Raw genomic sequence first — 144,179 nt, forward strand, 5'->3', positions numbered from 1 at the left:
ATGGAGAAATTCAGCAGATACTATCTTAACCAAAGTGTCAGTATTAACACCACCAGTAATAAGACTAATCAACATCATGTACCTCTTGATATGATGCACTAAGAAGAGAGGGGTATCACTTATGTGATATTCTTGCTAAAAATGCAAATCCTCAAACTGATCATTAGAAAATATCAGAAAAGCCCAAATCAAAAGATGTTCTACAAAATAATTGCCTAATACTCTTCAAAAGTTTTAAGGTCATAAATAAGGAAAGATCATGGAATAATCATAGACTGGAACAAACTAAGAAGACATCATAAGGAATTGTACTATATCATCCTGGATTGGCTCCAGGAACAGAAAAAAAGACATTAGTGGGGAAACAAGTGAGAATGAAATAAATTGATAGTTCAGTTAGTAGTGTTGAACCAATGTTAACTTATTTTTTATAATAATATCATCCTATGTAAAATATTAAAATTAGAGGAAGCTAGGTGAAGCGTTTATAAAAACTATTTTTACTATTTTTGTAAATTTTCTGTAAGTCCAATTATTTCAAAGTAAAAACTTAAAAATATCATTTTGCCTGAATAAACTATATTTTTTTGTTCATGACATTATTCCAGTATAGAAATATATGAGTGTCACTAATTACCCTGTTAATTTTCAGAGGCACAAGCATATTTACCATAAAGCTAATGCAACTTAAGCTTTAGGTCAATCTTCTCACTTGTTTGGGCTCCTAAGCCAAATTTTATAGTTTAAAAAAATGTGTATTCTTATTCTAAAAGAAGCCCCCCCTCCCACATTTTATAAGCTTCAAATTCCTCAAAACAGTGATCTGTCTCTGCCCAACAGTAAATAAAATTCTATGATTGGTTCCAGTCTATTAAGGAAGAAGAAGCTGGAATCTGGGCTAAAATAACCAACCCAGGTAAAGGATCAGTTGTCATGTGCAATGAAAACCATTCCATTTTCAATGTCTAAATAGGCATGGTAAACTACACCTTATTTCATTGGAGCCAATACTCATGAGGTCCTATTTTACAAAGGAATCAAGGCAATTATCAGCTTCATGGTAATACTGAACTTGAGAGAAGTGGCAATGTTTGAGTATTTCTCCAGTATTTGGAGAAAAAAGCCCAGTCAGAGCAGGAAAAAGGGGGTGGGAAAGGATGTTGGCAAGAGCTTGGCGAGATTCCAGTTAGGGGTCTATGGTACAGCTCCAGTCCTGCTGAGGATAGGAAGTGCTAAGCAGCAAAGGGACATGCCAGTATAGAGACAGCAAATGGTGACTGTGTGAATGTTCTGTGCCTTATCTTAGGTTCTCAGAATGCAGATTAGAGTAATGGAGCAAATTCTAGACTATCCTTTGAGAAAGGAGCTTCTAATGTTTCTCTTGTTCTGTCCAGCACAGGCACAGGAAATAGGAGACTAAGTCTTCAGGTAGACACACCATAATTACGATTATGTAAGTCCCGAATGACAGGGGCACTTCTGGCCAATTCTTTTGATTTCATTATTGATTAACAAAACACTCCCTCTCAGGTGCCTTGGGTGGCTCAGCTGATTAAGCATCTGCCTTTGGCTCAGGTTGAGATCCCAGGGTCCTGGGATGGAGTCCTACATCAGGCTCCTCACAGGGAGCCTGCTTCTCCCTCTGCCTTTATCTCTGCTTCTCTTTCTCTCTCATGAATAAATAAATAAAAATCTTTAAAAAAAAAGAATAATAACACAAACATAAATATATGCCATTTATGGAGAATGTTGTTTTGGCCATTCTTTCACGGACTTGTTCTTATTAATAACCTTATTTATTTAAAATGGCCCTATTTTTCTTTTCTAAGACTTGCCAACACTTGAGGCCCTGGAATCAGGAAAGTGAGGAGGGTAGTTTGTGAAGAAATTGCGGGAGCAAATAGGTAGAATTTTGAAATCTCAAGAGCAAACAATATAGCCATTACTAGGAGAAGAAATAACTTATATTACCAACTTTGGGGGTATTTTTCTCTGTATTTTGTGATTTATGTTACCACTCTAGATGTAAACTTCTTAAAGAGGAATTCCTAGATACTTAGGCATGCATTAAACTATTTAACACATAAATATTGCTGACTGATCTATAAACTTGGCAACTGTTTACCCTGAGGTAGAAGAATTTTTGATAAAATAATAAAACTGATAAAAGAGTTGAAATTCCACTTCTTAAACTACTTATTCACAAGAGTTATTTCTTGCATATCAAATATATCTGCCAGAAAATTGAGTTCCTCTCTTATGAATTCCCTAATTTATAATAAAGGTTAGGACCATAAAGTTATCTCAGGTGGCTTTGGAGAAGTGTGTGGCTGGAATCATCTAGCACATAAAGAGTTCACTTTAAGCTCCTGAATGTATTTTTTTCCCCCTCTCTCCTCTTTCTCTTTCCCTTCAGACTGAGATTTTTACATGTCAAATTCCAGCCTAGAGAGACCTTTTTCTGTGGTGAAGTTATAGGTCCTGACAGGAGTTGGTTACTATAAAACTGCTGACAGATTCTTACCTCTAACAGAGTTAATGGATACCATTAAGGGGACCAATTCAGTTAAAACAAAACAAAAACTAATACTATGTGCAATCTTCTTCACCAAGCTCTAGCAGCAGTCACATGTGTAAGACGGTTTTCTTTACTACCCAGAGGCCATAATCAAGAAAGCCAACAGAGAGGTCAAGGGCTTACCACTGAAGTCTGAGGTTCTACTGAATAATTCAGTATTTGGGGCTCATCACCTAGGGGTAATGCATCTTCTCCAGTAGAAACACCCAGCAGAAAGTCCTGGGAACTCATCCCATGGGTTTTCTTCAATGCTTTAGCCATGTAAAATACACAGTGGGCATAACAGTGTTTAGACAGACTGCCCAGCCCACCAGGACTTTGCCTGTAGGTGATAAATATTCTCTTGGTCTTGTTACCTTTTTTCTCTCCAAATGAATGTATACTTAAGGACAGGAACCATACATTCCTTGTAACCACTTCCCCCCATGTGGAGTTAAAATAGCACCAACATGTGATGCTAAAATTTTACAAACGATCATATGAAAAACAATTGTTCTGTTACTGATGTAAACATAATACGGGAAATGATTTTGCTGTATTATGCTATGCTATTTACTGTAACTTGATTCAACCTAATACACAGGTCAAATATTGTTACAGCGAAGTGGAATTACCTCATATGACACTAAATCAACTTTATAATCCTTGGTTAATAGCCTATTTACCTTGAATAGTATTTAATTCTGTGAAATTCCTGAACAACCAAAAAATTTGAATAATCTCTGAAGTGTGTGCAGGAATCAATGGCATTGGAGAAACAAAGCACAATAAGGCTCTATTTCTTTCTCATTTTTAGAAGCTATATACTTGAAGCAAATAGGTAATTATAGTATACATTTTCTTTAAAACATGTTTTTAACCTGGATATCTAAAGTTGATTTCACAAGACCTTCTTGAGCATGAGCATCTTGTCTGGGTATCATATGGATATTCAGTAAATTCTCTTCAAGTGGTTTTGAGTTTCCTTTCATATCCAACAAAAGAGTACCATGTTGGCAGTAGAGATAAAAGGATTAGTTAATTTGGATTAGTCCAGTTGTCCTTCTGATCTGGGGCCTGCATTTTATGATAAATGAAAATTCACTACAACCGTTAATTGTGCGAGACCACTCTTAAGGACAGACAAGGTGATAAGCTTCCTATGTATTGTTAGGAATGCTTTGCTGACTAAAAATATCAATCTCTTCTTTCTCACAGTTTTTGCAAGTCAGTGCTGTTATTTTTTTTCAATCAGTTAACTAGTAAAGATCAAAATTCTTCTGTATCCACATGGAAGTATTATTATTTCTAAGAGGGATAATTAAGCAAACCCTTATCAGATAGCGTTTCAGTGGGAAAGCCAACTGAAATCCTTTCTGGAGCAAGCCAAGGGATAAATAATACATATCAACAATATGTGTCTATGTGTGATTAGTTAAAGGGAGAGGCACCTGAATATTACATACAGAAGCGAGATATCTTGACTGTTGACCCTATGAGTCCCTCACACGTCTGGGGACAGCCTATGCTCTAAGCAGGAATTCCCACTGGTTTCTCTGTACATGGGCAGACTGGAATACCTCTAACCTTTCAGGTGTGGCCCACAACACTGCCTCGTGTGAGCAGTCTAAGAAAATGGACTCCCAAATTGTAGAACATGATGGAGACATAGAAAGAACATGCAGTTTAAAGGCAGAAAGAAAACCACCACCTGCATGTACTTCATGACTCTGTCTCAGCCTGGCTGTTTGTCCTTGAGTCAATCATTTGACATCTCCAAACCTCAGTTCCCTCTGCCATCAATGAGAATAGCAAATTTATCCTGGATCATCACTGCCAGGATGAAATGAGATCACATTACCAAAATACCTGAGCATCTACTAGGAATTCAGATAGACCCAGTCACAGATATGATTAAGTATCTCCAATCACATAGGTTCCGTTTATCCTCTTTCAGGCTACGCATAACTTTTTCATTTTTCTTTGACTCGATTTTACTTCATAAATCTTTCCACCACGACCCCAACAGATGTGCTATTTAATCAAACTAAACCTGTCTAATTCCACCTTATGTTATAAATCATACCTAACCTGTCTAAAATCCTTTAATACATAATGGCTTCCCATAAGCTTTTCAAATGAGTAAATCCAAGACACTAATTGAAAATGAACTTGTACAGCAGAGCAGATCTCTGCTGCTTCTCAGAAGGGAGGTTGCTGGTCTCCTTGAAAGTGAAAGCTCTTCATTTACAATGCAAAAAAGAAAAAAAAAGCTATTGAGAACAGAGTGAGGTGTGCAGGGCCATGTTTCTCAAAGTTTGGTCTATAGATGATGCATTGATGTCTTGGGGCAGAGTTCAGATGCCTGTGAAGTGAACCAGGTCACTATATTAATTAGGCCTGCTCCTGCACATATTGATGGATCACGACAAAGTAACAAGGACTGCAAGAGCCCATCTTCTCTTCCAGTGTTCTCAGGGCAAAAGTTACTTTTAAATAATGGCAGAGTAGCTACACAAATTGACACAGAAGAGGTCCTCCCTGTTGGGATAAAAATGGCTTATATATTCCTTCCTTTTCCTGAAAGGTAAAAGCATAGTCTGAAAGAAGTTGAATAACAATGATATGATTTGTCTCATGAATAGCCTATGAGAATTAGAAATGCCATTAAGTATTCTTCAGGCAGGCAACGTAGCATGAGTCAGCATACACATGTAGCCGAAAAGACAATGATATGAACAATTCTCTCAGGGTGTTTTCTACTACATTATCTCTATCATTAAAACCATTTAATATAAAACCCGAAGAATGCATTCCTTATTCTTAAAAGGCAAAACCAAGCTGAAAATTCCAAAAGAAAGCCTGAGTAAGTATAATCTGATCAATGTTTTTGTTAAGACCATAAAAGAAAATTCTCCATCATCATTCTTAACCATACTTACTAATGTAAATACCAAATGTACCGCCTTAAGTATTGACAGAGAATGAAAAAGAATGTGACTTTAAACTTGGGATTCTAATGAGATTTTGTTAAAAGTTCACACTCTTCTTAGATGGGGTACAAACCTTGTCAGTAAATGAATTAATTTTTGGCTATTTTCTAATCTCATTATACCTTTTGTCAGTAGAATGATTTATCAGAATTACAATGCCTAATGCTGTATATCTCGTGAAATATGGTCATCTAGCCCAAGACAGTATCATCATTTGACTCTCTCAATGTATGATATTTTCATTAGCAGCAGGATATTCATCCTGCCCCTCTAGTCAGCAGAGCTATAAATAGAGAGGCCAGCCAACCAAATCACACAATATTGAAAAGGTCAAAGAAGTACAGTATATTACTATAATTTACAGAATACTGCTCATGAAGTATTAGAACTCTTGACACATTATTTAGGTGCAGAAAAAATAATGAAAACATAAAACAGTGTGCAATGGTCGCGTCACTGTTGCTGTGATTGTAGAGATAGTACTGAAAGAAGCTTTCCTGTGTAGTTAAACAGGAACTGTACAAGCATGAACGTCTATTCAGTCAATAACAAAATTAAAGTGGTGTTTCCTTTCATTCAAACCTTAAAGAAAAGGAAAGGGAGGAAAAATAAGGAAAAGAAGCACACTGGTCAGGACACAGTTACAGTCTATTTGCCTGCTCCCCGAAACCAAAACTTATGATCTAATTGGCAGAGCTGAAAGATCCCTCTAAAAACACTTGTGAATCAGGCATTTATAGATAAATTTTGGCAGGGTCACATCAATGATAGGGGATGAACACATAGAGACAAACTACATAGATCTAAGTCTCACCTTATGTTTTTGCTCTTAATTCTTGCTTGAATTGTCCAATTATCTGTATGATTGACTTAAAGAGCAAAAAAGATAATTGCTCGTGTGCATGTAAGCAAATGGTTATTTATGGGAAAAGCCCATATAACCTGATAAATGAATGATAAAACCCAAATCTTATTCTTTGGTAAGAAGAGCTTAAAGAGGGCCATATTTAAAACCTTTCACTACCAGTTTTCCCCAGAATTTTTACCCAAATTCTAGAAATTCTATTGCACTTCTTGAAGGACATTGATTGCCAGACATTCTGTAAGATGTGGCAGAAAGTGGAAGAAAGCATAGTTCCAAATCTACCATTTTCTCTCTCTCTTCACCACCCTTGTCTTAGGGTAGGTCATTCTTTTCCACTACTCAAAGTGTTTTTTTTTTTTTTTTTCTTAAATAGACAATTATCCCTCTAATGCATTCTTTATATTCTTACCAAAGAGAATTTTTCTAAAATCAAAATGTGAGTTGCCTGGGTGGCTCAGTCGGTTAAGTGCTGGACTCTTGACTGCAGCTCAGGTCATGATCTCAGGGTCCTGGGACTGAGCCCAACACCGAACCCAGAGTGGGCTCTGTGCTCTGTGGGGACTCTGCTTGAAGATATCTCTCCCTTTCCCTCTGTGGCTCCCCCTACTCTCATGCCCTCTTTCTCTCTCCCAAATAAATAAGTAAATCTTAAAACAATAAAATACAATAAAAATCTGATACTGTTTCCTTGGAGATTTAAACTTTTCCTTGTTTTCCCATCTTTTCCAGCATGCAAGCTTTCCACCTGCCATCCATGACCCTTCAGGAGTTGAGTCCTGCTGGGTCTCCCGGCTGTCCCTTCCTCAGAAATTCATTGGCATCGGAAATCCCTGCAACCACTCATAGAGATCCTGCAGAGAACCCCCACACGAAGACTGACCACCTCAGCTACCACCTTTCCTTTTAAAGGAACAGAGAAGGGTAGAACAACTACAGTCCTTTTTCCATTTAATGTCACTGGACCTTTATCTAAAGTAGAATTAAAAGTCCACAAAATAGTTCAAAAATCACTACATTTGTCTCAAGGTAGAATGAATACTTTGTACAAATGCTCTCCTTAGATCTGCTATTATATGCTGATCTCCCCAAAATACTAACTAAACAGGAGACAGCAAAAAGGGTGGGAGGAGCTTAAGAGGAAAGAGAAACAAAGGAAGGGAAGGAGGGAAGGAAAAAATAAATGATCTCGGGTGAAGTAATCTAATAGAGTTTTTTGCCATGGGTTCAGGCTACTGGCTTGATTCTGATATGAGTCTATAAATTGTGCCTCTAAATATTTTTAATCAAAGGCCAAAGCATGCCTTCCATCTTCTAAATGAGTCACCTGGGAATTTTCCTGCAGAAAAATTGTTTTCGGCTACCGATAAACGAACAAACAAAATCTGTCTTCTGCTACCAAACATGAATGAGGAATACCAGTTCTGCTGAGAGGGCCATGTGCACAATTGAAATCACACCTTCTAGGCAGAACACATAAGGCAGACTAGGAAAACCTAAATATTGCTGTGTTTTGCAATTTGTGGGCAAAGCGTGGCACTGGAAATCATTTAATTTGTTCTTATTTCTTCATGTTCTAAAATTACCAGGTCGCTATGATGAAAAGAACAAAACAGCTACAGTGTGGAGAAGGGAGGCCATCTAAAGTTAGACAAATACCATGACCACCCCATTTAAAATGCCAGCCCAAGCTGCTCACACTTTATGTATACTTATTCTTTATTTTCTAGGCATCACATACATGTACCTGGAAGTATATCATCATTTATTATTGAAAATCATTTTGTCTAGTGGAAGAGACTGATTTAGACATATATTAAAAATGTGATAGTATATGTTCCTTTTTTTTCTTAAGATTTATTTATTTATTCATGAGAGAGAGAGAGGCAGAGACATAGGCAGAGGGAGAAGGAGGCTCCACGCAGGGAGCCCGACGAGGGACTCAATCCCAGGACCCTGGGATCACGCCCTGAGCCAAAGGCAGACACTCAACTGCTGAGTCACCCAGGTGTCCCATTATATGTTCCTCTAATATTACTAAGCATTTATGATAATGGAAGATGAATACAGTATATTTTAAAAGATAACAATAAAGGAACCAGTGACATCTTCCTTTGAATATTAATAAAAATGAAACATTTTTTTTCCAAACTGGCTATCTTTTTCTTCCCTCGCTGCCCCCCCCCCCAAAAAAAAACGTCAGCACTAACACCATATTGTTAATAACTTATTCCTAGGTCTTGACCAAAATCTTTCATGGGATAAGTACTTAAGTAATATTTGTTAAATAAAAGCAAGATTCTAAAACTAATGTTTGCTGCCCCCATACTATTTCACATGTTAGTTCCTCTTTCTTGAAAGTCTTTCCTTATCTTTATTCATAGATATAATTGTAATCTATCAATCAAACCCTAACTCAAATGTTGCTTCTTCTGTGGTCCTGTTCACTATTTTGTAGTGGACCTTTATCTAAAGTAGAATTAAAAGTCCACAAAATAGTTCAAAAATCACTATATTTGTCATTCCCTCCTCTCTCCTCTCTTCGTACATATGTAGGATGTATTATGCTCATAAAGTTAAATTATATTTTATGTTTTCTTGTTTCTAAAGCTATTTGGATCTCCAAACCGAGGTCAGGCTCCCAATCATAACATTCCTGTGGTCTAAGGTGACCACTCTTCCTTGGTTACCTAAAACAGTATTTATGCCTGTATTTCCCACTGACCTCTTTATAGCACCCTCTTTTATTCCAAAACATGCCTCTGTTTGGAGAATAAATTATGTCATCATTCAACTTTTGTCACTATTGCCAACTGATTAAATTCTAAGCCAACTTATAGAGACCCTTCAGTTCTATTTGATCAAAACTTGATTTATCTGACCTCTGCCTCATTCACTGGGGTCTCAAAGGGTCCTACCTCTACCTTGGTGATTGCCTTTCTAGGCATTGGACTCCTATTTTCTTAAGTTTTTGACTTACCTCACCCATATTTCCTGGTTGGAACTCTTTTCTATACTTCTGGTTCCACAGAGCTTTTTTACTATTCTGGTACTTTGTCAAAATCCAGACAGCTAGGTCAGTCTTGACCTCATCTTGAAGAGGACAGAAGGGTTCAGATAACACATCCCTATCTCTTACCAGATAACATGGAATGATTTCTTTCTCTCCCAAATACTGTGTATACTTTGTAGCACATAGTAGAGGCTCAAAATATTTATTGAATTAAACTACAGAGGAAAAGAAAATAAACTACAGAGGAACTGGGTCAGGGGTTGAATTGCATCCTTTCAAAATTCACATGTTAAAGTCATAATCCCCAGTATATTACAACATAACATTTTGGAGGTGAGATCTTTATAGGGGTAATCAAAAACCCAGATTATTAGAGTGAGTCCTAACCAAACATGACTGGTGTTCTTATTAAAAAGGGGAAATACAGACCCACAGAGACACATCGAGGGAAGATGGCTGTCTACAAGCTAAGGAGAGTGGCCTAGAACAGAGCCTTCCTTCAGACTCTTCAGGGAGAACCAGCCCTGATGCAACTTGACCTTAGACTTCTAACCTTCAGAACTGTCAAATAATGTATTTCTTTTGTTTAATCCATGCAATATATGGCACTTAGTTACAGGAGCCCTAACAAACTAAAACAAACTTCATTGCATTTTCTCACTATAAAATAAGATGGTAAGACTGACTACCTCATGGGGTCTGTGTGAGGATTAAATGAGAGAGTTTATGTAAAATGCTAAGAACAATGATGAACATATCTGATAAATGCTATTTTTGCTATCATTATCTTCTGAGGTTTGCTTCAATGGGTAATGCATTCTTTGCTAGTTGTTCTTATGAGCTTTAATTTATTAACCTTCTAGCTAAGGTAAAAAGCCAGCTATTATCCTGTTTATTAGAATATTTTCTTTTCCCTCTTACAGCTAAAAATATTTTAGTCATATATTTACTTGCTAAACTCTATTTTATTATATCTAAACTTAATTCTGTAGCCGTATTTAAATGTGGAACACATGCCAGAAGACTTCAGGTAAGAGGCATATTTAATAATTCAAGTACATCAGTTACTAAATGAATGCTCTTAGTTGTTTTATACCCTAGTTATGAAAAATCTGTCAAAATGAGTGCCTTTGAAGACTGGACCCCATTCATTACTCAAAATCCTGTTGTCTGATGAAGAAGAGCTGGCTCAGATGTACATTAGAGATGTGAGACCATGAACTCTCATATTACTAAGAGTTTATGATAGCGTAACTAAAATGTGTTTTAAAGGGTGTGATGAAGTGATAGTATTTTGCCTCAGGTATAATAAGGATGACCCATTTTGCTAAAATTGAAACACAGAAGTTTAGCTTAGAATATAAAATCATGTGAATGTTTTAAAGGGAATTATATCATCTTTCTGGAAATCTAAAATCCAGAAGAAAATACATCTTCATAGCATCAAAGTTATATCTTTAGAAAAAAAACCTTAAAGTGGCATTTAGTACATCTAAAAGGTAGTATAGTGACCTAAAACTTTTGACATTTATATGTAAGAGATATCTTTAGCATGACAATAGTCTTTGGAAAGTTTTGCTTTTAAACTAATTCTATTCATATTTTGTGATCACAGGTTTATTTTTACCAAGACAAGTTTTACTAAGAATTGTGGCCACTGAACTTTGGAAAGAATGTTCTGGACATGAGATGCAATTGTGTGTTGGAGACACACTACCTAGGGTCAAAGGCATGAATTCTTACCTCAACTATTGCTTGTTTCAGTAAAGTAGCAGAAGCACTTTGTCTCAGTTTCTCTGCTTGTATATAGGTAGAATAGTACCTGCTCTGGTTTTATCAGGATCGTTATAAGTAGCACATGAAATAATGTGTGTAAAATGCACAAAATATTTTATTTTGATGCTGGTAAATACAATTTATCAGAGCAAAATCAAGTCCTGCTCTGCATATACTCTGTGCCAACCCAATTTCCCTGATTGCTATTTTGTTACAAGAATGAAAAAAAAAAAAGAAAATCAAGGAAAGGTATTTTATTATATGAGCTTATAATCAGAAACTATTATTTTATAAAGCCTAACTGGCAATTGTTGGGGGTAGCTTAGTGGAGGGACCTTTTCTTTTCTTGGATGATGAACTGTTTTGCCACTACAGGAGCCATTATGTGTATTGAGCAGTTTGTTTATATGGTATTTTATGCTGAACTGGAAAACTAGGGTTTGTATTGATCTCTACAAATAAAAGGTATTAAAATCCCATTAATGGGACCATTCTCACTGATAGACTGATGTTTTAGACATTGTGAACTTCCCTTCTGTGTTTAAACATTAATGGTTTGGAACAAATAACAATACTGCAAGAGTCTATGCTTACTCTTAAGATGGCTGGGATGAGGGATAGAAAAAAAATGTTTAATTTGTACAATAGAGGAGCACCTTAGTGGCTCAGTCAAATTAAGAGTCTGCCTTCAGCTTAGGTCATCATCTCAGGTTCCTCAGGAATAAGCGCCATGTAGGGCTCACTGCTCAGTGGGGAGTCCTCCTTCCCTCTCTCTTCCTTTCCTCTGCTCATTCTCTCTCTCAAATAAATGAATAAAAAAACTTCAAAAAATATGTACAATAGATTAGAAATGAAACTTGGCCTTCATTATGTCTCACAGTCCTCATTTGTCCAAGAAAGGTAGCAGTATTTACTTCTCTCACTGGAGTGTCACACAAATTAACTTAATAATGACTATAACCTGCTGTGAAAATTCAAAGACTTCTCTTTGTGTTTCTAATGGTTACATCTTTGGAACCCAAACAGGGTAAGTCCAATTTTAAAAAAGATTTTATTTATTTGAGAAAGAGAGAGAAAGCATGAGTAGGGGTAGGGGCAAAGGGAGAAGCGGACTCTCTACTCAGCAGGAAGCCTGACCCAGGGCCAATTCCTGGACAAAGGGATCATGACCTGAGTCTTAGGCAGACACTCAAGTGACTGAGCCACGCAGGCACCCCGTAAGTCCATCTTAAAGGCTTAACAACATTAGAGTCCATTTATAATCTCTACTATGATATTCCATTACTATAGTTGGAGTTCTCATAGCTACTTTAAGAAGTCTTGGAAAACTTCTGTGAATGTTTACATTTACATATTTTTAAGGACTTTCAGGGTCAGTGAATTTTTTCAAACAAAATGAATGATCGTTCATTTGTGTGACAGTAAGGGAGACAGGTAAACTTCACTTCAATATTTGGGGTTTAATCCTCCCAATTCTTCAATTTAGTATGAGGATCAGAGTATTAATTAAGATATGATTAAGTTAGGGATGCCTGGGTGACTCAGTGGTTGACCATCTGCCTTCGGCTCAGGGGGTGATCCTGGGATCCAGAATGGAGTCTCAGATCAGGCTTCCTGCATGGAGCCTGCTTCTCCCTCTGCCTATGTCTCTGCCTGTGTGTGTCTCTCTCTCTCATGAATAAATAAAATCTCTCTCTCTCTCTCTCTATATATATATATATATATATATATGATGAGGTTATACATTTACCTCATTAGGTTATGCATTTATCTCATCTTTAGGCAAGAAAAAGCCTGGCCTTCTACTACTGTTATTATTATATCTGTTCTAAAATTACTTAATATTAGATTTACCAGGCAAATACCACCAAGAAAACATGTTGGCCATGTGAAGCGGAGTTCAATAAATTTGCTCTACAAAATAATATTATCTTCACAGGGGCTCAATAGCATCTAAAAGGGAAGATATATTGAGGCTACTTGAAGTATCAGGCTGATTTTAGGTTGAAATCAGTAATAATACTATTGGGAAGGGATTGGTCAAGATATGTTAACTATGCAAGTTTCTCAACAGTTAACTTCTCTTGAAAACCTGCAAACTTTGAAACATAAAACACTAATGTGGAGAGTTAGTATTGCTCTGATCTTCCTGTAATAGAATGGCTCTGATAATCAGTTTTAAAAGTAACTTAAGCTTACCTCTCTTTTTTATATCCCCTCTGCCATGGCCATCTGTTTTGTTGCTTAAATTCCACATGAGTGAAAATGGTACTTGTCTTTCTCAGGACTGACTTATTTCTCTTAGCCTAATACACTCCAGCTCCATCCATATAGTTGAAAATGCTTACTTTGTGTTGCACATTATGGTTTAGTACAATTTATCTTTTTTGCAAATCATAATACATTTTTGCAAGATGTAGTTTTGATTGCATTTCTTAATTCTAATCCTACTTCTGGTTATGCTTTAGCCTAAGATGGAGGATGGTCCATTATTTTAAGAGGACAAGATCATTCCAGATCTTCACTGAATCTCCATATTTCATGATAGTATGTCAAATATTAATAGTCTTGATTTCTATAATTGCTGGACTTTCTTGTTCTTACTGTTGAATGATCACATTTTTGAAATATATTGTTTAATGGTAGTCACAAAGCAGAATTTAAGATTCTAGACATTGAGGAGCTAATACATTTGGTAAACCAAACATTTGGTGACTGAAACACAGATATATGCTAAGATCTTCCTTAAGGAGCACCTGGGTGGCTCAGTGGTTGAGTGCCTGCCTTTGGACAGGTCATGATCCCAGAGTCTTGGTATCGAGTCCCGTATCAGGCTCCATGTTGGGAGCCTGCTTCTCCCTTTGCCTATGTTTCTGCCTCTCTCTGTGTGTCTGTCATGAATAAATAAATAAAAATCCTTAAAAAAAAAAGATCTTTCTTGAATAACCAGTGGCTTTGTAATTTTAATTTGGATAACTATTATTCAACTTTACCAGTATCTGAGGTATTGGTAGACTATTTGGTGACTGTTAAGAATAAAGATGTGGGGAATACCACGACTGAATGATAGGAGTATCTTTTAAAAGTATAGGTTAAAAAACAAAACCATAGAAAGGATTGTGAGACAATCGTTGATCTTGTTCTTAAGGGGTTAAGGGAGGGGCCTCCTTCTGATGGTCCATCTGGCATGACCATGGCTTGTGGTCTGGCAGCTAATTGGATTGGAGCAACTTCTTTTGGAGATTCCCTATAGATTGTCTCCAACAAATATAGTTTTGGGGGGTTTGGTTTCATTATTGTACAATAGACAATGTTAATTTAGCTGACAAATATCTGCCCAAGGAACAATCTTTTGGAACATTTCTTGTGTGATAACTGTTAAGAATACTTTTAAGTTCCTCTCCAAGAAAATTCAAGTTTAGTCTTTCTTTGATACTGTTTTCAAAAATATCCATTCTCTTGGCCTCAGATAATATAGAGACTGATTACATAGTGCTCAGGAAAGGTGGTCTATACCTATTAATAATAAAATGGTAAAAAAAAATGAGTGGCTCTTGATTCCTTATATTAAGCAGCATTATTAGAATGGGAAAATGTTGAATTTTCTATTAAAGTACAATACACAATAATTTATAAACATGTCATCAGTGATTAACCCGGGAAAAAGAATATATTATGAATAGGATTTGATTTTTCCTATATGCTGAACTAGGATGCCATCAATTGACAAGATTATTTAAATATGAAGACAAAATATGTTACTGTAGCTAAGAGTTAAAATATTTTCTTAACTTCTTATTCATCATTTTTCTTTCCTTTATCCCAAAAATGTCTATTGTATTTTGTTATGGCAGCCCAAGCAGACTAAAACACTTCTTAAGGCGGGAACTTAGATCATGGACTTACTTCTTTCTTCTTTTATCCTATAGGCATTTAAATCTTTAAATTTCCCCCTGTTCACTTTAGAAGCATCCTCCCAAATTTGGATCTATCAGTTACCTTATTAGTGAGTTTTAAATATTTTAAATTTCCCTTGAGGCTTATTTGTGTTTTTTTAGAAGTCTCTTAATTTTTAAATATTTGGCTATTTTATAGTGATTGTAATTGATATCTACTGAATTATATTATGATCAGAGAACATACTGTTAAGATTTCAATTTGAAACACACTGAGACTTATGACCAAGTATATGATCTGTCTTGGAAAATAGTCCATGGACACTTAAAAAAATGTTATACTCCTATTCTTTTTGAAGTTGTCTACAAATGTCAACTTTGTCACATTAGTTGACAATGTTACTTGCCTCTTCCATCATATTCTTGGTCAAATTGTTTAATCATTACTGATAGAATGGTTTTAAAAGCCATGGTCCTTTTCTCTTTAGCTTTGTCTGTTTTCACTTCATGTATTTTAAAGCTCAACTTCTTTAGTTGCATGCATATTTAAGATTACTATGTCATCCTAATTTTCCCTTTTATCAGGAAATGTCCCATTTTACCTTTAGAAATACTCTGTCTTAAGATATACTTCATCTAATTTTACATGGTAATATCGACATATATCAATATGGCCATGGTATGCAAAATCTTTTGGTGGTGGTCTCACATACCTTTTTTCCATTCTTTCCTTGGAATCATTCTCCATCTTTATATGTAACATGTCTTATAGAGGACACGTAATCAAGTCATAACTGGAATATTTATTGCATTTTCATTTAATCCAGTTGTTTATTCGGTTTTATAACTACCTTTTGCTAGTGGTTTCTAATTTCTCCTTTCTAGATTTTGTTGTTGTCTGTTGGCTGTGGTTCCTTAGTCATTGTTTCTTAACAAGTTCTGCAAGAGAGAATACTAGGAGCTGAAGTTGAATATGGAATATTAAAGAGAAATTATGAAGCAAGCTTTATGTATGTCCTCTTAATGAGGCAAAATTTTCTTGTGTAGATACTGAAGAGTAGATATAATTATTTTGACTTTTAAGATTTGCTTTTAATAAGAGCACACCATATGAAGGCTATTTGAATGAAACTTGGCCTAAAAGGAGGAAGGTTTATGAGGAATCCAGAAAAATAGTCTGTTTAAACATGCAAAGAGCTTGAGATTAAGGAATTCAAAGTAAAGATGAGAAAGAGAGGACATACTTGAGAATTCAGAGGGAAAATTGTGGGAGTCTGGTGATTGATAGGCATGCAGATTTTGATTATGAGTGTTTCTAAGACACTCCTGAATTTCTGTGATGAGAAGCATAGTTGTTGATGACAGCATTCATTCAATAAGGCACGCTGGAAGACAGGTAGACATGTAGATGCCTTGAGTTTGTTTTAGGATTTGTGTTTTCAGATATCTGTGGGATGCCTTGCTGTCTATTAAGATGCAAGAGGGACAAGTCTAGATATTCAGCAGAAGTTTTGGCCTAGACAAACACATTTGGCAACCAATTATAGTCAGTACTTGAATAGGGAGAAGAATGAAATTTCCTCAGGCATATATAAGCAGGGATTTATGCGTGTGTACGTAATTGCATATGTGGACATGTATGGGCATACACACAACTACATATGAGGATATTTTGGTATTGTGAACAACAAAATCTAAGGTCTCTTTCAATACCAAACAAAATAAAATGAAGTGCATGTTAAAAATTGATTCTGTATAAATCATAATTGATAAGGAGACTCCTTCCCAATTCAACCATTAGCTTTTATCTATGAAATTATTCCATTTAATGTTCTGTTTTGGATTGCAACTATTGCAACAGGGTTGGGACTTTTTGAATCCCATCCCGATTACATCTCTATGAAGATTTTCAGTCTGTTTGCAACTTTTAATGGAGCAGATCCTAATTACATCCAATTTCAGCAGGTTGTAAAAAATTTTTTTTCATACTGAAACTTGGTCATTTAAAATGATTCATAAGGGGATCCCTGGGTGGCTCAGCCTTTTAGTGCCTGCCTTCGGCTCAGGGTGGGACCCTGGAGTCCCGGGATCGAGTCCCACATCAGGATCCCTGCATGGAGCCTGCTTCTCCCTCTGCCTGTGTCTCTGCCTGCCTCTCTCTCTCTCTCTCATGAATAAATAAATAAAAACTTAAAAAATAAAACATAAAATGATTCATAAATTAGGACTTTTAAAACATTCATCATGGTTTTTTATTATAGCAATATTTGAGTTGTATATTCAGATTTTTAGAATTGCCTAAATGAAACTGTGCCAACTTTTGTTGGTAACATAGGTTAGAAGGGCAATAAGGAATTAGCAATTCTAACACGGAATAATTAAGGAATGAAGATTCAGATAAAAACTGTTACCTAGGATACATGTGCTGCACACAATGACCTTTTCTTGTCTAGCGATTTCATATGTTCTCACAGATATGAGACGAGCCAGTTTATACTACAGGGCACCAATATCTGAACATTGATGTACTGCCTTCTCATTGCATACACAGCGCTCAGGCACTTAAACATCATGGCCACACCGATTTTAAGATAATGCACATATTCTGAAAGTGAGATATTGGTTATGTTTATGACTCTAGAAAAAAATATTATCATTCAAAAATAGCACTGCCTTTGTTAAGCCTACAATGTTATTAAAATATTTCCCATTATCATCTTCCTACAGGGCAGAAATAAATAGACAAGGAAAATAAGTTCTCTTAGGAATTCTCTTTTCTCATTTCCATGGAAAATTCATACTCGTCATATGAAATATATTTGTTTTCTGTTCAGGCTCCAATGTTTCTAACCCCAATTCACTGATATCCATTCTGCTAACTTCATGCTTTACTGCATATCCTTGGGCTATGATAATTTACATACCCTTTGCCTATACTGGATGCTGCAGGTCAAATTGTACTTGTTGACAAAATGACATAATGATGTACCACTACCATACCAATTCTCTGCTTACAGTCTGTGCCTGGACTGCTGCACCCACAAAAATATCTGTCTATGTGGACAAGGTGAGACACTCTATAGAATCAGTCATGAGGACAGGCAATGTAGTCACTATGCAGAATAGAGTATATGCTTTTAAAGGGCAAAGTAGTGCCCCTTCATCCTGCCCCACCCCTTATAATCATTCATGAATACCTGATACACTGCTCTATGGTTAACAGTTGCTTAAAACATGACAGTGAAGAACTGCTTCAGAGAGAGACAAAACACCAATTGATATTTTCAGGAATAAAACATTTGGATTCATATTCTTCCCCCATTTTTCTCTTAAACTGATTTTCTATTTGTTCCATAAATGCCTAAAGTGTTTGTTCCTTATGTGTATGTAACTATCTTATTCTAAGTATTAATATTTTTAAATGTGCATAATTTAAACATCCCATTTAATATTTTATTTTTTTTAATTTTTTATTTATTTATGATAGTCACAGAGAGAGAGAGAGGCAGAGACACAGGCAGAGGGAGAAGCAGGCTCCATGCACGGGAGCCCGACATGGGATTCGATCTCGGGTCTCCAGGATCGCGCCCTGGGCCAAAGGCAGGCGCTAAACCACTGCGCCACCCAGGGATCCCCCCATTTAATATTTTATATGATTCTCACAACCACCCTCTTTCTACTATAACATGACTTGCTTAGAACCAAAATGTAGGTCTTTTTTATTTTTATAACAGTGCCCGGGAGATTATCTGACATTTTAGGTTGATATTCTAACTGTTGAATGAAAAAATAAATGAATGAGTAAATAAATGAATCAATCAATTTCACTAGAGCATCACAAAGTATTTCATCACAATGGGCTTGCTCTTGAATGCCACTCTGATTACTAATGAGAAGTATGGCAAAGGAATGTTGCTGATGAGGGAAAGCAAATAAGTGAAACAGACCTAAGTCTGTTACTTTGGAGATTGAAACATACGCACATTCCTGGAGGTGTAGAAAGACTGCATAAAGTCACAGTGAGGATCACAGTGGAGGAACACTCATAGGCCCAAAGGAAAAGTTGAAGATTATTAGATTCAAGGCATTTTATCTCTAAGAAATTGCAGTTAGGTTAAGCAGGAATTATAGTCATAAAGGAAAGAGAGGCAGCAAAAGGAGAAGAGAAAAAGGACATACTTTTGGGGTTTTATTTCTATTTTTGTATAACAAACTCTAACTTATTTTATTCTGTAGGTCAGAGATCTGGTCATGACATAGCTATGTTTTCTTCTCAGGGTCTATGAGGATTGAAATCAAGGTGGGAACCAGACCAGCTCATGTAGTCATTAGCAGAATTCAATTCCTGGCATTTATAGGACTGAGATCCAAGTTTCTTGTTGACTATTGGTTGGGGTTTACTCTTGTCTTCTAAAGACGGTGCAAAGTTTCCTGCCATATGGTCCTCTCCTACACCCTCTTCAAGGACAGTTGGACATTATCTGGTGGTGCTTCTTGTTCCTCTGACCAGTTTATCTGAGTCATGCACACCCGGCTAATCTTCCTTTTGATTAGAACTTAATTACATCTACAAAATTCCCTTTGCAGTATCACCTAACCATAGCATGGAGTGGTGCTAGCCCATCACAGCCACAGGCCTACCTTCTCCACTGAAGAGAAGATTGTGTATGGCAAATACAGCAGCTGGTAGGGATTCTGAGGGCCGTCGTAGAATTTTAGGTATCACAGAGAGTGAATAATTAATATCCGAGAAAGGGAGAAATGAAAGGCACAGGAAAGGAAAGAGGAGGAGGAATATTCAAAAGACTTCCCAATATGAGGAGCACCTGGGTGGCACAGTTGGTTAAACACATCTGACTCTTGATTTGGCCCAGGTCCTGATCTCAGGGTGTGAGACTGGGCCCCATGCGGGGCTCCATGCTCAGCGTGGAGTCTGCTTGAGATTCTCTCACCCTCCCCCTCTGCCTCTCCTGCCCCCTTCAAATAAATATTTTTTTTAAAAAAAGACTTCTCAATATCAGAGTAAGAGCTGTTGATTCCCAAATGTTGTATGAGAGAAATGTCAGGCTTAGGGTTGGGGAGAGGTGAAGAGAAGCAGTCTCTGAAGGAAAGACAGAAGAAAAAGAAACTCAGTAATTATCCAGAGGATGATGATGCCTTGTCAAGAGAAGAATGAAAGGAAAGGAGTCAGAGAGTGTTTGCCTAGTGATCACATTAGGAGAGCTATGATTATAAAATTACTGGGGATAACTCTGTAAGACATGTTGGCAGTAATTCAACTCCCAAAGAATAAATGGAAGTTAGAGAGGTGGGGTAATGGAGTATGTTTTGAAAGAAATATAGTTTAAAATAAAAAAAAAATTCTCAGAATTGCTGGTTTGATTATGCAGAATTATAGTGATAAAAACTATATGAATGCTATTCAGAAATGGAATGACAGCTAGAAAAGACAAAAGTGAATGACTAAAAAGGCACCAGAAATGTCCTAAGTTTGAACTACATAAGGAAGTGGTAAAAATGAAAAATACAAGTAAAAGCATTTAGACTAAATCCAAGGTGTCATACGATGGCGAGGCATTATTCACGACGTGGGCAGGTGCGCTCTACTGGCCACATCTGAGACATCCATCAGGACTCTTTTCCCTAGGTAGAGAGGTAATGGCTGATACATAGGGCTGCCAGAGATAAGCAACAGGGTATTTTTTATTTAACTGCTTTAAATATGGGAGAGAAAAACAACACACACAGGTGCAAAAACAATATTTCAAGCCAAGTATATGACACGGAAGGACATATTTAGCCCAATTAGTCATATCTGTAGAGACAAAAAGAAAAAAAAAGTATGTAGAAGAAAAGGGGGGAAACACATATTTCAGAGGACATATTTTGACTTTAGGGGTTACTGCCCATATTACTTCAATTATGGCCCATGGTGCTCAAGCTGACCCAGGCAACAATGATGCTCAGGCTGAGGAAGAAGCAGAATCCTTCCAGAGTTGTGTACGTCATGGGAAGATATGCGCTTCATTCCCCAGTAGAGTTCCTGTTCTAGGAAACTAATAGGAAAGAAAAGAAAACATACAGAAGTTTGAGGAATGAGGATCTAGAGAGGAAAAGAGAAGATGGAGGCATTGGAAGGAAAAGGGCTAAAGGAATAAGAGCAATATGCATCCGGATAGGGTCAACAGGTGTAAATGGCAGGGATGCAGAAGAGAAGTGTTTAACAAAATGAAGAAAAGGACTAGGGAAAATAAACACACATATTTCCCAGAGAGAACATTCCAGTTGATCCCAGGCTCTTATGTCTTTTGCCTTGCTGTTCCCTGGCCAGCCTCCGCTTCTGCCTCTTGAATTGCTACCCACAGTATCCTCTTAGTGTCCTTTGCCCTGAAACCTCTCTTCCAAATCTGCCTTTCTTGGGCAATGCTAAAACTAAACTGGAAGGATTCTATTTTACCAGAATTATTTTTAAATTGGCTATTATTTCTTGCTGTGGAAGAGGGACCTAGTGAACTAATTCCCTTAATGGTTCTACCTGCTAAAGCTTAATGAGATTTCCCCTCAGGAAAAGGTACATTTTGTTACAAGGGAAGTATTACCTAAAAGTGGGCTTTTTGGGCAACAAATGGCTGATTTAGGAACAGAGTCTTCCCATGTCTATTATAATTAAACTACATACATACACGCTCAGTCAGCCTGCAAATACATCTACTCCTGGATGAAAGTCATGAAGTGGTACAAGAAGAAAGTCTGGATCTTATGATTGTGCATCCATTATTTGTACCCTACACATTATCAGTTGTGATCCTAGAACAAAGTTCAAGCAAAGAAAGTACAGCTAATGATACAAATACAGTTTGCATCTTCATTTAGGGGGCATGCTACAACCAGCATTTACTGAAGAATCTTCTATGTGTCAAACGGCACACTTGATGTTAGGGATACAATATTGAGTCATTTGTTCTATGATAGAGCTCAACAATTTAGCAATATAGTGAGGAAGAGAGTCCTATACACACCTACCACATTTTATCGATTCTAAAACATACCTTTTATTTACATGCTATCATTTCTGAAATTGAGATGCATCATAAGATTGGTGGCATCAACCCTCCCAAGACACAAAATTCCCAGGGGAATTCTATCAAACGTTTAAAGAAGAAACCATACCTATTCTACTAAAGCTGTTTGGAAAGATAGAAAGAGATGGAGTACTTCCAAATTCGTTCTAGGAGGCCAGCATCACCTTAATTCCAAAACCAGACAAAGACCCCACCAAAAAAGGAGAATTACAGACCAATATCCCTGATGAACATTGATGCAAAAATTCTCAACAAGATACTAGCCAATAGGATCCAATAGTACATTGAGAAAATTATTCACCATGACCAAGTAGGATTTATCCCCAGGACACAAGGCTGGTTCAACACTCGTAAAACAATCAATGTGATTCATCATATCAGCAAGAGAAAAACCAAGAACCATATGATCCTCTCATTAGATGCAGAGAAAGTATTTGACAAAATACAGCATCCATTCCTGGTCAAAACTCTTCAGAGTGTAGGGATAGAGGGAACATTCCTCAACATCTTAAAAGCCATCTACGAAAAACTCACAGCAAATATCATTCTCAATGGGGAAGCACTGGGAGCCTTTCCCCTAAGATCAGGAACAAGACAGGGATGTCCACTCTCACCACTGCTATTCAACATAGTATTGGAAGTCCTAGCCTCAGCAATCAGACAACAAAAAGACATTAAAGGCATTCAAATTGGCAAAGAAGAAGTCAAACTCTCCCTCTTCGCCGATGACATGATACTCTACATAGAAAACCCAAAAGCCTCCACCCCAAGATTGCTAGAACTCATACAGCAATATGGTAGCGTGGCAGGATACAAAATCAATGCCCGGAAATCAGTGGCATTTCTATACACTAATAATGAGACTGAAGAAAGAGAAATTAAGGAGTCAATCCCATTTACAATTGCACCCAAAAGCATAAGATACCTAGGAATAAACCTAACCAAAGAGGTAAAGGATCTATACCCTAAAAACTATAGAACACTTCTGAAGGAAATTGAGGAAGACACAAAGAGATGGAAAAATATCCCATGCTCATGGAATTAATATTGTGAAAATGTCAATGTTACCCAGGCCAATTTACACGTTTAATGCAATCCCTATCAAAATACCATGGACTTTCTTCAGAGAGTTAGAACAAATTATTTTAAGATTTGTGTGGAATCAGAAAAGACCCTGAATAGCCAGGGGAATTTTAAAAAAGAAAACCAGGGATCCCTGGGTGGTGTAGCGGTTTAGTGCCTGCCTTTGGCCCAGGGCGTGATCCTGGAGACCTGGGATCAAATCCCAGGTCGGGCTCCTGGTACATGGAGCCTGCTTCTCCCTCTGCCTATGTCTCTGCCTCTCTCTCTCTCTCTCTCTCTCTCTCTCTGTGACTATCATAAATAAATAATTTAAAAAATTAAAAATAAATTAAAAATAAAATTAAAAAAATAAAAAAGAAAACCATAGCTGGGAGTATCACAATGCCAGATTTCAGGTTGTACTACAAAGCTGTGGTCATCAAGACAGTGTGGTACTGGCACAGAAACAGACACATAGATCAATGGAACAGAATAGAGAACCCAGAAGTGGACCCTGAACTTTATGGTCAACTAATATTCGATAAAGTTGGAAAGACTATCCACTGGAAGAAAGACAGTCTCTTCAATAAATGGTGCTGGGAAAATTGGCATCCACATGCAGAAGAATGAAACTAGACCACTCTCTTGCACCATACACAAAGATAAACTCAAAATGGATGAAAGATCCAAACGTGAGACAAGATTCCATCAAAATCCTAGAGGAGAACACAGGCAACACCCTTTTTGAACTTGGCCACAGTAACTTCTTGCAAGATACATCCACGAAGGCAAAAGAAACAAAAGCAAAAATGAACTATTGGGACTTCATCAAGATAAGAAGCTTTTACACAGCAAAGGATACAGTCGACAAAACTAAAAGACAACCTACAGAATGGGAGAAGATATTTGCAAAACACCTATCAGATAAAGGGCTAGTTTCCAAAATCTATAAAGAACTTATTAAACTCAACACCAGAGAAACAAACAATCCAATCATGAAATGGGCAAAAGACATGAAGAGAAATCTTACAGAGGAAGACCTAGACATGGCCAACACGCACATGAGGAAATGCTCTGCATCACTGGCCATCAGGGAAATACAAATCAAAACCACAATGAGATACCACCTCACACCAGTGAGAATGGGGAAAATTAACAAGGCAGGAAACAACAAATGCTGGAGAGGATGCGGAGAAAAGGGAACCCTCTTACACTGTTGGTGGGAATGTGAACTGGTGCAGCCACTCTGGAAAACTGTGTGGAGGTTCCTCAAAGAGTTAAAAATAGACCTGCCCTACGACCCAGCAATTGCACTGCTGGGGATTTACCCCAAAGATACAGATGCAATGAAACGCCGGGACACCTGCACCCCGATGTTTCTAGCAGCAATGTCCACAATAGCCAAACTGTGGAAGGAGCCTCGGTGTCCATCGAAAGATGAATGGATAAAGAAGATGTGGTCTATGTATACAATGGAATATTACTCAGCCATTAGAAACGACAAATACCCACCATTTGCTTCAACGTGGATGGAACTGGAGGGTATTGTGCTGAGTGAAGTAAGTCAGTTGGAGAAGGACAAACAGTGTATGTTCTCATTCATTTGGGGAATATGAATAATAGTGAAAGGGAATATAAGGGAAGGGAGAAGAAATGTGATAGGAAATATCAGAAAGGGAGACAGAACATAAGGACTCCTAACTCTGGGAAATGAACTAGGGGTGGTGGAAGGGGAGGAGGGCAGGGTGAATGGGTGACGGGCACTGAGAGGGGCACTTGACGGGATGAGCACTGGGTGTTATTCTGTATGTTGGCAAATTGAACACCTTTAAAAAATAAATTTATTATTAAAAAAATAAAATAAAAATATTTTGGAAAAAAAAAAGATTGGTGGCATCATAGTTTCACTTGAACCATTTCTATTTCTTAGTGGTGTGTAAGGCAACGGGGTACGTTCCAATCAAGGAGATCTTGGATTTCAGAAATGCAACTCTAATTACAAAGATAGAAATGCTACATGATCTTACTAAAGAACAAAGGAGGAAATGGGAGAAACCCACGGCAAACTTCATAGAGAAGCAGATTCAGTGGGAGTATTGATGAAAGTTCAAAAGATTTTGCCAGGGAGGAGGAATAAGGAGACCTTCGGGGCACAGGGAATAGCAAGAACATATTACATTTTTATCTTAACACAATGGCATAACATAGTGTGCTGGTTTATAGAAGTCCTTGGAAGCATGGTATGAAATGAAACTGGAAAGGTAAGTTGTTATCAGAGACGAAAAATCTTTATTTATTTTTTTTCAAAAAATCTTTAAATGACTATAAGTGTAGGTTTCTCAGCACCAGTAGGATATCGTTTGTCTCATTAATTTAGGTTTGTTATGCTTTCTTCACATTTCAGTGATAGTGAGCTCAGATTAATTTTGACTACCTGGCAGTTTTAACTAGCTTAAAGGAAGCTTGTAGAAGCATTAGGAGTACCCAAGGTTAAGTTGTCTTGTAAAACAGGTATTGATTTGATTCTTAGCTGGGTGACTTCTAACCCTCAAATAATAAGCAATACACAAAGGTGGAAAAGAAGTGATTTTTTTTTTTTTTTTTTACAAAATGATTCAATGAACATGGGGTTTAAAAGCTTCCTTTCTTTCCCGTTTGAGAGTTATTCATCTATTAATTAGTTTTATTAGTGTAGGGTTTTAACTCTTTCTTTGGGGATTTAAGTGTATGTCTCCACCCGGTTTCCCACCTATAAGAGATGACAAGTATTGCTAGTATTAATATTTCTGCAGGACAGCAAGTTTGATCTTTATTACTTTGTTAGCTCTTCTTTTTTCGTGTGTTTAATTGAGGAATTGTTGAACCCAAAATCAATATCTCAGGACTCCCTTGGCTCTTAAAATCACTTCTCTGGCATCACTGTATAGCCAAGATTATTATTATTATTTTTTTTGTCCAAGAATCGTAACAAATGCTTAGTTTGTGTTAGGCCCACATGTGTCAGAGAGCAGGTTATCAGTACAGCGTAGTGAATCTAGATCTGATTCTCAGACCCAGGCCAGGCTGCAGAGAGCAGGGACATGCTACTAGCTATGGATTAGTGAGGGCAACTAGTGGTCAGAAAGAGAGGTACTACTAGCCATGCTCAAAGGCTCTGAGATATGTTAACATGTACTCCCTCTACACCCCACCTGTCTTCTTAGCAGTTGGTCATTAAGGTATTCATGCTACTTATTTAGGCTATTATTACTTTTCAGTTCCAAACCCACACTTTTAACACGACTTCCAGGTGCCAGGCTGGGACTCAGCAAACACATTTTTGCTTTGACACTTGGCTCCCTGTTAGGCTCAGCCAATAGGGGGCGCGAGAAAGTCAGCAAGGCTGGAAGAATGAGAAAGGACGAGGTCCTTCCAGTTTACTCCCTTCCCACTTGTTCTTGTCATTTGTTCCAGCAACAAGGGGTCTCAGCAACAATGCTTCTTCCATGAGAGCAGGTGAATGCCAACAGGTCTCAGTTTCACAGAGACTTTCCTTTAAAAATTTGTTTTATATTATTCCAAGCTCTTCCCTTTGTTCCTTAGTGGTGATAGCTATTTCATGATAACTTAGAGGGTTTTTTTTTTGTTTCCTAGTTAATAATTTTATGCCTCATTAGAAAATTTAACATAAAAACTATCTTAAATTCTTCCAAAATTATTGCTATTGTTACCATTACCTGACTGGACCCTGACTGATACCACCTCAGTGATCTGCATCTAATGCTTAGATCTGACTGCTCCAGCTTCTTTGTTTTTTAATCAGGTCAACAACTTTTTATTTCATTAGAAACATGGCTGAGTCGGTTGTGGGGACAAGTCCATGTATGTCCTCTTCAAAATGCTTGCAAAGAATCTAAAGACAATGTAGACATTAGCCCTAGTGTTTTCTCACATTTATTCTGATTTCCTTGTACCAGAGAGCATGCCTTGTTTGGCATTCTTATATTACTTTTTGATATTTTTTTTTTGTGGTATAGTTCAAAATAAGTCTGTACTAATGTCGTAATAGCTAATTACAGTGAAGTTTATACTTCAATTTTAGCTCATAGAATTAGATATACTTGTCAACAGTTAATAGACAAAACATTAGATATCAAAATTATAGCTCAACTTAAAAAACTAACAAATACTGGTAGACATAAATATATAGCTTTTCAACAAAAATATTACACCAGAAGAATTGTTCTTCTTTTGAAATCAGAAGTAAATACAGTAGAGGAGACATTTATGTTATAAAATTTCTTCATTCATTTGAATATTACTGCCTCCCATTTATTTTAAGGGTTTGCTACATTCTAGGTATTGTCCTAAGTCCTAGAAATGTTTTAAAGAATGAATAAGTTAATGTGTCAGGTAGGTGAGTGAGGCGGGTAAAAAGGAATTAATTGCCCTGAATGTGATATCCTGAGATATTATATCTCAGGATAAATAATATCTCAGGATATTATTTATCTTGTTCATCTTCTAATATTCAGGATATCAGTCATCTGTGCTAAAATCTCAATCAGCTCTGGAGCTTTACAAAATCTCCCTTCTCAATCTCCTCATAAACATACTTGTTGCCACTTGCTATTTTTAAGAGTTGAGAGTAATTTCTATCTAGCTTTTCACATTTCAGGTGCGGAGTATTTTCTACACCCTGAAATTTAATGCTGCTGTGAGAGAGCAAGTAACAATTACTTTAAAACAAAGACTAAAACAGAACAACCTTCAACAGATGCATTAGATTTCAAGATAACACAAATGTGCAGTTCAGGTATTTGCTTATAAAAATGAAACCATTAACCTAGAAGCACAATTAAAATAAGTAGGTTCCTGACTCACTTAGAATTACCAATTAGAACAAAATTCATATAAATAATACATTTCTATTAAATAAGCTGAAATGTAATTAATTCAAATCTATTGGAGTAGAAATGCCTAATGTATAAACTGAAGAAACTAGATGTTTGTCTTCTTTTAGGTCCTTCCTGTTCTAACTTCTTTTGTTTTTTTGCTTTGGAATAACCTCAGTGCTGTCAGTCACTGACTCAAACTTCAACTACAAAACATAGCAGAAACTAACTCCTAAGGAGGGCAAATATCATAAGAAGCAGAATGGCTTGTTTCCTCTGGCTAATAAGCATGGTGAGCATGTTCACTAGGTATTCCATTTTACCCAAAATATAGTTCCCCACTTAATTTTGGAGGGTTTTCTTCTCTGACTGACTAGCCCAATCAAGGATATTAATTTCTCTATTACTTCTTCTCATTGTTACTTTCTCTAGTCTTTTAATAATTTTTTAAATGGCTATCCATTGTTTAATTTCTATGAAGCACTTTTGCATCTATCTTCCCTGACTGCCTTCAATCTCAAGACTCACTTTTGTAAAATGGCCCACTTGCAAATAACAAATTTATCTAAGTTATTTTGCATTCATTTTGAAAATTACATTTTAATAGTTTATAAAATACAAATAAAGCTACCCCACATTAAGTACCTCTTACCCTATATACTTTGCACAACAATCTCCCTCTTTGCCTCAACTTGGTTTTTCCACCCAACTAAGGACATGAAGGGAGAGGGCCAGAGAGAGGCGTAGGGGAGAGAGAGGAGGTCCCCGTCAGAAAAAACAATTGAAGAAATAATTTCAAAGCCTCATGCCCTCAAAAATACATGTAGCTTCTAGAGGATTAAGCAAAGTGTGACTGACAATGAATAGAATATAAACACATTTATACAAGACTCCCCTGTACCATGCCAGGGATCTCCCTGTTAGATCTGGCTAGAGGTGCTGACATGGACGGGTACCACACTTTGCAGGACCCCCATATTATAAATACATGACCACAAAAATACATTAAAGACACATAGGGGCATCTGTCACTTGGAATTGAGCATTCAAGCCTAGCAGAGCCCAATCCCAAACATTAATTCTTATAATTAACACTATTCAGGGGGGAAAAAGGCAACTGCATCCAAACGCCATAAAAGTTTATGGGTTGTGCCACTGCCTATATCAGAATATAAAAGTGCTAAGGTTAAAAAAATCAAATTAATTAAACTATTAAACACATCTTCTGAGATCATACAAATGTAATAGATTCTTAACAAAATATTTTTCGGCAGTGCCAAGTGTTTATTTTCTTGCTTCTTTTTTGGATATTCCAATTGATAGCTCTGAATATTCAGTGTGGTATTCCTAACAACTACAAGAGGGGCTGAGAATCATTTTTGTAATATTAAATAAATCATATTATTCTTAAATTTATATGTATGGGGGTTAGAAATAACAAGCCTAAGACTAATACTGACATTTTCCATTGTTTTCACATGGACTTTGAACACAAGAATTGTAAATCTTGTTATTTGTACTTAAAGTTAGTAAGTTTACTATTTCAAAAGTTAAATAAGATTTCATCCTTATTGATACAATTTATATTAATCAACTATAATGTGTATAATGCATTTTAATAGAAAATATGTGTATCATAGAAGAAAAACTTTAAAACGTGAAACACAATTTTACTTTTTCAATCTTTCACTTTATATTATTGCTGTAAGCATATTTAAACTTTATACACATTGAACATATGGTATTTTTAACCTTATATTACTAGTATTCCCAGAACACAAACTATATGAAATCCTGATTATAACAAAATTAGTCATTTTGTTAAAATTAAGCCAAGATAAATACATCTAAGTAAAGGTGTGCTAATTTATGAGTTACTTATTTTAAATTCTTTACTCATCCAAACTTTGCCAACTCAAAACAAAACACCTAACATGTCCAAAAGTAATTAAGTTCATCCACTTTTTAAAATATTTTAATGACAAATTTCTGGCATTAAAATAAGCCTAACTTTATTAATTTTTAAAACTCTTGTCATTATGGAGTTTTTTCTTTGTAGTATAAAACATGTTTAATTTAGCAGATGGCTCTTAAACTTTTAATATTTGGACTTAGGTTTTGCAGGCATCTGTTGATACTGCTAACTGGACTCTGGGACTATTTGGATGGGTTCACCTGCCATGACATTGTCTGATGGAGACAGTGCCTCTTTCCAGTTCAGGGCCTGGGGGCACAATGTAGGACAATCTCTTAGAGCCAGATATGGATACTCTGGATATCAAAAATATAGAATTTTAGGATTGGAGGGGACTTCAGTGATCATCTAACATAAATCCTTCACTTCATTGGAAGATCATGGAAATGGAAGAAAGTATTTGACTTTCTTGAATCTGAAATTGGTTCTTGGGAAAGAAGCAAACCTTTCCCTTCAATGCATCAGCTTATGTAGCAAGCGTTTCCTGAAGAAGTGTTTAGGTTTCTTCATAGGTGGTTTGGTTCTCCAAATACTGTTAATTTAAGCACAGACACATAGCAAACTAGTCATGAAAGAGAAAGAAAAGGAAGAGAGGAGAATAGCCAGTAAAATAGTATCTTCATGTTTTTGGAAATGCGACATGGTCTTGGTGCTGCAGAGAAAGAATAAAAGCAAAAAACTTCCTGAGACCCTCAGGGACAGTAAGTCCATGTTCAGAGATGGACCATTAATTTAGCAGTAGCTCAGATGCTTTGCCTTCATGTCTATCAGAATGTTACAGATTTTTTAATACAACACAGAATAAAAGGTACAACGTTGGAAGCAAATTGAGATCGTGCAGTCCAAAGCAAATGATGGTACTTATGCATCAACCAATCTAAAAGTGTCCTTCAGAAAATTAGAAATAACATACTCTCATATTTTTAAAAATATTTACTTGTACATTAGTCATTTATGAAATTGTGGTGCAATATTATGCCTTCCATCTCCTGCACTTCTGTCAAATTGACATGAATTCCGCTCCTTAAATGATCAAAAACTAAAAGTAAATAAATGGAAAGAAAAGCAGCCAAGACTTGAATCTCAGCCTTGAATGCTGCTAGTCCCAGCCTCCTACCTGCTATGGCAAATAGTGTCTCAAGAAACATCTGTCATAAAAACTCTACCTTTCCTTCTTAGCAAGGCTACAATTACTTCATATTGAACAAAATCTAGCCGAAAATGCAAATACAGTAAGATCATGTTAAGTGTCTGCTTAAAAAATAATTGTGGTCTCATTTCTTGTAAGGCAAGGTCTTGATCCCTTAGAGTATCTATCTTAAAAAGCTGTCCAAACCTAACTTTGTAGCCCGTGTTCCAACATTAGACCCACCTAGTCATTCTTACCAGTAAATGAAGTTTTATCCCCTCATACTCTTGCCTATCTTGTTTCATTACACACACACACACACACACACACACACACACACACACACTGCCAAAACCAACCATAGTACATCAGGCAAAATCCTGAAAGCTTCAGATCGCAATTGTGTAATTTTTGTTTATTTGTTTTTCCTGTAGTTTTCCCTGACTCTTCAGGCTACAAATTCCTTCTTCATCTGTAATTTCCTAGTGCTTTACACAATTCTCCTTGCAGCATTTATGTTGAACTTTAAGTGTTTATGAATCTCCCTTCCCTGCTAGACTGTGAGTTCCTGAGGCATAGAGGACAGTACTTTATTCATTTTTATGTGCCCAGCAACTAGTAGGGCATCTGACACATACAGACCCAATAAATGTTCATGAAATTGAATCGACTCTTCCAGGGGGCCTATTGGCTTAAAATTACACCAAGGTAGACATTACTAATATAAATCTTTCCTGAAGGCAGAAGGTTTTTGTTTTGTTTTTAGGGGAGAGTGCAGAGAATGCTTGAGGGCACTAAAGGGGAGAAAAGTATACAAGACATTTTATGACACTTCCTTTCAGTAGATGTTTCCAGTTTTAGGGCCTAATTATACAATGCAGAAGAAAACGTCTTTCTTTGTTTATTTCAATGTTGATGTAGCACTTGGCCAGCAGAGGGAGAAAATACAATATGAAATAGGAGCATTGGTGCTCAGCTCTCTCCATTACAAATAATGTGATTTCATATTTTTAAAAACAATTATGTCAGAATACATATGACTTTGATCCAAGAATATGCCGTTATTGAAATAATCTCTACCAACTCCCCAAATTTAAAATCTCACCCTTTTTTTTTTCTTTAGGTTGGAAGAACTCAGCAGTGCATTTTAGTTGAGAGCCAGTAAGCTCTCATCTGAAATTAATGGAAAATTATGCCTTTCAGAGAGAGCTGCAATTTCCAGATGCTCATTCCTCCTCTCATTGCACACTGATGAAATCAACTGGAATATTTAGGCCCTATATATTCTGTTGCATGGGTTCAAGGGCAGGTAGCCAAAATGTGGTGATGCAAGACAGAACTACTTTTCCCCAACACATGCTTATAAGATGGACTGTCATGGGGTGGTATGTGTAGGGTGCGATTGTCTGTGGTGTGTCAGAAATGCAACGTTTCACCAATCAACACCACGTGCGTGTAAGGAAAGCGGAATATGGAAAATGCATATTAACAAAAAAGGTAAAATGAGGATGATTACTCACATCAAAATCTGATTTTTTTTCTGTACATTATAATTCACCACTCTCATTAGCACAAGTCAAATAGAATTAGGTCTTTAAAATAACAAGACACATGAAGTTTTCACAACTATTGCAAACACCTACCGTTCAGATAATATAGTTTGTAATGAAAACAAATCTGAATATTCACAACAGTACCAGTTACAGATGGTTTGCGATAAATGTGATGCACCATCCTCCTTTCTGACATTGTAGAGAGCACTATATTCTCCAAACTCTGTTATTATAGGTATTACATATGCTCTATATATTATTTGTACACATTATATAGACATATACATACATACTTATTTTGGCTTTGCTTCTTCTCCTCCTACCTTTCTTATTCTTAAATCAGCTATTTCAGTGATCATATCAGCACTATTTATCCAATTACTCAAACCCCAAATTTGGACTTTATCCATAATACCTTTAAGGATATAACACCTATATGAATCCATAATACCTAATACTTTCCTTTAGAAGTCCTACTGACTCTACCATCTCCACATTTCAAACTATTATAGTCCTCACAAATACCACAGTCACTGACCTAGCTTTAACAGCCATCCTTTTCCTCCATTAGTTCACTACTTCATCATACATACAGCTGCATACTACTCCTCCACACTGCATTTAGAGGCTTTTTCATTTTTAAAATTTCGACATTAAAGATTCAGATGTAATTGTAAGAAGTAATTCAAAGAGATCCTATGTACCATGTACTCAATTTCTCCCAATGGTAACATCTCCAAATGGTAACTTCCACAGTACAATGTCACAACCACATTGTGGTTGGCATTGATATTGGCATTGATACAGTACCCCGATGTCCCTCATTTTGTGGTCTTAGGGCCATATCTACTTCCCTTTTCCCTCCCATATCCCTAATCTGTTCTCCATTTCTCTAATTTTGTTTTCCCAGGAAGATCATATAAATTGAATTATACATTCTATAATCTTTTGGGATTATTTTTTTACTCAACGTAATTCTCTGAGGATTCATCCACACTGTTGAGTATAAAAATACTATGTTCCTTTTTATTGTCAAGTAGCATTCCATTATATGGAGGTGCCACAACTGGTTTAACCATTCACTATTGAAGGCCATCTTGGTTGTTTTCAGGTATTGGCTATTGTGAGTAAACATGCCATAAAAATTTATGTACAGGTTCTTGTGTAAACCTAACTTTTTATGTCCCTGGAATAAATGCCCAAGGACTGTAATTACTATGTCATATAGTAGATTGTGTAGTTTCCAAAAAAATTCTTTTCCAGAAAGCTGGGCCATTTTACAATCTCACCATCAATGTAGAGTGGTATTTTCTTTGCATTCTTCCCAATACATAGTGTTATTTTTTATTTTAGTGATTTTGATAGTGATATCTCATTGTGGTTTTAATTTTTACTTCCCTAATGGCTAATGTTGAACATCTATTCAAGCACTTTGTCATTCGCATCTCCTTTTCAGTGAATTATCTCATTTGCTCTGCCCTTTGATCTTTTACTGTCGAATTTTAAGATTTCATTACATATTCTAGATACTAGTCCTTTGTTGGATATGCTGTTTGTAACTATATTTTACTTTTCTGTAGCTTGTCTTTTCACTCTTCCAATGGAGTCTTTCATAGGACAAAACTTTTAAATTCCGATGAAATCTTAATTTACCTTTTTTTATTTTATGGAATGTATTTATGGTTTGAACTCTAAGAAATTTCTGCATAATCCTTGAACAGAGATTTCCACTTGAGTTTTCCTGTTACTGGTTATCTGTTTTATAAAAGGTAGATTTTGATAAATTTTTATGACCCCGATCCATTTTGATTACTTTTTATATACTGTGTGAGACTGAGGTCAGGGTTTGTTTTATTAAATGGTAATAGTAGTAGTTGTATTGACATCTAATAGCTCCAGCACCATTTCATGAAGAGGTTAGCTTTCCTCCATTAAATTCCACATGCATTTTTATCAAAAACCAGTTGTGTTTATTTGTATGGATGTAATTCTAGGTTATCTAGACTGCTGCATTGATCTATGCATCTAATTCTTAGTCAATACTACACGATTACTACAGCTGTATAGTAAGTTTGGTGTTTTCTTAAAAATAATGGCCACTGATAGAAGGAAAATACAGAGTGAGTTGAAGGAATGTGTAGCAAATATGAGTTTATGAAAGCATAATAGACCCAATATATGACTTAAGGACACAGAGATTGAAGGATGTAAATACTAAGTCCAGATGGAGGACTGGCAAACTTGAGGATCCAACCATCAGGATAGATAGGGTTTTGGGCATGGACTTCATGTGGGCAGAGTCCATGCAGCTGTCATCACTTAGAATCCAGGCTTTTTCATCTAGCTTACTCATTTTAAGTAAATATAGCCCCTCTACCAGGGTGCTTTGTAACAAAGGATGCCTCGAGTACAGGACCTTGGTCTCCAACAGAAGTCCAGACAATTACCTTTAACTGGCTCTTATTCCTGACTAGCCTGATTCTCCAAAATATTTTTAGCTTCTAGTGTATACCTCCAGCCACTGCCTACCTAGTCCCCATCCATCTTCTTCCCTACTTCCTCACCTCACCACCCGCTGGACCAGAATCTCACTAAATATTCGCTATTGTTATCATCCACTATCTTCCTCAATACACACATACCCCTTTGATCCATGTACACAAATTTTATGTAAGAGACCCTTCTGCTCTTAACTGCAGATTAACCAATCCACTCACTTCCTGCCTGATTTCTTCCTCAGAAGAAGGGGACAAATCCAATGGCATTCAAAGATAAAAATTTTAATCTAGGTTCAAGGATTTACATGATGTCCCAAGTTAAATAATGTTAGATGTCTAGTTACCAAGAAGGCTAGAAGAAATACTGCAGCCTTTAAGTGACAGCAGAAATTTAAGCTGGTTGAGCAAGGACTAGTAATAACCCCCAAAGGTTTAATCCCATGTACCTAAGATTAAGACAAAAATGAGAAGATTAATATTTTAATTATACACACCTCATTCTTATACTTTTTGCCATATCCATCACCACTAACTCCATTATTTGCTTGCCTTAAAATAGCTCATTTAAATTTATTCCTTAATTAAATTTTATAACACTCCTATCAATGAAATTCCATTGGTTTCTCATAGGTTCCTAACCAAACCATTCAAATTATAAATATTCATTGCTGTAGGACTTAAAATTATCTTCCAGAACAGCAGATGTTGCCAGATTGAAATTAGTATGTATATCACATAGTGATCTGCCTCTACTTTATGACCAGCTAACTGATTGACAGACTAAATACTGGGAATTTTATCTATACCCTGTATCATTTGTACTACTGTGTTGCATTGCCATGCAAAAATACTTTCTGCAACTTGAAATAACTCATTATGTAGTCTCAAGTGTAGAGAAAATAGATCACTACAATTTCTGGGTTCAGTCTATAGTTCTTCGATAGATCCCCCACAGAATGGTGATGCTAACCATGGAAGACAGTATTAACATCTTTTTATGGGCTGTGCTAAACACTGAGTTTGCCACATGTTGATTTCACTTAATCTGGAATATTATTGGGATTTATATTTCTGTAATACACTGTTTATCTTGTTCCTGTATTTTAATATGAGTAGCAAGGTGGAAGGTGGCAGAAAAGGAGAGCAGCAAAGAATCAGGACAATATTATATGGAAATAGTGAAATTTAATACAAGTGTAATTTTACTGTGGCTAAAACAATATAAGACTGGTTGTGATAGTGAATAGGGTACTGAATAGACTGTTTAAGGAATAAAGGAAGGCTGGGGGTACAGGTGCAGAGAGAGAAGAATAGTGATACAAATGGAATCCAGAGATATGGACATGTCTCAGATCTTGCAAGGTGCTATAGGATATGTTAGAGATTTTGGTCACTACTCTCAGGACAAGAGAATTAGATCAGCTTTTAACCAGAAAATTTAATTATAGAACTTTGGGATGCCTGGGTGGCTCAGCAGTTGAGCATCTGCTTTTGGCTCAGGGTGTGATCCTGGAGTCCCGGGATCAAGTTCCGCATCAGGCTCCTTCATGGAGCCTGCTTCTCCCTCTGCCTGTGTCTCTGCCTCTCTGTCTCTTGTAAATAAATGATTAAAAATGTTTAAAAAATAATTATAGAACTTCTTTGAGATAATCCAGTCATTTTCAAATCAGGCTCCAATGACCAATTCTACCTGTTAATATTTATCACCCATTTAAAAAAAAAGAACCTTCAAAATACTGATATCCGCCTATGCCAGTAATTGTGGCTATATTGCATATGTTTAATTTTGAACTCTTGAATGCACATTTAAATAAAAGTTAAGAAAAGGTTTTATTTTTTAAAGGAACAGTTGAAATGTTCCACAACATATATATGAATTTTTGTTTTAAGATTTTTTATTTACTTGAGAGAGAGAAAGAAGGGTGGGGAGAGAGAAGCAGAGTGAGAGGGAGAGAATCTAAAGGAGAGTCCGTGCTGAGCATGGAGCCCAATGGGGGGCTCCATCCCACAATCCTGAGGATCATGACCTGAGCAGAAACCAATAAACATTATGAGTGACTTGTACTGGGGACCAGCTTGTGCTCATGGACACATTTTGAGAAAACAACAGACTATATTTGAAGACTCAGGTGGTCAGAAAATTCCTGTTTAGCCCTAGTATTCTTGAACTTTATTCCTAACTTGTGGGCAAGGGAGAGTAAGCTAACTGTTCATTTAGCTATATGGTGTTTCATGATAGGGCAATTAGGTTTAAACTAATTTTAAATATAGGTTTAAACTTTTGACCGAAAGTATCTTGATATGAAGCTAATGTTTGGCAAGAAAGCATTTCTTTTCCTATTAAACTCTGCCTGGTTACAGTATTTCCCCCTCCCATAACTTGATGCATCTGTGAATCCTTTGATCCCATGTCAGTTCATTCCAGTATATCATGCAACTTTGAGAAGTTAGCTAACTATAATGTTTTAGGTACATTGGTGCGTGGTACTCATCAGCAATTTTTCAGAAGCCTGATGTAGATTCAGTTTCAAAATCCTACAAGTACTGCTCTTTCTTCAGCTAAAGCCAGGTAGATTTTTGATAAATGAGCAGCAGACATTTGGGAGGGGAATAATCAGGTAACAGAAGCACACCAAACACTGCTGCCCCAAATCCTCAGAAAGAAAAGCTAAAATTCAGCTCCATATAAGTCCAAGTCTCCAAGGGAATGTCCTCAAAATTTTTTGCTTTGTCTATTTTTCTGTTCCCAGTGACAGTAATACTTTTTATAACTTGCTATTTCATCCCAGATCATATTTGAGTGGAACTAGAATCAGCATAAAGAGATAACACAGGTGAAAAGGCAGCACATCTTTCTTCTTTCCTTTTGTATATATAGCATGGAGTGACTCTTTAGCCCTTTCTCGAATCTGGGGAAAATGTAGCTCCCAGACATTTGAAAGGTTAGGAATTTAATGGACAAGAGATAAATATACTCTGTAGCTCTTATGACTGAATATTCCCTGGTGAGTGATCTCATAAGTCTATAGGTTGATGACAGATGCTTCGAAGTAGGAAATCAAGCCTGCCTACAGTAGCTGTTCACACTTTTCATGAGGGTAGGGCTACCTCCCAGATTTTCTTGGATCAATGTGTACCCCTCATCACCACAGTATATGAATAACCTGAGTCCTGAAAAATAAGAGTAAGATTCAAAGGAAGTAGAATCATGTTTATGCAGAGAAAAATGCACCTCACACCACACTATTAATACTTTAAGCATGAAAAGATCCTGGTAGATATGATAGTGTAATAATATGCACCTTCCATCATCAGAACTTCATATTCATGCATTCATAGGTCTCCTCTCAACATACACCTAAGTCTATCATCTCACTTGATTCTTAAAAATTTTTAAGGCCCCTACATTTTGAAAAGCCTGAATCATAAAAGAAGAGTCTGATGAGAAGTTAAAATTCCCCAAGAATCAGTGCCCCTTATTTAACTTCACAGGGGACTGAAAGCCTGTAATTGATTTTCAAATCTGCTTGAGGACATGGCCCTGAGTGTCTCAGGATAATGCCTCACTGGAAATCTGTGGCTACTATTATAGCTCAAGAGCTAAACCTTTAAAGCCCATAATAAAACACCTCATCTATGGAGCAGATAAACGAAACTCGAGACATAACAGAACACCATTACACTCTAGCATTTGGTGGAGCAACTGGTCCACCACGCACTCTCATGGTGCTGCTGGGGCCTTTGGAGAATCGTTCAAATGGCTGGATATGTTTGGGATAGCTCTCGTGAGATACTGTCTCTGAAGCTGTGCTTCTGCCTTTGGCTAGGCTCCTAGGTTCTTTTCCACATTGCAACTACTGGGACTCATAGGTCCAAAACTGCTTCTTCATCTACTTGTCTGATATTTGGGGTAAGATGACTAGAGCAGCTGGATCTAGCCAGGCATTTTTTTTTTCTTACCCTTGTGGCCTCTCCATATGGCTAGCCTAGGCTTCTTCACAGAGTGGCTATCCCAGAGTAGCCTGGGATAGGGCAGCTGGTTTCCCCCAGAATGACTGGGCCAAGTCTGAGAAGAAGCTGCCAGGCTTTTTAACAAAGCCTTGGAAGTTAAAAAACAAAAACAAAGCCCCTCAGAAGTGCAAAAACATTACTTCTACTCCCTCATACTGGTCAAGTCATCCAGGTCACAGAGGAGGGGAATTAGGGACTCCATATCTTATAACAGCAGATTTGCAAAGAATTTGCAACATTTTACATATACTCTGAAACAAAGACATTGACAGTGAGAAGATGCATACTTAATTCTCTTCTTCTCTTATAAATTTAACACAGCTCTGCCACTTACTGTTTTAAGGCCATAGGAAAACTAAGGAGTGTCACTGAACCTTACTTTCCTCACTTCTAAAATAGGGAAGAGTAATAGAGCCAACTCCATGGCATATAATATTTAACATGTTTAAGACTCTTCCAATGACATAGCACACAATGAATATTAGCATATTGCTATTATAAGTTCTTTTCATCAAGTGTGAACTCATGATGGTCAAGTTTTGACTTACTGATGAGTGATAGGACAATCACCTTAGATATACTGATGAAAACCAGACCATATTCAATACCTAAGAGGTGTCACTTTTGGGAAGCCAATGTACTATAAAGTATTTTTTCCCTCTCTTTATTTTTCCAGTCAGTGCACAATATACTTCTTGTTACTGAGAGACACCAGTAGGGAGGCTCAATGTAATTAAAAGATTGATCTTCTGGAAACAATGCTTAATAACAGGCATGAAAAAGTGAGAGTAATTCTGCATTTTCAAACACTGTCCTCAAGTTAATTTAACCTGAGCTGTTTGTGAACCACCTAGAAAGTCTGGGATCAATATGTCCAGGCTGAAATCAATGTACCAGAGAGAAGAGGAGACAAACTCCAATTGGCTAGTGCATTCAAATCAGTGGAGCCCTGTAGAAGAAGCACTTAGTGGAACATCCATTTTGTATGCTCCAGATGCTACCAGTTCAGATGTGCAAGGCCAATGTTTGTATTTTGCTTGTTCTCTAAATGAAAAAAAAAAAAACCTCCATTTCTGCACATATGCGTGCTTGCAAATATACATGAAAAAATTTATATATTACAAAATCAAAAAATGAGGGGCACCTGGGTGGCTCAGCTGGTTAAGCTTCTGCCTTCAGCTCAGGTCATAGTCCCAGGGTCCTGGGATCAAACCCAGGTTCTCTGCTTAGCAGGGAGTCTGCTTCTCCCTCTCCAGCTCCCCCTGCTTGTGCGGTCAAATAAATAAAATCTTTAAAAAAATAAAAAGTAAAAAAATGTAAGTGGTTCTGATCAAATCCTTCCTTCTTACACTTCAAAATCTATCCTCTAAACAAATAAACAACCCAAACAGACTATGAATAATAAACAGTCTACCGGATTTGTTTTCACACTTTTCTCACCTAAGCATCTTTGGAACATCATCACATTTTCATTACTACTCTTTACGTCTCTTTATTCTCTTTATGCACGCTTCTTGGCCAGCTTTTCTATACATTTGATTTTCCTCCAACATGGTTTCTCTTTTGTTCCATCAGTTTCTAGTAGTTGATAACTTTTCTTCTAACTATTGCAGTTTGACATTCATTGAGAACCAGGCACCAGAAAGCCCTACATGAAAGGTTACTCAATTTTCTATAGTCCCTTTATCCCAATATTATAGCCACTTGGATATTTGTTTCATTTTTTCTTCTCTTAATGAAAATATGCCCTAAAGACACATTAGGACTTCCCTTTTTAGACTGTTACCTTTAACACCAACATCAATATGACAAAAGAAAAACATAGAGGCCAAAAAATTCCTGAGTGGTCATATAATTCAGTTTGTAAGAAATGTGAAAATGTTCACTTTTGTAAGTCATTCAAGCCCATAATAACCAATACTGAAATCAAGCAAAAAATACTTAACCCCCAGGTTTCAGTGATTTTTGCTAGGTCATCCAAATTGTGTGAAAATAGTGTTGCATGTAATATTTCAGTTTCAAAAACACAGCACAATTTTTGTTTCTTGAACATTTCTTTTTTTTATTTGATTGTGGGGGTGGATGTGAATCTATTTCATGCTCATTTTGCATTCATATACATTTTAACAAAGTAGAAACATTTATTTTTCATGTGGGACATAGCACACACATTAGAACATATCTGTCTAGCAAATAAATTATTTACACGAAAATTTATATATGTCATCCTAACTTCCAACCAGCAGCTAAGAAGTGTATGAGACATCTAAGAGCCAAGCTTAGAGGTCGGCACCAGAGAGCAACCTCAGACAATGATCTTATAGAAGTTCACCAGCTGGGAACAGAGACACGAAGAATGTCACGAGAAAAAAATTAAGTTCCACTTTTCTGATTTATGTATTAGAAAATGTAAGAAAGTTTTTCTACAATTACATTTTTCATTAAGAATAAAATGTAGAAGAGAAAATCATCTAGGAACAGAACTCTCTTTAGAGGAATGAAATATGTTGAGGGATTAGAGAATCTCATACCAATAATTTAGCCACTAAGAATATTAAAATTTCTATTTATTAAATAGTGACTTCTCTGAACCTAGCAGACCATATGAGAAACATGAGGTACATACTTCCCAAAATGAATATTAGCAAACAAACAAAGAAAGTGTAAGATGTAAGATGGGCTACAGGGTTCTAAGGGGATATTTCTACAAAACATTCCACCTTATTTCCATCCTGAAATACTAAGTGACAGCACTTATTTTGACTCTGGAGAATTCAACAATTTTTTTTTATTTGGGTCTCCGGATTCTTTATCCATGTTGCCCATTTGAAAGACTAAAGTTCATTTTGTTCAAGACAAGACAGGTGAATCACTATCTGTGATCTTCTGATAAGTATAGGGAGAAAAGTTACCTAAGAGTTTCCCATCAGTTTTTGGGAAGAGAGTGCATTGTCTCACTGGCATTAGTATAGCACTTTGTACTTTTAAAGAGATTACAAATACATTATGCCATTTGATCCTCACGAAAACCCTCTGAGATAGACTGGACACTTTAAAGACAAAGAAATCGGCTCAAAGAGATTTTCTAACAAAGCTTGTTAGTTAGTGGCAAAATTAGATCTCCTGATGCTTGGCCTGTGCTCTTTCTACCACACTGAAGGCTTATCTGAACGAGTTGAAAGAAAAATTTTTCCAAGGCCTGCAATACATCATTTTTACAAGTTTATTGCTTTATTATTTAAGATTTTTTTAAAAACTGCTCACTTTAGATACATTGGAAAATCTTGAAAATATAAATTAGATGAAACTCAGCAATAATGTCAATGCCTGAGGAAAACTGGTGTCAGGTATATGTTCATATATGTTTATTAGTTGACGTCATGTGAAGATTATAGTTCAATTTCATATTGATAGTATCAATTTCTATTTATATTGGCAACATGTTTTCACACTGAATATTTTTCAGAAATTTAAAAAAATACATAATATTTTAACAACTGGACATACAATCGTAATTTTTTCCAATGATTGTCAGACAACCATACTCTCTCTTACCTTTCACATCATCAATAATAAGTAATAAAGAACCTTAGGATTACTTTTACTTTTAAAAATTAGAATTAAAAAGAAACAAAAAAAATAAAAATTAGAATTACTGGTCATAAAATGTTTTTAAAAATCAAAATAATAATAATAATAATAATCATTGCTACAAACTCTTTTATGTTTTCCTAAACCCTGTATCAATTTACTTCTCTATCAGTGAAGGTGAATACCCAGTGTTACATGTATATTTTAATTTAATGTGCCAATTTTTGACATTTCACTGTGACAAAGTCTTATAAGTTAAAAGGTTGACTTTACTTCCAGCTCTTCTTCCTCATAATTAGGAACTCTCATTCTTCCTGGTTAAGTCACTAGGAAAAAATAACTGCCTAAACATTATTTTCCTTATTTTAGAGTAGTATAAAAACAGTATCACATTTTATACAGTCTTCTAAAACTCATTTCTTGACTTATAGTTTCACCCATGTAGATATATGTGTCTGTCATTCAGTGACTTTTCATTGTATAATTACTATTCCATTGTATAAATATACAATTTATTTATTGATTCTTCAGCACAGGAACATTTGAGGTATTATCAGCTCTCCTTCATTACTTCTAATGATATAAACAGTCTTTTTTTATTCAATGATAATCTATTTTTCTGAATTTAGTTTGCTATGTGCTGTTCCCTGCAAAGACGGGGCAACCACACAACATCCCTGAGGCCCCAGTTGCAGACCTGAGTATTATCCATAGGCAACAGAGTCTATCAGAAGTCTACGAGAAATCTCCCAACTGGGCTGGTATTTCATTTTTAAATAGTCATCCAGCTCTTCCTTACAGACTCAGAAAGATATTCCTTCTTTCCCACCTGGGAAAAGTTAATAGCAATGCTTTGAAGAATACTTTGAAGCTACTCTGTCCCCATTGCCTGAGAGAACTTGAACTTTAAGTGGCCACAGGGTACAATTTCCAGGAGCATGGCTTCCATGTCATTTTCTGGGAGTGTGGCCACTGTTCGCTCAGCTGTTCCTCAGAGGGTCTCCTTGGGCTGCCATTCTACCTGTGGGAGATCCAAACATGATGGTCTGCAAGCCTCTCTCATGGCCAACACAACAAGGTTCCTGTCTGGCTTCTGGTGCAGGGAGGTTTGGTCATTCTTTTTATCAGCTTCTCAATAATGCAAGCTCCAGGTTTGAACTGTAGAAATCTCTGCTCCCATAACATCTTCCAAATCGTGCACTAGTAATACACTGTTCATCATCTTCTTCATACAAGTCAGCTTTCTTCTCTGCCCATCACTGGGCTTCATCCAAAGCACAAAGCTCATGGCCTGAATACATAACTCTATTTCCAACTGCTGTAGTAGAGCCGCCATCTCTGAGGGCAGTGGTGGTCACTGCAGGTACAATATGCCCAACAGGCACCCTGAAGACACACTGCACCAGACTGCAGCTGTAAGGGCCAGGATTCGAGAACCCAGGCTACTGGCCAAGAGCCTCTTGATGCACTGCCAATCCTTTGCCATCCCTTAACAGAGTCTCCCTTATGGGCACTGCTGTTCTTCTGTCTTGCCTTCCTATGAACATTCTTATACATGTTTCCTGATGCACATTTCCATAAATTTCCCCAGAGTAAATAAATGGAATTATTTACAGCATGTCACTCTTGAGAAGAGGCATTAAACCAGTTTAAAATAATTACGTTTGGGATGCCTGGGTAACTCAGTGGTTGAGTGTCTGCCTTTGACTCATGTCGTGACCCTGGGGTCCTGGGATCGAGTCCTGCATCAGGGTCCCTGCAGGGTGCCTGCTTTTCCCTCTGCCTGTATCTCTCAGGAATAAACACACAAAAAAAATCTTTAAAAAATAAAACAATTATGTTCATAGAACTAGGTACTCACAACTTTCTTCATTGCTGTATTTAAGACAAGAAGGACAAGAAACTTTGTTTTTTTCTTTTGTTTTTGAATCATCAAAAAAAATCAGTATCTAGGTTAAAACTAGTTCTTATTTTCTTTGGATTTTGTTCCTAAAGTTTATTTCATGTCATCAGAGCCTAGTTGTAATTTGTGTTCTGGACTATGACATTAAAACATACACCGGGATGCCATCTTAGCATAGCAGAATAACCTAGGGAAAATCACTTTGCATGACCTGTCCATGGGTTTTTGAAGCAGAAAGAGTGGTGCACTTTCGTCATGCATTATAAATATTTATTCAACATTCCCTTGGTGTTGGAATTTAGACTCAGGCAACAGTAGGATGAGCAAAAATGGAAAGGTGAAGTCTGGATATCCCAGCAGGTCCACAAGGTGATGCAAGTGCCAGGTGTCAGAACATGGAATCAAGGAAAGAGTAAACTGTTTCAGAGAGGGTACTCAGAGATTAGTGATCATTTGAATGTTTGAGGACAAGGAGTTCCCAAATTACCCAAGCAAAATGGAGTCACCATTCATCAACAGACTAACCCAGTTAAGATCTAGAGCACCTTGCTATTCAGGCAAGGTAGACAAATCAAGGGGAACTCACTTGGAGGGCAACTGAAAGAGCACCACAGAATCATGGGTGCATATTCTAAAAACCAAAAATCAGGTCTCATGAATGTGATGAGATAGAGAAAATTTTATTCATAAAAGTGCCTCTTAAGGAGAATACTATATTTACTTGAAAGGCCAGCAGCAACAACTATTCTTAGGACAAAAAGCTCAACACTAAAGGCATTAATAATGGCCAAGATTTTACAGAAAGGAATAAATACAATTCTACCAGAGATGAGAGAGAGAGAGAGAGAGAGAGAGAGAGAGAGAGAGAGAGAGAAAGTTGATAGGAAAAAGTAGATGAGGAAGGAGAACAGATTACAGAATTCAAAAACACTTTCTACCACTGCTTCTAGAAGTCTTCAGCAAAAAATATTTCAGTGAAGTACACATGTAGATAGATTTTTTAAGTCAAGTCTAGTAAAGGCTGAATTTCAAATTTGGGTGGAGGCAGAGTAGAACCAAAACAGGATGAGAAGATGTGAAAGCTGGAGATGAATGCAACCCAGGGAAAATAAATAAGGATCTTTAAACTACCATGAGAATAGCTTTGGTCTACTGTCAACTGTGGAAATGGTATGCAAATTAGTTCATTCAGATCTACAGGAAGACAGAAGCTCTTAGCCAAGTCCTGCTTTGCACAGGGAACCTGCAAGTACACCAATCCTACCCGAAAACTGAAGTGCTGAGATTAATACAGGATCCTTGGCAAGACTGATGTTGGATTCCTCTGAAGAACAATCTAAACCATAAGTTTCTTGTGTACTCCATACTTGGATTCCAAATTTTCTCCAGGGCCAAGAGCTGATTTGAGCTCATAGGAGTAAGGTAGACTGGGTAATTATGTTACAGTGAAAATACTTCAGGCAACAGATCACATTCATAGCACATGTCTCACGATGGACATGTGGAATCAGTATAAATGCCAAAAACTGCTTAAAAAGACATCCAGTACTAAAGACTGAAGTCTACATATATAGAATATGGACTGTTTTTGAAGGTTAGCCTCATGAGGTTTTGAAATAGTTTTCCTATTTTTGTTAAGTTTGGATTAAGATAAACCTATTACTTATGAACCAGGTGAGGGAGGCATTAAAGATATGTCATGGTGGAATGCACAATGAAAAAAATTGAAAACAAAAACACAACAACCCTTCCAAAGACAAAAAGAGAGAATAATGAGAGGTATTGGGGAGGGACCAGGTGGCAAAAGAGCCAAAGAGATTGTGACATCCAGCCAGAGGATTGGTTTTCTCATGGATTTAGTTTTGTCACCCTTCTATACCTGACATGCTTTTTATTAAACACTACAAGTAACCCTTAATATAGCTAGGTTAAAAAATAGGGGGAAAATGAAAGGTAAGACCCCACTCAACATCCTATTCTACTGATCGAAAGATTTTTTTTAAATCACCATAGATCCTTCCCTTCTCTTGTAAGAAAAACAAATTTAAGGTCATCTTTGTCCTTGTGTATTTGTCTACCGACCACTAGTTCTGTTTCCCTTCTCCTCCCTCCTCTTATATCTTGACCACCTGGTTGTCCTCCCTTCCCTCTACCCTAGTCTGATGCTGGGGTATGTGAGTTTCCTGTTCAGACTTTAAATGAGTACTCTAGAATGTTCTAGCCTTGGATGTATGTTTTCCCACACTATTCTTTCTATTGAGAACAGCAGAGTATCAAGGTCAAGAACATATCATTTGGAGCCACTCTGCATGGGTTCAAATCTTGAGTCTAACACATACATAGAAGTGTAACCTCTGACAATTACTGATTACCTCTGGGACACACTTTATAAAAGGGTGACAATAATAGTATCTTCCTCTCAAGGAACATAAATGCTATACTTTAATAGTATAACAAATGCTTAGAACAATGCCTTGCACACAGCACTGTGAAATCTTTGGCTTTATTACCATGATGCTTAGAGAAAAAAAAACATATCCACTTCTCTATCTTCATTTGTTTATTTATTTATTTTAGAGAAAGAGAGAATGTGCACAAGCAAGAGAGGGAGAAATAGAGAACACCTCAAGCAGACTTCATACTGACTGTGGAGCCTGAGGTACGGCTCAACCTCATGGCTATTGAGAACACTTCCTGAGCCGTAACCAGGAGTCAGACGCTTAACTGACTGAAACAAATTTAAGGCCATCTTCCTTGTCCTTGTGTATTATTTGTAACCTGGGTGCCCCACACCCACTCCTCTATTTTCAGATTCATGCCGTTTTGAGAATGACCTTTGATTCTTTTTCTCCAATTATTCAGCTATAACCTCACTTCTAAGCTGCTAAATTCCTGTTGCATATTGTCACCAGATTGTTCTGCTAGTACCTGCACTTAACATGCTCCAAAGTCTTTTTTTCCTCAGATTCTGTCTTGTTTTTTAAATAATATCACAATTGTTCCATTCACCCAATCTCAAAATCTACTCATCAACTTAAACGGCTTATTCTTCAATTTCCCTATCTCATCTGTATGAGTTCTAGTTATCCTACTCAGATATACCCCTCATATGTGTCTACCTGATCTTTTTCCCCATTTCTTTTTCACTGCCTGAGTTCACACACTTCTAACTGCTTATTTGAATTACTGCCATAGCCTGTGAACTGGTCTCCCTTCCTCTAGTCTCTTTGTTCCTAGAACATACCTTCCACATGAGCAGCAAATCATCATGTTAAAACCCAATCTGCCCTAATTACTCCCTTGCCCAAATTACATTAAATTTACAACTATTTAATAGTACTTTAAAGCTCATTAGGTAGATTTTCAAGATGCTTTATGATCTGCCCACTAGGTATGTCTTCACATTTGTCTTCCATGACAATCAAAGCTTTCTCTTTTTCAGTCACGTTCACAGCTCACAGCTTCCCAATCACACCTAGTTTTCTCATCAAGGTGTATGTTTCATGACTAGAATGTATTTCCTCATTATTAAATTTTAGTTCATCAAAATTTTTTTTTTAGTTTACATTTTGCTCAACATTTAAAACCTAAGCCAAATTCCTTTTATGGCATGAACCTTTTCTGTTTCCCCTGCTTCATTAAATTCAATATTTCAACCCCTGCTTCATTAGATTAAGCCTTTCTTCCCTCTCCAACACTAGAACTTATTTAGAATTGATAAAAATTGCCATACTATATACCTGAGAATACCTACTATATGCTTTAGACTGGGCCAGGTAACTTATAATATTATCTACATTATTTATAATACCCCTATAACATAGGTAAGTATGATTATCTCAATTTTCATATATTGAATTTGAAGATGAGGGGTTAAACAAGTTACTGAAACACATTCCTAATAACACAGAAACAAAGAGCCATATCAAATATATGCATCTCTCAAATCAGTGCTCATTTCATTATCATTTATTTCAGTGTTCTATGAAGGAGCATCTACTAGAAGCACCTTGAGGTGCTTACTAAAATGTAAATTCCTAGTCTGTTAAGGAAGGGATAAGAAATTGGCATCTTTAATAATTTCCCCAGGTGATTCTCATGCACTGGCAATTTTCAAAACGGTGCCATAGTGCATAGAACCTCTCTTTTAATACCTTGATTATTGTATATATTAAATTCAGTGGTGAACTAGTTTCTTGAGGGCAAGATGTCTTATTTCTCTCTGCCAGAGTTCATAGCATAGTGCCTTATACATAATATATACTCAATAAATTTCAGTTGAATTATTGCCAGTTTCTGTGTTTCACCATAGCAGAAATTATTACAAACCTGTTAACAGTCAGTAATGTATTTTTTTTTAATTTGGCAAGCTCGAATGTTGAGGCCTTGATTTAGAATATACACATATAAACACAGTCACATATATATTAATTATAGAACATTTGGAAGAATGCAGAAAAACAGAAGAAAAAGATCACCCAAGAACAGGGTCTTATATCATATTTACATATTTAAGTGTTTCTTCTGTGTACATTTCACATATATAAGGAAATTGTATACATATATGTATATATAGATATGTGCGTATATTTCTTTCAAAAAGTGAAAACAATTTTTATCAATTTTTATTTGATGCAAGATCTGATGCCACTATTTAAGTGCAACTATCTGTATAGTGACCTTTTCTTTGTATACCTTTGAAACTTTAACACAAGAATGAAATTTATTTTTTCCCATTTTTCTTCACATATCTAAGAGAAATTCTGTCTACCAAAGGTGGAAAAGGCACATTATACTAAGAGTCACAAATAGGGAGTGTTTAAGCAAAAGATAGCAGATTCAGTAACTCATTATCTCTTCCCTAAGAAGTCCATGGTAAGAACAGTAAAAGAAGACAAACTCCTCTAAAAAAGCAATAGAAAAAAAATGGTAGCAAAATCTTCTTAGAAATGGTACAGCAGAAAGACAGATAGCAATTGACTTAGTAAATGCAAATAGCCAAGACCCGGGAAGCAATAAGGAAAAATAAGAGGCAGCACAAATCGTGCTAAAGGTTACCATGTGTTCAGAGAAAATTCACTTCAAGTACTTCAAGTAGAAACAAAGGTGGGCCTGAAAACAAGTGGATTGGTCTAAGATTGATCCCCAAATCTCTAAGAGTTCACATAGCACAGTAATAACATGACCCCAAACTGAGCATAAGACCAGAGGAATATGCTCTCAAAAAAGTATTAATTGGATGCATGCCTCAACATCATACACAAAAACGCAAAATAGACAATCTCCCCCAAAAATAAGACCTAAAGCCATAAGACTTTTTTAAAGACTTTATTTATTTATTCATGAGAGAGAGAGAGAAAGAGAGAGAGAGAGAGAGAGAAAGAGAGAGAGAGAGAGAGAGAGAGAGAGAGAGAGCCAGAGACACAGGCAGAGGGAGAAGCAGGCTCCATGCAGGGAGCCCGACATGGGACTCAATCCTGGGTCTCCAGGATCACACCCTGGGCTGAAGACAACACTAAACCACTGAGCCACCCAGGGGCTGCCCTAAAGCCATAAAACTCTTAAGAGAAGCCATAGGGCTAAATATTCCTGACCCTGGATTTGGCAACAGGTTCTTGGGTTGATCCCAAAAGCATAAGCAAAAAAAGAAATACATAAATTGAATTTGTTGAAAGTAAACACTTTTGTGCAAAGGACTTTACGAAGGGAAAAGATAACCTACAAAATTGGGTGAAAATATCTGCAAATCATGTATCTGATTAGGTATTAGTAGCCGGTATATATAATGCACTCTTTAAATTCAGCAAAAGAGGCATCTAGGTGTGTCAGTTGGTTAAGCATCTGCTGTAGGCTGCGGTTGCAATCTCAGGGTCCTGGGATCCAGCCCAGTGGCATAGGGCTCCCTGCTCCACAGGGAGTCTCCTCCCTCTCCCTCTGCCCCTTCTCCCCTGCTTTTTTTCCTCTCTCTCAATGTGGATGAAATATTTTTAAAAATAATTTCAGCAACAAAATACAAACCACCTAATTAAAAAAATGGACAAAAGACTTCAATATTTCTCCAAAGAAGGCATACAAATGGTCAGTGAGCAAATAAAAATGCTGAATATATCATTACAGAAATGTAAATTAAAAGTGCAAGAAATACAGGTACAACTTCGCACCTACTAGGAAAGTTGGGGAAGAACAGGAGTGGGGAAGGGAGGAATGAGGAGGGGAGTAGGAGAAGAAAAATAAATTGAGTGTTGGCAAGGATGTTGAAAATTAGAAACCTCATACATTGTTGGTGGGAATGTAAAATAGTTAAGCCACCTTGGAAAAAGTTTGCTCACAAGGTTAAACAGGGTTGCCATATGACCACTATTCCACTCCTCAACATATATTCCTAAATATATTTTTAGGTATATACCTAAACTATTTGAAAACAAATATATGTACCTAAATTTTCAATGAAGCGCTATTCACAACAAGTAAAAGGTGAAAGCAACCGAAATACCTTTCAGTTGATACATAGGTCAGCAATACATATATACGTAAAGATATATATATATATATATATATATATATATATATATATATATATATTTAAGATTCAGCCACAGAAAAGGATGAAATGCTGCTAATGATACAAAACATTATGCAAAGTGAAATAAGCCAGACATAAAAGGTCACTTACTGCATGATTCTATTTCTAGAAAATATCTGTAATAATTAAATCCATAGAGACAGAAAGCAGACTGGTGGTTGTCACAGGCTGGAGAGAAAGGGAAATGCGGAGTAACTGCTTCATGGGTTTGGAATTTCCTTTTTCCACTGATGCAAATGTTTTGCAACTACATAGAGGTGGCAATCATACAACATTGTAGAGACTAAATGCCAATGAATTGTCAACTCTAAAATGGTTAATTTTATGTTATGTGAATTTAACTTTAATAATTTTTAGGAGTTATTTTTAAATAATAAAGGATTCTTAGAAGGACATCATGCACAATTGTGGCTTGCTGTACACTATGAAAATAGGCAAGTTAAAGTAAATTTACATATTAAATGAAATCCTCATCTCTCTTTCCAAATTCGGTTCCTCCAGAATCCTGAAAACAGTATTTTTAAAACTTCAAGAAGGAACATAAAAGATATTTTTGTGTGTGAGAAATTTAACTAGCCCTAAAGAAAAGGCATGAAGACACACAAAGCATATTAAGCTGAATTGTGCAGCCAGATCATCCTCCAGCAAAGTCCTCGGTTGATGACATTCACAGGCAGGTAACTTGTAATAAACTCTATGGGGCCTTACACTTAAATATGAGTCAATAGCAGTGGACAGCCTTTCACAGGAAAAGCAGCAATCAAAACACAGAAACAAAAAAAAAAAAGGAATTTACACCAGAGAGGGAAGACATCTCATAAAAGATATCAAAAGAATTAAATGAGAATAGGGTGGTTAAAAAAAAAAAAAAGAACAAACAACAGTGATACTGACAGTTTTGTATACAAAACCCATTGAAAGAATAGATAAAATTCTCAATAGAAATGTGGGACATTAAGTTTGAATAAAATTCTAAGCAAACAGGTAAAATTAAAGAGAAGTAGAAAACATAAATCATCTGGGAAGAATTCAAAATTGAAGTGAGAAAAAGGAGGGAAATAATCAAATGCCTAATTAACAGTATTTATATTTGAGAATTGAATTCTTCTCCTTTGATTTTCTTCTATGCCCTTTCCAATCAGGATTTTTCTCCCACTTTTTCTGTAGCTCCTATTAAAGTCACCCATCATCTAGGTCCAATATACAAAGTCCAATTTTCAATCTTCATCTCCCTGGAACTCTTTGCGTCATCATTGGATAGAGTGGCTTACTCCTTCCCTCCTAAAATTCTTTTGTCATGGGAAATCCAGGAAACCACTCTCTAGGTTCTCCCAACACCTGCCTTAGGAGCTCCATTTTAGTCTGTTTCACCAATGCTGTACTCCTTGGACCACACCTGGACTGCTCCATGAACCTCTGCTTGACTGACACTTCCTTCATTGTTTCATTCAATCCCAAGGCTCTAAATAGCATTCCCAGGCTGATGATTTTTCAAAATGTACAGCCTTAATCCAGAATGCTTCCATGAATTATATCCTTCCAGATCTAATTAGCTATTCAACTTCCCCAGTTAGATATCTAAGAAAAATGTCCAACTTGCAAGTTTTAAAAGCAGATTTATTATGTTCAACCCTCAAACTTGTTCCTTCTCCAGGCTTCCCTATTTTAGTAAAGGGCAGTAGCATTCTTCCTGTTACTCCAGCCAAAGTTCTTGGCTGTTATTATCCATTTTCTCTCACATTTAAGATCCAATTCATTGGCACTTCACATTAGATCTCCCTTTAGAAAGTGTTCAGAATCTAACCATTTATCTTTTCCACCTGTACCCACTGTGGTTCAAGCTACAATATTTCTCATCTGAATTATCATAGTTGCCCCTTGTCTTGCCTCATTCCTAGCAATCTTGTTGCCCTTTATTATATCTTCTACAAAGAAATCTAGGCATCATTTAAAATGTAAGCTAGAATATGCAATTCCTACATAAAAATAAAAAAAACTCCAGTTGACTAATAATACACTATATGCTGATTAAATTGCATTTAAATTTTTAAAAATCTCCAGTTGATTCCCATCTCACTGAGAATAAAAGCCAATGGCTTTACAAGGATTTATAAGATACCACATAATCTCTCAATTTCTACTGCTACCTTGTCAAACCTACTATAACACACCAGCTTTCTTGAAGTCCCTCAAATATGTCCAGTATATTCAGCCCTTGGTATCTTTTACTTTTGCTTTCTCACTTATTTCAGATACTTTCTTGAATGATATTTCATCAGGATGACCTTCACTGACTATGCTATCTTTTTAAAAAAAATTGTTTTATTTAAAGGTTTTATACAAATAATAAAAATTTGAGTAATACTTTAGTTTGCCAAGGAGGATCCCAGAATTCCACCACTCATTAAAAAATTATTAAATGATCAGCTTTGGGGGCAACTGTCCTTGGAAATAAAGATATATGTATTTAGGATAACTAGAATGCTATTTCTTACGAAAATTTTTATTTTAATAATGGAACAGTGAAATGAAACTTTTCACCATGGGATAAATGATTACCATGATAGCTAATATTTTTCAAAATACCATAAAAGGTTTAAGAGAAATTTTGAAAATCATTACAAAGATGAAGTTTTTAGACAAAATTCTGACGAGTAAAAGTATTTGCAGATGAAGTGTCTGGAAAGGGATTAATATCCAAAATATATTTTAAAAAAACCTTTTACAACACCACCCCAATCCAATTACAATATAGGCAAAGGGCACAAACACACATTTTTGCAAAGACACACAGTCAGCAGACACATGAAAAGATACTCAGTTATCTGAAAAGATGCTAATCACTAGGGAAATACAAATCAAAACCACAATGAGATACCATCTGACATGCACCAAAAACAAAACAAAAAAACAACACAAGTATTAGCAAGTGTTGGCAAGGATGTGGATAAAAGGGAACACTTAGGCACTGTTAGTGGAAATGTGCAGTGATACAGTCACTGTGGAAAACAGTATGGAGGTTCCTCAAAAAAATTAAAATAGGAATACCAAATGATCTAGTAATTCTACTACTAGGTATTTATACAAATAAAACAAAAACACCTATTTGAAAGATATATGCAGCCCTATGTTTATTGAAGCATTATTTACAATAACCAGGATATGAAAGCAACCCATCTCCATCAATCCATAGATGAATAAGATGTGAGATACACACACACACACACACACACACACACACACACACACACCATGGAATATTAGCCATAAAAATGCAATTTTCCCATTTGCAAAAATATGGATGGCTCTACAATATGATCTAAGTGAAATAAGACAATACTATATGATTTCACTCTTACGTAGAATTTAAAAAAACAAAGTAAACGAAGAAAAAAAGAGACAAAAACAAACTTAAATACAGAGAAATCGTGATTACCAAAAGAGATGAATGAGAAGATGGGCCAAATGGGTGAAGGAGGTTATCATAATGGGGCAGTAATGTACACAATAATTGAATTATATTGTACACCTGAAACTAAAAAAAAAAAAAGAAACTAACTTAACATGGTATATTAATTGTATTTCCATAAAAAATGGTTTTTTGATGTTTCAGATTTAGAGGTCTCAATATAGTTCTTGCTCTAATGATATAATCATATCACTTTTATTTTAGTACTTTTATTTTGTCCTATCTCCCAAGTTTTATGAATTATATTATTGATTTTTATAATATCAGCGTGTTTAACGTTTACAGCCCATTCTATAACCATAGTTCTCATGGCTCTTTAGTTTTGACTCAATGTTTAAATAGATTTAACACTGATTATCAGTTACCCAGCTTACCATTCTGGATTTTTAAATTTATATCCATGTTTTAATGGGTTGGATTTCCTTTTTTGTTTCAAGAAGGAAGCCTGGATGGTATATTCCCTGGGCTCTTTTATGTTTGAGGATGTTTCTCTGCTGATGTTTTATTTGAGCTATATCTTCGCTGAGTATAAGGTTTTGGATCACTTTTCGTTTACTAAATACATGCTTCTCTGTTATATTCTCCCATTGAAAGGTGTGGTGGATTCATCTGATGTCAGCTTAGTCCCTCTTTGCCTTTTTCTTCTAATGCTTCCATCCACCCAGATGACTGATAACATAGGTATACATTAATGGCAATTATTTTGTATCATTTTTTAAAGATTTTATTTATTTATTCATGAGAGACACAGGGTGGGGGGGTGGGTGCAGAGGCAGAGGGAGAAGCAGGCTCCATGCAGGGAGCCTGAGGCGGGACTCGATCCCAAGACTCCAGGATCACACCCTGGGCGGAAGGCGGCACTAAACCACTGAGCCACCCGGGGTTCCCTTGTATCACTTTTCATGTATTAGACTACATCCTTTCAATATTAAATGCTCAACTTCCTTTATTTTAGGGCAATTTTATATCATATTTTTCAAGTATAGTTCTGTTCTATCCATTGGATTTCTATTCCAGAGACACAGCTATTCTCATGTTAGATTTTTTTAAAGATTTATTGATACATGAGAGAGTGGGGGCGGGGCGGGCAGAGACACTGGCAGAGGGAGAAGCAGGCTTCATGCAGGGAGCTTGATGTGAGACTCAATCCCCGGACTCCAGGGTCATGCCCTGAGCCAAAGGCACGCGCTCAACTGCTGAGCCACCCATGTGTCCCCTCATGTTAGGTTTTTACTGGCTATCTTTCATATCTGTTACATTCTCTATATTTTTAATTTATTGGTTATTTTAACATTCTTTAGGATTACCTGAAATCTTTCATATAGGCTATTCATGCTCTTTCAGATCTCTCAATTCTGTTATTTGTTTTCAGTTTACTAGTTTGCCTTGTCAATTGGCTTTCTTATTTCTGCAATTTCCTTTATAATCTCATTCTTAAGTGAGTATCTCATTTTGGCAGATTAGTATTTTTACTCAGTGGTTCAATATCACGGAGCACTTGTGAAGCAATACCTTGCATGTTTTGGGTTTATGTTATTTCAAATTGTGTTCTTTTCCTGAATGATTGTATTAATTCTTTTCAGCCTTTCTTCCCATGCAGACCACCCACCACTTCCCAATGTTGATTCTCTTCTTCCCTCCTAAATACTTTAAGTCTAATTTTAGGCACATGGATGCTTGAATTAATTTTTTCCAGCCTCCACTGGAATTAGGTATGGTTATGAGGTTATGTTCTGGCCACCTGAACATAATTAAAAATGTCTTTAATTTATGGAAAGTTAACCAGTAAGAGGTGGAATATGCCTTCTTTCCTTTCTTCCCTTTTCCTGCCTAAAATGTAAATACAAGGATGAAAATTGAAGGTCATTTTGAAGCTGTAACCACATGTTGAAGCTTCAATATCTGATTATACTGTTCACAGCTCTAAAAAATCTGAGCATCTACATGCAGACTTCCAACATGACATTAAAAATCTTGTTTCACTTAGCATAATACTCTCTAGCTCCATCCATGTCATTGTATTAACACTAAGTGAAGTAAGTTAGAGAAAGACAAGTACCATATGATTTCACTTATGTGAAATTTAAGAAACAAATGATCATGGAAGAAAAGAGGCAAACCAGGAAACAGACTCTGAACTACAGAGAACAGACCAATGATGTGTGTGTGTATGTTGGGGGGCTGGATAGATGAAGGGGATTAAGGAGCTCTCTTGTCATGATGGGCACTGGTTTGGATGTTTGGAAGCCCTGAATCACTATGCTGTAGCCCTAAAACTAATATTACACTGTATGTTAACTGTATTTCAAATAAAAACTTAAAAATCGTTAAGCCGCTGTTACTTTGGCATTTCTTTTGATTGCAGCTGAAACTAATCCTAACTGATCAGCTTTTTCCATTCCTTCCTTTCTCTCTCTCATTTCTCTTTCATTTCTGGTCACATCTCTGTATAATTTCATGCCACTTTTCTTCATTTTGCTCATGCTTCACAGCTCTGTTGAGGCCTATGTTGGCTGTCATGTACTGTGGGAGAGGTTTCTGTTATTCCCTTTAGAGACCTCTGGTTTCCTTTCTGAGCTATAGTCTGTGAGCAAGGCTCAGTGTTCTTTCTGTCCATTCTTCTGTAGCCTGATGACTGGATCATGTGTGTGGAAGTGGGGACATCTGAGGCAGTGTGCCACCTCGGAGGGACAGGAAAACAGGCTGCAGTATTCAAATGTGACTCTAGCACATGCTAGCAGTGTGATACTGTGTAAATTATTCAATTTTGCTATGCCTTAGTTTCCCCATCTGTAAAGATGCATAAAATACCCGTAACCTCTGTTATGTAAACCAAGTAAGATAGTGAAATAAAAAGGCTTATAAGTTCAATTGGGACATTTAGAGTCTTGTATTAGAGTTTGATTTCATTATCATGGGTGAACTCTAAAGCTTTTTCTTCGCTTTTGTTACATGTATACTGAATACACCCTCCCCAGCTAAGGTACATCATTTTACCAACATAGGTATCCTTGATCTTGAGGTTTTGTATCCATCTCCATTAGCTCTATGCCCTCCACAGAGCCTAGTGTGCAGAGTCTTTTATTGAATTCTATATGCGTATTATTTATCTCATAGGTATTAAAATCTTTCTAGTCTGCTTTGGTTCAGATTCCAGGTGGGGAATGATCTTGAAGAGTAGAAGCTTATCTCTACCTAGAGGCCTTCAGTTTCAACAATAGCAGGACTCTTGTAATTATGCCATAAATCATGAGTAAATATTATTTAAGGTTCATGACTTCTTTCTGCTTTAATAACATTCTACAAACTTTACATCACAGAGCTATAATTCTGGCTTGTTCTTCCATCTTCTATCATAGGTCTCAAAGAATGTCTACAAACTCCCCTTGCGTCTCCATGTTATTATTTTCATTTGGACACTATGCTCTTGGAAGTCACAGATGTTAAGATCACTGGGATAGCAGGAAAAACTGAGTCCAGATAACCCTATTCCAGCCTAGTATTCCATTCACTACTCAATCTTTCCGAAGTCCTCTGTGAGGCATTCTGTATTTGACAGTTGTGGGGCCTAAAACAGTGAAATAAATAAAGGTACAAAATAATGACACAAAAATCCCCATCAGAAATTGAAATATTTAACCATTTGTCCTGCTCTACATCTCCCTTATTTAATTGAATTGGCTGATGTTCCTTTTCAACAAGCAAGCTCTATTCCTTCCGTTAGAAAAATAACTACAGAATGACTCATGATCCAAGAGCAATTGGCACAGATTTGAAGGCACATTTGCAGTGAAGTATTTTTAAATTGTAGATGAATTCTCTTTGCACTCTGTTTTTTTGTTTTCCTGACCCAGAAAGCATAAACTCTGCTTTGTTATATATTAAGCTGTCAGCTTTGACCCCATTTTAGATTTGGTGGTGGATTGCTTATTGTCTACCCCTCCCATTCATTTTTGAAGTAAAAAAAATCATTTTGTATAAATTCAATATTTAAAAAATTAATCAAGTAACATTTACTTTAAAAATCAAATACATAAAACCCTGTAAGTTATTTTTTTGCCTACAGAGATAAATATTGGGAAGATTTGGATAAGGTGGCCTCAAATGTACTATTTCTGTCTTTCAGTAATTCTATTCCAATACACACACACATACAGAGGTGACAGGTGAAATTGGTAGCAGAAACAGAGAGCTTTCCACGCCTCCACAGACTAGACTATACCAAGTGAGGAGAAACACTGAAAAGTAGCAGAAATGGACATTTCTGGACTTGTAGAATTCTGAAAAGATGATCTCGTGTCATGTCATTCCTGGAAAACAAACAATGAGTCTATGATATATACTGATAATATGCCCAGATTTGGTTACTTCAAGAATCCATCCTTCAGGATTTTCTTCTTTTGAAAAAATAAGGAATTCTATAGCCTTCAAGGAAAAGCAGCAATAGGAATAGCCATTTAGTTTTTTCCAAACATTATCATTGAAATAAACACTAAGAAAAATGAGACAAAGCAAAACGCCATTACAGAGAAGAACAGAGTGAGTGTGGTTATGGTTATCACACTTGGGAATTTTAGTTTTGCCAAACTGAAAATATATTAGCTTCTGTGGATTAGCTGCAGTGGACATAAAGTAGAATACATTCCATATTTTTTTCTTCAAATTCCTAACAAGCCTTGGTAACAGATGTTTTTATTCTTGAAAATTATGAACGTGATCAAGATTGATTAAATAGGCTAATTACATAGTACATATATTGTTCTGTTTACCACCCAAATATTTATTACAGTAGGTTAATAAAAAGGCTCTTCTTGTTGTCAAATTTGCTAAGATCTGGTTTTACTGCTCATCAAAATTCTACAATATTCAGAGCCATATGACACTCAGAATGAAAATAAAGATAAAAACAAGAACCAAGTAATAATTATTGAGGACTTAAATATGTTCAACTTGTATGTTCTATTTAAGGAAATAGAAATTATTGATATAATACCGCATCCACTTAGTCTTATTTTTTTTGGGGGGGGGGAGAGGTGGGGGGTGGTTGGCCACATAGGAAATTTTACAAACCATGGAAACAGAATTCTCAAGTTTGCACTTAAAATAATTAATCTGCAACTCATATCCATATTAAAATCAGTCTGATATTATCTACCCACTTCCTCTGAGCCAGCTTTCTCCTTGATCTTTTTCAGTCTTGCTTCCTCCCTAAATACAATACTCAAACCACAGTTTGTAAAGTCTGTAAAGATCTTTCATAGGTTTTCTGAAACCTATCTCTGCAATGTCCTGTGTATTGTATTTTTTGTATTTTTTCCAATGGTGTCCGTTCTATTGTTCATAAATGTTGCTACTTCAAAAAGTCATTTCCCCCAGGGGTGCCTGGGTGGCTCAGTTGAATGTATGCCTTTAGATCTGGTCCTGGGGTCCTGGGAATGAGCCCCACATCCGGCTCCCTGCTCAGCAGGAGCCTGTGTCTCCCTGTCCTTTTGCCCCCCCATCCCCACTTGTGCTCTCTTTCTCTCTCCTCTCTCAAGTAATAAATTTTTTTAAAAAATTGATTTCCTCTAAATCTCAAAGATATACAGGCACATGGATATACTCTATTTTTCCATCACATGCTCTCAACTATTACATTTTAAAATTGGAGATTTTTCTAGATACAAGAAAGATGAGGCTTAAACAGTAATATAATTAACCCAAATGATAAAGTCTGGAAATGGGGCAGTGTTCAAGATTAGCTGATTGAGAAATTCACTAATATTATCAGGTGTTCAGGCTCGAGTAATTACTTCCATCTGCTAATCACAGTCATGATTTCAATGCATGAGTATTTCCCCTAATGGTCTTAGAGTAGCTACAAGGACAAGGAAGATAGACATGGTTTTTTTTCTTTATATTGATAAGGATAGAGAGACATGCTCCCCAAAAGCTAAATTTTAATGGCTAACATGACTCTTCACTGAACTTCTGCCCACATCTTCTATATCTCATCAGCCAGAAATGGACCACACAACCATTTCTGAGTCATTCCTAATAAGGCAATGGAATTTCACTTTTTATGTACTTTTCTTTATATATAATTGAATTCACAGTTAATTTTATATTTCATTCTATCATTTTTTTTCTCAAGGTCCACTTTTAATATTTACATTCTACCCTTTTGCTGAAAATTATCTCAAGTATAATTTTCTGTGAGTAATCCTATAAGGAACAAAAGGGCTTATTTATAGAGATAGTTCTTTGTTTTAGAAGTAAATGGATGAAAAAATTAATAAACAACCAAAAAAATTAACTCCAGGATTATACATTTACAAAAGTTAAGGAATGTGCTTATAAAAGTTCATGATACTTTATTGTGGAATGAGTAATGGATAGAATAAAATCAATTTTAATGAAGATCAGAGATTTGATAATCAGCAAATTTAATAATAATGGAACTAAGGGTACTCCCTTGATACTTGAAAGAATTAATTAAAGACAAATAAAGGACATTTTCCCTTAGAGTTTTGACAGAAGATCAAATGAGTAAGAATTCACCAAGTGCTCAAGCACCACAGTAATGTGCTAGGAATTGTGATGATCACCAGGCATAGAGGACAAGCCTTACCATAAGGAAATTTGTACATGGAAGGTTTAGAAAATGATGTAGAACATTAAAAAGCAGTAACAAACAATAGCTGAAGACAGTTGTAATACATGACTTATGATTAAATACATTATAATTTGCCAACTGGAATATCCTGGTAATATCTATTAGAGGTCACAGGGAGATAATCATTAAATGAACATAAGAAACTTATTAGTTACCAAGTTACTTGCAGATTAAAATGTAAATTTATCTTTGTTGGTAATACTATCAACTACTTAAAAAATAATGCAAATTTTCTACAAACTCAGAAAGTATAAGAGGACAGAATACTACACGATGAAGCCAGCATATCCTTGATACAAAAACCGGACAAAGATTATAGGACAATTACAAACCAAACTTTTCTCTGGAATGCAGACACAAATCTCTTAAAACATCCACAAATCAAACCAAATACTACTATAAATATTTTAGAAGATAACGTGTAAGGACCTAGTAGAGTCTATTTCAGGTATACAAGGCTGTTTTAATCTTTGAAATTCCATCAATGTAATTTACCACAGTAACAGAATAAAAGAAAAATCACGATACAGAAAAAGCATTTGAAGAAATTTAGGCCTCTGCTTGATTAAAAAAAAAAAAATTCTCAGCAAGATTGAAATGAAACCTCCTCAGACTGAAAAGCAGGGTATCTATGAAAGCCCCACAAACAACACCTTCATTAGTGGTAAAATATTGAATGTTTTTCTCCTTGTTTCAGGAAAAAGGCAAAGATGTGTTTCTACAACTCCTAGCCAACATTATACTGGATGTTTCCGCAACAGTGTAAAAGCAAGGAGAAAAAGCAAAAGGTTTATGGGTAATTAAGAAGCAAATTGTCTTTATTTAGAAGCAACATACAGTTTATGTAAAAATCCTAAGGTATCTATTTTAAAACTAGAATGGAGGAATTTAGCATGATCACAGGATATAAGGTCAAACACAAAAATAGATTGTAGTTCTAATACTAGCAGCAACCAATTGGAAAATAAAATAATACCATTTACATTTATACCAAAACCTAAAACACTTAAAAATAAATTGCCCATATGAAATTCAAGATCCCTACACTGAAACAAAATGTCACTTAGCATTTTTAAAGACCTGAATACCTAGAGAAGTATACAATAGTCATTAATTTCAGAGTTACTGTTACCATTTGAGATTTATTTATAACTCAGGTCTTTTATTTATATAAACTTATACTTAAAATTGATTTATAAATTCAATGCAGTCTAATAAAAATCCCAGATGTCTGCTTATAGAAATTGATAGGCTAAATCTGAAACGTGTGAGGAAATCAGCCTAAAAGTTAGACAAAGTTGGAAGACTTACAAACCTAGTTTCAACATGTACTGTAAGGCTACATTAATCAAGACTCTGTGGTAATGGCATGACAGTAGATGTACAGAACAATGGGACAAAATAGGAAATACAAAAATAAATTAACACATATGTGGTCCACTGATTGTCAATAAAAATATTAATGCATCTCAGTGGAGAAAGAAGTCAGTTCAACAAATAGTGATAAGAATTTGGAGGAAGAAAATGAGCTTCAACCTCAAACTTAAACCATGGCAATAATTTGAGATGATTCATAAACCTACATATAAAAGCTAAAAATATAAAGCTTCTAGAAGAAGTTTCTTATTAGAATAACTTCTCATTCTGAATTATGGAAAATGTACTGGTCACAAAACAATTAAAAAAATAAGGAAAGGGTGAGTTATCAAAATAAGAATCTCACCAAAAGTTGTCATTAATAAAATAAACTTAAATCACAGGCTTCAAAAAATATTTTTAAAGTATGTATTTTGCAAAAGACTTCTATTCGGAATGTATAATGAACACATATGAGTCAATAACACAAGAGAAAACAATTTAAAAATGGCCATGAGACTTGAATTTTTCAAAAGAGAAAAGATGGACCAGTAAGCACTTGAAAAATGCTCAACTTCATCAGTCACAAGGGAAATGCAAATTGAGATTTTAATAAGATACTGTCTCATAGCCACCAAAATGGCTCAAATTTAAAAGATTGATTATGTTTGGATGATATGAACCACCTGGCACTCTAATACGTTGCTGGTGAAAGTATACAATGAAACACCCAGTTTAGAGAACTATTCGACAGTCTTTTATGAAGTTAAACATACACCTTTATTAAGCCTTTTTATTAAAACTTCCATTTGTAAGTATTTTCCCAAGGTAAATAAACACGTTCATAAAAAGACTGTACAACAATATTCTTCAGACCTCTAGGCATATCCAAAAAAAAGGTAAAAAGCTCAATGTTCATCAGCCAAAGGATGAACACACCACAGCATACTCAAATAATGAAAAACTATACACAATAAAAAACAATTACTAACCTATGTAATCATATGGATGAATCTCAAAAACATTATGTTGAACATTAGCCTCGGTGTCCATTGCAAGATGAATGGATAAAGAAGATGTGGTTTATGTATACAATGGAATATTCCTCAGCCATTAGAAATGACAAATACCCACCATTTGCTTCGACGTGGATGGAACTGGAGGGTATTATGCTGAGTGAAGTAAGTCAATCAGAGAAGGACAAGCAGTGTATATTCTCATTCATTTGGAGAATATAAATAATAGTGAAAGGGAATATAAGGGAAGGGAGAAGAAATGTGTGGGAAATATCAGAAAGGGAGACAGAACATAAAGACTCCTAACTCTGGGAAATGAACTAGGGGTGGTGGAGGGGGAGGAGGGCGAGGGGTGGGGGTGAATGGGTGACAGGCACTGAGGGGGGCACTTGACGGGATGAGCACTGGGTGTTATTCTGTATGTTGGCAAATTGACACCAATAAAAAATAAATTATTTAAAAAATAAAATAAAATAAAAAGAATCTAGACTCAAATAGTAGGTGTATACTGCATTTAGATGAAGTTCTAGGATGGATAAAACTAATCTGTAGTAATAGAAACCAGAGATAGCTGCTTCCAAGCAGAATTGAGGGGAAGGAGGAGGAACATGATAGAAACATGATAGAAATATTCTGTATCATTCTGTAGCTATTGGTTACCTCCGTGTATACAAAACCCATTGAACTCTACACTTAAGATATGCATAGGATATGTGAATTTTACCTCAAAGATACATGCTGTTGACAGAAAATCTAACTTTCCAGAGGAAAGTCATGCAACTATCATGATCTCTTATATAACATGGCTCCATAGCAATAGTAAAGCAGTATTAGTTCAGAGTAATTGAGCCAGATTAGACAAAAAGTTCTAAAGTGGAGGTAAACATATACGGCTACAAATATAGGTAACACTAGCTTATGATTACTGAGGTATATACTTTGTCTTTTCTGAATGTCAGTTTTCTCATCTGTAAAATTAATGCACTTGGGTATCAGGGGTTTTTTGTCTTTTTCTCCAAAACTAATTTTATCTATAAACACAATATATACGAATATTAAATGCAGAACTTGTTCAGTTGAAGTGCTGTGGGGGTTCATTACACAAGCCATTTAGGACTCCTGTCTCCACCACACTGGCTCCTAATGCACCTCTGCCTAAATGTAGGATTCTGAGGAAGACGGTTCAAAGCCTTGGATACACAAAATTAGCCTCCAAGTAACTAAATCTACAACTTACTTTTTCTTAACCTGCAAGTTATTTTTGTCTTACATATTAATCTATTATTTCTATATTTAATATAGCTAGGTTATTTTTTATCATTTCATGACAGCAAAATGAATCGTGCCAGGAGATAAAAAGAAAATGAATGGCCTCTGGTAAATTTGTTGGATGGGGGTTTCAGGTGGGAGGTGGCACAGAGCATAAGGAGTACACAACTTTTTTTTATTTTAATGCTTTGACCATATTCTTAATCTTCAGTTGGACTTTCTTTAAAAACAATGTGAGAAGGATGTGTACCTTTCAGAAGGCTCTAAGGATCCTAACCACCCTCTTGAGTGGTGATTTTTATTAAGAAGTAAACAAAGCTGTGACACAGAATAAACTATATAAACAAAAACAGCTAAATCCTATCTGGAGGATTAAAATTATCCAGAGTTAGAACATCAAATAAAACATGAAATATAGATGCGGCATTATGGAAATAGGTTTCCTGTCAAACAGGCAATTAAAAACAAAAGTATAGTGAATCACAGACACATTCATTTTCTATTCATTTTCTAAAGCAGGGATGAATAACAAGTGGATGCTTTGCCTTTCTTTTCTCTTTCTTACAAAAGGAAACAGGGATAGAATGTATTTCACATACAGTGGAGTGCATATTTTCAGACGTTGACACATCTTTATTGCTCAATCTGTTACTGAAAAAAATTAAACCTGCTCTTGCAGTTTGTGGACAGTCAGTTCAGCAGAACATGTCAACAGCCTCTACCTGGGTTAATTCACCATTTAGAACTATGAGTATCAAAGTAATCCTTGCAGTAAACAACCTGTACTCCACGGTAAATATCACATTATCCCCAAGAATGATGGAGTCAACTCAATAAATAAAAATACTGGCAGTAATTCTGAACTTTTACAAGTAAAAACTAATTCTTGGTTGAAAATAAACAGTGTGGTAATTTCATTCATTATGGGCATCAAACAAGCCCTACAAAGCGTATGTGTTTAAGAATCTGTTGTCTTTTGGATAATAGACATTAATTTTTTTCAACTATAGGTCTTGACCATTTTGCAAGGACAATTACAGCAGAAGCCCAGAAAGATTGAAGAAATCTAATTGGCTAAAATGTGCACTATTATTTGCCCAAAGGCTCTTAGATCTTAGTGACACAATTAGTAAAGAAAAGTAAGTTTTCTATTATGGAGACATTTGCTACAAATTAACCTTCAATTTCTGTTATTAAGCGGAAAATCAAGACACCAGCAATGTGGTTGGCTAGAAAATACTCTAATCCTCGCTAATATTTTGTAATGCATCAGTATTTACTAAGAGCTATTAGACAAACTGTACGGTATCCTCTTATTTAATTTTAACAATCACATGGACACATTATTCATCTTGAATATTGAGGTTATTATGAATTTAATTCATGAACAATTCATAAGAAAAGTAGCTTTGAGGCAAAGTAAAGGCTCTTTCTAGCATCAAATCAAATCAAAGGCTACAGTAAGTTATCAAAGGTTGCCGGAACATTTATATATATATATTCACATGGTAATTCCACTACAGGAAATTTAACCCAATAAATAATCACATATGTGGTTTACAGTTTACAAAACAACTTGCAGAACCCAGAGAAGGTTAGAGAGATGAAATAAAGAAATCAAGGCAAAGTTAAAAAAAAAACAATAAAAAGTGAAACAAAGTCACCATCAATTTCCTATGCGAAGAAATATTGTATATAATTGGTAGGGTTGGGTCACAAATTCAACTCTAACCACAGATCAAAGCAAAGAGAGAAATCAAATACAAGATTCAGTGTCTTTAATATAAAGGACCAAAGGGAAAAAATACAACCCCCTTCTTTTCCCCACTGGAATAACGGTTTGAGAAAAATTGCTCCTATGGAGCCTCAAAGTGATCCTCCTTAATGAACTTGAAATGTTCTTCAGCAGCATGCTGACAGCAAACACTGCAGTCATATTCTAAGGTGTAGCTCAGTGAAATAATTCTAGCAGGGAACCAAATAATGGTCAAAGTATCGAGGTCTCTGATGGCCTTGTGGAACCAGGAGCAAATTTAGAACACATTGAAGGTTTGAATGGACCATAAAGGGGTTAAGTTAGTGGTTTTAAAAACCACGTTCTCAGAAATCTTTGTCTCTATCTTAGATGCCAGAGAAAGGATAAAGGAGGCAGGTATGGTGGAGTTTTGGAATTCTATTTCTGCTTTACACAGAGAAGCTCCTGGCTCACCAATTTCATTATTGGGCTTTGTCATTATTTGAAGAGAGGATCCACTGAGAAAGAGAAAATACAAAGTGGGTTCATTATTACATTAATTATAGCAGTGGAAAAATTTGCAACATAAAAATCACAAAAATATAGTAATGGCTAAGCAGTAACATAAATTTAGCTCTGAAGGAAGTATCATGTCAAGTGTTCAAAGTTGGGCCACAGATTCAACTGTGGTTTATACAGACACTAAAGAGAGCATTATTTTTAAGATTTGATGTTGGGACACCTGGGTGGCATAGCCAGTTAAGCGACCAACTCTTGATTTCAGCTCAGATCATGATCTCAGGGTCCTGAGAGGTGAGTCTCACATTGGGGTCATACTGGGCATGGAGTCTGCTTAAGATTCTCTCTCCCTCTGTCCCTCTTTATTACTAAAATTAGTAATTATGCAGCAGTAGGAAAAGTATTAAGATTCTAAGTTCTTATTTTAATAATTTAGAATTTGACAAGATAAAGGGCAAAAAATAAACACCATTTTATACTCAATACAGTGTGTTGGGAAGTTTATATACATGAAATCATTTAATCCTTATAACTCTTGTGAAATAGATACTATTTATAGAAATGGGGAGTCTGAATCACAGAATGTGAAGTAACTTGTTCAAATTACATGGCTAGTTAATTGTGGTTCCAGGATTCAAACTCAAGCTATCTCCAGTGTCAGTATTTCAGTATTGTTGACCAAAACACTAACTGGTCGCTTAATAGCAAACTACGCACTTTCTCTAAGCCCTATCACCCTCTCTAATACTATGTCATGCGACAATAACACTATCGCCTTTCATCTGCATGCTGGTCTGCAGTTTCCAAAGTGTCGTACACATTGTCTGTTCTTTAAGACACTTCTATAAACAAGGACACTACCCTTCTGTCTTTGATTCTAATATGTTATGGCACCACATCTGCTCCATATGTAGAGCCACCTTCATAGACTTGATTTCTTGGTTCCTCATTTCACCACATTCTAGTCCATAGGGGTTTTTGTTTTTTACCTGATTTCATAAAGAATCCTGGGGAATTAGTTGTTAAATTTCATAAGCTATGGATTGTTACAGAGCAAAAGGAATAAACCCATCTATTATAATAATATCTTAGTTTGTTGGAGCATTTAGAGCTTATCAAGCTAATGAGTGGCAGACACTAGATTATATCTTCTAGTTTTCTAAGACATGACATGTAAAAGCAGTGAGTGGCAATATTAACCAGAGGTACTCTAACATTCAATCCAATTTGGATAATAAAGGTATCAAAGCTTTGACTACAATCTTAAATGACATTTTCTTACTGGGAAAAATTACATACATATAGCTCCCAGCATGAGGCCAGAAATCTAGGCTTCTGAGCAAGTCTGTGATGTGCTTCTGGACAATGGAATTCACATATGAGAGGAATAGAAGTACCAAAAAACTTCATGTCCCATCAATGTTTGGTTTATATATATATATATATATATATATATATATATATATATATATATATATAACAGATTACTTTAGATCTAGTTTTTTTTTTTTTTTAATTTCAGCATTGTTAGTTTTTTTTAGTGACGACCCCAGGGAATTCAGCAGCAAGAACACGAGAGATTTTAGTGACAGATTAAAAAGTTAATGCTCTCTTTACCTACCAAAAAAGTTAAGCCCAAACAATATAATTATCTGCTTTAATCATAACTAAAAATTGCTTTCTTGTTAAAGTAAAATTCCTAAGACAAATTTCAAACACAGGAAATATAAAGAATATAAAGAATAATTTATGTGTCTTTGCTGAAGGTAGGGAATACTAAGAAAAAAATCAGGAATTAATTTTGCAGTTGTTGGTTTTTTATTATTTTGAAATTGGAACTTTAAATGATTATTATACTATATCACAATAATTGTTCGAGTTAAATGTACCTTTCACCTCTTTTGGGAATAAAATTAGTAAAATCATGTTGACTCCTAGGATGAAAGAGTATTAGAAAAACAATCAGCAAGTCATTTGTTTTTGCCCTTGCTTTCCTTTTAACTGAGCAAATGGGTAATTTAGAAAATATATACTTGAAGAACAGCTATAAAAATGACTATGATCTTACTACCAAAACTAATAAATGCAAAAAAATCCCTAATAAATGCAATTATAATACAATGTTTGTAAAGCACTCACCAGTTGCTATTATTATTCTGAAGACTTTTCAAAATATATAGACCTATTTAATTCTCCTAGCAAAGCTTTGAGGCAAAGACTCCAATTTTATGGCCCCATTTCACAGAAAAGAAACTGAGTAACAGGAAGTGTAATGTGATTTGTTTTCAATAACACACTTATTAATTGCCAGCCAGGCTTCCAAGTTCGGACATTTCGGGTTTTAGATTAGTATTTATTACCCACTATTCTCTATTACTGGAATCTGGTGTTTATACTACATATATCCTGAACATTAAGGAAGCAAGTGGTTCAGCGGATATAGATTCATGTGATAAATACTGTAGAAACTGTGCAAGGGACTAATTTCAGACAGACTTATAACCCAAAAATATTTCTTTGTATTTTAACATTTTAGTATCTTAACACTGCCTACCTAGTTAACCAGAAAAAAAATGAAAAATGAATTTCATTGTAAAAGTGAAAAGTATGCCCTGAAAGTGAGTTCAAGAGAAAAACGTAATGATACCATTATGGTTAGATTAGATACTGAATATTCTTCCATCACTTCAATGTCCCCTCACTTGAAAGTATTTTCAAGTAATTGTAAGGTCAATATTGGTTGAAATTCAAATTGAACAAAATATGATTTTTATGAAATTTATTATGCGCACTGTCATGTATCTGTTAACAAAATCAATGGAGATCTAGCTACAAAATTAGCAAGTTTGTTTTTAAAGCTAACACGTGGAAATTTTATCAGAATGAGAGATAGCTATATTTTACTCCACATCTTCCCTATTGCCATTTTGGTAGAGCTACCAATTGAAAAAAGAAAAAAAAAAACAATTTTTAATTGCACGTATACCACTTCATGGATAGGACTTACTTAATGGATGTTAAGTAGGAGACACAACACTTGAATAAGCTCCAAAATTAAAAAGTACAATTTGAATGTATCTTCATTCCTACATTAAAGACAGTGTTTCAGGGCAGCCTGGGTGGCTCAGTGGTTTAGCGCGGCCTTCAGTCCAGGGCTTGATCCTGGAGTCCTCCCTGCATGGAGTCTGCTTCTCCCTCTGCCTGTGTCTCTGCCTCTCTCTCTGTCTCTCATGAATAAATAAATAAAATCTTTAAAAAAATAAAAACAGTGTTTGACTATTTAATAAAAACCAATATATAGTTTTATGAGCAACACATGTACAGAGTTATTTCATTGAGCCGTAATTAAAGATAACTATTCCTGAGTTTCACACAACATATTTAGTCCGTACCCTCAATTTGCAGTTACAGATGATCACCCTATCCACCACAGGTACATAAAAGGTTAAGTTTAAGTGTTCACATTTTCAGGATATAGAAAACTCTAGGTTCACAGTCCCATTTCTATAGTATTTAACATCTTGGATATTATCTAACTGTGGCAGAAGCAGTTTTGCTATGTGTGTGACCCAACCCTGCTTCTTCCTGGGTCCATGGAATAGGTCACAGGCTCCCTTGTACTCCCTGTATTTCGCTGATGGAAATCCATTCACAAACAAGTGAACACGATAAGCTCTATTTCAAGCCTTGACCCATAAAACGAATCTCCCATACACAATGTTCTATGCTTTCTATCCATTACGGCTGTTTGGAATGGAGAAGAGATTTTGCCAGTGACACTGTGGAAGTGGATTCCACCAGCCCACAAAAGCAATTATTAAATATTCCAGAATGTTCTGTGCCAGTTGTTACACTATTGGCAGCTTGAGATTTACCATGGTGAGAGTATTTATACCAGCGGCATCAGCAACTACTGCACATTAGAGTTGAGGTTTTATCCCCTCCTTATTTGGAGAGATGGCATACCAGCATACTAATGCCCCTTACTTAAATGGTTCCGTCATCCACATGGGGAAGATAACACAAAGCCAAAATCTAGAAAGAACTTATTCTGATTCACTATTCGGAAATAAAAGTCACCTGATGAGCAACATTTCTATTAGACTGCTAGGTCAGCGGAAATAGGGTGTTCAAGTTTGCTCAGGATGGTTTTTGTGCCCATTTTCCCCTTGAATTAATTGGGTTTCCTTTCACTCGCAAAAGTGTCTTAATTTTAATGAAACCAACTATTTGGCAAGTTCAAACAGAACTTATCTTGAATTAAGCTACTGAAAATTTGAGTGTCAAATTATCTGTTACAACCTGTTAGTAATATTTTAACTAGTACACTAGGTTCACTTTCCTTAATTTTACAATGAAGAAACTGTATTTGATCTTCATAATAATTTTATGAAGGAAAGCAGTGATCTGATGTGCTCACTTCCACATATGTGTAAAAGCAGAGAAAGTAAACTTGTCACCATGATCATAAATTCTCTTGACTTGGAATCCAGGACTAGTGACAATAGCCATCTCTAAATTTGCAACAATCTTTTGAATATAGCATGTGACTTAGGTACCATGGTAACTTTTCCTTCAGGAAAATATTTCAGTTTGTATTTTCTCAGCACGCATCAATTGGAAAGAGGATAAGATGGCCCAGATGTACCCTGGATGACGATGTAAAATTTCTTTAACCCAGTTGTTATGTGTCTTGGGGGCATTTTGTTTAAATCAAAACTATAGTTGTTGCTTCAAAATATTAACAAATTAAAGCCATTTGGCTTCCCATCAAATCCAACATCCTTAAGGGGGTTGTTTTGGTTTTTGGGTTTTGTTTGTTTTGTTTTGCCTCTAGCAAGAATGGTAGAGAGAGGCTAGGACTAAAATAAACAGTGCTTTCTCCAAAATCAATTGGAATTATATGTAGATTGACTTTGGGCACGCAAACTCATGCCTGCATGTAAACAAAAAATCCACACCCGTTCCCATTTATAAAAAGCTTCAAATTTGAGACGCTGAGTGAACACTGGTTCAACAACACAATTCCTATTGACCATCTTCGTTCTGGATTATTTCCACTTGCTGGTTATGTCCAGACTCCTATGCCTTCATGTCATTCCCTATAGTCACACTCAGTCAAAATCTTCAACAATTTGTTTCCATTCTACATTTTAAAATAACATTTAAATTTAATGTGTGCTATTCATGTATTATAATATTTAGTTCCCAGAGAAATCATGTAAAGTTAATGTGATTACTATCATCAATGAATAAATTGAGGCTCAGAGAAGTAAGATATCTGCAATCGGTTTAGGATGCTGGTTATTATATTCATCAAATAATTTTGGCAGTTTATAATCTATCTTCAACTTAGAAAAGAATAGAAATACCTTAACTTCAAAACATTTCTGAAAACGGAGCAACAGAACTTCCATTTTTTTAATGAGACCACCAAAATTTACGTATTGGACGTGGATAACAAAAATAAATTTGAATGATCAATTTCAGTGTGAAAATTCTAAACGCAATATTATAGTGCAAATCTAACAAAGTCTGATATATATGGGTAAATGCAAGTAAGGACCATCTCAGGAACATAAGAAGTGTTTAAGAGTATTTAATGACAATTCACTGGTTAAGCACATTAATGAAAGAGTAATTTGTGATTATGTCTGCAGAAAAGCATTTAGTAAGATAAATATTGTTTTGCCTAGTTCAAGATAGGTTTCATGTTTTTATCTTTCTACAGTGTCTATCATTCAAACTAAGACAGCTCCACAAGTGAAAGAGGCTACTATTTATTAGGTGGGGATATGGGCACAAAGAATATCCTCAGTAAATCTGGGCATCCTGTTCTCACTGACCTCGCAGTCTAATATAGATTAAAAAAAAACTCACTACATTTATGACAAAGACATTATTATGCACTATATAAACTAGCAAAACCCTCACATACAGAAATTTTTAGCACATTAGAATTATAGGAGACTTACCTAGCATTATGAAGGATGTTTATCCAAAACCTCTAGCAAATAAACTATTATTTTATAGTCAGAACATTTTAAAGCCATGCCACAGGAATCAAAGAATATATGGAGAAATCGAAATTCTCAAACAGTGACAGTACAATCACTTTGGAAAGCGGTTTATCTGTGTCTAACGCCAAAATATGCTTACAGTAGGATTCAGCAATTTCAGCTCTAGATGTTAGAGAATCCTTCATATGGCTCCAACGATACAAATAATATATGCATGATTTTGAATAAAGAAATGGGAAATAAACACTTAAGTGATGGACATGTATATTCTTAAAATGTATTACTATCCAATGAGTGAATTTGATTATATTCAACAACAGGTATAAAGCTCCAATACATACATTTAAGTGAAAAGATTAAGTTCTATTTCTCAAAAAACATGCTACTGAATATGAAAAAATGTGTATGTAAACTTTAATATATGGCACAATAACATAGACACAAGAATATGTAGTCAAAACATTAAACTGGACCAGAAAAACAGAAACAACTTCAAAATAGTAATTACAGGACACCTGGCTGGCTCAGCAGTTGAGTGTCTGCCTTTGGCTCAGGGCATGATCCTGGGGTCCTGGTCCTGCATCAGGCTCCTCCAGCAGGGAGTCTCTTCTCCCTCTGCCTCTCTGTGTCTCATGAATAAATAAAGTCTTAAAAAAAAATAGTAACTAACTGGTGGGGGAGGTTGTAAAGGACATAACTTTATATTTCACGTTTATGTCATCCAAAAGAATCTGAAGTAAATATGACCAAATATCATTATTAACTAATTCCTAATAGAGAATTTTTTACATGAAATAAATTTGTGCTATAAGTGAGCTAAGTCTCTTGTTTTTCAGGTATGGAGAAGAAACTCAAGGCCATATACAGACTAAGATCAGAAAGATAAAGTATAGCAGAACTAGAAAAAGAAATCTAGGTTTTCAGACTCCAATTTAGTGTTCTTTCCATAAAATTACACTGATTTTAATCAGACTTTATATGGAATTTTATTTTGATTCAACAGAAACATTTTTACCTCTATTCAGATATTTTCCTCCTGATTAAGTTCCCTGTGTATCTTTTTGTTTGTTTCAGTCTGCCCTAGAATAACTTGTTTACATGTCTGTCTTTCCCACTGTCAAAGTTCCTGGATGTCAGAGACATATCTTGGTTATTTTTTAAAATCTCCACTCATCTTAGTATCTTATGTACAAAAGGCATTCCATGTGTGTGTGCTTGAAGAATTGAATACATTGATTTATTTTTTTTCAGCAACTTGAGCAAATATTTTAGGTATCTGTTATATGTCATATTCTGTGTTATGCATGGAGCTAATTGTCATACAAAAAAATGGATGAAGGTTGTAACATTAAACTCAACATAAGCTCTAAAAAGATAGATGCTTTTCAACTGGCATTCATCTTGAAGCTTCTGTGACCATCTCTAACCCACTTTGATAAGAATAATTTCAAACACAAAACATCGGTAGATAGCACTGTGCTTTTATTGTCAGAGTGATGAGCTAAATCTAAAGAGAAGCTAAGTATTGCCATGATTGCCCCTCAAATAATCAATTTGTTTTTGCTGATTTTACAGCATGAAAGAGCACAGAGCAGCAGAGAAAAACTAATCAATACGAAAATGTAATCCTTCATGCCTTTTTTTGCTATCAGCTTTAAAAAATATATTTATAAAATATATAGAAATAAGATACAGCACTGAAACACTTAATTTTTTTAAATGTTCACATGTAAGTTTGTTTCAGAGTAAGAGAATAAGTATGCACTATTTTCTCTATCCCTCTAAATACAATTATGAAAACTGGACAGAGTGCATGCGGCAGCTATTTAAGGAATGTGAAATAATAGTTGGTAAAGTGGACAGCAAACGAGAATTTAATGTATACCCTCAAATAATTGGTTTAGCTTTTTTTTTTTTTTTTTTCCTTTAGTAGTCACAATCTCTATACTCCAGGAGGTCTCTAGTTCTGGCTCAAAAAAAAAAAAAAAAAGAGGTAAATGGTATCCTAATAATCAAAGAACATAGGTCAAAGACCTCCAATTTCTTTTCTTTTCCTTCATTTTCTTACACCCCAACCCCAAAGCAATCCCCTAGCAATGGTGGCACCATCAGTGGCAGAAATAGGAGCCTGCAGGAAGCTAAAATTCTAACAAGCGTCACCTCCCTTTATAATAAGAAAAACTGTGGTCTCAAGAACATGGGACAAAGCTTCATTACTTTTTTCTCTATATATCCTTCTAATTTATAGTCCCAGAGGCAGCCACAATCATGATAAATGTGTGGTAGACTTGAGAAATAAAATTCCAGGTTTCTGGGTAAAGCACAGAAAAGAGGCTCAAAGAACCAAAAGTACTGAGGAGATAAGAAGAGGTCATGAAAGTGATTCTATAGTTCTTTATGAATTTTGAGCCTTACCTCTAAGCTCTACATGCATGGATCTGATCTTGAAATCATCGTACTGTCTTTGAAAACTGAACAATGGAATAGATCACCATCAAGGTCACATATTAGACAATGAGTGGTCCACCTATGGAACAAATACACCCAACTTCGTAAAAACTTTAACAGTGGAATTGACCTTGAAATATAATCCACAGAAGACGTGTGGCCTAACTAGATCCAGTGCCTGCTAAATAAATATAAAATTAAATTATCATTTCCCGTAGCATTTAAACAAGACCCACAGTCTCACAACCAATTATTCAAAATGTTCAAGAGACAATCTAAAATTACTTGGCAAACAAAGAAGCAATGGATAATGCGAAGAAGACACAGATGTGGGAATTATCTGAAAAAGACTTTAAAGTAACTATGATCAGTATGCTTCAATATTTCAGAATGAATGCTCTTGAAACAAACAAAATCTCTGCAAAAAAGGAGATAGTAACAAGAAGCACATAAAACTTTAAAAGCTGAAAAAAATTACTAACTTTTCCATGGTCAAGCTCAGTATTAAAATATAGATAAAGGAAAGCATCAGTGATCCTGAAGATAGGTCAATACAAATGATTCATTCAGAACTAAGAGAGAAGAGATTGAAAGGATGAGCCTGTGAAACACTTACAAAAAGCCTAATATTCATGTCATTGTAGTGTAAGAGAGAAAAGAAAAACTGCAGTGCAAAAAGAAAATTTTTAAGAAATAAGTGAAAACTTCACAATCTAGTCAAAGACACAAACAACAATTTCAGTTGGGTAAGCCTAACCTGGAACACCTCAAATTACTCCATGCCCAAACAGAAACAACTGCTAATAATTATAGACAATGAAAAGGTCTTGAGGACAAATGAAAGAAAAATGACATGTTACCTAAAGGGAAACAATGATTCAAATGGTTTTGAGTTTCTCATAAGAAACTATGGAGCCAAACATAAATGGAATATTTTTGAAGACAAGATCAAGAATTGCATACCCAACAAAAATGTTTCAAAAGATGAAAGTCAAATAAAGATATTCTGAGATGAAAGAAATCTAAACTCAGTACACTCAATCTAAAAGAATGCCTAAGGTAGTTTTCCAAACAGAAGTAAAATGGTAAGAGAAAGAAATTGGAAAAATCAGGAATGAAAGAGGAACACAGAAGCAATTAGTACTTGATAAATATCATAGAATATTATTGTGTTAAGTTTTATGTATTGGATAGTTAAAAGCAACTAGCATAATTTTTTTTACTGTAATTTGTAATATATAAATGGTACCTGTAAGAGAAAGATGGTAAAAGTACTTAGTGGTAATATTTTATGTTTCACATGAAATGACAAAATATTGATCAAACAGGATAAGACATTTTACTAATTTTTAACTGCCAGAAAAACCACCAAAATATATGAGGAGAAATAACACATACATTAAAAATGTATCCCAACAACTAAAAGGAAGTAGAGAGAGGGGAAATAAGGAATTAAAAACAGATTAACATAAAATTTGAAGACAAATCTAAACCTGTTAACAGTTGTATTAAATGTAAATTTAAAAGATCATTTAAATATAGAGATTGTCCTATAGATAACTGATTTTTAAATGCCCACAATATATACTGCATGCAAAAAATTCACTTAACTACAATGATATAGGTAGGTTCAAAGTTAAAAAAAATTCAAAGCAAATAAAAAGAAAGCTCTGGTGACCATATGAAAGGTAGATATAATAGACTTCAGAGCACAGAAAATTACCAGGGATAAAAATGGACAGTATATAATGATAAAAGAGTCAAATTTCAAAAAAGACAAAACTATTTTAAATGTGCATGCAAATAACAGTTACAAAATGTGTGCAGCAAAAACCAAGAGCACTAAGGAGGAATAATGATAAATCCTCAAAAATAGTTGCTACCTTATTATTGAATACTTCGTTCCAATAATCAATAAACAATGATTGTTGAATATTTAAATACTTCTCTCAGTAATCAATAGAAATAAGGAAAAATAGTAAATATAAAGAAATGAACAATACTATAAATAAATGGGATATAATTCTGAATAAAGGCTGGATACACATTCAAGTGAGTATAGAAAATCTACCAAGATAGATAATCCTTTTGGTCAAAAAACAATCTTAGTAAATATATAGTAATTTAAATCACACAAAACATGTTCTTTGACCATAATGGGATTAGACTGGAAATGAAAGGACAAAGATAGAAGGGAAATATCCAAAAAATAATTAAACACACCTGTAAATAATCCATGGAGCAAAGTAGCTGCTTCAAGGAATGTGATAACATTTTTAACTTAACAAAACTAAAAATGCAATTTATCAAATTTGTAGGATTTAGCTAAAGCAATACTAAGAGGGCAATGTATATTAAATACTTATATTTTAAAAATTTCAAATAATCTAAGATTCCTTTTTTATTATTTTTATTTTTTTTAAGATTCCTTTTTTAAAAGAACAGCAAAATATACGTAAAATATTAGAACATAAAAAGCAAAAATACATAAGAATCAGTGAACCCAGTAAAAGCTGGTTGTAAGAAAAGAGCAATAAAATTGATAAATCTATAGTGATACTGACAAAGAGAAGACACAAATTACTAGCATCAGAAGTGAAGGGTAGAAAAAAAAAGAAGTGAAGGGTAGGATATCACTACAGATCCTACAGATATCAAATGATTATTAGGAAATACTACCAACTCTATGCAATAAATTTAACAACTGAAGCCCAATTTATCAATAGCCACAAATTTTAAAACTCACACAATATGAAATACATAATACAAGTAGTCCTATAATTTTTAAAGAAACAAAATGCATAGTGAAAATTATCCTTAATGGGATAAAAAGAAATCTCCAGGCTCAGAAGATCTTACTGGTCAATTCTAAGAATTTGAAGAATCCAATTTACACAATCTTTATAAAACAGAAAAAGGAACCCATATGATACCTTCAGTACTATGACTCTATAACTAGACAATAACAGTACAAAAAAAAATCCCACAACATTATCTCACAATGTAAAATACTCTTTATCTAACTTTTCAAACATAACCCTGCAAAAAATATCAGCAGATCTTACAGAAGTAGGGAACCATAACCAATTGGGGTTTATCCTGGAAATGTGAAGCTGGTTCAATACTAGGAAATCAATCCATGTAATCTACCATATTAACAGTCCAAAGGAGATAAGCCACATAATTATGTCAATTGATTCATAAATATCCATTCATGATTAAGTCTCTTAGCAAATTACAAAAACAGAGCCATATTCATATTAAACAGTGAGAGACTAAATGTGTTCCTTTTAACATCAGGATCAAGGCACGGAGGTTCATACAAATTTATTCAACATTGTCTATAAGTTCTTTTTTTTTTTCCTAAAGATTTTATTTATTTTTTCATAATAGAGAGAAAGAGAGAGAGACGCAGAGACACAGGAGGAGGGAGAAGCAGGCCCCGTGCCGGGAGCCCGACGCGGGACTTGATCTTGGGACTCCAGGATTGTGCCCTGGGCCAAAGGCAGGTGCTAAACTGCTGAGCCACCCAGGGATCCCCTCAAAATTGTCTATAAGTCCTTATAGTGCAATTGTGTAAGAAAAGGAAAGACAGGTAGATGGAAAAGGAAGAAATAAAGCTGTCCCTATTGAACTGAGTGGGGAAAATTAGAGAGGGAGACATACTATGAAAGAGGACTCCTAACTCTGGGAAACAAACAAAGGGTTGCAGAAGGGGAGAGGGTGGTGGGATGGGGTAACTGGGTGACAGGCACTAAGAAGGGGACTTGATGGGATGAGCCCTGGGTGTTATACTATCTGTTGGCAAATTTAATTTTTTTTTAAAGCTGTTCCTATTTACAGATGCCATGATTTTCAACATAGAAATCTCAAGAATTTTATAAAACTATTCCAGAATAAGCTTAGAATAGTTGCACTGTGCAAAGAAAAAATTGCATACTATATACTGGCAATGAATACTTAGTAAACTAAAACTACAAAAACAGTATCATTTACAATAACTAAAAATTAAATTGTAGTTTTACTCATTTAGATTTTGTATACATTTGATAAGATTTATACCTTAAGTATTTCATTTTGGGGATAATATGAATAGTATTGTTTTTTAATTTCAAATTCCATTTGTTCATTTCTGACATGTAGGAAAACAGTTTACTTTTGTGTATTTGTATTATGCAACATCACTTTTATTAATTCCAGGGGATTTTTGTCATTTTTACAGATTTTCTATATAGATGATTATGTAGCCTGTGAACAAGGATAGTTTAATTCTTCCTTTCCTATATGAATACTTTCTATTTCCTTTTTTGTCTTCTTGCAGTACCTAGAATTTCCAAAATGATGTTAAAAAGGGAGGAGAAGGGATGTCCTTTCCTTTAATTCTTGATCACAGTGAGAATGCTTATAGTTCCTACTAAGTATCATGTAATCTGTAGGTTTTTTTGTAGATATGCTTTGTCAAGTTGGGGAAGTTCTTCTGTAGTCCTAGTTTATGGAGATTTTTATCATGAATTGGTGGATTTTTTAATATATATATGTTCAATATATATTTATATATGGTCATGACCACTGAATTCTCCAGCCTGTTGTGATAGAGTACATTATTATTATTATTATTATTATTATTATTATTAATGTTTAACCAGTCTTCTCTGGAATAAACCTCACTTGGTCATGGTGTACAATTCATTTTATATGTTACTTTGGTAAGGATTTTTTCATCTATCTTCATTAGAGCTATTAGTCCAGTTTTCTTTACTTAAAATGTCTTTGTGATTTCATCCTTGTAATTTTATTAGTAATGCATAAATGGTTAATAAACAGACATTATCGATTTGGTCTATTTTAGCTACCCTGTAGAGAAAGTATTTTCTGTTTTCATATGTTCATAAGGAGGTTAAAATGTTATCTTGGGACCCAAGTTCACACTTTAAAGAAAAACCACTTATTAACTTTTAAAGCACCCACCTGAGTTTGCTAGGTTTAAAGCTATAGAAGGCTGAGAAGAAACATGAAATAGAAGTGTCTGTGGAACTGCCTATCAGTAGTTTATTTTTTTTATTTTTATTTTTTCTATCAGTTTACTGATAGTTCTCTCATACCAGTGTATCCAAAAATGTATTTCGATGTGTACAGAAAGGAAAATGCTCTTATTTCCTAAGTCTCTTACCCTTTAGTGGCCACTTTAATAAATTTATAGTCTATGTGAAATATTATAACATGTGAGTTAGATTTTGGAATTAGGGTACATATTGACCTCATAGAATGAGTTAGGAAATATTCCATCTGCTTCTATCTTCTGAAAGAGATTTTAGCAAATTGAAATAGTTCTTCCCTTAAATGTTTAGTAAAATTCAACAATAAAGCCTGTGGTCCTGGTACTTTTTATTTTGGAAAACTTTTTATTAAACCTCTTTCATCAATACAGGATTATGCTGATAGTCTATTTTTTCTTATTTGAGTTTTTGGAAATGACATCTTTCAAGAAATGATCAGTCTCATCTAGATTATCAAACTTGTGAGCATACAGTTGTTTATAGTATTCCAGTATTATCTATTTCATGTCTATTGGATCTGTGGTTATATCTCTTATTTCTCATATTGATTTCTATTCTCTTGCTTTTTCTTATTTATCCCATCTAAAGATAAATTTTATCTTTTCTAATAATGAGTTTTGGTTTTGTTTCTCTCCATTGATTTCTTATTTTCAAATTCATGAATTTCTACTCTCATCTGTATTATTTATTTTCTTCTTCTTTGGAGCTTATTTGCTCTTCCTTTTCTAGTTTTCTGTGGTGGAAACCTTGATCAATGATTACAGATCTATTCTCTTTTGTAATATATGCTTTCAATAAATTTCACATTAAGCACCGCTTTCACTGCATCCCATATGTTTGGGTACGTTGTATTTTTCATTAGTTAAAAATACTTTTAAATTTCTGAGATTTCTTCAACCCATGTGATATTTAGAAATGTGTTTAATGGTGAATCGATATTTTATGTAAGGTATGAAAGCAATTCAACAGAGAAATGGTGATCTTTTTAACAAATGATGTTGGAAAAAATGGACATCCGTGTGCCAAAAATACAAATAAAATTTGACTTAAATTTCATACTTTGTAAAGATTAACTCCGAATGTGTTAGATCTACATGTAAAACATTAACCTTCCAGAAAAAAAAAATCTTTATGGCCTTAGTCAAATAATTCTTAGAAATTATACCAAAAACACAAATCCGTAATGGCAGAGAGAGGGATAATTAGGCCTCATCAAAATGTAAAACTATTCATCTATAATAGTTTCTATATACAGAATAGAAGTCCAGCTACAGACTAGAAGGTAATATTTAAATTTCACATTTTGGACAAAGGACTTTTATCTATATGTAAATAAAACTCATTTAAATATGCAAAATATGTGAACATGTATTTTTATCAGTGAGGGTATACTTACTGCAAATAAGCAAACAAATTATGTTCAACATAATTATTGGAGAAATAAGAACAACACTACCCACCTAACGGAACATATAAAACCAAAAACTCTTGACAATACCAAGGGCTAGCAAGGATGCAGAGCAAATGTAGAACTCCAATACATTGTTAGTACAAATGCAAAATGGTCCATCTACTCTGGAGAACAATTTGATAGTCTCTTACAAAGCTAAATGTACACTTACTATATGATTATGGTAAGTGATTAATGTCTATCCTAGATATTTAACCTAGAATGGCAGTATATGTTTACACTAATACCTGTATGCAAATGTTTGTAAGCAACTCTATTTCTTAATTCCCCAAGCTAGAAACCACCCAAATGTCCTTCAATGGGTGAATGAATAAATGGACCATGGTACATCCACACTGTGGAATATTAGTCAACAATTTAAAAAGAATGCACTATGGATACATGCAAAGATTTGGCTAAATCTCAAAGGCAATACACTGAAAGTAGATAGTCTCAAATGGTTGTGTACTTCATAATTTATAGGACATTCTCAAAAGATGAAATTGTAGTGATATAGAACAGCTCACTGTCAGATGTTAAGGGAGGGGTGTGGCTCCAAATGGAATAACATGAGGGTGTTTCTTGGCTAATTGAACTGATTTAGCTCTTGATTGGGGTGTAATGACATAATTCTACATATGTTAAAATTCATAGATCTGTACCCCCAAAAGTCCATTCCACTGTTTTCTTTTTAAATCCAGTGAGCACTGGGTGTTATTCTGTATGTTGGTAAATTGAACACCAATAAAAATTAATTTATAAAAAAAAAAATCCAGTTATCTAATCCTCATGGGAAGTATACATCTTGCACAAGTTGTTTGGTACACTTTCTGCATAGTCTTTTTCTTTCAGCTAATTGTGAAAGGGTATCTTCCCAAGTACCTCACATAAGAATTTTACATTACTAGTATTTCACAATGTACATTTTTTCATTAAAATCCTACTCTTGACCTCATGGAACAATCTTAACTTCCAAAAAAAGGAAAATGTATTATCTACCAATAGAGTATATCTATTGGCCCATCAATCTATTGATCCATCTTGTTTTCATTCTTAAGTGAATTATGTATGGGAAATCTTGTGATTCTAATAATAGGTGAAAGGAAGAAAATAAGCAATAATGTGATGCTGAGGATCAAAACTATGTTACAAATCTGCCTCAGACCAGCACATTTTAACTAAAACAAAGAATTAGCATAGGTTCATTTCAAAACAGGTAAGAGTCTACTTTCAAAAACTGGCTGCCAAAATTATAGTAAATTAGCATTTGGAAGAAGGTGCAACTATTTTACACAGAAATTTCACATGCATTTTCAGCATTCTGGATTTTAAAGTAAAATACAGTGCTAAATTATAGGACTCATGAACACCACCCTTTGTTTACATTTTGAAACTTTGTGCACCCATTATAATAATGATGCAGAGAAAACAGGTTAAAATACACAAAAATGGGAAAAGGAATATAACATCCTGCTTTTAGTCTTCCCCCCCATTGAAGATTTTAACAATGAAGGACAAGATGTCATACTTTCAAAGGTTCATTTGCTTGAAATTCTTCTATAAATATGGTAAAATTTGTTCTTAGCTTGAGTATAAAAACTTTAATATCTCCTATGATCTAAGTAAAAAGAAAAAAAAATTAGATTCTCCTGGATCAATCCACGTTTGGTTTTTTCTCCAAATCATTAAAACGAATCTTATATAACTGTAGGTACAGTAGCCAAATGTTAGGACTTCAAGTCCTTCTCATTGCCCAAATTCACCCTTCTCACTGGCTCCTGAAACGTAATTGATAAGAACTTTCTTCTTCTAACCCAAATCTTTGACTGGATTTGCTAGGAGTATGTGCAATGTAAATAACATTGTATGCCATCCTCAGGAATTTACATCTTAGTGACAAAGAAAGGTCTGAGTTCCTGCCAATGAGAAAGTGTATTTACAATTCATTATCTCATAGGACTTAACTTGCATCAGCCTAATCAATGCCCTTTCTTTTGTAAAAAAAAGTCACATGCAAATCTAAGTATATGTAAACACTTTTGCTAAGTGCAGAAAATGAGCAAAGAGTTAGCTCTGTGTTTTACTAGTGTATCAATTTCTAAAAGCCTGATGTATCTATCTCTGACACAGCATGATAACTAGTGGGTATATTAGTTACTCTTATAAAGGGAAAACTAAGTAAAAGTTGACTATTTGAATGGTATTAGTCACTTTTGAGTTATGAAGAGGAGAAGGCTTATAAGGGTGGTGGTAACAGGCATTGCTGACTTCGCATTTTTGCCAAGAGTTCCCTTTCTCTCCATCTCTATTACCAAAGGCTGCAGTTACCCCAGTTTTACTGTAATATTATGAGCCACCGTTCTATTTACATCCTATCTCTGTTCCAGCCCACTATCAGGAACTATTTAGCTTTCTCTGACTGATCTCATTACTCTAAAGTTGCTTAAGGAGACAAAACCTCAGCCACCAAAATACATTGTGATGTTCTGACAGAGTTTTCTCATAAAGCACTTACACATTCAGTATCATATACAGCAGGGGACTAATATCCATCTTTCCTCACTCATAGCTGGCATCAAAGAACTAAGGGCAGGGAATGACTCAGTCCTTAACTCCACAGACAAAGGGCAGTGGGGTTATCGGGTATGAAGGGTCCAAAATAAAACCATTTGATTCAGAACTCTTTGATACAGGGTAGTATTATAGAAAGGATTCAACATAATTGGATTTCAATATTCATTTCCATAAAGGCACTGAGTAAGCTAATTTCTTTTTCAACCTCATCTGTATTCTTTAGTTCCATGCTTCTGCATATATATGTAAATGCACATATAATGTTAATCTTCTCCTCTTTACCATTATTGCTACTAAAAATGAAGCCAGTGATAAAGGCAACTGTGTTTGCATGTATTTTCTCTAATCCCTTTGCGTTAAAAGCAAAGCAGAAACATCAAATCCCTAGCACTTAAGTTTTGTGGGTCTTCAAACTATAACAGTATCTCCTCCTTACTACCTTTCCCTACCCCACAAATGTGTCACCTAACATTGTGGGCCATATCACTGTGCCATTTCTGGACTTTGGAATGTGGAAATCTTGGCATTTATTGATCTTATGACATAAAGACAATCACTGAAGTGTAATCTCAAGGTTTATCATTTAGAGCCCACCTGAAAGTACATCCTCCTGTCAGTACACGGTGTCCTAATCAATCAGGCAAGACTCCATAAACCCCACTTCTAATGCTAACAGTAGGCTGTGATTTTCCAAAGTGCTACTGATTTTTTTTCTTCTTGCTCTTTAAAATTAGAGAGGATAGAGTTTAGTAAACTCTTTATTTGCAAACTTCAGGTAAGAACAATGGCACAAGATTTCATTTACAATTTTATATTTTTAATTGGAAGGAATAAATACTTTTGAGCATCTTTTATACCACATATTGTGTTTGCCTTAAAAGTATGGTCTCTTGATTAAATATATCCAGCTTAGAATGTTGACTTACCAACGTAATATAGGCTTATCTATATCAATGATTTCCTATGAGCATCAAATCATCTGAAGTCCTTAATAAAAGAATGGCTATAGGAAATAACAGTACTCATTTATAGCAGACATTAGTAAGTCAAAATGCATATTGTAAGAACTAAAAACTACTAAGAATGGCAGAACAATGTATGGCTTATTAGCCAACAAGAGGCACAACACTTGAAAATCTTTAAAAATTAAAGTGCCTAGAACTGGTAGCATAAATACAAATCAAATAGTCATTGATAGATTTAAATCCTTAAGTCAGTAATTTTATTAAGTGTAAAATAGTAATAGTCGAATATACAAACCTCAAACTAGATTTGAAAACTTGTTTCAAAAGCCCTCTTTGTTTGGATTACTTTAGAAGCAGACATTGTGCCAAGGAATCAAGTGTAAGTAGCTTATTAACAAGGATAGGAGAAGAAGATGTGATATAGGGAAGGCAAGGCAGTATATCAAGAGGACGTTGTCAAGTCAGCTGCCAGAGGGCATGATTGGTGCTTAAAACAGTGAGGAAATCCTAGAAAGTACTGCAAAGTGCACAACCCTGCCAAAGTTCAAGCAAGCTGAGGTACTCATCCTTCCATACCTGTCAGTCATAAGTTAAGGGGTGCCTCTGGGGAATGTTAATTCCCAGGTATTTCTGGACACTTTTGCCTATGGGCAAAGTGGGTGCTGCAGCCTGAGGGCAGTCCTCAAAATTGATTTAAGTGTTGGATGTTGATAAGCTGGTATGCACAGGAATGGATATGCAAGTGGTCCAAGGGAATGGAGGGAACATAGACAATATCTGCTCCAAGAGACAGGTCTTAACTCTAAGGATACAAAATGAAAGCAAAAAGGTTGAAAACCATCTGTCAATAACAGAAATAAAGCTGGTGTAGCTATAGTGTCATATTAATATCAGATCAATAGAACTTAAGGCAAAACTACCAAAGAAAAAAGACTACTTCATAATGATACAAGTTTCAGTCAACTGAAGGTATAATGATTCTAAGTTTGTAGGCCTCCAGTCTCATAGCTTCACAATATATTAAGTAAATTAGAACAGAAAAAAAAATACACAAACCGTAGACAGATTTTAACAAACATCTTTTAGTAACTGATAGAACTATTACAGAATATTTGAACAATCCAATTAATAAATTTAATGTAACTGACACATGTAACCTGACATCAAATGAGTACATAGTTTACAGTCATTTCAAATGGATTTTTTTTTTTACATGGCTGGCCTTAAAGAAAGTTTTGGCAAATTTTAAAGGATTTAAATCTCAGTATATTCTCTGAACATCACAGAATTGCCCTCAAAACTAATAACACAACCTTCAATGTTTGAAATATGATATTCTTTTAAAAATTGTTAGGTCAAAAAAGAAATCACAATGAAAGTTAGAACATTTTGACTAACTGGTCAAAACATAATAGGACATAAGGAAACCTATGAGTTACAGTCAAACTCATTAATGAGTAGAGCTTATAGCTTTAAAAGAATACATTAAAAATGAATAAGTGCTAAAAAATCAATGATCAAAGACATTATATAAATATAGAAAAGGAACAGCTAATGAAACCTAAAGGAAATGAAGGCTAGAAATAAAATACAGGGGGGAAGCAATCAAGATGACCAGCAAAGACATTTCCAAAGGCTCACTTGAAGTTGGTGGTCATGAACATGAAATAAAATTAGTTGGAGTTGATGTTTATTTTTCATTAAATTAAAATTCAAATGTAGGTAGTGAGTGGATGAGGAATTGCCTTTACCTTGTATTTTTCCTTTTCCAAAAAGCAAAGAACTGAAGAAGAGGGACAAGAAGGGAGATGGTATATGAAAGGAAGCTATAATACAGAGATGACACAGGTAAGGAGGCATAAAAAGAAATGGGGAGGAGGTGGAAAAAGAACATAATATTCATGGATTGAAGACAGCAGTATGTAAGTGGAGGGGCTTGAAACTGAGTCCTGAATGGGAATGGAGAAGTTTTTACCAATATCATTCTTTGTGTCAAGACTTTGGGAAAATAGTCACAAGGAAAGGGTTTGATGGAGGTGGAAGTCTTGGTTGGAAGAATAGTACACTTAGAATTGTGAAGAGTTCAGATTTCATAAGGAAATCATCCCTTCCATATTCACTGTAACTTCAGCCATGAATTGTACAAGTTAAAAATCCCAAACAACAGATATCCTTTACATTTACTCCCCTGAAAAATTACTTTAACTTCTTTAGATACCCTAAAGGTTTCATACAACATATCCACGGCTTCTTTCAAATGTGTATTAGTGGTGCCCCTTCAAATGGTCTTTTCTGATATTTTCCATTGATTACAGGGTTCCTTTTTCCTCCTCTTTTCAGCCTCTCAATGTCTCCTTTTCCATATCCAGAAGTCCAAGACCATGTTTACCTTCATTTAAAAAATACTAAAAAAAAAGATTATGACAAATATAATTTGTTATGTATTGCCACCACAATAAGCTAAATTGAAAAAATGCTAAATTGGAAAAAAAAAACGTATTGTTTTTCTTTGTGTACCGCCAAAGGATATTCATGGATTTATTCACTCATCCATGCACTATTTACTGAGCTCTTTTTACAATGCTGGGTCCTTTTCTAGATAATAAGGAATAACAGTGAATAAAACAGGCCATGCCCATATAATGATTTTAATTAGAACAGACATGATAAAAATAAAAGTCAGAGGAGTGGAATGCTATAAAGGAAAGTAAATGCAGAATAAATGGATAGATGGAAGAGTCAGTGGTATTCTTTTAGATAAAGACTCAGAAATGTCTTCACTGAAGGGGCAATTTCATAATAGGGACCAAAATAAAATGAGGTAGCAACTCACATAGATGAGGGAGAGCTCAGAGTCAGAGAAGCATTTTCCCCAAAATGCAAAGGTAGGAGACAGGAATATGGCTTATTGTGTGAGGTATGGAAAGGAAGTTAGTATGGCTGGTACAATGAGCTCAGGGATGAATGTTGGGAATAAGAGAATAAATTGGAGTCTGGATAAATGAATCCTTTACACGGCCTCCAAGTTCAGGATTTGTATTTTATTCTGAGAGAGCTTGGAAGGTTTTGGACAATTTGGAGCTGAGGAGTTACTTGACTAGAATTGCCTTTTTAAAGAACTGTTCTGGCTTCTTTGGCGAGATTAGTTTGTGGGGGATAAAAGTTAAAGGAGATCGACCAGCTAGAATGTTATCACAAGAGTTCAGCTGAGATAGTATCTCAATATCAATGGCAGTATGAAGAGTAATTAGATCCTAGTTATATTTCAAAGAAGAAACAGACTCATTTTGCCACTGAACTGCATTGGAACTGTGAGAGAGAAAGGAATTTTAAGAAAAGGAAAGGAGTTATAGATGATTCTTACACTTTGATCTTGACCTACCGAGTAAACAGAACTTCTTTTTACTCAAATGGAGACAATTCTGAGAAAAGCAGAATCATAAACAAGATTTCAGTCTTTTGGGGGATGAATTTCAGACTTCACTTATAAATCCAAGTATAGAGATTGAAGAAGTCTGAATTTCATCAGGGTTAAAGATGGTTTTAAAAATGGACTTGATCAACACAATGAAAAGAGAAAGGGTAAAAATTTGAAAATTTGTCCATGGGTATTTGTGATACTGTGAAGTAATCATGATAAGGGCACAGGAGGAGAAAAAAATATTATTGTCCTGAAGGCTAAATGAAGTATTCTGGAAGGAGTGATCAACCATGCCCTTTGCTATAATGAGATCAAGTAAGAAGAATAAATCAATAAGGGGATCCCTGGGTGGCGCAGCGGTTTAGCGCCTGCCTTTGGCCCAGGGCACGATCCTGGAGACCCGGGATCGAATCCCACGTCGGGCTCCCGGTGCATGGAGCCTGCTTCTCCCTCTGCCTATGTCTCTGCCTCTCTCTCTCTATCATAAATAAATAAATATTTTTTTTAAAAAAAGAATAAATCAATAGGGACTTCCAGGGAAGATGGCAGAGTGGAAGGATCCCAGGCTCCCTTCATCCAATCATTACACCTAGTTAATCCCACATCAGAGTACATAATAAAGAAAACAACCCCAAGACTGACAGGATAGACTTTCCACAGCTAAATGTAGAGAAGAGATCACAATAAAGAGGATGGAGGGAGGAGACACAGTCAGAAACCAAAGCAACACACAGGATTGTCTATGGGAGGGAGGGATACTGCAGGCATGGAGAGAGAACAGAAGTAGACCCCACATCAGTCACCAGGCACCTGGCAGTGGCAAGACAAATTTCCTAAACATCTCCCTTTGAAACCAAGAGGGGCCTAAATTTGTGAGTTCTTAAAATCAGTGGGGCTTAACACTTAGAACTTTAAGAATCCATGGCCTGGATCTGGGAGAGGCAGGAGGGAGAGGAAACTGAGTCCTCACTCTTAAAGAGAAAACACACAAAAAAAGCCCCACTAAGTACAGCTTAGAAAGAGCAGAGCATTCCCCTGACCCCTCCCCATGACTTAGTTGATTAAGCAGCTGCCTTTGGCTCAGGTCATGATCTTGGAGTCCTGGAATTGAGCCCCAGGTCAGACTATCTACTCAGCAGGGAGTCTGTTTCAAATAGTGAAAGGGAATCAGTGAGGGTGACAAAACATGAGAGACACCTAACTCTGGGAAATGAACAAGGGGTAGTGGAAGGGGAGGTGGGTGGGAGGTTGGGGTGACTGGGTGGTGGGCACTGAGGGGGGCACTTGGCGGGATGAGCACTGGGTGTTATGCTAAATGTTGGCAAATTGAACTCCAATAAAAAATAAAAATAAATAGTGAAAGGGATTAAAGGGAAAAGGAGAGAAAATGAGTGGGAAATATCAGAGAGTGTGTCAGAAAATGAGAGACTCCTAACTCTGGGAAACAAACAAGAGGTAGTGGAGGGGGAGGTGGGTGGGGAGATGGGGTGACTGGGTGACGGGCACTGAGGGGGGGCACTTGATGGGATGAGCAGTGGGTGTTATGCTATATGTTGGCAAATCAAATTCCAATAAAAAATATACAAAAAGTTAAAAAAAAATAAAAATAAAACGGTGCCAACAAGCCCGACAATGTACAAGACTCCCCAACAGAGGCCAAAACACTCTTAAGTGATTCCTGCCCCAGGGAGAAGGGAAGAGAACCTCATGTACCAGTCCCAGGGCAACCCAGCAGTGAGTCCTATCCATCAGATAGGACTGTTACCCCACCTACCAACTAAGCTTCCCCCAAGACAAAACAAGCAAAGTGCCCAGCAGTTTGGCATTACTGCATCTCTGGCAAATGCCTGGTCTGACTTAACTCAGGTTGAAGGCAGCCCCAGACTGGCCCACTAACACAGGGACCATACCCTGCCCACAACAGACAAAGAAAACATTGCATATGCCTGGACTGAAAGCAAATGCAGTTGACTCATAAAAGTAGAGTGTACTCAGTATACATAGGAGATATCCCTAAAGTGCCAGCCTCTGAACAAGGGACCTTACATTGACAGGCACTATAGGAATTCTTCATAAGGCCATTACTTTCAAGAGCAGGAGACTTTCCTAACAGGTAAGAACAGACACAGAGACAAAATGAGGAGACAGAAGACTATGTCCCAAATTAAACAACAGGACAAAAATCACAACAAAAGAGCTAAACAAAATGGAGATAAAGAATAAAAAAAATTAAAGAAATGTCATAAGGATACTCAGTGGACTTAAGAGTGGCAGGTCTCAGTAAGGATCTCAACAAAAAGAACACAAAAAAGAACCAGAGATGAAGAAATTAAAAATATACTAGATAAATTGACTAGAGGAAACTGAATAGCAGATCAGTGAGCTGGAAGACAGAGAAAGCAAAGCAATCAAGCTGAACAGGTGAGAGATAAACGAGTATTGCATAATGAGAATAGACTTCTTAAACTCAGCAACACCATCAAGCATAGTAACATTCACATTAAAGAGATCTCAAAAGAAAAGTGAGAAAAGGAGGCACAAAATATATTTGGAGAAGTAATAGCTGAAAACATCCCAAATCTAGAAAGGAAACAAATCTATCCAGGATGCACAAAGAGCCCTCAAAAAAAAAATCACCCCAAGACACAAATTAAAATTACAAAAAGTAATAATAAAGACAATTTTTTTTTAAAGCAGCAAGAGAAAACAGTTACATACAAGGGAAACACCAGAAGGCTATCAGCAGCTGTTTCGGCATAAACTTTCCAGTACAGAGGACAATGGCATAATATATTCAAAGTGTTGAAAGGTAAAAACCTGCAGCCAAGAATAATCTATTCAGCAAGGGTATCATTCAGAACAGAAAGAAAATTAAAGAGTTTCCCTAACACAACTTAAAGGGAATCATGATTATTAAACCAGCCTTACAGGACTCTGAGTTGAAAGGAAATACAAGACTGAGTAAGAAAAGTAGGAAGCACAAGAGCATTTCATCCTAAAACAGAATAGACATTCTTTTCAAGTACACATGAAAAATTCTCCAGAATAAATCATTTATTAGGCCACAAGACAAGCCTCAACAAATTAAAAAAGGTCAAAGTCCTACCACGCATCTTTTCCAACCACATGTTGTGAAATTAGAAAATCAACTACAGGAGAAAATCTGGAAAAAGCATAAATATATTTAGGTTAAATTACATGCTACCCAACAATGAGTGGGTCAACTAAGAAATGACAGAAGAAATTGAAAAACACAGGAAACAAATGAAAATGAAAACACAATGGTCCAAAATCTTTGGGATGCAGCAAACGCTATTCTAAGATGGAAGTTTATAGCAATACAAACCTATCTCAAGAAGAAAAATCTCAACTTAAAATTACACCTAAAGGAGATAGAAAAAGAACAAACACAACCCAAAACCAGCAGAAGAAATAATGAACATTAAGAGCAGAAATAAATGAAATAGAAACTAAAACAGGGGCACGTGGGTGGTTCAGTTGGTTAAGTATCTGACTCTTGATTTTGGCTCAACTCATGATCTCAAGGTTCTGGGATTGAGCCCCATGTCAGGCTCCATGCTCAGCAAACAGTCTGCTTCAGGATTCTTTCTTCCTCTGCCCCCTCCTCCAACTCTCTCTCAAAAAATGAATAAATCTTAAACAAAAAAAACTAAAACAGTTAAAATAAAAATCAAACTGATCAAGGGAACCTGGTTCTTTAAATAGATCAACAAAATTGATAAACCTTTAGCCAAACACATCAAAGGAAAAGTAGGGGACGGGGACTCAAAGCCGGAAATCAAAGAGGAAAAATAACTGATGCCACAGAAATAGGAAAGATTCTAAGAGATTATGGAAAATTTTATGTCAACAGATTGGACAACCTACAATTGGATAAATTCCTAGAAACATATACCAAAGTTACACCAAAAATGAATCAGGAAAAAAATAGAAAATTTGAACAGACCAACGACCAGCAATGAAATTTTATCAGTAATCAACTCTCAACCAAAAAAAAGCTGAATACCAGAGAGCTTCGTAGGAAAATTCCATGAAGCATTTAAAGAAGAGTTAATACCTATTCTCAAACTATTCCAAAAAAAATACAGGAGAAAGGAAAGTTTCTAAATTCATTCCATGAAACCAGCATTACCCTGACAGCAAAACCAGATAATGACACTACAAAAGAACTACAAGCCAACATCTCTGAAGAACTTATCTATGGATCTTTAAAATCCTCAAGAAAGTAACAGTAAGCCAAATCCAACAATACATTTAAAAATATCACTTACCACAATCAAGTGGGATACAAGGTGGCTCAATATTCACAAATCAGTGTGATGTATTACATTAGTGAGAGAAAGAATAAGAGGATTGGTAGGAGTAGGAGAAAGGATATAGGACTATTTCAATACACACAGAAAATCGTGTGACAGAGTACAACATCAATTCATGATAAAAACTTTTAATGAGTTAGGTTGATAGGGAACATACCTCAACACAATAAGGCCATCTAAGAAAAACCCACAGCTAACACTATCTTTAATGGGGGAAAACCTGAGAACTTTTCCTCTAAGGTCAGGATAAAGACAAGGATGTCCACTCTCACTACTTTTACTTGACATACTACTCGAAGTTCTAGCCACAGCAATCAGACAAAAAAATAAGTACATAAAAGGAATCCACATCAGTAAGGAGAAATTAAGACTTCCACCATTTGCAGATGACATGACACTCTACGTACAGAAAACCCTAAGAGTACACTGATGTGAGCACTGAAAAATATAGAGTTGTGGAATCACTATTTTGTACACCTGAAACTAGTAACACTGTCATGCTAACTCTACTGAAATTAAAGAATAAATTAAAAATAAATAGTGAAAGAGTAACTCAATAGAATTGGCAATGTCAAGTTCATTGGTGATAATACCGGGAAAATATTTAGTAAGTGCTTGGAAACACTTGATTAGACTTGACTTCAATAGAAATAAAATAGAGATGGGTACAAATCTTTCAAGGACATTTTCTCCAAAGTGGAGCAGAAAAAAAAATGGGATGGCAGCTGTATAAAGACATGGAACCAAAATAATGTTTTTTCGATTAGAGACATTGAGACATGTTTGTATACTGAAGAGAATGATCACATATAGCAGGAAAAAAAAATCCTTTCTTCAGGGAGAAGAGGAATAATTGTAAGAGGAATGTTCTTGAATGGGTCAGAGAAAAGGTCATTCACTTCACAAAATGGAGAGCTGGACCTTCACTATAGGAGCAGGGAAAGGAAGCCATTCTAACTGGAGCAAGGTAAGCCTTCTGGGCTCAGATGGAGGTAGAGAGATTTCGTGCTAGACCTGTGTGGGCATCCCCTCATTAATGGTCTTTCACTAATGAAATAGGAAGCAAGGACATCAGCTCAGAATGGAGACAGACTGAAGAGTCTGGAGGGAAAGATGGTAAGAAATAGTTGTCTCAAAGAGGGTGAATGGACCTGGGAAACAGATTTTCAAAGAACCCTGAGGACCCACTTAAGGTTGTCATCATGGATTTAAAATGAATTCACCAAAATGGGTATTTGTTTTTCTCCAGCCATATTATAGGTAGTAAATAGGTGAGAAGTTCAGTCATCAGCATTGAGGCCTTTTTGAGTTGGCAGGACTGAAGGGAGAAAAGGGAAGCAAAACTGAGAGTGAGGACTGAGGGTCTACTGAAAGACACAGTCAAGAAAAAACATGAGGAAATCAGTCACAGGAGGAGTTATTGTGTTACTGCCAATGCATCGACGACGAGTTGTAAAAGTGGTGGTCTGACTGTATCATGTTTGAAATTGAGATTATAAAAAGGTAGTTATTATTAATGATGATCTTTGGTCTGATCATAGAAATGGGCAGCTGATATGGGATAAGAAGATAATTGGAGGCAACAGAACCCAGGAGCGGGGTGGGAGGGATCATTATATGGATACTGGAATGATTGATTTAAAAAGGGTGGTGCTGGAGGACGGTTAAGCAGGTACTGAAATCTTGGATGAAGGGAATAGGAGCACTTCCCCAAAGGATAGATGCCTGCAGCAAGGAAGGACAGTATAGGGGTTGACTATATGCATCTCAGGGGAACTGGCACATGAGAGAAGGGGGGAGGAAAAGTGACCAGATAGGAGCAGTGAAGAGCAAAGAGGATATCCACTCAGCCTCTAGGACCACTGGCACATGGGGTGAGAGAAAATAGAACCACGCTTTGAGAAAACTCCAAGACAAGCAGTGCCTTCAAAGGAGAGCTAAACTTTATGAACATCAATTGAACCTGAACAAAAAAGATGATGATATCGATGACAGAGCCTGGTTATCAACAATTTTCAGTGTCAAACTTGGATGCGTGGTCATGTCAGAGCAGGGACTGGACAAAGCAATATGGAGTTCTAAGTCCAGCTAATGCAGGATGAACTTGCATCTTATGTTGTTAAGTTCAGCATGGTAAAAAAGGACTGAAGGGCATGACGGCCTTAGGTTGGATTTTTTTCTTAGAGGTAGGAAGACAACCAATTTAATTATATACTAACTCACTGGGTCGGTGGTTTTAGGCACTTTGACCAAGACTGGGTAGAGTTGTCTAGGACAGAGTGGTTGTCTTGCCAGGAGTAAAGCCGCATAGGGAGGGATGATTTCAAAGAGTTTTCTCCTTTAATGTCTCTTTGACATAACTATTTTCCTGTGACCACCAATATGACCTCAGCTCATTAAATTTTAAAATTAATATACATCCTAACAATAAGTGTTCTAAATGAAATGACCATAGAGAACATTGAATGCTTTCCAAATTCCAAATTGAAGAAAAACATAATGCCTCAGTTTCTAATTCCAGTTTGGCCAAAGTAGTAATAGAGGAAACATGGTGAAGGAATCTATTTTTCCTTGGTTTTCTAAGATAGTGACAATTTCTAAGGAAACTCCTTTAATTTGGCCTCAAAATTAAAGTGAAAATCACTTGACATCTCTAAAGCATCTTAGACGTTTTTAACTCATGCTCTACCTTTGCCTTTTTTCTTTATTTTTACTTCTTCTTTGATGAGGACAATGATTGATATTTTTTGACTTTGAAACTTTATCTTAAAGCCTACTCTAGTGCTTTTCTGGCTGTTTCAAAGGCTGGAGATTTAAATTAAGGATCCTAATCAATTAAAAACATCTGGTACCAGGGGAAAAATAAATTTATATATATATATATATCATCAAGAACTAAAGAATTAAGAACCAGGAAATGGATTATTAAAAGATTTTGAACAGGGATCCCTGGGTGGCGCAGCAGTTTGGCGCCTGCCTTTGGCCCCAGGGCGCGATCCTGGAGATCCGGGATCGAATCCCACATCGGGCTCCTGGTGCATGGAGCCTGCTTCTCCCTCTGCCTATGTCTCTGCCTCTCTCTCTCTCTCTGTGACTATCATAAATAAATTTAAAAAATTTAAAAAAAAGACTTTGAACAACTACACCTTTAAGTGCATTTTGGAGGTCCACTCCTACTTAAAGCACTTCCACTCATTTTGATCTTGATGTTCTCCAGAAATAGAATGCTTACCCACAGAGCAGCATAGCTATAAGCTTTCACTGAGGATGAACCACTAAGTACACAGATTCTCATTAGGTTATTTCCATGGTAAAAAGTAATCCTTCTCAAAGTTTAGGAAATTTTTTTTTCTGCCTGTTATTCCTTTTGGTTTTGGAGGAAACTATATTGGTCTTTTCAATGGGTTTGGTCTCTTGCTATCCCTTAAAAAGAGTGGGTCCGATAGGTTTCCCCCTCACTGCTTCAATGATTGTAGAAATAGTTTATGTGCTTTGCATAAAATTTAAAACATAGAAAAATTAAGTACACATATTAGAATTAAGTTACTTCACATTTATTGATGTTCCTGGGATCAAGAACAGAATCCCACATTTTTGATGAACTGCATATATAAGGTCTTCTCCTGCTTTCTAGATCTTAACCTGGTATTTATTAATATGTTGCATAAATCATCTTATTTGTCTCAATTCATTATCAGCTATTACTTCAGGCCCCTGGTTAATTTTTATATTATCTAGAGCCCCTCACTAGCTGTTTTATTCATTTGTTTACATTATTTTCTTTTTTCCAACTCCCAACCCTGTTTCTATCACAACAGTTTATCTTTCAGTTTATCTCTAAATTCCATATACTCATTTGCATATGTGTACAAAAAATACAGCATCGATTTATGTTTGGTTTACTTTTTGTATTTACTTATGGTATATCTATCTCATCCTGTTTCTTACTCTCTTGCATGTAACAGTATCTTTTGGGGACCTTTCCATTTTGGTATAAATAGATCTAGTAAATATTTTTCCTACTTCAGTAAGAAAAATTTCATCTTAGGTATCTATCAGATTTTACCTCCCCTCTTCCCTGGAATGATTTTCCAGGTTGGCTTCAACTTTGGTGATAAATGTAGGTTTCCTTATGCACCTCTGTGAGGTTTCTCTGAAGCACTAATACCCAAGAGTGGAATTGCAGGATTCCAGGGAATATACATACTTAGTTTCACAAAGTACTGCCAAGTAAGTACCCTCCAAAGCAACTATACCAATTATATTCATATCAGCTCTGACAGGATGTTAATATTAGTAATTATTTATAACAGCATTGCAATCACCTATTACTTTCATTATTTAAATGGAAAGACATTCATTTTGATAGCAAAGCTTTGGAAATTTTTTATATGAATTTGGCCCTGAATATAAAAAGAATTCTTGGCTTTTATTTTCCTCATTCACCATCTGTAGACCAGACTTCCTCTTTTTGCTAGACTCAATCCTTAATAGTTAAGTTCCAACTCCTGTTAATTTCTGCCTTTTAAGTTTATGAAATGCACTTTCCTTGTGGTTAATTATTAAGGTAGAGTTACTATTTTGATTATGGTCATTAGCATAAATATACTGTGCTAAATTCCCCAGCACTGGGTAATATTGAGGGAAATACAGTCATGTGTAGGAGTTTCTTGGTGGCTTTAATCATGATAGAAGCCTTTGCTTTATAGGAACTAAGTATCTATCTTTGCAATTTATGACTATGAGCCAATCCTACGAAGGATCCCAATTTTTCCTTCTTCAGAAATTAACATTAACATTGCTAAAAATCTAAGATTTCTAGTTTGTTAAGATACCATTTATCCCCAAACGCTTGTATTCTCTGGGCAATTGCTTTTACCCTTCTAGAAGCATGTGTATCAAAATTGCTGTTCTGAGAAAATGTACTTCCATTTGAGGTTGTTAAAAATAGTCATTTTGCATGACAGTATCAAACACTACCCCTTTAATTTTAATTAATAATTTGGGGTTAAGATTCTATAATCCCTAATTTAAATACTAAAGTGAGAGCTGAAAAAAATGAGCCAAACTTAAAAGTGAATAAAAAGCCAATTTGGAGACTCAAATACTGTTCAACTAATTCCTTCAAGGGGTAGCTTTTTACTCCAAAATTATCACCACATATTAGGTAATAAAAGTCTTTAAGAATGATTACAAACTCAGTCATTTCAATTCATTTATGATACAGTTCTTGACATTAGCACAATTTGTTACAAGATTTGAGATAAAAGCATTACTAAGTTTTAATTAATATCAAAAATATTAGAAATTTTAGGCATCATTTTACCTGGGCTCAGAGTGAGGGGATGGTCAGGATGCTTTAGAAGAGAAGAAAGTAACAGGAGAATCTACAATGCCCTACAGAGAACAGGTAATAAAAAAATGTTAGTTCAATCAGTAGAAGGCCTCTATATCTCATTTAAATACATGGGCGTCAGCGGGGAGGAGTTGTTTATTATAATGGAACAAGGTTATGGCCAGCATTTACAGTGTTAATGTAAGGATGAGAGGGGAGTTTTGGGTCTTGTTTATTCTTTTAAGGCTGCACTCTCAGTATACAAAAATCAATCCCTCGGGAGAAGGATACAAGGTATTTGTGGCTTTCTGGAGTCTAGACAAAAAATTTTTCCAAGAGAAGAAAGTGGTCGTATCTTGCGATAATTTAAAACATCTAATTTGTAACTCTTGGTGTCAGAGATGCAAAGGCAAGACATTAGTATAACGTCTCTCAAACACATGGCAAAAATAAATACAAATGCACACAGGGGGCCATTCCCACACTACAAGCCAACTAAGATGTATTCAGGGAGGAGCCTGGAGGAAAACGAAATGCAACAGAGCATTACAAAGAATAAACAGAAGCAGCTGACCAAAAAAACAAACCTAAAAAAAGGAAAATACACTAACAAATTTGAGTAAGAGAGCAACTACTTTTAAAAGGTTATAAAATAAGTGGTTTTTTTTTTAATTTTTATTTATTTATGATAGTCACACAGAGAGAGAGAGAGAGGCAGAGACACAGGCAGAGGGAGAAGCAGGCTCCACGCACCGGGAGCCCGACGTGGGATTCGATCCGGGGTCTCCAGGATCGCGCCCTGGGCCAAAGGCAGGCGCCAAACCGCTGCGCCACCCAGGGATCCCAAATAAGTGGTTTTTAAGTGATTTGCCCTGAAAGAGGGGTTGAAATGGGGCAAATTTGAAAATTAAAGGTAACCTGTAAAAACACATGAGAGAGCAACTGAAGTTTAAAATGCATTGGAGGAAATCAGTAACAGATTAACGCAACAGATGAAGAGCTAGTTTGTAAACCAGAGCTAGATTTGAAAAAAGACAAACAGAATAGAGCAAAAAAGAGGAAGACATTTTAAAATGTTTAAGAGAAATATTAACAAATGGCTGTTGAGATGGAAGAAACAGAATGAGAAAATAGTCTGAGATTTTCCAGAGAAAAAGAAAAACAGAAGGGGGCAAAAACAATATGTGAAGGATTAATAATCCCAACAAAATGCCTACTACTCCAAGTGCTCAGAAAAAGCTAATTCCCTATCTCTCTTCCCCATATTTTCTTGCTTTAGCCATTGAAAACAAGCTAAATTAAAATTAAAGAGTTTTATACCTGTATCCATTGACTGGTTTCATAGCCTATGCCCATGATTTTATATGTTATTTGGTCATTTTTATAAGGATGCTACCAAACCACTTTATTACTTCCATTTATCCAAAAAGGAGATTAAAATTCAGAAGATAAGTATTGCTATGAAATCACATGACTGGGATTCAAATCTAATACACTTAACCTCAAAGAATTTTTACTTCTCACTTGCAATTTTTTATTAATTACCATATTAAATGACAACGTTTACTTCATCAAGTAATGCTCATGGAGTAAGGATTTTTATATAATATAATGCAAAGCTCTCTAGTGGAAGTAGAAATATGGAATAAAAAAACATGGGCATGTATAGTACATGTTGAGTTTTAAAATACTTTAAGGTTACTGTACAATTGTTAATTGGAAAAATTAATTTTCTGGCTATTTTATAAGAAACAATTCATCCTGAACCAATTTTTTTCCTTTTCTTTATTTCAGAGTTCTAATGCTCTATAAACAGAGTTTCTAATGGATTTGCTGGCAGCCCCTTAAGCCACCCAGCGAATGCTATAATAGACAATTGGTATTTTGGCTTGCTTTAATCACTTATGAAAATTTCTGCTGTGTTTGCCCAGTGTTGCAATATCTGCTTCCCAACTCAAAACAAAAAGCTTACAGGCAAACTTATATATGCTGAGCCCTCTAGTTCTGCTGTGTGTCCTTTCCATTCATTCATCTATGCCCTCACCATTACACAACTATGTGTAAAGCATTCTATTTATTCCTGAAGATTTAGAATGGATAAAAAAAAAAAACAGTTTTTGACCTCATGGAGCTTACCATTGAAAGGGGGGCTGGGGACAAATGATGAAATGAGCAAATTGTAAATTTTGATTAAGTGCTAGGAAAAAATAAGGTGCTGACTTTATTTAGGGTTGACCTATTTTTTGTTAAGATATTTAAAGGAGTCTTTTTAAATACAAATCCTAAATATATGAAGCCCATACCTCCTAATTCTTTCCATATCAGCAGATATGACTGTGCTAGCCCTGATGATAATGTCTTAACTCATTATAAAAGATGGAAAAAGCTTCATCATGTGGCTATCAAATGCTTCTAAGTAGCATTAAATATCACTATATCAGAATCAAGCAATTTGGCAGTAGGTTTAATTTTCTCTCTCTTCCCTTGCTCTGTTTATCATCCTTACCATTACCTTATTGTCCTCCCTCCCAAATTATTTTTGTTCTACTCCTCCACTAACTCTCTTACTCTGTATCTTTTGGGACCCACCTCATTGCGAGTATAGATGACAAATGCTCCTTCCTGTCTCCAGGTTTTGGTCACACTTTCCCTCCCACCTCCAAGGCTCATCTCCATTCAGTCAGTCCTATTTTTCAGAGGTATATTTACCCAGCAAAACATGGCGAAGCAGAACTCACAATTCATCCATCCATCCATGCATTCCTTTATTCGATCTACCTCTTAAGACCAAGCAATGTGCTAAATTCTAAGAAAATGACTACAAAGAAAGTGAAAGTAGTATACCATGAAAAACTCTAACTCTGTAAGAGTTAATGAGAAACATTCAAAAAAGTACTCAGTGAATTCAAAACAAGAACAAATTCTACCGGTCTCAAGTGACTTCTAGAAAAAAATTAGTATTTACAAACACTTGTAAAAACATTACACATATTCCTAAGAAAGATGTACTTAATAAAATCATCATAAAGCATATACACAGGTAGTAATAAAAATATGGCACTTCCTATGTACTCAAACATACTTACATTTTTACCTCAAAGCAATAAAATTTTATCAATTTAATACCTGCCCATTGTTCATAAAATATATTTTGTTAAAACTAGTATTGCTTTAAAAAATGAAATCCGTTAACAGGATAGAAACCATATCACATTTGTGTTAAATGTTTTCTGATTATTTCTTTCAACAGTGTGCACATGTGTATACCCGGTCCAATGTAAAATTATTTTGTGTGTGGGGGGGCCATTATCAGTTGAGTTTAAAGCGACCATATTAAAGGCTACTTATGAAGTCCACCTAATTGAGGTTAGATGAACTTTATTTACACAGCAGTAACTGATGAGTCTGCCAATTAACCCTTGTGCATATTAGCTTTTTGATTTTTATAAATGATTCTAGAGCCTATTCTATGCCCAGTTTAAGAACTCCTATTAACACACAGTTTCTCAACTCGGATTAAGAGAAGATTGTCTGCTGACTTCAAGTTTCACTTTAAGAATAGTTGGTTGTTGCTGGTGCATTGTAAAGGAAGATTGTACAAAATCTCCTCGACTAGAAACTTTGTGTTTGCTAGTTAATTAGCTAGAAGTAAATTTTAGTTTTTCCATAAAGGCAGGACATCCCTCTTTCTGCCATATAAGTAGTGCCAATATTATCTTTATAATCTAGGTCATTTAGTTTAGATCTCAATTCAAAGTTTATGTACGAATATCTAAGCCAGTAAGGTTTCGTTGTACATACATGGAGACAGTGTTCAATGCCCAACACAAAAATCATGTGGCTGCGTGATACAGAATTCCCATAACATAGAAGACACAGCAGGCAAGTGATAAATGTTGATTTTTGACCGATAAGTCAGACAGCAAAGGCACCTATACATTCCATTTCATTTTCATATTTACATCATTCCCACCAGCGAGATTGTCTCTGGTATTTATGCATCCAAAACACCAATGCCATCTGTGGACTAGCAGAATAGGTTTCAAATTTTTAACTGGTTTAATACCCAAAGTTATATAAAACTGCACTTCAGTACTCTGACAAAATACCGCCCTCAAACTAAAAACAAATAATATGTAATTCAAGATGTTCAACAAGTTTCACAAATAACCTCCCCGACTATGATCCTTTTAAGCCAGATGATTAACTTTCTCTAACACCCAGAGAAAATGTTGAGTACGAGTGGCAAAATGTCCTCTATGCTTTTCAGTGGTCAAGAAACCATTTCCTCTGCTACTGTATTATATGAAATTAAAAGAAATGGATATAAAAACCCTAATTGGAGATGAATATGACTGGCCCACTTTATGTAGAAGCTGCTTACCATGCAGCTTTAGAGCAGACTGGAATAGACATAATATTGAATAGTTAATCATGAGGAATATTTGATGTTAAGGATAAAGGCAGAACTTCTTTATTTCCTGGGGTGGGGGGGAACATGCAAAAAAATGCCATTTTCTGACATAGAACATTTTATTTAGGCAAAAATTTATGTTTCTTATTTGCTGCAGAGTAATCCTTTTTATTTTATGAGCTATTCTTAAAAGATTTTTAATAGTGCAATTTCACAGATGTTAATTGGACTTACAGTGATCATTATGCAATGCATTCAAATATCTAATCATTGCGTTATACATCTGAAATTAACATGTTAGGTCCATTACACCTCAATAAATTTTTTAAATTGTAATTTTGAGTCTCTTAAAATGACAGGGGTTTGATAAAAGGATAAAAAGGGTTAAGAACATTGAAGTTTTGAGAGATGGCAGGGATGAGCAATAAGACCGGTTTCATCATACAACTGTATTTCACTAACCTGAACTTCTGTATTGGGTCCATATGGCATGCTTGTGGAGCAGGTGAAGTTGAGAGTCAGAAAGGAATATCTCAATGAAAGTAGCTGCTTTTAAATCTTGCCTGGTTCATGTTGTTCTCTGCTTCCTATTCTATCATCTGCAATCAGAATTTAAAAAGATATGAAAAAATTAAGGGTAGGGAAGCCCAAGGTCAAAGACACTATTAGGCACAACATTGCAATCTGCATCTGTCTTACATAGGGGACCTTTCCTGGGTTACTCTTCTGGTTAAGAAGGGCCTACAAGCTACTTTGGTCATAACAATATCTGGCCTTAAATGACCTCCTTTCTAGATTTTAAGGAGTAACAAGTTATTTTCCTTAGCGTGATTTTTACACGTGTGCTGGGGTAAGAAATGAAGCCCAGCCTCCCTAACTGAAGAAAAGCACCATTTGGAATATAAACATAATGCTAAGAAAGATCAAAGGCTGGCAGTGGTCTTGCTCTGGCTGTGTGCCACACTCTCAGTGGCATTCAGAGGTAGTTGTAGGCAGATAGAACGTGCTCTCTCAGAATCTGGATTTGTGGCCAGTTATCGCCATTCCAGCAAAGACTCTGCCATTCTCTTTCTTGAAATACTGCTGACAGCTTTGATAAAGTCTTTTCACTTAAGACTAAGCTTTATGCCCAAGAGGGAAACAATTACTAGTAGGATATGGTCACGTGGGTGCTAATAATTATATGCAAACTACCTAGAAGAATAGCCTATATTCTTTAAAAGGCTGGTCTCTGAGATCAGTTATTTTGAAATCAAAGTTCTTTCATTATTTTTAAATTCCACATGAAAGACAAAGGGGCAGAAGTGTATTTGGGGAATATGTAGTATTCTAAAACTTCCCTCCAAATCGTTTCATTGTTATTTTAATGTATGTACAAAGTCTTCGCAAGCTTCGCAATAACTTTCATCCTGTAGCCTCCATGATGAAGAAAAGCCAAAGAGAATCTATTTAATACCTTGTGAGATGATGTAATTATTCCCACCTCACAGTTAAGAAGATGAGGATCAGAGAGTGGAGGTAACTCGCTTAAGGACCCAGGGGTAGTAAGTGACTGTGCTAAGGGTGGGTTCCTAGAGCATGGATCCTGACACAGAATGCTCTGCTTACCAATCATTACACCTTCAGCAAATCACTTTTTTCTAAATATCAGGTTTCTTTCTCCAAAAATGAAGATATGAGAATTAATGTGGCTCCAGTCACGAACTTGGAATAGAAACTCTTTGCCTATATTCATTTTTAAAACAGCTAACAAAATATTGATTTTAACAGACAATATTGACAGCACTGAAGAATAGCAGAATATGTCAACCCTAAATATGCAACTTTGGCACAAGGATTATTTTGAACTAAAGACAATTAACAAAACATCAGGTACAAGAAGCATTCTCTGGGATGCCTGGATGGCTCAGTCAGTTAAGTGGCTGCCTTCAGCCCAGGTCAAGATCCTGGGGGTTCTGAGATTGAGCCCCACCTCCATGCTCAGTGGGGAGTCTGCTTCTCCCCCCACTCCCCATGCTCTTCCTCTAATAAATTAAATCTTAAAAAAAAAGGGCTCTCTGATCATCCCCTTTTCCTCCCTGAAAACAGGAAGAGCTAAAACCTTCATATAAATGTCCTTTCTAAAAGGGGAAGAAATTAACACTCTTACAATCAAGAACAGGAAGTTGAAGCTGAGAAAATTCTGTACAAATAACCTTGTTAAAATAAGTCTCCTCTTTCTTTATCCTGGCCATTTATTTTTGGTTATTTTTCCACAATTGCCCCTCTGTTCAACCTCTAATAGTATTTGGGTTCTGCTGTTTCATTGGGTCTTCATTTCTTTTAAGTATTCCTATGCATGTACAACTTAGACTAAATAAGCGTGCATTTCCCCTGTTAACTTTTTTTGTCAATTTAATACTCAGTCCCAGCCAAAAACTCTTAAGAGGGTAGAGGTAAAATTTTGCCTTTGCTACAACATCTATCTATTTTGTAGCATACCATGCTGTTGCACATGGTTTGGGAAACACTGCATGCTTCCCTGAGAGCTGTGGCTTTCTGTACAGGTGTCATCTTGTCAACATGTGAACCCTTCAAAGACAGGTAGGAGATGTTACTTTGCTCTCTATCCTTTGGCCTTTAAAAAAGTGCACATTGAATAGTTTAATGCTTTTTGGTTAAATGGATGAAACTAAAAGGTAGAGTAACAAACAACAGGCTTTATAAATCCTAGAGAAACTTCACATTCCCTATTATAGTTCTGCAAATAGCCATCATTTATCTCCTCCATTGTGGTGTGTGCTTATTCAGTACTTCAAGCAGTGACCTTTTCCATGATGCAAAATAGGAAGATTAAAGACTTGAAAATATTATGTAACTCATTACTTTTAAGTTATTTTAGTGTGTCTGTAATAATTTACATCTTGATTATGTGCTTTTTTACATTTCTAAATACTCAAACATATTATTCAATTTACCCTTAAAATAATCCCAGAAAGTAGGGCAAGTATTTTTTTTTTTAACTCTAACTCATAAATGAAAAGGTTGGTACTTCTGCCAAGATTTACAGTTAGTGGTAAATCTGAAATTGTAATAAAGTCTTTTGAATTCTGGGATGTAGGTTTTTACAGTAATCTATATTTTGTATGGCCTCCAGCTTGAATGGAAGAAGGTTTTGAACAGGTGTGTTGTGTGTGTCTGTGTAAATGGAAGGACTGTAGAAACATAGAAGGGCAAGAGATTCACTGATAAATCAGAAGGTTAGAGGAGCAATAGTCCTCTCTCCTAACAGCAGGGAAATTTCTGGCTCATCTTCCCCCATAGAAAGGAAGTCACAAGAACTTTAAGAGATGCCACTGCCAGCTTTACGGAGCATGTAAAGAAAAAGACCTTTGTTCTACCTAAACTCAGCACAACAGTTTAGGCCAGCTCCTCTACTCAACCCGAATTTCACCATCCTTGGCTTTCTCATCATAGGAACTTCAGGGAAAGCTAGCACATCAACCACATGGTGAAGGCCTACTTCTTTTCTTAGGTCCACCCCAGCTGTTCTAGGATAAATTAAGCCCATAGATGTCTTGGTCTCTTCAGGGGCAAGTCAGACAGCGATATTATTTAAGAACAGATCAGCAGGGAACGTCATAATGGAACTGTTCCAGGGTTTTCTTTTTCTAATTATCACCAATTTTTTTTTAACTTAGCCTAAAGAAAGTGATGAGAGGAGAAGGCAGTAAAGTACATTAAAGGTTGAGGTAGCTGAAAGAAGATTCTGTGGGAGAAAAATCACCTTACTCCTGCCATTAACCTGTAGGACAGAAGAGAGAGAGAGAGAGAGAGAGAGAGAGGGAGAGAGAGAGAGATGAATCAACTATTAATTCATTAAAAAAAAAACCAATTACTATGCCTTTAAGGAGTTTTCAGTCCTTTAGTAGACAAGATAACTGAAAATGACAGAAAAAGAAACTAAAGTTTCTAGGGTACATTATTTCAGTACCCAAAAGGAAAAATATTTTAATTACGTTATTTCAAGAACTGTAACAGAGAAGTGAGAAGGTAGTTAAGACTTTTTTTTTAAAAAACTTTCAAACACATATGGAGTCATGATGCCTTATTTGATAGAGGTGTATTCCTTACATTCAACAGAGTTTTTTTTTTTTTTTTTTTAAACTCTCTCTTGGTCATTAACAGAAGAATGCTATTTAGAAGATAAGTTTCCTCAGAATCAATAAATTCATTTGTATCACATTTTAAGAGTAACTTTAAAAGTGTAAACAATTTACTTAGAAATGCATTAATGGTTCATATAATCATTTTTAGAGTTACTTCTGCATTGAACACTGTGTGCGTAACAAGGAGTCACATATAAGACAAGATTGGAGGAGAGGAGACCAAGTAATTGTTAATGCCTAGGATTTCTAAAGCTGTATTATGGAACACCTTGCTATTGCCTTTAGAAGAGAAGAAATCAAGCACTCTACAGTCTTGGTGAATACTCAGAGCCCATTGAACTTTGAACTTATGGAACATACACCTCCTAACTAGTATAGCCTCCCCACATTCTCCCTATCCTATCCCTTCTTTCAAGATCAAGCTCAGACTCTACCAATCTTGTAGAGGTGTTTCTAGTTACTAAATCTCAACAGCTCTCTGCTCTCTATCACCCAACTCTGTCTTGACACTATCTGTTGAGACCATTCATTTGGCAGTTAATCATATAATCATACTGTCCTTTCCGTTTGCCTGAAATGTTTTAAATCTTTAAATATAAATTTATGTTGATTTTGTCTTTTGCCAAAGGGACCATAAGTCCATAAGTCCTTTGAATTTAGAGCTGATTTCTGATTTCTGATTACCTGTATTTTGTCTCAATTTTATTCCTATGAAGATTAGAATTTTGTTCAATTAACAGATTAATGTTTTGTTGGTTTTTTTTTAAGACTATGAGAGACAGTGTATCAGCAATGTAGTAAGTTAATAAGAGCTCAGAAAGAGGAATCAATATGTACAAAAGTTTTGTGTGAAATCTTCAGGGAAAACTTAGGATGAGAACTAGATCTAGAAGGATGGAAAAGTTGGGGGAGGGAAGAAATGCACGTTAGATGAGGCATCTCAAATAACCTAACCTCCATGTAATCCAAATGTAGGATGTACCTGAGACACTGTTGCCTAAAGAAATCACCTGTCTGCCTCCCAGGGTGACCCCATGAATAATCATTAGATCATTCAATACGACATTAAAGAGGAAATTTGGGGATCCAATACTTTGCAAGTGAAATCATGAATACTATCATGAGCTCTGACCTTAAGGTAAATTGGGCTATAAAATTGAACTAAGATTCACCAGTGTGCTATACTGCTTCTAATCCCTAGTCCAGGGGGAGGAGAGAAGATGGTGGAAGAGTAGGGTCCCTAAATCACCTGTCCCCACCAAATTACCTAGATAACCTTTAAATCATCCTGAAAATCTACGAATTCAGCCTGTGATTTAAAGAGAGACCAGCTGGAATGCTACAGTGAGAAGAGTTCACGCTTCTGTCAAGGTAGGAAGATGGGGGGAAAAAAGAAATAAAGAAACAAAAGGCCTCCAGGGGGAGGGGCCCCGCGAGGAGCCGGGCTAAGGCCGGGGCGAGTGTCCCCAGGACAGGAGAGCCCCGTCCCGGAGAAGCAGGAGCTGCACCAACCTTCCCGGGCGGGCGGAAAGGGGCTCGCAGGGAGTTGGAGCAGGACCCAGGAGGGTGGGGATGCCCTCGGGCTCCCTGGGACACTAACAGACACCTGCGCCCCGGGGAGAGCCCCACACCCCCGCCACCGAGCTCCCTAAGGGCTGCAGCGCGCACGGCGGGACCCGGAGCAGCTCGGAGGGGCTCGGGCGGCGGCTCCGCAGAGGGGGCTGGGCGGCCGGGAGCACAGGGCACCCGGGACACGGCCCAGGATCCAGCCTCCCCCGGGGCAGGCAGAGGCCGGGAGGGCCAAGGACCGCAAGGACGCTCCTGCCTGGAGCTGAGCAGATCAGCGGCCCCGCCCCGGAGGCCCTGCAGATGGAGAGCTCTGGAGCTACTGCGGGAGCTGACTCCAGGGCTCCAGAGCTGACCGCCGCCCCTGTTGCTGTTCCTCCTGGGGCCTCACGGGGTAAACAACCCCCACTGAGCCTCACAGTGGCCTCACCTGATATACAGGATAAACATTACTCACCAAGCCCTGCACCAGGCAGGGGGCTGAGCAGCTCTCCCAAGTGCTAACACCTGAAAATCAGCAAAACAGGCCCCTCCCCCAGAAGAACAGCTAGAGGGACAGGGGAAAAACAATTATTGACCAAGCAGCACTGGAAAGTTCCAGGGGAAGTCAAGGGACTTACAGTACACAGAATCAGAGGATACTCCCCCATGTTTTTGTTTCTTTCTTTTTTGTTTTTTTTTTTGCTTTTTGATTTCTGTTTGCTTCCCCACCCCCATTTCCCTTTCTTTTTCTTTCCTTTTTTTTTCTTTTTTTCTTCCTTTCTTTTTCCTTTTTTTCTTCTTTCCTTCTTTCTCTACTCTCTTTTTCTCCTTTTCCCATTACAACTTGTTTTTGGCCACTCTGCACTGAGCAAAATGACTAGAAGGAAAACCTCACCTCAAAAGAAAGAATGAGAAACAGTCCTCACTCCCACAGAGTTACAAAATTTGGATTACAATTCAATGTCAGAAAGCCAATTCAGAAGCACTATTATACAGCTACTGGTGGCCCTAGAAAAAAGCATAAAGGACTCAAGAGACTTCATGACTGCAGAATTTAGATCTAATCAGGCAGAAATTAAAAATCAGGATCCCTGGGTGGCGCAGCGGTTTGGCGCCTGCCTTTGGCCCAGGGCACGGTCCTGGAGACCCAGGATCGAATCCCACGTCGGGCTCCCAGTGCATGGAGCCTGCTTCTCCCTCTGCCTATGTCTCTGCCTCTCTCTCTTTCTCTCTCTCTCTCTCTCTCTCTGTGACTATCATAAATAAATAAAAATTAAAAAAAAAGAAATTAAAAATCATTTGAATGAGACACAATCCAAACTAGAAGTCCTAACGATGAGGATTAACAAGGTGGAAGAACGAGTGAGTGACATAGAAGACAAGTTTATGGCAAAGAGGAAAACTGAGGAAAAAAGAGACAATTAAAAGACCATGAAGACAGATTAAGGGAAATAAATGACAGCCTGAGGAAGAAAAACCTACATTTGATTGGGGTTCCCAAGGGCACCGAAAGGGACAGAGGTCCAGAATATGTATTTGAACAAATCCTAGCTGAAAACTTTCCTAATCTGGGAAGGGAAACAGGCATTCAGATCCAGGAAATAGAGAGATCCCGCCCTAAAATCAATAAAAACCGTTCAATATCTCGACATCTAATAGTGAAGCTTGTAAATTCCAAAGATAAAGAGAAGATCCTTAAAGCAGCAAGAGACAAGAAATCCCTGACTTTTATGGGGAGGAGTATTAGAGTAACAGCAGACCTCTCCACAGAGGTCTGGCAGTCCAGAAAGGGCTGGCAGGATATATTCAGGGTCCTAAATGAGAAGAACATGCAACCAAGAATACTTTATCCAGCAAGGCTCTCATTCAAAATGGAAGGAGAGATAAAGAGCTTCCAAGACAGGCAGGAACTGAAAGAATATGTGACCTCCAAACCAGCTCTGCAAGAAATTTTAAGGGGGACTCTTAAAATTCCCCTTTAAGAAGAAGTTCAGTGGAACAATCCACAAAAACAAGGACTGAATAGATATCATGATGACACTAAACTCATATCTGTCAATAGTAACTCTGAACATGAACGGGCTTAATAACTCCATCAAAAGGCACAGGGTTTCAGACTGGATAAAAAAAGCAGGACCCATCTATTTGCTGTCTACAAGAGACTCATTTTAGACAGAAGGACACCTACAGCCTGAAAATAAAAGGTTGGAGAACCATTTACCATTCAAATGGTCCTCAAAAGAAAGCAGGGGTAGCCATGCTTATATCAGATAAACTAAAATTTACTCCGAAGACTGTAGTGAGAGATGAAGAGGGACACTATATCATACTTAAAGAATCTATCCAACAAGAGGACTTAACAATTATCAATACATATGCCCCGAATGTGGGAGCTGCCAAATATATCAATTAATAACCAAAATTAAGACCTACTTAAATAATAAACTTATACTTGGTGACTTCAATCTAGCACTTTCTATACTCGATAGGTCTTCTAAACACAACATCTCCAAAGAAACGAGAGCTTTAAATGATACACTGGACCAGATGGATTTCACAGATATCTACAGAACTTTACATCCAAACTCAACTGAATACATATTCTTCTCAAGTGCACATGGAACTTTCTGCAGAATAGACCACATACTGGGTCACAAATCGGGTCTTAACCGATACCAAAAGATTGGGATCATCCTCTGCATATTCTCAGACCATAATGCCTTGAAATTAGAACTAAATCACAACAAGAAGTTTGGAAGGATTTCAAACACGTGGAGGTTAAGGACCATCCTGCTAAAAGATGAAAGGGTCAACCAGGAAATTAAGGAAGAATTAAAAAGATTCATGGAAACTAATGAGAATGAAGATACAACTGTTCAAAATCTTTGGGATACAGCAAAAGCAGTCCTGAGGGGGAAATATATCGCAATACAAGCATCCATCCAAAAACTGGAAAGAACTCCAATACAAAAGCTAACCTTACACCTAAAGGAGCTAGAGAAAAAACAGCAGATAGATCCTACACCCAGCAGAAGAAGAGAGTTAACAAATATTCGAGCAGAACTCAATGAAATAGAGACCAGAAGAACTGTGGAACAGATAAACAAAACCAGGAGTTGGTTCTTTGAAAGAATTAATAAGATAGATTAACCATTAGCCAGCCTTATTAAAGAGGAGAGAGATGACTCTAATAAAATCATGAATGAGAGAGGAGAGATCACTACCAACACCAAGGAAATACAAACGATTTTAAAAACATGATGAACAGCTATATGCCAATAAATTAGGCAATCTAGAAGTAATGGACGCATTCCTGGAAAGCCACAAGTTACCAAAACTGGATCAGGAAGAAATAGAAAACCTGAACAGGCCAATGACCAGGGAGGAAATTGAAGCAGACATCAAAAACCTCCCAAGATACAAAAGTCCAGGGCCAGATGGTTTCCCTGGGGAATTCTATCAAACCTTTAAAGAAGAAACCATACCTATTCTACTAAAGCTGTTTGGAAAGATAGAAAGAGATGGAGTACTTCCAAATTCATTCTATGAGGCCAGCATCACCTTAATTCCAAAACCAGACAAAGACCCCACCAAAAAGGAGGATTACAGACCAATATTCCTGATGAACATGGATGTAAAAATTCTCAACAAGATACTAGCCAATAGGATCCAACAATACATTAAGAAAATTATTCACCATGACCAAGTAGGATTTATTCCCAGGACACAAGGCTGGTTCAACACTCATAAAAACAATCAATGTGATTCATCATATCAGCAAGAGAAAAACCAAGAACTATGTGATCCTCTCATAGATGCAGAGAAAGCATTTGACAAAATACAGCATCCATTCCTGGTCAAAACTCTTCAGAGTGTAGGGATAGAGGGAACATTCCTCAACATCTTAAAAGGCATCTACGAAAAACCCACAGCAAATATCATTCTCAATGGGGATGCACTGGGAGCCTTTCCCCTAAGATCAGGAACAAGACAGGGATGTCCACTCTCACCACTGCTATTCAACATAGTACTGGAAGTCCTAGCCTCAGCAATCAGACAACAAAAAGACATTAAAGGCATTCAAATTGGCAAAGAAGAAGTCAAACTCTCCCTCTTCGCCGATGACATGATACTTTACATAGAAAACCCAAAAGCCTCCACCCCAAGATTGCTAGAACTCATACAGCAATTTGGTAGCGTGGCAGGATACAAAATCAATGCCCAGAAATCAATGGCATTCCTATACACTAACAATGAGACTGAAGAAAGAGAAATTAAGGAGTCAATCCCATTTACAATTGCACCCAAAAGCATAAGATACCTAGGAATAAACCTAACCAAAGAGGTAAAGGATCTATACCCTAAAAACTATAGAACACTTCTGAAAGAAATTGAGGAAGACACAAAGAGATGGAAAAATATTCCATGCTCATGGATTGGCAGAATATTGTAAAAATATCAATGTTACCCAGGGCAATTTATACGTTTAATGCAATCCCTATCAAAATACCATGGACTTTCTTCAGAGAGTTAGAACAAATCATCTTAAGATTTGTGTGGAATCAGAAAAGACCCCGAATAGCCAAGGGAATTTTAAAAAAGAAAACCATATCTGGGGGCATCACAATGTAAGATTTCAGGTTGTACTACAAAGCTGTGGTCATCAAGACAGTGTGGTACTGGCACAAAAACAGACATATAGATCAATGGAACAGAATAGAGAACCCAGAAGTGGACCCTCAACCTTATGGTCAACTAATATTCGATAAAGGAGGAAAGACTATCCACTGGAAGAAAGACAGTCTCTTCAATAAATGGTGCTGGGAAAATTGGACATCCACATGCAGAAGAATGAAACTGGACCACTCTCTTGGACCAGACACAAAGATAAACTCAAAATGGATGAAAGATCTAAATATGAGACAAGATTCCATCAAAATCCTAGAGGAGAACACAGGCAACACCCTTTTTGAACTCAGCCACAGTAACTTCTTGCAAGATACATCCATGAAGGCAAAAGAAACAAAAGCAAAAATGAACTATTGGGACTTCATCAAGATAAGAAGCTTTTGCACAGCAAAGGATACAGTCAACAAAACTAAAAGACAACCTACAGAATGGGAGGAGATATTTGCAAATGACATATCAGATAAAGGGCTAGTTTCCAAAATCTGTAAAGAACTTATTAAACTCAACACCAAAGAAACAAACAATCCAATCATGAATTGGGCAAAGGACATGAAGAGAAATCTCACAGAGGAAGACCTAGACATGGCCAACATGCACATGAGAAAATGCTCTGCATCACTTGCCATCAGGGAAATACAAATCAAAACCACAATGAGATACCACCTCACACCAGTGAGAATGGGGAAAATTAACAAGGCAGGAAACCACAAATGTTGGAGAGGATGCGGAGAAAAGGGAACCCTCTTACACTGTTGGTGGGAATGTGAACTGGTGCAGCCACTCTGGAAAACTGTGTGGAGGTTCCTCAAAGAGTTAAAAATAGAGCTGCCCTACGACCCAGCAATTGCACTGCTGGGGATTTACCCCAAAGATGCAGATGCAATGAAACGCCGGGATACCTGCACCCTGATGTTTCTAGCAGCAATGTCCACAATAGCCAAACTGTGGAAGAAGCCTCGGTGTCCATCGAAAGATGAATGGATAAAGAAGATGTGGTTTATGTATACAACGGAGGGATCCCTGGGTGGCGCAGCAGTTTAGCGCCTGCCTTTGGCCCAGGGGGCAATCCTGGAGACCCAGGATTGAATCCCACATCAGGCTCCCGGTGCATGGAGCCTGCTTCTCCCTCAACCTGTGTCTCTGCCTCCCTCTCTCTGTGCGACTATCATAAAAAAAAAAAAAACAAAAAAAAAAAACAATGGAATATTACTCAGCCATTAGAAATGACAAATATCCACCATTTGCTTCAACGTGGATGGAACTGGAGGGTATTATGCTGAGTGAAGTAAGTCAATCGGAGAAGGACAAACATTGTATGTTCTCATTCATTTGGGGAATATGAATAATAGTGAAAGGGAATATAAGGGAAGGGAGAAGAAATGTGTGGGAGATATCAGAAAGGGACACAGAACATAAGGACTCCTAACTCTGGGAAATGAACTAGGGGTGGTGGAAGGGGAGGAGGGCGGGGGTGGGGTGAATGGGTGACGGGCACTGAGGGGGACACTTGACGGGATGAGCACTGGGTGTTATTCTGTATGTTAGCAAATTGAACACCAATAAAAAATAAATTATTAAAAAAAATCCCTAGTCCAGAATCATCTTATGGAGAAGATTTGGTTCCTTATTTACAATCTTTGAGTCCTATTTAATGATGGAATATGTTATTAAAAAATTCATTTGGATCCTACTAAAAAATGCATGGCATCCTCAGCTAGAATTTGACAATCTTGCTAGATTTATTTTTCTACAATTTTTGCTCTAGGATATACTTCCCTTCATCTGTCCAATGCAGGATTTTCACAATTACAAAGGCTACTATAGTCAAATAGTCCTGAAATTCTCCCAAACAACCTAAGCCCAAGGCCCATCAGGAATAAGTCCACGCGTCTACCCTCTCAAAAGTTTTTAACATTTATAGAACATTCTACTCTTGAGAGGACTCAACTCCAGTGTTACAAGAGTTCCCTGAATGCTGTTTTGCCTTAGTTAACAAATATCATCTGGAGGTATTAAAGAAACTTTTCAATACAAATACAGTCTACAGTTTCCAGTCTGGCATGTACATAGGTTAGAATGGCAACTTCTAAGCTAACAACAAATAAAAATCTAGAAAACCTTAGGAATTAACCCTTCTTCCTAGGTCTGTCAGAGAAATGAGATCATAGTGCAAACCATTGACACAAAAATTTAAAAAGTGTGATTCTCTGGTAGCTACAGAGAATAACAATTTACTGGAGCAGAAACGAAGGAACAGACACCTCCAGGAACCAGTGCTGGGGTAGGAAAACCTAAACTGTAATTAAGGAATTTCCAGAAGCTTCCTGTGGACAAATTTCGTCATTAAAAACCCTAGGGGCACCTAGTGATGGGTATGAAGGGCCCACACTTTTGTAAGTTACTTCCAGCAGCTCTATCAGGCCCTCACAGTGCATATTGGAGAAAAATGCCCTCCCACTTCCAGCAGAGAGAGAGATAACTTCTTTGAAATACACCAGAATGTGATACTCTTCATGAGGCTTGCCTTCAGGAGAAAATTGTTTACCAGAACCTAATCTGCCATTTGTTCAGAACCTCAGTGGGGTAAGGGAAATACTCAACTCCAGCCCCCTTTAGCCATTTGGTTCTACCTAAGTGGAAGAGAAGCAAGCACCGATGAAGTTTAGAGCTCAGCAGCATAGGCTTACCAAAAAAAAAAAAAAAAAAAAAAATAAAAGAAAAAAAAACAAACAAAAAACCTGAGACCTAATCACAGAACTGTAAAACATTCTTCTTTTCCCACATTTTACCACTACATGTCTAAAAGCCTATTTAGGTCAGTTCCTTTTACCCAGTCCATCTTGCCTATCTTTCAACAACAACAACTAAAAGGCATACTAAAATGAAGAAAACTCAGTTTGAAGAGACTGGAAATGTATGACCATTAGAGTCCCGTAATGGCAAGTGAGGGAGTGCTGACAACACTGACTTCTTTGGCCCTCTGTCTTGTTCATGTCTTCATAAGGACTTCCTTCTAGGCTATGTGTTCCAGGTACCTAGGACATTAATGCATGCTCTGACCAGAATTCAGGGAGGCAGGTTCTGATCTTCCCTAAAGGTATTTAGAAAACTCGTAGACCTAACATTATTTCTTCCCCTCCCTTTCTCTGGTGGACAGATGGCACCAAAAGATCTGTTAAAGGTTAAACCTTTTGACCTCACCACAATGACCTCTGCACATCCCCTCTATAAAATCTCTCCAGACTTTGTGGAGAATACCGATGCAGCCCCTGAATCATCATGAGCCCAATCCCCACCACCCCCACTCCCAACCCCATCAGTCAGTTACTGTGACTAAAACTTTGTTAACTGTGTGGACTCCCTTGCTTCATTTTTGGTCTCTAAGTGCCTTCTCAGTTCCAGGGATACTTTACTGTCCCTCCTCTGCCTTTGAACAGCAGGAATATTGGAATTACCTGATCAGAAATATTTTTAAATGATTAATATTATTAGTATTTCAATGAAACAAGTAGATAACATACAAGAATAATGTAAGAGAGATGGAAATTCTAAGAAATAAAAATAAAGAATAGCAATCAAAGTCATTAAACAGAAATAAAGAATACCTTTGAGGGACTCATTAGTAGACTGACCATGGCTAGGGTAAGAATCTCTGAGATTGAAAATACAAACTTCCCAAACTGGGAAAGCCAAGAGTAAAAGATCTAAAAAAAATAGTACAGAATTTCCACAACTATAAAAGGTGTGACATATGCACAATGGCAATTATCAGGAAAAGGAAAAGCAAAAATATTTGAAAGGCAATGCTGAAAGAGAATTTCCCCTCAAATTTTGTCAGACACAAAACCATTAATCCGGTAATCTCAGAGAACTTCAACAGGATATATTCCAAAGAAATTACACCTAGCCATGTCATATTTAAACTTTATCAACTCAAACATGAAAGAAAATTGAGAAAAGCCAGATGTAAAAATTCTTACATAAAGAATAACAAAGGAGTTAAATTTGCCTTCTCATAAGAAGGAAGTAAAGAGAGGGGAGAGACACCACCATAAAATTGTGAATCTTATGAAATTGTCCTTTAAACTGCAGGAGAAATGGACTTTCTCAGACAGACAGAAGTTAAAGGAATTTATTTCCAGAAGACCTGCCTTGCAAGTCATGTTCAAGAAAGTTCTTTGGAGAGTAGGAAAATCATATAGTTCAGAAAATTGGACTTCTTTGAAGAAAGGCAGAACACTGGAGTAGGAGTGAGAGCAAATATAATTAGTTTTCTTCTTAACTGAATCTAAGTGGGTTTGAAATACTAATATATTTGATTATGTAATCGTGTGTATGAAGTATATGTATACACATGCTAGTTATATCGGCCTATGTATAAATGAAATGAAAGCAATGATATGTGAGGTGGATGGGAAGAATTGTGGTCTCCCCCCCCCCCCCCCCCCGCCAGAAGGTGAAAAAAAGTAGTGGAACAAAATAGTATTATTTCACAGTGGACTTATTAGGTTGACTCCAAAGTATAATGGCCAATTCTAGGACAACCACTAAAGTTAAAAAGAGGAAGTGTAACTGATATGCTAAGGAGAGAAAATAGGATCATATAAAATGCTCAATTAAAAAAATCACAGAAGGCAGAGAAAACAAGCTGAGAACTGGCACAACAGACTTTCCACAGTTAATTATAGGGAGTAAGCCACATTGAAAAGGGTGGAAAGGGTGAGAGGTGGTCAGGGATCAAACTCTTAGGCAGACAAAACACAAACAGGAGGGACACATGCATGGAGAAGGAGAGGAGCATACCCCATACCAGGCACAGCTGGCATGGGCAACCTTCACTGGGAAGACAAGTCCCCACAACATTTGGCTTTGAAAAACAGCAAGGCTTAATTCCAGATACTTTAAGCAGGCTATGGGGCAGCTCCAGTGGCTCAGAGGTTTAGCGCCCCCTTCAGCCCAGCGTGTGATCCTGGAGTCCTGGGATTGAGATCCACCTTGGGCTCCCTGCGTGGAGCCTGCTTCTCCTTCTACCTGTGTGTCTCTGCCTCTCTCTGTCTCTGTCTCTCATGAATAAATAAAATCTTAAAAAAAAAATCAGCAGGCTTAACTCTGGGAGAGCCAATGAGTGAAAGGAAATGGAGTCCCTGACCTTTAGGAGCCAACATAACCACCAACCCCAGGTGATAGAACACAGAAGCAGCAGTTTGAAAAGCCCCGGATGTAAATGGGAAGGACATTTATTTACTAATCTCAAAACTTGCCTGCAAGGGCAGTGATCTTAAGGAGATGTTTCTAAGAAAAGACTTGACAAGAACACTCTCCACCTACCTTGCTAACAATGAGTTCTCTGTCCCTCCAATCGCCTTTGGAACCATTATATCCAAGCTTGGGCCAGTATCCCTCCAAAGTAGCTCCAGCTGAGACACACTTTGCAAGTAATCTGACAGGGAACAGCACCAATCCAAAGTAACTCCTGCCCTGAGGAGAAGGGAAGATAAACACACACGCACACCACTGCAATTGCAGCCCAAGAAGATGGACTGAGGGCAGGCATGTGGTTTCACTGCAGGCCCTGCTCACCATTGAAAACCTTTCAATGGACAACCCAGGGAGAGTTCCCTGCAGCCCCAGCAGATGGGCTGAAGAGAGCCATCTGGTCTGACTGCTGACACCACCCAGTTACAAGCACACTGGGCCCCAGAATGACTCCCTAACAGCACAGAAATCAAACTGTGCCTAGCGTGCTCACAAAGCAGGCCACTGCAACCAACTGAACTAAAAGTAAATGGGGCTCAGCCAACATAGTAGGGCATACATAACCTATACGGGAGACCCCCTGAAGTACCTGGTTCTAGTCAACAGAGGATATTGTGCTACAAGACACCACAGGAACTCTTATTCATAAGGTCACTACTTTTAAGAAGATATAGCTGGCTTTCCAGATACAGAGTTGGGCAAAATGAGGAAACAGAGGATTATGTCCCAAATGAAAGGACAAAACTAAAGCAAAAGAGCTGAATGAAATGGAAATAAGCAATATGCCACATAAATTCAAAGTAACAGTTATAAAGATACTCACAGGATTTGAGAATAAAGTGTAAAATCTCAGTGAGATATTCAACAAAGAAACATTTTAAAAATTCAGATGTAGAACTCTAATTGAAAGAGGAAAGATAAAGAGGAGATAGACTAGATCATGAGCTCAAAGACAGTACTAGAAAGCAAACAAGCTGAAAAGCTTGTTAAAAATAAATAAAAAATGGGAATAGGTTAAAGGAAGTCCATGATACTAAGCATAGTAACATTTATATTATAGGAATCCCAGAATGAGGAGACGAGGAGTGTGAGAAGGGGGAAGACCATACATTTGAAGAAATTAACATTGAAAACTGCCCTAATCTGGGGAAGAAACTAGGTATATAGATAAAAATAGAAAGCTCCCAATTAAAAAAAAAAACAAAACACCCTACAGAGGTCCACCAAGACACAGGAAAATTAAATGGCAAAAAGTATTGATAAAGAGAATTTAAAATCAATTAGAAAGAAGAAAATAACCTCAAGGCATTGCCTTTTGAGTAACTATCAACTGATTTTTCAGTAGAAACTTTGAATAGAGGGACACCTGGGTGGCTGAGAGGTTGGGCATCTGCCTTTGGCTCAGGGCATGATCCCAGAGTCCCAGGCTCCAGTCCCACATCAGGCTCCCTGCATGGAGCCAGCTTCTCCCTCTGCATGTGTGTCTCCTCTCTATGTTCCTCATGAGTAAAATAAAATCTTAAAAAAAAAAAAAAAACCTTTGAATAGATTATTAACCACCTTGTGGTCTGCAGTGTTGGAAGAATAAGACCTCCAACCAATTATATTCTACCCAGCAAGATCACCATTCAGAAAAGAAGAGAGTGTTTCCCAGAGAGATAAAAGTTAAAGGAGTTCATCACCACTAAGCCAGCCTCATAAAATTAAAAGGAAGTAAATCTTTCATTATTTGCAGATGACATGACTACATATAGAAAACTCTAAAGGCACCAAAAAGCTAGAACTGATAAATGATTTTGATAAAGTTGCAGGATACAAATACACAGATCTGTTGCATTTCTATACACTAACAAAAGAGAAATTAAAACAGTACCATTTACGGATGTACCAAAAATAAATGAAAATATCTAGGAATAAACTTAACCAAGGAGGTGAAAGACCTGTGCTTTGAGAACAATAAAAACACTGATGAAATAAATGAAGACAACACCAACAAACAGAATCATAATCCATGCTAAGAGTTATTATGCCCATACTACCCAAAGCTATCAATAGATTTAAACAATCCCTACCAAAATACCAGAAGCACTTTTTCACAGAATTAAAATAATTCTAAAATTTGTGTGGAACCACAAGAGATCCAAATAGCCAAACCAATCTTGAAAGGAAAAAAAAAAAAAAAACCCAGCCTTATCACAATCCTAGATTTCAAGATATACCACAAAGCTATAATATTCATAACAGTATGGTACTGGCACAAACAAATCAATGGAATAGAAGCCCCCGAAGCACACAGATGTAGGCAATTAATCTTCAACAAGGGAGACAAAAATAGTGGGGCAAAGATGAAGAGACTGGATGACTACATGCAAAAGCATGAAAATGGATCACTTTCTTATACCACACACAAAAATAAACTCAAATGAATTAAAGACCTAAATGTGAGATCTGAAATCATAAAAATCTTAGGAAGAGAACATAGACAGTAATTTCTCTGACATTAGCTGCAGAAGCATTTTTCTAAACTTGTCTTCTCAGGCAAGGATAACAAAAACAAAACGAAACTACTGGAACTATCCTAGAATAAAAAGTTTATCAACAGTGAAGTAAACCACTGACAACATAAAACCACCATCTGCTGAATAGGAAAAGACATTTTGGAATGATATTTCTGATAAGGATTTTTTTTAATGATTTTATTTATTTATTCATGAGAGACATACAGAGAGAGGTACAAGCAGCTCCTCACAGGGAGCCTGATGTGGGACTCCATCCCAGACTCCGGAATCATGCTATGAGCTGAAGGCAGATACTCAACCACTGCGCTACCCAGGCATCCCTCTGATAAGGAATTAATATCCAAGATACAAAAAACATACAATTCAACACCAAGAAAACACAAATAAGGACAAAGGACATGAATATACATTTTTCAAAAAAAGGCATATAGATGGCCAACAGACACCTGAAAAGATGCTCATCTTCACTAATCAGGGAAAGGCAAATTAACACCACAATGAGATATTCATCTCACAAGTACCAGAATGACTAAAGTAAAAAGCAGAAAAAACAGGTGTTGGTGAGGACATGGAGAAAAAGGAACATTTGCACACTGTTGTTGGGAATGCAAATGGCACAACCACTATGGAAAACAGTATGGAGTTTCCTCAAAAATTAAGAAATATCATATAATCCAGTAATTCCACTATTGGATATTTATCCAAAGAAAACAAAAACAAATTCATAAAGAGATATGCACCCCTATTTTTATGGCATTATTTACAATACTCAATATATGGAAGAAACCTCAGTGTCCATCCATAGATAAATGGATGAAGATACAATGTGGGACACCTGGATGGTTCAGTGGCTGAGTATCTGCCTTTGGCTCAGGGCATGACCCCGGGGGTCCAGGATTAGTCCCTCATCAGGCTCCCTGCAGGGAGCCTCCTCCTTCCTCTACCTATCTCTTTACCTCTCTCTGTCCCTCATGAACAAATAAATAAAATCTTAAAAAAAAAAAGATATGTGTACCACACACACACACACCACACCACGAATACTACTCAGCCATAAAGGAATGAAATCCTGCCATTTGCAACAACACGGATAGACCTAGAGAGTATAAAGCTAAGTGAAGTCAATCAGCACAAGAACAAATATTATTTCACCCATTTGTGGATTTCAAGAAACAAAAAAAAAAAGAAAAAAGATAAAAAGACCCAAATACAAAGAATACAGTGTTGATTATGAGATGCCAGGTGGGAGGTGGGATGAGACAAATAGATTAAGGGTATACTTAACAGTATACTTATCTCAGTAAACACTGAGAAATGTATAGAACTGTTCAATTATAATGTATACCTGCAACTAATACTATACATTAATTATACTTCAATAAATTTTTAATAAATTAAAAATAAAACCAAAAAAGGCAAAATAAGTGTGGAAGACAAAAACAGGAACAGAATAAAGGAAACAAATAGATAATAGTAACAAATATGGTGGATACTAATTCAACTATATCGACAATTTAAACAATAGTTTGTATATATCAACTAAATTAGACTGTCAAAATGAATCAAAAAACAAGATCCAACTACATGCTGTAAGACACTCACTTTAAATATAAGGACACACTTAGATTATAATTAGAGGATGGAGAAAAATATACAATGTCAAAAATCAATTTCAAGAAAATACAAGTAGCTTTTTAAATTTCAGATAGAGCAGTCTAAGAAAATGTCATCAAGAATAAATAAGGATATTACATAAAGGGATCAACTCTCTAAGAAAATGTACACCTTATACAACATCAAAATATTTGAGACAAAAACCCATAGAACAAGGACAAATAGATTAATCCACTATTATGGTTGGAGATCTTAATGTCTTTCTATCAAATATAAACAGATCCACAAGGCAGAAAAGCAGTATGAACATCGGTGAATCCAACAGTGCATTCAATCGTCACCTACAGACTACTTCATTAAACAATATACATTCTTCTCAATCTCACATGTCTAACATTCGCCAAGATAGACCATATTTTATAAACTATAACAAATTTAAAAAGAAATTTCATGACTCCTCTCAAATCACAATGGAGTTAGACTATAAACCTGTAACAGGAAGATACCTAGAAAATTCTAAGTTATATGGAGATTAAACAATACATTTCTAAATAACACATGGATTAAAGAAGAAATCGAGAAATTTTACATTTTGTACAAAATAAAAATAAAACAAAATTTATGCAAAGGCATATTAAGAAATTTATGCCACTGATTCCATTTATTAGAAATGAAGATGTAAAAAAGAAAAAGAAAAAGATCTTTAAAAAAAATCATCTAAGCTTTCACCTTAGAAGACTAGAAAAAGAGCAAATAAAATCCAGGGTAAGCAGAAGAAAAAAAAAATCAGCAGAAAATCAATACATTCATAAGCAAATCAATAGAGAATTTCCATTAATACCAAAAGATGGTTCTTTAAAAATAATAAAATTGGTAAACCTCTAGCCAAGCTAATTAAGGAAAAAGAAAAGCTACTATTAAAAATCAAAGAGGGATTATCACTAACAATACCATGAACATTAAAAGGATAATAAAGGAATACTATGGATTCTGCCCACAAAATTTGGTAACCTAGATGGTATGCGACAATTCCTTAAAGACAAAAATCTATTAAAACTCACACAAAAAGAAGTGGAAAATCTAAATGGCCTTCATCTATTGAAGAAATAAAATCAATAACTAATAACCTTTCAAAATAAGAAATTCCATGTTCAGATGAGTTCACTTGTAATTCTAACCAACTTTTCAGGAAAAAAAAATTACAAATTTTCTTTCAGAAGATAGAAGCAGAAAGAATCCTTCCAACTCATTTTACAAAGCCAGTGTTATCCTAATTCCAAAGCCAGTCAAGGACATTCCAAGAAAAGAAAAACAGACCATTATCACTCATAAATATAGATACAAAAATCTTCAAAAGACTATTACCAACTGAACTCAACAATGTAAAAAAACAGTTCTACATTACTACCTCATGGGAGTTATCCCAAATCTGCAAGGTTGGTGAAACATCAAAGAGAAAAAAAGAAAGAAAAAAAAATCAATGTCCTCCATCACATTAACAGACTGAAGAAAAATCATGCATTATAAATAGATGCAGAAAGAGTTTGACAAAACTAAACACCTACTCATGATAAAAAAAAAAAAAAACTCTCAACAAACTTCCTCATCAACTTGATAAAGAACATCTTCAAAAAAACCAAAAAAACAAAACAAAAAAACACCCTACGGCTAATATCATACTAAGTGGTGAGAAACCAAAGAGTTATTACTGTGATCAGGAACAAGGCAAGGATGTTTCCTTTCACTACTGCTTTTCAATACTGTACTCTAAGTGCTAGCTAATACAGTAAGAAAAAGAAATACAAGTTAAATATGTGGAGAAGGATTAAAATTGTAATTACAGATTAAATGATTGCCTATGTAAAAAATCTGAAAGAATCAAAAAAATTTAATAATTATAGTGAGGTTTCATTATGTAGAGCTAATATACAAAAGTCACTTTCCTGTAAACCAGCAACAGAATTTGAAATTAAAATCTTTACCACTCACATTATTCCCTCCAAAATAAAATACGTAGGTATAAGTTTAATGAATTATGTATGTGACCTCTACCTCTGAAACCTATATTATGTTAATTAATTGAATTTAAATAAGATTAATAAGATTCATATAAAATGTATCGAAGAAATTAATGGATATTCTATGTTCATGGATATTAAGACTCCATACTGTCAAGTATTTGTTGCTTCCAACTCGATTATAGATTCGGTGCAATCCCAATGAAAACCCCAGAAAATTATTCTGTGGATATGACAAATTGATTCTCAAGTTTTTATGGAGAGGCATAAATAAACCACAAGATAGCCAATTGAATATTGAATAAGAACAAAAAGTAGAAGACTGATGCCCCCTGACTTCTGATACTATATACAACTATAGTAAACAAAACAGTAGGACATTGACCCCCCCCCAAAAAAAAATAGATGAATGATGTAGAATAAAGAGCTCAGAAATACACCTACATAAATACAGTCAACCAATCATTGACAAAGGAGCAAAAGCAACAGTGGAACGAAGATGGTGGTTTCATTAGATAGTATTGGAAAAAGTGTACATTTACATGCAAAACAATGAACCTCAACATAGATCCTGCAGATATTATGAAAATCAACTCAACATGAATCAAGACCTAAGTGCAAAATGCAAGAGTATAAAATTCCTAGAAGATATGGAGAAAACCTAGAGGACCTTGGGAATGGCAGTAACATTTTCAATATAATATCAAAGTCATAGTCCATAAGAGAAATACCTAATAAGCTGGACTCCAAATTAAAAATTTACTGTGTAAAAATTTAATGTGAAGAGTACCAAAAGACAACCCACAAAGTAGAATAAAATATGTCAAAAGACAAATCGCAAAGAACTGTTAATTTTTTTTAAAACAACTTTAAACAGTAAGAAAACAACCCAATTTAAAAATGGGTCAAACACCTACACAACCACCTCAACAACATATAATATGCATCTGGCAAATAAACATATGAAAAGATGCTCCACATCATTTATCAGAAAAATGTAAATAAACAATAGGATACCAGTACACATCTATTAGGAAGGTCAAAGTCCAGAATGCTGACAACCCCAAATGTTGGTGAGGATGTGGACAAACAGGAACTCTCACTCATTACTGGTGAGAATGCCAAACGGTATAACCACTTTAGAAGACAATAAGGCTGTTTTTTTTTATGAAAGTAAACACACTCTTACAAGAAGATCCAGTAATTATGCTCCTTGGTATTTACCCAAAAGAGTTGAAACTTAGGTCTACACAAAAACCTATACACAGGTGTTTTAGCAGCTTTATTCATAATTGCCAAAACTCGGAAGCCACCAAGATGTCCTTGAGTAGGTTAATGGGTAACTTAGCTCTGGCACATCCTATAAAGGTGTTCTTTACACTAAAAACAAATGAGTTATCAAGCTGTGAAAAAAAAAAAAACAACATGGAGGAACCTTAAATGCTTATTACTGAGCGGAAAGAAACACTCTGAAAATATTACCTCTTTTATGATTTTATATTACATTCTAGAAAAGGTAGAACCACGGAGACAATAAAAAATGAGTAGTTTCCAGGGTTTAGGGTGTAAAGATAGACGAATAGGCAGAGCTCAGAGAATTTTTATGGCAGTAAAAAATACTATAGTCGTGGATATGTGTCCAATAAATTTGTCTAGGTCAGAAAGATGGCCAGATAAGATGCCCCTCATTTAAATCCTGTGCTTAACAGTAATTTGTCATTCATGCATGAAGAAACAGGCTTTTATGGGAGCTCTGGGCAGGTAGGAAACCGTGAAACCCTGGTTCAGTCCAAGACCAAGAAGAGCCATTTTGAGAAGGCAGGTGCCGCGAAGCTCCCCTCCTAGAAGCCCTGGGTAACCCAAATAACATATTTCTTGAATGACCCCACTTTTTCCTTCCTCTATATCCTGCTTTCATGTTTTAAATTCACCAATAAAGTTAACCCACAAAACCCTAGACCCCCGACTCTCAGACCCTAAGAAAGAGCCTCATATATGTACTTCCTCCCTGTCCATCCAAAGCCTTGCTGTGGCCCTTGAGCGTGCTGTGTAACCTCCTGAATCTGTCTTTAATAAATAAAGACATGTCTTTATTAAATAAATCATGTCTTTCCAAAAATGCCTGATGGTTGTTGCTAAGGGGAATCCTGCAATCCCAACAAACCCAAGGGCCAGTTTAGTCATAGCATTAGTTTCAGTCTGGGAAAGCTATATGGGAGCTCTCCACAGGTAACATGGCCCAAGGCAAGTGTGGGAAGCATTCCTGGCTAGTAACCTCACAATCAAAAGGTCAACACTGACACAACAGGTGGTTACAAGGGGGTAGAGGAAATGGGGAGATTGTTGGTCAAAGAGTACCAACTTCCAAGATGAAGAAGTTTTAGGGATCTAAGATTCAGCATGGTAACTATAGCTACCAACTCTATTGTATACTTGAAAGTTGCTAAAGAGTTATCTTAAATGTTCTCACCACACCCTCAAAAATTATGTGAGATTATGATGTGTCAACTAACCTTATTGTGATATTTTGCAATATAGGGATATATCAAATTATCACATCATATAGCTTAAACTTATACAAATATATGCCCATCTTAACAAACCTAGAAGAATAAATTTGTCCAAACACTTAGAAATTACAACAGCAAGAGTGAACTGTGAACTAGGACTGTAAACTATGGACTTTGGGTGATAATGGTGGGTCAGTGTAGGTTAATTGTGACAAACCTATCACTTCAGCATAAGATGTTGACAATGGGGGATGCTGTAGGTGTAGGGATGGGCAGTATATGGGAAATATCTACCTATACCTTTTTCAATCTTGTAGCATGAGAGACTCTTGCTTTGAAATCTTAGGATACTTAATACAATTTACATAACGGGAGTCCTGAGACCTAGATCAGATCTGAGTGAAAAGCCCAGGAATTTGCATTTTAATGTCTTTCAGTTAATTCCCAAGGACACTATGTTCCCTTAGATGTCAGAATGGCTTGGTGTAAGAGTGTCTTATATTCTTTAGGTCTTTACTGAAAACTTCTCAAACCTATCTTCTCTGACCATCCTATGTGAAATTGTAGCCTCCCTAAGGCAACATCCTGCATTCCCTATCCTCCTTCTCTTCCTTTTTAAAAAAATCTCTGGAATTGGTCACTATTTTAAATATTGAATTACCCAGTTATTGGCCTATTTGCCTCTCCCAATCCACTTCGCAGCAATTAGAATGTAGTAAACTCAATGAGACAAACTGTCTTTTTTTTTCCCCCAAGTTTTGTCTTAATAGGTTTTATTTACTGCTGAATGCCCAATACTTAGTAAAGCCTTCAAACATTATAGTATTCAATAAATATTCATTAAATGATGCACTCCAAGTATTTTAAATTCCTATGGTTCATATACTAACACTCTTTCATCCCTTTCTCCCTCAAAAAAGAATCTCATTCTACCTCTCACTCCCCCTCCCAAAAAAATGTGTAATTTGGATCTGTATGTGAAAGTTTCTTTAAATATTTTTTTGTGTTCTTCATACCATAATCTAACAGAAAGCTTCTGCACTATCATTATCATCTTTGTGTATTTCTTTGATGTCAAACTCTGAGGTCAAAGACTGGATGAGGATGAAAGCAAAGGAGAAAAAAAAAATCAAGAAGTGTCAGCCCTAATGATAGCAATAAATAATGTTTTGCTAAAAGCTGCCTAAGAATAGATGGCACAGTCTGTGTAGGCGTATGTAAATGATATGCAAATAAGAATCTAATTTTAATGCAAATACATGTGTGGTCCTTCTAACTATTTCATGCACCTGGATGGAGCCCCTAAGAAAACTCTAGTGGAAAGAAATGTGCTCTCAGCAATATTTTAATGACTGGGTATATTGGAGAGCAGAGGGTAGCACACCTGGTATGCATTTAAGGTCTGTTGGTTAGCTGCTAAAACAAGCTCTTCTATATGGAATATTGCTTTGAAGCTTTGGTGAACTACCCATTTGAATCACATAAGCCTTAACACATTCTGTAAGTGAAAATGACATTGCTTTGCCCCAGGCTAGTGGGAAAGTGTTATCAGTTAACAAATTGTTTAAAGCAGGCACATGTAGAAATTTGGGGACCAGAGGTCCCACTAAATATAAAGCATCCCAACTCAGTGCTATGATCACATTTCATTAGAAACACAATCCAGACTGTCTAGGTACTTTGCATCCTACTAGTAGTTAAGAGCTAGCACCTTCTCTAGTTCTAGGAAATGGAGAAAAATAGGAAAAAATTATGGTGTCACGGTATTAAGTTGATACAGGAAACAACGTTCCAAGGAAAGGTTTCCATTCAAAGATTATAAATCAGGAGACAAAAGATCAAGAACCTTTTTGTCTTATGACAGCACAGCATGATTTATCTATTTCAAAGAATGACAGTTAATCATGAGAAATAATACCTTGTATTTGTATAGCTCTTCATTATTAATGCTTTTCCAACTCGTTTGATTGTAATAGCAACAAGTAGATAGTGTTCTGTTACAAATTCACTTGATTTTTAAGAATTAAATCAGATTTTTTTTCTTTTGGTATTATGACTAACTGGGTGCACTAGGGACCTTCCTACAGCAAAGCACTATGCATTGTATAGCATACTTATTTTGTGGTATCACTGGTCCAACAGGAATAACTCTTAATGTCCCCTCTTAAAAAAAAATTGAGTCATTGTTCTACACTTTATAATTTGACATTAATTCTAAGAGCAACATTTCCTAATATGGGAATGTCAGACTCCTCAATTAAGACAATAAACTCCTGTTTATAGACTAACAAGCACATGAGAAAGTCAGTCTGAGTAAAAAAACAAACAAAAACAACAAAAAAATAGCAGGGAGAAAAAAGTGTATCTGACCTCCAAGCACTGCATACTGGAAATATCAAATAGAGCGTCTAGACGGGTTAGGTATGAACCCTTTAAGACACAAGGCAACAAAATAATGAGCATGCAACGGAACTTAAAAGAATGAACAAGTATACTGAAAATTTAAAAATGAAGCTTCTAAAAAATTGTTGAAAAAGAAAAAAATGGATAGTTTTTATAAGTAGATTAGACATTACTAAAGGTAGAATTAATGAGCTAGAATATATTAAGAAATTATCCAAAGTATAGCATGAAGAGGAAAATGATAAATATGAAAGACAATTTAAGAGATGTATAGGACAGGGACGCCTGGGCGGCTCAGCGGTTGAGCATCTGTCTTCAGCTTACGCTTTAAAAAAATAAAAAGATGTATAGGACAGACTCATTTCATTTTCATAGACTCTTCAAGAAACCTTGTGTGTGCTCTTTATCGTCCTCATGTGTTCATCTGCCAGGAACACAGATGACAATCATACACCAGGTAGATCAACAGATAAAAGAATCCTATGCCTCAACACCCTAGTATACCACATAAGCTTTGGGAATGCAAAGCCAGACTTTTAGATGAAAGAAAAATGCACTTCTAACCTGTTTCAACCACTTGGTATTTGGGGTTGGTTTCTCCAATCATACACCATCGAAATTCTAGGTTGCATAAACTCCGTAGAAATGTCCTGCTGGATGCCTGGAGCCCCAACTCCCTGGTCTTAATTGTTCCATCCTTCACTCTATTTTCTCAATCTCTTCTGTTATTAATCCTGGGAATCTCTCCATTTAGGTCTTCTCTTCCATTTGAAATGTGGCTCAGTTTCCCAATGCTTCAGATTTCAATTCTTTGTCCAGCTATAGCTTTAGTTTTTTCTCCTCAGCTTAGTGATTCCACAAATATTCTTTCAATTAGCATCTAACCCCACCAGTCCTGTGTCTTCTGGGCCCCTAAGACATCAGCTCAGGCAGAAATGAACTTAATATGCAAATGCAAGACAAAAGGTTTGTGTTCTCCAGCTAGTCCCTTAATTTTCCCTGCAATAGAAGGCTTCACAAAACCTTTATTCCCTTCATATTTCTAGTTTGGAAGGATGAAGAGGTGCATAAAGAAAATTTACTTCCATGGATAGAGAATATATTGAAAACACACAAATGAGTTATATCAAGGTGGCACATCTATCCAACACATCTTTCCTCTTACATTCTAGCTGAACACCTTTGACCAGTGGGGTGGTTTTTCTGTTGTCCTGCTGAACTGACCTTCTCCAGCCACATTCCCTGAGATGCTCCTAAATTCTCCCATATATATGTCTCTATTATTTTCAATAGCACCAATGGACAGTAAAAAAGTTTGCCCTTACCTCAGTCTCAGAACAGAATGTCCATTATCATTAATGATGATCATAACCTGAGAAAGGAGTCAATTGACCTCTTAGCATATGCCCTCAAGCTACATAATCAGGCTTCCCTGGGGGTTTGGTATGCAATTGATAGGACAGGATTAATTCAGCATAAAAATGTTCTCTGGCCTATTTGAACTTTAAGTAGAATACAAAATGACCTACTTTGACGATATATTTAACTTTCTCACAGTTACTATTTTTCTTCCAACTCTTTATTGCCTTGCCCAAGTGTTTATGTGATTCTTAAACTCTACATCTACAGCTAAACAAGACACTTTTCTCCACCCCCCAAAACAAGTTGTTACAAAACAGCCCCCTAGCAGGAGGTTAAGCAGAAGATTAGTATTAGCGACAGATGAAAAATGAATCTGAAGTGGAGACCTGAGGAAGCAGGCAAGGATTCCTGTTGGCAAGGATTTCTGATCCGATAGTAATGCCAGACGCATAAAGGAACAGGCTATTCAGGGAAAATAAAGTTTATAAAATGAAGATCAAGGCTTCAAAAACCATCAAGTTAAACTTCCATAAAAGCAGAGTCACTATCAGGTAATAAAAAAAAAAAATGCCTTCAAATCAGTTCTAATTTAAACCACCTATGAAAAGGGTAATGAAAAAATTAACTCTACTTGCATTGTTATGGTTCAATTTTGGTGAGTCATCATCACATGTTTAAATAGCTCTTCCACCTAGAATATCTTCTGACCCTATGAAAATCCACAACTAGTCATAGTTTACCAGGTCTTTGTTTTGTATTCAGAAAAAGGGTAAACTTTCTGAAGGAGAAGCTATTTCTATTTCTCTCATACCACTCACTGGTTCTAGAATAGTGCTGGACATCAGGCACTCAAGACATTTTAAATGGTTAAATCCTACTTAATACATGGCATAGTGGCATTTTTTAAGTATGGGGGGAGGGGGAGTTCCTTGAACTATTTGATAAATCAACCTATTATAAACATACGTCTTACAGGCCATTAAGATACTCAGACTTATTGGAGGGAAGTTAGTACAAATAATTGTTTAACACCAGTGACAGAATTACTTAAAAAACGTAACCTTCAAGTTTTCCATTTTTAAATATAATTTTATTCACAATTTTTGATGTTACCATTCCTTTAAAACTTTTATTAAAATGCCAAGAAAAAAAATAAAATGCCAAGAAAAATTACAAAATTAGCTAATGACATTCAAAGGTACATAAAACCTTTAAAAAGCATAATTTAGAAAATGACAAAGTAAATTAACTAGTTATTTCTAGTGGCAAGGGTAGGAGTCCCAGTCCTTAAATAAAGACATCTGTTATGATTAAGCAAATGGGGTTTTATTTGCCTACTTCACCAAGAATATAAGAAATTAATTCTGAATTGCCATTTCATCATAGGAAGTGAATGCGCAGTTTGTAGATCTTATGGACTGAACAGCGATTCTTAGGATACAATTGAAGTGGTCAACACAAGTATTTATGCAACCATGTGAAATTCTAAGTGTTCTGCAAGTCAGAGGACGCTTGCGGTTCTTAACTGCATAACTGATAATGGGGACAAGTTTTTCCCCATTCTCAGTCATACTACCTTTTGGCCATCTTCTGGCCAGGCCAAAAGATTGACAACAACACAGTCTCATTCCGGATTTACACAACTGTCATTATCTCTGATATCATGTTTAAAAACCTTAGCACCAAGTCAAGGTCTGATCATTCTGAGGACTTGTCAGATGGTCTAATAGGTCAGTAGCTGCAAAGCAGCATTTACGACTGGAGATGTACACATAGTAGAAAAGAAATAAGATTTGGATTTTGCAGAAAGCTTCGAACCCGTATGTGCAAACTGCTGAACTCAGGACAACAAAGTATGTCCAGAATCTACTAGGATCTACCTTGGAGAATCAAATGGCCAATTCCCTTGACTTAGAGGTGTGTTCTACCTACCATATGTATCCACATGCAGCAGAAATTATTGTTGGCAGACATCACCTTGACTGGTTAACACAAAGTCTGAAACAACTAGATTTTAGCAGTTAAGCCAAATCCTTTAGACTTGTCTTCTGAGGTTTGCGAGCTGAGAAAGCATCATTTAAAAGTTAGATTCATGATCAACGTCTCATCATCCTTTCCAATGATATAATTAATCCCCATTGTTGAAACCATCACCTAGATGTGTGCATAAAAAGAATCAGTACTTCTTCTAACCCTCCAGAATAGTCTAAAACTTCCATTTTGCAAGTTCCTGAGCACATACCTCAATGAGACATTGTCCCAAAGGGCCCAGGGGTCTTGAATTCCTGAAGTCTTTGATAAGTACACTGCAGACTCAAGGTGGATTAGGGTGAGGGAAACAAGGTTTGTTTTCCACAGCACAATAGTACTCTACTGGGGTGTAACGAGACTATGCCAGTTAGCTCTTCAATGAGGAAGGCGAATTCCCTGCGTGTAGATTAATAATTCTATTATGCAGTTGAAAATCTTTAAAGAAATAAGTGCCCTTAAAAAATAGCCCTGATCATTTTTCCCTAGCCCTGTTGTGTCTCCAACCCTGTGGACAGTATTATAGTAAAATCTGAAGACCCAATTGCTTTTTTTATTTGTCCTGGGTCTATTCCTCAGTCAAAACTGGTGGTGTTTCTGTAGCTATAATTCATTCAACAACTTTATGAGCCTCCTATGCATTTCACTGGGGTTCACGCCATTCAACCAAAGTCACAATCATAAATCTTTTCAAGATAGAAGCTGGTTTGGGGATTGTTTTTTATTGAAAGAACCTGTGAGGCACATACTACAACTCTCCATAGGGCCTTTTACATGACTTAATAGTACTCCAGGGCATTGCCTTTCTTCTGACTGAGCTCTTAACAGAAGATTTTAGAATCACACCCTGAATTTTATCTCTAAATCATATTTTCCTAGGGGTACCTGGAATTTAATTTTTGCTCAGAATACATTTTGTATTTTTAGTACCACCTGCCATCTGAAAGAGGTTGAGAATTTCCAAAAACATCATGGCCTGTCTCCCTTTAACATTCTTTCCCTGAATTGTCTCCCTCCACTCCAATTTTACTATAAGCAGCAAAAGGAATCCAGGTAGTACATTCGACATTTCACTTACAAGTCTCGTAAACTAGATTACTCAGTTCACAAGGCACACCTTCTACCTCCTATGCTACTATGAGGACTGGAGGTGTCAAGCTCCACACTACAATGTAGCAAGGACTACTTCTCCCCTTTCCTGTAGTTTCCAACAGCACGTTTTCCTCTTTCTTCTGAGGCCTCACAGGCTGTAACTTCAAACCATTTTTCTGCTGTAAGCATATTCAAGGCAATTTAAGCCTTCACTAATACTCTCCTCAAATCTCACTACCGGCTTGCAAAACCGCTCCTACACTTTAGGTTTTTACGAGGCAGCACCCCACCTTCAGGTTCTCTCACAGGCTGTTGTGGAGAGTCCTGCTAACATCACAGCCATCATGAAACTCAAAGTGGAAAGAATACATTGGTAAGCTCACCCAAGGCCTTGTTAGCAGGTTTTAAGTCCTCACTGGCTGTTAGCTTCAGATACCAAATCCTTGCCACCTGGGCCTCTCATAAGGCAGTTCAAAACATGACAGCTGGCTTTCCTCAGAATTGAGGCAGAACCCCCCCCATCCCTTTCTGTCTTTCTCGATAATTTATGTTATTGCAACCACATTTTGGAAGCAACAGGCTATCACTTCGCCACCTGTCACCATGCCCAGCCCATTTTCAGTGCAACGAAACTCCACAAATACCAGGAGGTAAAGATCACTGTGACCAGTTCAGGGCCTCCCTACCACTAAGACACATCTGTATAAAATAACAAAGATGTAATGAGTGAGTAAGTAAACTCGGTGTTCTATAAAGTTTTTGTGTTCAAGAAAATCAGAGCTTATACTGAACATGTGACTCACTCTCCATTGAATGCCAGGAACCTTGAGGCGAACTGGTACAAATAGCTCTGAAATGTAAATGCTTAAGCAGACCAAGGTGAGGGGACTCACCTGAACCTTGTTCAATCACCAAAGTGTAGAGCATTCCCTCCTTAAATAATAAAGCCTGTTATGGTACAACCAAAGTGAGTTTTATTGACTTCTCTTAGCAAGGAAAAGAAACACAAAGACAATTCTGAAATGGGATCTCCTTCGAAGAAGTAAATGCTTGCTTTTTATTCCTTATACATTAGACTCAGAGGTCATTAGAAGGGTGATATGAGGAAGGGATAACAGAAATGGTGGGAAGTCTTTGGACTGACTGATGTGAGGCACAGTTTTGAGCAAGCAAGTGCTGTGTAAGTCATAAAACATCCTGGAATTACAATTGTGTAAGTATGGGGATGGTTGTTCCAGTTTTCAACAATCACCGCTTAATTTGAAACCCATTAATAACATGGAATATATCACGTATTTATTCCAAATGTCTCCTACATACTCTGAGAGATAAAAAGGGAAGTGTTGACTGGAAAGCTCATTGTTGAATGTACCAATTCAAACACTTAAATGGCTGGTAGGTTTTTTTTAAAAAAAATTAGACTACGGAGTCAGAATCTTGTGTTTACATGCAGCTCCATCACTTCCTGAATACATGGCATTGATCAAGTTGCTTTACCTCTCCATACCTCAGTTTTATATGTTCAAAATAGGATAAAAATAGCACCTATGCTACATGGTGGTTTTGAGAATCAAATGAGTTAGTATGTGTAAATCACAGAGGTAGTGCCTGGTACATAGTTAATAACTAAATAAACAGTGTTTTTCAGGATTCTGATAATAATGATGATGTCCTACTGTTCATGTCAGAAAGTACTTTTTGCCTGTGTTTATGCCAACACACCCCCACAGGTGATCTAAATCAATCAAATTACCAACATAATATATGCTAACAGAAAACAGCATTTATGTACTTAATGTCCAGTGGGTGTTGTTCAGGGAATTTCACTTGAGCATTGGATATTTCTGGTATGGGGTAAATTCATCTTTGGGCTGCCTGGGTACTGGCCCGGACTGCCCCAGGACGCAGTTTCCCAGACTTCAAGGTTGAAATCTATAGCACAGCATACCCAATAACTGTGTCTGCCTCTTTAAAGTTTCATCTTTCTGTTAGCTTTGGAGCTTAGGGGCTTTAGTGTATTTTAGAAAGTCTTTACTTAATAACAGATGACTTCTATTAATTTGTGGAGAAAATTAGATATTATGACAGCTAACTCTGAAACCTTATAAGCTATACCTCCAGAAACCTGATAGAAAATCTCACTTCTTTGCCTGTCCTTTTCAATTTTTCTTTCTGTAATGCTGTTTCTAGTGCGATATCACAGTCAGTAAATTTTTCACTTCAGGTGTTGGCGAGAAGCCAGGTGGTTTTAAAGTCACTTGCTCAGGCAAAAGAAGAATGGTACATTTGGAGTGGAAGTATCCTGGAGGGCATTGTTGCAATTAGGTAGATGAATGACCATGGGTTTTAATTAGAACACTAGGTACACACTCCATATCATTATTCTAAAAAACTGCACTTACAGAGCGAGGTAGTGTAATACTACTGAGTCAATATCCTGCAGATCTGTAAGCACAATTTCTAGTTAGGAGCCATTTTAATTCCATTTATTTATACCTTTGCCATTTTTAATAGAATCATTCTTGATTAACCCCATAGGACAGGTCTATAATCAAATTAATTTTTAAAGTCAGAGAAGGGTAAAGAATGAGTGTTATGAAGATGGATATGAATGTCTTTTTTTTTATGTCCTACACCCAATAATAATGTTATCATCCTGTACTTCTTAACATAGAACCTATGCTTAAAAAAAAAAAAACTATAGCAGCTTTCTGCAGATTTGCTTTATGTTACATGCTTATAAAATCAAGATGAACATGTTATTTCTCCTCTATATTCAAAGATTACAAACCGAACCTTGAAATAATTAAGTTCATAAATATATACTTATAGGTAAAGTGCACTAAGAAATAACTCTAAAAATCAATAATCGATACCATAACTTTACTGAATGCCTAGAGGACACTATGAAAGCTTATAGAAATATAAAGGTAGATCATAATATGTAATCTTAATATTTGCTACGATCTTATTGTCTTTGTCCCCTCCAAAAATTCCTATGTTGAAACCTACCCTCTAAGGTGATGGTATTAAAAGGCACAACGTTTGTAGGTGATTAGATCCTAAGGTGGAGCCCTTATGATTGAGATTAGTGCCCTTATAAAAGAGACCCCAAAAAAAGCTCCCTTTACATTCCCCAAGTGAGATTACAGTGAAAAGATGGCCATCTATGAAGACAGCTCTGGCACTGTGATCTTGGATTTTTCAGCCTTTAGAACTATGAGAAATACATTTTTTTATAATCTACCCAATTTATAGCATTTTGTCATAGCAGATTGAACAGATTAAGAAAATATGTAGCAAGTTATTTTTAGAGAAAAAATGTGGACGTGTAAAAAATAACAATGGAGCAACGCAAATTCTCTTCATCAAACTGGGCTTCTTGATAAGCAATGTAGCAAAATTTCTTTCTATGTTCTGTCCCTAGACATAAGTTTTGCTCAACACACTGCCACTCTCACTTCCTGAAATAGAACTACACAGACACAACTGTCGGCTACCTGGGGAAGAATTTATAGAGATTCTTTTGAACGGGTATTTTTTTAACCCTAATCTTGCAAACCAGCATCTTCCCAAAGCCCACTAAAAAATTATTTGTGATCTTCTGCCTATATTGGCCCCATGCAACTTTACAACAATGGTAGATATCTAAAGTCCAGGTAAGTAGGTCTAGAAACATCAGGCCTCTACTCAATCCCTTACCCACCACCCATTTTTTCTTTCCTTCCAAATTTTTGACTTCCTCCCTCCCAAACCTAAACTCTGATCTACTACTACAAGCCCTACTTCCATACCTCCACTGCACCCACACTACCCATTTCATCTTCCATAACCTCGACCACTTCCATCTCTTTGCTCTGACAGATATTCTGAAATTTGGTTATACTCTGAAGACATTATTTCCCTGCATCTGTCTGAAATGATAATATTTATTAACAATAATAGTGGTGATTTATTGAAAGCTTTGTCTAGAAACCTGGCTAAGCAATTAGCAAATATTATATCTTTTCATTTTAGTTAATCCTCACAATAATTTATTACTTCTAATTTATAGCTAAAGCAAATAAGACAGAAAGAAGTTAATTTGCACCAAAGCATAAAGCTATAAAGTGGCGAAACTAGGATTCAAATAAAAAATTTCTGCTTCTAAAACCATACTCTTTTTAAAAACAATGTTTTCATTTTGACATAATTCCAGATTTATGGAAAAGTTGCACAAATAATGTAATGAGTTCCCAGGTGTCCTTCACAAGAATACCCAAATGTTAACATTTTATTACATTTATTTGCCTTTTTTTTCCTCTCTCTCTCCTCTCCTGAAATATTTGAGAGTAAGTTTTAGATATGATGCTCTTTGTATTTCATCACAGTAACATTTTGAGGATTCCAGGGCACTTTTTGTTTTTTGCATTTTTATGATTGCACTTCAATTTGGCTTGGATTCATATAAACCTTACTCTCAGCTACCACATCTGTTATACTCTCATTCCTCATCACACATAGTACAGCTGTTTTCCCAAAGACTGATGCTTACGCATTAATAGAATAATAGAATAGAATAGCTGAGAATAAGTATTTACCTTTTGCATTTCTTTTTCTTAAAGAGGTTTCCAAAATTGTCTTAGTTTCAGTTCCCACAAAGCTAGATCTGTAGACTCAGTAGTATTACACTACCTCGCTCTGTAAACAACTGGTGGCATGAGTCAGAAATTCAGCACCATCCTCTGTGTCTTTGTCCACTCTCACATATAATTGTCACTAAGTCTTATCCATATGTCTTCTCAACGTTTCCAGAACAAGTCTGCTTTTCGTTTCCCCGTCATCACCACACTCTCCAGTTACTCATGCCTACCTTTCTAGACTAGAGCAAATCTACCATGTTTCCGAATTTCCAATCTTGTTCCCTACATCATTCACATTCCCTCCACTGTTCTAATACTACAAGTTGAATCAAAGAACTCAATTGTTTAAAAGGAGTCAGCAGCTAGAAATCTACCTATGGGTATTAAATCTAAACTTTCTGGAGTCTCATCTAAAACCTCTGTGATCTAGTCCCTGATGCTCTCCATCCTCGTCTCCTATTTCATAAAAAATGCTTAGTGTCACCGTGTTCCACCCCCATGCATCTTGCTCATATCTTAATTATTCTAAGTGATCCATTATTCCAAAATAACCTGCAAGTGTACCAGATAATTTTATAATTCTGTCTTTGCACATGCTGTTTGTCTTCTTCGTTGGAAAAATATTCCTCACCATCCCTATCTGACAGATTTCCTTTTTTTTTAAGATTTTATTTATTTATTCATGAGAGACACACAGAGACAGGCAGAGACATAGGCAGAGGGAGAAGCAGATTCCCTGTGGGAAGCCTGATATGGGACTTGATCCCAGGACCCTGGGATCACGACTTGAGCTGAAAAAAGATGCTCAACCTCTGAGCCACCCAGGCGCCCCTGATGGATTTCTCTTCATCCTTAAAGCCACTCTAATCTCTTTGTGGGATTGTTTGTTCTCAACTTTATTTTCCCACAATTTTCTATATTTTTATCTTGGTATTTAGATATTTTTATGCTGTTAGCACTCAAATATTTACCTTTGTAAACATTGCCTTTGTCATTCCCCAGTCTTCCTACCTTTGGTGGACTGCAGACTCTTTGAGAGCAAGGACTGTATCTTGATGATTTACTATCCCTATTGCCTGGACAGTGGCAAATGTTTGCTGAATTAATGTAAATCCTACCCCAGGGGTCTTAGATCTTTCCTAAATTTAATGGAATCAGCTTTTGCTGAAAGGAAGGATTTGAAAGGTGTGTCAGTCCAGGTCCACAGGAAGAAACAAAATTGTAGTCTGATGGTTCAAGGGGAAAGAATTTATCAAAGAGATTATTTTCAGTCACGTGGACAGGGTTCAGGGGACCAATCAGGGGTGTTGCATCACTAGCAGCAGAGGGAGAAAGTAGTTTTACTAGAGCCCAGAAAGATCTGGAGATGTAGAGGAGATACTACAAGCAAAGCAATAGGTAAGGAGGGACCCAGCCACTGCCTGAAGCTCAGCATGAAAGGGGGGAATACCATGCCTCACCTATTCTCCTGTGCTTCCAGCTCCTGTTGGAACCCCCACCCTCCCACCAGATGAACCCATTAAAAAGCCAGTTGTCAAGGGAGTCCAGATGATGTTGTCTCTGGGCTCAGCTTTCTGGGCTAAAAATAGATCTAATTTGGGTAATGAGGAATAATCACCAAGACAGCTAAGAAAAACTATGCAGAGACAGGGGTTAATATTTGTTGTACTCTGTGTTTTCCAGATATTCATCTAAATACATTATATCTATCACCTTTCATCCTCTCTACAACTGTATATTTCAGATAAATTATTGTCTCTTTCCCCTTAAAAAAAGGAGATTAAAATTTAGAGAAATTAAAATAAAATATCTCACCTCATCCATAGCTGTTAATATATTATCAGGCCTAACACTGGCTTCCTGTCAGAAGTCAAGTTACATTTTTTTTCATACGGGCTACATTTGCTGCTTTCTCAAAAACCCTCCCTTCTAGGCCAGAAATTTCTAAGGTGAGTCTCAAGTAGAGAAGAAAGTAGATAATCCATAACTACTCTGCTTGACAATTTCCTTACAATGAATTTTAACCCTATTCTTAAATCCGTTGTGGTTTTTACTTTGCAAATAAATACACAAAGAATTGGATTGCTACGAAGATAAAGTATTCATGGCCCACTATTATGGCTACTTCGTTTTACTTTCAAACCACCATACCAGAACAAAGCAATCTCCTAATCTTGTCTATATTTTGAAAATAAATTTACTCATTTTGGTTAAGCATTCTTTTTAGCAGATAATTCTTTATCATTGGGGTTACAAGGCATTTTGTCTTCAGTTCCTGAGGTCCACAAATTTAATTTTTCTTTAAGATTTTATTTATTTATTTATGAGAGACACAGAGAGAAATACAGAGACATAGGCAGAGAGAGAAGCAGGCTCCCTGGGAGGAGCCTGATGTGGGACTCAATCCCAGGACCTCAGGTTCATGACCTGAACCGAAGGCAGATGCTCAACCACTGAGCCACCCAGGTGCCCCTACCTGATTTTTTTTTCCTTTATGATTTAAATTTAATTTTTAATAGAATATTCATTTCAGTAAAATCCTCCCCCAAGTATATGAAAACCCAGAGAGTTTGTTTATAAAAGAATTTCACATGTATATACCTAAGACTATTTACATCATTACTGGAGATTTTTACTTAATAATTTAAAAGGAAGGCAACTATGCTACATTTCAGAGAAGGGACACCAAGATAGCTGAAAGATAGTAAATTAAGACCCAGGAGAAAAGTTTGAAGGAACTGACATTATGCATCCTATAAAAGAAAAGAAACCTGGATAGAGTCTAAATAAAGGCCTCTGAGAGTGAAATACAGAGAGAGAATGATAAATGCAGCTCATCCTAGCCATCTGTGTATAAAATCCAGTGTGAGACTCTCTAGAAAATACAGAAGTGCACAAGCATAGTCCCTGCTCAGGATGGAATGACTTTCTTGCAAATACCCACAAAGCAAGTTTCAGTGTTATAAGTATTAAAATAGGTGCTTTATGCAAAGGAGGACATTGATTCCACAATGATGTCAGTGCCCCATCATCTCCTGATTATTATAATAACTCAATTTGTTTCACTCCACCCTTGGCCCCTGCCATCTAACCCATACAGCCAGAATGATCCTCTCAGAATCTAAGTCAGATCCTGTCACTTCTTGGCTCAAAACCCTACAATGGCCTCCAGAACACTTCCTTACCAAGGTCCTCAGTGGTTTGGCTCCTTGTCACTTCTCCTACATAAATCCTCCTTTCTCTCCTCACTCAGTGCAGTCCAGTCTCACTTGTCTCCATCTTTTCCTTCCTGCCTACCATGTACTCTCAACATTTGCAGTTCCTGTGCTCTCTTCCTCAAAGATTGGTCCACCAGGCAGTTGAATGCAAGATGGTTGTCTCAACTCAAGCAGAGAAAATGGGTTCACCTTCTCTCATCCTTCTGATCTATTCCAGTCCTCAAAGGATTACATGATGCCCACCCACACTGATAAGTGTAACCTTCTTAACTCGGTCTACTGATTCAAATGCTATTCTCTTCCAGAGAGAGCCTCATAGGCACATACAGAAATAATGTTTTACCAGGTATCTAAAGGGGCATCCCTTAGGCCCCAGGAGGTTGCCTAAAACCAACCAGCACAGAGGCTTGCTCATTCACTCAGCTCTCCCCTCCCAGATATGAACTCCTCAGGGAAGTTCTTCCTGACCTTTTCATCTAGAAAAGCAACTTTTGTCACTTCCTATATGTTTTACACCCGCTTTACTTTTCTTTCTAGCACTTGCACTAACTGTTTTTGTATCTACATCTCTTTGCATATTAATTTATTGTCTGTCTCCCCTTACTCATACCCCTAAGTGTAAGATCCTGAGAACAGAATCTTTGTCTTAGTCATGGCTGCATCTCCAGCACCAAGAATAGTGCCTGGCAATAGACAGAGCTCAGAAAGTATTTGTGGAGAGAATAAATTCCTGATTTTGGTTGTAGGAGAATGGGCATCATTTGTAGTTTAGAATAGTTTACAGTGTTCAAAAGGGCAGAGATATTTGAACCTAGCCTTGAAAAGATTTTCAACAGGGAGAAAATAAAAGGAGGAAATAAGAAAACTAAGTATTAGATAGTATTAGAGGCAGTAAAGTGTAATTCTTGATAATGAGCAATTAAGATTGAGGGGAACAGAAGAAGTTTATATAAGATCAGTGGCGATAAAGTTAGAACAGTAAGGTGTCATGGGATCACAAAGAACTTGAAATACCACATTGGAACAATTGTATATTTAGCATGGGAAGTGACTGAATAACATCTCTTAGGAAATTTAATTTTGCCTACAGCATGCATTTAAAAAAAATGGAAGACATGGGGATGAGATAGAGAGTCATGGGTTAGACAAAAAAGATTAAACTTCCAAAAAAAAAAAAAAAGAGAGAGAGAGAGTTGAGGTAAGAACAAAATGAGGAGGATTAAAGGATTTAGGGGTAAGAAGGGCATATTTTACTCAAGAGACTGAACTCAGTAATCTGATAGTGGATATCCCAATGAAAATAAAGTGAATACCTTTCTGAAATAGTACCCCAAGATTATATATGGAATGGATTTTCAAGAGAAAAAAAACATAGAGAAGAAATAAGAGAAACAAGGACTGAAAATTCTGAAATGTTCACATTTCTAGGGCATATTGTAGGAAAGAAGACACTAAATGAGAATGCTAATAAACCACCAGAGAGGAAATGAATAGAGAGTATTCCAGGACTTAGAAGCTAAGAGAGGAGATTTTTTAACATAAGATAATCAGCAGACTCAAGTGATGTTGAAGAGTTAGAGGCTGGCTTCTAGGTTTTAACTCATAAACTTTAATGGAGTGGTTTGTGCAATGAGTGAGACAACAATGCAAAGAACACAGGCTTGAGGAGTAAGACCATGATAGGTGAAGATTATTACTACCAGTAGCGTGGAAAGAAGAAAGTGAGATGGGATCTTATATAAGAGAATTGCACA

General features: G+C 36.2%; 1 pseudogene; it reads right to left on the bottom strand.

The window, feature by feature from the left end:
• Positions 1 to 43,667: 43,667 nt before the first annotated feature.
• Positions 43,668 to 44,419, bottom strand: LOC129512184 (39S ribosomal protein L46, mitochondrial-like; annotated as a pseudogene).
• Positions 44,420 to 144,179: the final 99,760 nt, after the last annotated feature.

This window comes from Nyctereutes procyonoides, unplaced genomic scaffold (genome assembly GCF_905146905.1).
Source record: "Nyctereutes procyonoides isolate TBG_1078 unplaced genomic scaffold, NYPRO_anot_genome, whole genome shotgun sequence".
Lineage (NCBI taxonomy): Eukaryota > Metazoa > Chordata > Mammalia > Carnivora > Canidae > Nyctereutes > Nyctereutes procyonoides.